Source organism: Thermobia domestica, chromosome 12, assembly GCF_964235325.1.
Source record: "Thermobia domestica chromosome 12, izTheDome1.hap1.1, whole genome shotgun sequence".
NCBI classification, from domain to species: domain Eukaryota; kingdom Metazoa; phylum Arthropoda; class Insecta; order Zygentoma; family Lepismatidae; genus Thermobia; species Thermobia domestica.
The window spans coordinates 144,235,230-144,379,408 of NC_137465.1; the positions used below are offsets into that span (position 1 = coordinate 144,235,230).

General features: G+C 33.7%; 1 protein-coding gene across 1 annotated transcript; it reads left to right on the top strand.

The window, feature by feature from the left end:
* Positions 1 to 23,937: 23,937 nt before the first annotated feature.
* Hmx (H6 family homeobox) lies at positions 23,938 to 84,108 on the top strand. Its single transcript, XM_081734210.1, has 3 exons — positions 23,938 to 24,799; positions 66,653 to 66,834; positions 79,497 to 84,108. Exons 1-3 carry the CDS (start codon positions 24,561 to 24,563, stop codon positions 80,162 to 80,164), a joined length of 1,089 nt encoding a protein of 362 aa, XP_081590336.1. The 5' UTR covers positions 23,938 to 24,560; the 3' UTR covers positions 80,165 to 84,108.
* The last annotated feature ends 60,071 nt before the right edge of the window (positions 84,109 to 144,179 follow it).

Genomic DNA, 144,179 nt, shown 5'->3' on the forward strand with positions numbered 1-144,179 from the left:
CTAAAATTAGAAGGTTTTTTCCTTTTAAAAAAAATAGTGTTCTCAATTGCAAGATATACTTCATCATAAATTAACAGAATGTATGGAATTCCCTATAGGCCTACCTAAAAGAAAGTTTCTCTAATTGCCAGTTATTTCGCTTTAAATTAATAGAATATATGAAATTCATTATATACCGGTACCTCAAAAATTTGTGTCCTTAGTTGTAAGATGTTTCACTATAAATACGTAAATAGGGTATATGAAATTCTCTATACGAACATCCCTAAAAATTGGCACTCCCAATCCACAGATATTTCACCATAAATTAACAGGATATATAGAGTCCTTATATCTAAAAAGAATTGGTATCCTCAATCGCTAGATATTTCACCATAAATTAACAAAGTATATATTAGTCACTATATTCAATCAGGTATTTCAACATAAATTGACAGGGTATAGAGAAGCCACTATACACTCCAAAATCGTAGTTTTAAGAAGTCAGAATTTTTGTGATAAAATACTTGACAATTAGCGTAATTATTAATGTAAAACTATCATGGTTTTCTCTAAAAGGATATGATAGATAATGTTTTATTAGCATCATGGATAGGTCTTCCCTTAACACAGGTTACATTAAATTTGAATATTAAGCCTATTATATATTCCTTAATAGTATTGACTCCATGATACAGTCAGATAACTATCCCATAGTTAGAAATAATTTTGATTAATCATTAGTTTCATACTTTACATTTACTATTTAACATTTTTACTAAGAGAATTTAATAAAAAAAATGCTACACAAAAGTATAACACAAGACACTTTTACCTTGATTGTTTACAAAAGGATATGAAAAATTAATTACATAGTTGTAGCAAGTATGTCCAAGGCTGATATGGTGTTAGGTGTATCAAGAGGAACTGTGCCCAAGGTGATGACGCTGAACGAAACTCGTAACAAGACATCGTCTGCCAAAGATGTCCATTCCTTTCCCCAACGGCTTGGATGCAATCTCACCACATTTAACATTGTTTCTCCCAAACTTACATTCATCTATCCCCCAAATTTAAAAATATCCCCCCCAAAAAATTACTTTTCTCCTTCAAATTAATCATTGTGCTCTCCCAATTTAGTTTTCTGCCACAAAATTTCCCATTCTTCCCCTCAAAATGATCTTTCTCCCTTAAATTCACAGTTTTCCAGTTTGACTGTATTCCCAAAATTTACCATTCGTCCGCTTCACCATTCTGGTCCCAATTCACTTTTACCTCAAATTTACCATTCTTCCCCTTTACCATTCTGCGCCAAATTCACCTTTCCACCATATTTACCATTCTTCCCCTTTATCATTCTGCCCCAAATTCACCTTTCTCCCATATTTACTAATCTTCCCTTTACTATTCTGCCCCAAATTCAGCTTTCCCTCATATTTACCATTCTTCCCCTTTATCATTCTGCCCCAAATTCACCTTTCCCCCATATTTACTATTCTTCCCTTTACTATTCTGCCCCAAATTCACCATTTTACCCCTTTATTATTCTGCCCCAATTTCACCTTTCCCCCATATTTACTATTCTTCCCTTTACTATTCTGCCCCAAATTCACCTTTCCATCATATTGACCATTCTGCCACAAATTTACCTTTCCCCTGTATTTATCACTCTTCCCCTTTACCATTCTGCCCCAAATTCACTAATCCCCAAATTTACCATTCTTCATCTGAAAATTTATCTTTCTCCCCTAAATTCACCACTTTCCAATTTGAATGTAACATTTTCAATGAAAAACTATGTTCTCCTAAATATTCCCATGGACGCAACGTGTGCCCTAAAATCTGTCTCTAGGCATCCTGCCATCTAAGAGCAGGAAGACTGACGGAAAACGAGCCTGGGTGAAAGGATTGCAAATGCTTCCACAAAGAACCGTAAAGTTACAGATGTAGAATAGACTGCAGAACTCCGACATAAATGACCTACTTACCTAAATAGACAATCACAGCTCCGACTAGAGTTGCAGTAGAAAATATCTGCGCTATCCAATTTCAATACTTCTGAATATTGCCATCAACGTACTAGGAGGGGAAAAATGATGCCAAAAACGTACATTGACCGCTGACGTATTACTTTTCTACTTGTTTCCATACAGGGCCGTCGTGCGGGGCGACCGGGGCAATTGCGCCGGAACGACAATTCAATAAAATTCAAGGAATTCAGATTATGTCGGTAAATATTTTTTTTAAAACAAGTTAATGTTAATTGAGATGTTTTAATAATGATCAGGCCATGGCTAAGTTAAATTACCGGTAATGTAAACGATCGTCTAGGATTATTCAACTGAAACTCTCTCCAGCCCTCTGTGAAGAGTTTTTATCTTGGAAAACTAACCGAGAACTGCTACTACTTACTTGTTATCCGTATGACAGTTTGATAAACTGAAGAAACTTCAGTAGAACTCAATAACATTTCTTTATTCCTATTCCGTCCAAGAAATGCTCGAGTAATACCACAATAACTGCAATACTACAATTATCTGTTTATTTTGACACCACTTGATAATAACCGGTTAGTGTGACAAATACAACTTCGCACGTACTTTGAAATCAATAATAGAATAAACATCTTTTTCAGACCTTCAATTCTGTACTAACCTCATACAACTATCAAGGAAGTAACCGTAACCATGGAGGGGATTCAAGGGTTCGTCCCCACTAAAAAAAAAAAAAAAATCCTAATAAAATTCAAATTTAGGCTATCCTATATTGTTTTAAACTGAAAACATTTTTTTTAATGCATTACATTGGAATTTTCATTCTTAACTTTTACAAAAAAGCTTCGAGGGGTATTCCCGGACCTTGTGTATTCGTGGGTGGGGGAATTGAATATTTGTATAATTATTTTTATAATCTAAGCTACGAGTATTACTGTGTTGATATGTATCAAGTTCAAAATAAACAAGAATAGCACTCGATTTCAATAATTCAAAAACCATGTTTTCATTAACTTTTATGTTTTAAATACAAAAGCCATTCACTTTAAAAAAAATTGCATAATACCTTATCTTACATTCTATATTTAAATCTAGAACTACAAAATAAAGTCTGGTTGTTTATCATAACACACTGAAGGGGGGCCGCCTGGGAATTATCGCCCCGAGCGTTTACAACCCACGCGACGGCCCTGTTTCCATATGATGAATCCAAGAAGGCAAAATGCTAAGAACTTCGCTGCTGTTAAACATGGCGGTGATTCGATGCTGATGCAGAATGTAAAATCGTAACATTACGCTGGCTCTTTTATTATTCTCGAAGAACGAATTACTGTTTGTAACCACAGATATTTATGTGACTAGGTGTATCCTATAATACAGATGTTGTCAGGGCCATCTTAACACATTGTGCTGGGGAAGAAATACACACATTACGAGTAGAATTTAGCCATAGCGGGCCTAACACTAATGTTTCCAAATGTTTCCTCAGAGGCCCATAGTGCTGTTAGGACGGCACTGAATGTTGTTTCCTGGCAACGACACTGTCTTAAATCTGAAGAGAAACGTTTTGCTTTAATGTTATAAATTAGGTGAGTTACAAACATGATGTATCATATGGTTCTTTCAAAAGGCAAAAGGTCATTTTCTAAGGTACCTTATTTTGTAGAACTTAGATATAAAGAAAGAGTATAGTTCGTTTCTTCAACCGAAGTGCAATCCATGTATAAAGAATGCCCCCTTCTACGTGTGGTGGATCGTCCCATAAATAAGTCATTGTCCAAGAAATATTGCGGAAAACACCCCCGATAACTAAATAGCCAACCAGAACCCTCATTTCAAACTGTTGGTAGTAGCTTGTCAACTCCACGTGGAGTCTTAGTTGCTACAGTGCTAAATGCTGTCTACGTTAGTGCTCGGTTCCCTATTCCTAAGACCAGCTTTCTTGTTCTATCTAACATTGCCTGACATCTGTTTCATATAAGTATTGGGAGAAAAGAATAGACACAGTGGGTGTTAAGACGTTGCAACCCGACAAATGTAGTCAAAAGAGAGACAGAGAGAGGAAGGAATGCTGTTGTAAAAATCAGGATGGGAACTTGAAAGAAATTTTCCGAACTACTCTCCTATTGACTTAACACACTATACTTGCACGGATCCTTGCTCCCTTGGAATGAAATATAATATAACAGAAATAGCTATATTATAGACTCAATCCATAAGTAAACACTTGCCCACGTCAAGTGGACTTTGTAATTAATGAATATTGTATGCATTACTCTTCTCGAAATTCTCCTGTTTCCTCCTACTTTCATCATTCTACCATTATTATCAATTTCATCATCACCGTCTCCAGTAACTTTGGTGCATAGATATAATCATGCGACAAACAAAATAATAAGTAAATAAATAAGCTTTTGAATATAGGACTACCGCATCCAAGAAATTGATAATTATTATGAAATAAATTCAATAAACCCCCTTCTTACATGTTACAAATATAAATTAAAAATAAAAGAATCAATCTAAAGATGTACATAAATATATTATAATTGATTTCAGACTTTACCCAGTTATTTTTATATCTTAGGGGATAGAGTCTAGAGGCAGTTCAAGTTAATGCAGACTGGAGTAATAAAGTAAATGCACGTTTTGCCTTCCATATAGACGCTCATGCTTATAAATCTCCAAACTAAGTTAGTAACCTGTACTTTATTAGCGACGTTCCAATTACATCAATCGTGTGACGATAATTATTGTGTGTTTATTTGTCGAATATACTTTTCTATAGCGTCCCTTTTCAGCATCGAAGCTAAATGAGACTGAACCTACAATTTGAGGTGGTTTTCGAACCACCGTAAGTGCATTCAAATTTCAAAGTTTTTCAACTGAAAGTCAATGCTCTGGGACCTCATGAATCAGAGGCGCTCGAGTTATCCAATGGACCAATTGGGGGCGGAGAAGGCGTGAGAATATGTGTATTTGAAATATATAAACAATGAGCTTGATAAAAAAAATAATTTTCGCATTGCATCAGTCAAGAACGATCTCAAGATATATATATCTAGAAGCATTATTCTAATATTCGATTAGTGAATGCTGTCTTTAAAAAAGAAAAGAAAAGAAAGGACAATCAGGAAGGTTGAAAAGCAGACTCATACCCAAATCTTACATATTAAGGACGTTAACCATTTAGTTATGGACTAGTATTCACACACCAATTCTCTAAAGAATACAATTCTTTATGAAATTATTTATTTAAAAATACATAATAGAATAAAGAGGCAATTTGTATAATATTCATTTGAATATTACATAATTATGTCTATAACTGTATGTATTTGTTCGTATTTGAGAAAATTATCTTACTTCAATGAACGTCAACTACTTATGAAAGAAGAAAATCTATGAACCATGTTTTAACTGTAGCTATTAGAGAGTTTTGAAATATTTATCCACAATATTGTTAACCAAAAATCGTTCAAGAAAAATCACAATTCCGTTTTACCTGAACTAACTGACAATAGAGAATTCGCCGTCGGGTCAAATCAATTGGTATGTTGTTTATGGTAAGTGTAGTTTCCAAGAAGAACTTGGAAGGTTGCTTAGACATCAGTTAAATAAAGCTGAAACTATGTATCCAGAAAAGAATAATCTTTTGTCTAGCGGCAGTGTTTCATTTCTGCATCACCAACAACAGACGACTAAGCGAAGTTGGCAGTTTTTTTCGTCTTGCAGGCAGAAACGCACCGCAAGGCTAGTCTTACCAGATTTCTGGCGTCTCTCGTCTTTTGTTTCGTGCAGTCGCTTGGATAAAAGAGACAATGGCTAACAATGAACCGTGGACAGAAAAGATCCACGGAAAAGAAGATTGCTCTGATAAAAACCCCTGAGGTAATAGTAAACGCCTGAATGGTTACTAATCGATTCCACATCAAGATTACACAGATCAACTTTAGCACGCGGATACTTTTTATCGTTAGAAATTTTTGCCTTTCAACGTAGCAGCATAATATATTAAATTTTAGCACATAATAGAATAAAATATAGGCAACAATATGGGGATACTTCTCAAAAGCTCTCTCATAGGTAAATGGTTAGCGCGTGAAACTCGGGTTCGATTCCCAATGTGGTTCGGATCACACATTAAGCTGAAGCTACATTCGCAGCTTATTAATATCAGAGCTGAAAAGAAAGATTAATCTCAAAAGAAAGATACAATAAATATTTTTTTAAAAGTACTTTCATTTGTCAAAGAAAAAAAGAACTTTTAACAAAGAAAACAAATCAAATCGTACTACAAAGTAAAAAAAAAAATGTTTTCAAGAAAATTACTTTTAAAAATGTTATCCATAATTTAAAAGAAAAGCATGGAAAACACATCTCTGATATACATGAGAATTCAAGAATTTATAAATTGACTGTAATTCGATCCCAGCTCGCATAAAGTGGGATTTGTGGTGGACAAACACCGTGTGTGTGGATTTTCTCTGTTGTTCCCACTTTCTTCATTCCACACACAGAACTACAAGTGCATCATAGGAAATTTGAAACATTTACGTGCATCAAATGGCGCGTTAATATGTATAAATTTCGTTTTTGTCACTGATGCGCAGCATTTTCAACCCTAGAGAATGATCGAAAATAAAAAATGGGTCATTTGAGACATATAAATGCATTGTGGTTTAAGATTACTCAATTGATGCAGATATTTGCATCGGTACTTATGCATTTCTTCTTGATGTGAGCGTCACCTGTCGTGTTTTGTTTGAAGCTAGTCTCCAGCACTTACTGCGCATGCTCGACTGGTTTTCGTGTTGTTGTGGAGCGAATTCTGACTTGTTATTATATGTGTTCTTTTGTCTAGTGCTGGAGTCTGCTTAGAAAAACGGAGGTAAGTGTATATTAAAATACGATATTATTGTGTTAGGTAGTGCAAGTATGTAGTTATTAAGAAAAGTACCGTTAGCAAAACAACAAAGCCATAAGGGATTCTCAGAAGGAACTCGTTTCCTACAAAAATCCACAAAGGAGTGAAGAAATATTTAGGTTAACTACAGTACATACTGTATGTTGAAGTGACTCATGCTAGTGGGTGCTTGATTCTCATTAAATATATCCGATGCATGCGTGAACTCCGAACCGCTGTTATTATTATTATTATTATTATTATTATTATTATTATTATTATTATTATTATTATTATTATTATTATTATTATTATTATTATTATTATTAATACTTAATATTCTTATTAGGTGAAGGTTGATTATTTAGAAAAACTTCATTTAACTCGTATAAGTTGTTACTCCTGCACCAAGGCCGCCGATCCTGGGGGGGGGTTAGTGGTCTGGGACCCCCAAAGTTGAAATGGTCCTCTAACGAGGGGGGCCAAATTGCTAAGTCGAAGCAGGTTCTCCTATTTCTACAGTACATGGTCGTTCATTTTTCCTTTCTACTAATGCATATCTTTCATAGGGCCCTCCAAAGTTACACAGAAAACGGCGCCCTTGTCCTGCACATACCAATAGTTGAGTATCTACTAAAAGTCACACATGGTCACGTAATTGTGATGTTTTGGTTAGAGTATCGGGCCAAAAGCCCCGATTTCGTGATATTGAAGTAAATATTGACAAAACACGGGTATGCCTACTATTGAGCAGGAAATACATTGAAGGTTAAAAACAGTAGCACGGCATTAACCCTTACATATATCGTATATGTTTATACGTTAGGGTTGTATTTTCATTATTCGATTTAAAAAGTACTAATAAAGCTTTCTTTCTAGAGTGGAAGCGTTCTAGAACACGTTACGTATGGTTTTACGCCTTTCCGGGTCGAAACATAGGGTGTGATACGTCATAACTTAAAACTAAAGAATTTTTTGTTAGGCCTATTTTTACTATTTTTTGAGTTACTTACTTTTGCACCTATAACAAAAATTCCCTTTTTCTCGATTTTCCCGCTCAGATACTCGACGGAGACATGCGAATGGAAAACGTTTCAAAGGCTGTTCTATTCTGAAGAGAATGAGGTACGAACCATAATGCTAATGTAAATAAGGATGTCTCAGGAAATTTTTACCTGAGATCTTGTTTTAAACGGGAATTTATGGTACTGTGGGCATATTATTTTTTGGCGGGCTTACTTTTGCACCTAGAAGATCGATATTTTGCACATACATTCAGTGTACTCCTTAGTATTCTACAGATATATTTCAGATCTCTGCGGTGCCCCAAGTTGTGTTCAAACGGGTAAAAAGGTTTTAAAAAGAGATATTTTAATAAATCTCTTTATCGAGATTTTCCCGCCTCAGATACATGATGAAGACATGTGATTGGTAACGTTAGAAAGTACTTTCCATTCTGAAGAAAATGAGGTACGAACCATGATCCTAGGGTAAATAGGGATGTCTTAGAAAATTTCCCGTTTTTGCGGGAATTTGGGGTATTGTGGGGATATTCTTAGCACATGTGTTAATATATACATATTTACCTTACTGTTCTAAATAGAAGCTTGAAATTTTGTAGACATATTCACTATGCCCTTAACATTTTTCAGTTGATTTTGAGATCTGTGTGTTAACACAGGGGGGGAGGGGTCCAGAAATGCTAAAAAAAAGGGATATTTTAACAAAAATCACACTTTTTGCAATTTTTCCCGCCTCAGATACATGACGGAAACATATGAATGGTACCGTTTGAAAGACTGTTCTATTCTGATGAGAATGAAGTGTAAAACATGACCCTAGGATGTCTCAGAAAATGTTTATATTACATCCGAATCTTTTTGAGTCATCTGGGCCACTGTGGGGATGTTCTTAGCTGATTGGTAATTTGTTTCTCCCATCCTTACTATTCAAGATAGAAGCTTGAAATTTTGTACACACGTTTCGTACACCATTTAGTATTTTTCAGTTTATTTTGAGATCTGTGTGTTAACACAGGGTGTTCCGGAGGGACCCAAAATAGAAAAAAAGAATTTTTTCTACCAAAAGCCTTATTTTTCCCCTCAAACTTTCCGTTTCAGGGACATGATAGGGAAATGTAAATGGTGCCGTTTTAACACAGCGTATAATAAGGAAAGGAAATTTCAAATGTAATTTCTGGTATCATTATCAGGTTAACTTTTCAGAGGTTAACAGGATTTTCCACTAGTGTTATGTTCTTCCAATGAATTCAATTTGATTATGAGATTTAAACTGACTGTTACTTCATTTTTAATTAAAATTCGTAGTTTCATGAATGAAAGAAACATAACTCAGCATGTCAGAAGGCTACTGATGATGTGTCAGTAGAGACAAGAGACACACGTACTAGAAAACATGCTACAGGCTAAACCAGTAACGTCTTAGTTACTGTTCCATTTTCAGTTTTTTTTTTTTTTTTTTTAAGAACATGCGTCGTGTACTTACGTAACATCCTATATTACTGAGAAAGTAAACCTGATAGCGAAATTCTGATTTCAGATTTGAATTTAACATGGTAAATTACTATAGACCTACAGACTTTTATCCCAGAAATATAACTTTTTTAGAATATTATAATTATACATCACAAGAACAGTTTTCATATTTTTGTACCTAATTCGAAACGTCCACGTATTTGTCCGTTTGCGAAATATATCTTTAATAATTAAAAACAGGGAAATGTAAGTGAAAAATTCTTTCAGATGATTTTAAAATGAAACTTTGGATGTCTTCCCGTTTGGCCTTTTCCCGTTTCGCCTTGTGCCTGTTTTCATTACTTCAGGCTATGATGCTAAGATAGTATATGCTAATTTGATTGTAAGGCGAAACAGGAATTCCCCTTTCCCCTTTCCATTTCGCCTTACACCAGCGAAGGGGATTTTCAAGTTATGATAGGGAAATTTAGTAGTATTTACGTTTGAACGAACAGAATAGCGTATAATCAAAGCAAGTATTCAGAATTTTGTGTTATCTGCGTCACTGTTTAAAAAATTGCTCATGTAGCCTTGTATTTGTACCTAACATATGAAGAGAGTGACGGAAGAACGAACATCAACAATTACTAAGACATATAGGTAAGTATAGTTAAGTATATATAATAGTTGTAATAAGGTATAAGTAATTTTGACACTGAAGCTTTTCTGCATGTTTCTAATATTTACTCGTGCAACTTTTCCAAAAGTTATTTTAGAACTTTAGATGTGGAACTTTTCTTAAATGGCATCCTAGCTAGCACACAAATACATAGTCCATTTTTTTTTTTAATTTATAGTGTAACACAATTAACCGGTCGTAGTTAAGCAATATTCCGTCTGTCTTTACTTTCTAGAGGGAAAGTACGACTTTTTTTTTTTTTTTTTTTTTTTTTGCTGTTGATGTTTAAAATGAATTTTTTTCTTCTCTCCAGGAAGAAGATTGCTAAGGGAAATTACTGTGGTGAAACTGCATCTGTTGTCCCTATTTTTGGTGCCGTTAAACACTCTCTATATAACGTACGAGCATGAACCGGGCACCACTATCGCAAAGATTGAATAAATTGAATGTGGAAGGATCGTGGAGCGAAACGCAGGACGGCAAAAACTTTTATTGGGGGACGAAGGCGATGACACCAGTAGAATTCTTGTAAGTTATATTTTAGTAATCAAGAAAATAGTTTATCATTTCTTACGTTCTTCTTGTTTCTTTTTTTTCTTTTTTTCTTTCTTTCTTTCTTTTTTTTTTTTTTTTTTGAAATCGTGAAAATCTGTTATGACAATAGTAATAGGAGTAAGAATATTAATATTAAAGCATTTTCTTTAGAATGTCTGTGTTGTTTATTCTAGTCTTTCTATCTTCAACAGGTTTTCGGCACTATTGGAACTTTGAAAATTATGTGTCAGTGCGACAGGATTGTAATGGAGGGACACTTAAGACTGTACCTCTCCTTTTCTCCCAAATGTACATCCTGCACGGAAAATATTTCGGCCAGGTATTTGTTCTCCTCTTCTGTATATTGCCCAGTAAAAAGCAAGAGACACATGTAAGATTACTGGAGATAATCATGGAAGAAGCTGAGAAATTTGGACTGCGTTTCAAATTGAAAGAAGTTTCTATTGATCTTAAGAAAGTAGCAATCAATGCTATAAATAAAGTATTTCCTGGTTAAAATCACATGATGTTCCTTCCACTTCTCTCAGTCTGTTTGGAGGAAGGTTCAGCAGTTAGAACTTTCTCAATTGTACAAAGAGAACACTGAAGTAAAAAGATGGATTCGACATGCAGCAGCACAGCCTCTGGTACCAACTTCCCATTTAGATGTAGTGTTTGTACGTTTGCAAGAAGATGCGCCTGACGTTCTATGAAGGAGGAGTTCCATGATTATCTTATAGACACTTGGCTGGATGATGGTGACACGTTATTTTCTCTGTAAGTATGTTTTCTTTCCTACATAAATAGATGGCGTTTAGTGCAAAAAATTAATGATTGTTTTTTTATTATTAAATCATTAATTAAGCTATCCCGAGCACTCTACAGTATAGCATTTTTTCCATTAACACCTAATGTAAAGTGTAATATAGATTTTCTTGCGACGTGCATGTATTGAAGATTCTACATTCACTGATTTGTAAATTATCAAAAGAACACATTCTTTTGCTTTGCAAAAGAAATAAATTAGGTTCACCCAAAATTTTGCCATCGACTTTCCAACGTAGATTCTCCTGCAATCCTTTGAATTTTTAATGTGCTAATGATGTATTTTTATCTATTTGCAGTGACTTGTGGAATCACTTTGAAAACGATCAAGAACAAATGACTAACAATGCAAGACAGTAGCACGTCAAATTACGAAGAAAGGCATCAAGGGATCACTTAGACATACATTCTTTCATTGAATTAATGAAAGACAGGCAACGTGAAAATGAAAGATTGCGAGTACTTCTTCAAGTGGTTATCAGAAAACACACTTAGAAAGCTAAGGCAGAGACGGTTTGACGACAGGATTCACCGCCTAAAAGATAGACTTAAGAACAGTGAAATTGATGTAATTTCATATACTGATGCTGTTTCATATTATATCCACATAGAAACTTGATATGCTATTTCGGGTGTGATAATAAAATTTATGTTCTAAGATATTTGAGTTTAATTTGTCTGAAATAGAAGAGACGTTGCAGTTGAGAATAAGATAAATCCCTCTTTGTTACAGAAACAGAGTGAAAATTCCCTTGTATGTTATAAGGTCAAGCAGAAAAAGGCCAAACGGGAATTCCCCTTCCGCCTTAAGATAACATCCTTATCGGTTGTATGGCAAAATGTTTTGAGGGCATAAGGCGAAACGGAAAAAGGCCAAACGGGCATAAATTAGTATACTAAAATATATTATAAAAAAGCGATAGAAAGATTCAGAGAACATAGACATACAAAGTTTGATTTATAATCTGAGTTGGTAGTTTCCACTTTTTTTTTTTTCTCTCTGTAAAGTTTTGTGTTTCCCATCGCTAGATTTGCTATCGGTACAATTTTTCTAACATTGACCCATGTTCTTTTATTTCACCAAAGATAATTTGGGATTTTAGCTTTAGTGAAAATGGCAAAACTGCTCTTGTAGAGCAACCTGTAAAAAAACGCTATGTACCTAGGTACAATAAATTGAGTTCTTTTCCTTTTTTGACTTGTAAGATATACTATTTGAAGGCCTTATTTTTGTAACTATTTTCTCATAATGGTTGTGACATAGTTTAGATGGATCTCATAAATTGAGTGGCCTAAATTGTATATTGCACATCTGATATACAGGGTTGTCAAGGGTGTGAAAACGATGGAATAAATTTACAACACTACCAAAACTATGAAATCGAGGTTTATTAGTGTGATGCATGACAGAGTGAAAATATTCCACTTTACATGAGAGCCTCTGCGACCATTTTGGAAGGTATCATACTGGATTTTAATTAATTCAGTGAAATGGGAACTTTACGATCCGATACTATTGTTGAAATAAGGTGTGATTTCGTAACGATATTATGGTAGTTTCCTCTCTGCTTGTTTGCATCCTGAACAAAATTATGATCATAAATTTACAATGACAAGTTTTTATATCTAGACCTATGTGATCAAAATTTCGTTAACAAAGAATATAGAAAACAATCTTGTTAATGTCTTTAAAAATCACACTTTATTTCAAAAATAGTAGTGTATCGTAAAGTCTATATTTCACTTAATTAACTCAAATCCAGTATGACTACTTCCAAAATGGCCGTAGAGGCTCTCATGTAATATGGAATATATGTACTCTGTCCTGCATTACCCAAAAAGCCTCGATTACATATTTTTAGTAGTGTTCTAAATTTATTTAATCGTTTTCACACCCTTGGAAATCCTGTATATTTAGGGAATATGCAACCAGCGATACCAACCATTGTTTCAATTAATGCATGTAAATGCTTCAGTAGGAGACAAAAAAATGCATAACATTTTGTGATTTCAGCAAAACGTTTATCTGCATAACAAATTTTATGCACACAAGTGCATCAATTAACACAGTTTTCATTATGCATTTAGTTGCATCCTTAAAAATTATGCACCTAAACGTTTTACTGGAGTCACAAAAAGTTATGCATTTTTTTGTGTCAACTAACGCGTCTGTGGTTCTGTGTGCACCATTTCGTTTATTAGCACCAACATGACTTCACTTAGCCTCGGTACATGCATAGTGAAAGACGGATCATTACTTTATTATGATGCTTTCGTGAAGATCCTGTTTCCATGTATTCAATACATGAAAATACACCCACAATACGTTGTTTTATACGTACAGTATAAAATAAAATCAACTATTCTAAAATCAACTGTATCATGTTTACATATCTACAGTACAAAATATGTTAATATTACGTACATGGTTTCCCACCATTAACAAATCCTTACCCTTGAATCATCTACACTCCTCTAATTTGGACACTATTCCTGGAAACTTAGAGGAAATAGATACTATGAGACTTACTTTTTAAAAAAAAATAAATGAAGGGATTTTAACATTTTGATTTGAGAGACTTCTTCAAATCTAGTTAAACGAAAACATATAGTTAAATTTAATATTAGATTTACTTAAGTTAATTCAAACCTTTGGAGTGAACGGTCCCGGATTCGAGTCACAGTGGAGAAACTCGGTCGAAAAAGTGTAACAGCTTTTTCAGGCCAACCAACCTGACTCTTGGTTTTCTTCATTCACACCTGACAAATACCAGGAAAGTAAGTAAGATAATGGTCTCATCCCGTTTCTTTCCTTCCGCATTCCCTTATTCCTCCCAATTCCTCGGGCAATGTGATCTCTAAGGGATGTCATCCGTCAAACGTGACAGGTTAAACATGGTTATTTGCTGCCGAAAGCCTAAAAATCTAATTCTTGATCCTAATGAAATTCGATTTACAAATGTTAAAATTATACTACAAATAAATTAATTTTCACAAAGTAAGAAACATTTAAATTGATTTTTAGAGGAAATAATAATAATAATAATAAAATAATAATAATAATAATAATAATAATAATAATAATAATAATAATAATAATAATAATAATAATAATAATAATAATAATAATAATAATAATAATAATAAAATTGCAGTTCGTTTCTAGTGCAACCTATCTCTATAGTCTCGGCTCGAAAATAAGACAAGAGTTGAGACACGATGAGTATTTTTCTTAAAATTTTACTAGACGGAAAATTTTACTAGTTTTGTTAGTAAAATTAGTTCACCCAAGACTTAGAACTCAAACAGTGCTTTAGTGTTACCTGATTCATATTATAAGAACTATAAGTCGATAAAAGGGTTGTACGAACACAATGAAGAGCATTTAAAGATCCGCAAGTCATTACACAATATACTTCAATAATACATTTGGTTTAAGTGTTGTTATGGTCTCTTCCTTCGTGGACGGAGTTTGATTATTTCTAGATAAAATGAAAGAAAAAAAGTCCAATAATAAATTTGTATACATAACATTAATAAAACAAAACGATAAAAGCTTTTCGAGAATCGAGACAAGACGAGACTTCTACAAAATTTACGAGACGAGACGAGAAAACATTATTTCTTGTCTCGTCTCGTCTTGTCTCGTGTGCAACACTAGTCATTTAAAAGATGAAAGAAGAGTAGATTTTCATAATGAAATCTTTAAGTTTTAGATCCTACGGTTCTGTCGGTTAGGCTAAAGGAGACGGTGATGATAAGGGATGAGTGAAATGGTGGAATGAAGAAAATGGGAGGAAACGGGAGAACCCCGAGAAAACCCACGAGCACGGTGTTTATCCACCACAAAGTCCATAGATTTTCATAATGTTTCTCATTGTTGTTGCCATGTCAACAAGAATGTCAATCATGTCAATCATGAGTTGAATGTCATCAATCATCAATTATGTCAGTTTTTCATGTCAATCAATCAGCTGAAAACAAAGATGACGAAGGTACAGCTAAGCTGATGATAAATAACAATTTTGCTATTTTACTTCTTCCTCTTTTGTTGTAAATGTGGTTCCTTGTATTCGAATGGTTATGAGAACTTCCTCGTGGTTACCCACACGCGCCTTTGGCGTAGCAGGCCCCGGTTCAACACCCGGCGGGAACGCATGTCCTTCGGATCCCAAGTTAAGCTGTAGGTCAGGTCTCATATAGTCTCGCTGCTGAAAGGGACGTTAAACTGAAATGAACTCAACTAAAACTCGAATAGTTATGTCTCGAACTCCCAAGTTCGATTCCCGCTGATAACACAGAATTGTCGTTGTTGACTCACTATCATGTGATTGGAGAAACTGCTTGCATTAGGAGATAGGGAATTCAGGGGTAGAAAGCCAGAAATAATGGACAAGAGAACTGATCACATATTTCCTAACTCTAAACAGTCATGTTGGGCGTAGCTCTTCTTTGGCTAGCATAGAATTGTTCTTGAGACGAGTCGAAATAGAATACTCTTTTAAAAAAATTACGAGACGAGTAGTGTTGCCCACGAGATGAAGCAAGGCAAAACATAAAGTTTTTAGTCTCATCTCGTAAAATTTCTAGAAATCTCGTCTCTTCGATTTTTTGATTTTCGAAGAATTCTTTCTCGCTTTGTGTAAATTTTCAAAATGTTTTCCTCGTCTTGTGTTGTAAATTTATGCACATAGTTCCTTCCCTGATTTCTTCTTAATTTCTTCTAGAACTTACCAGAATCCTTCAGCATCACCAGAGGATCACGAGGGATGCATTTTCTAATATAGCTTAACATTTAAACTATATTTATTATTCTAATATATTGCATCTATTGCATCTCATGGAAAAGAGAATCGCATTTATTACTGTATAGTACCATCATAACGGACATCTTTAATTTCGGAATTTTGGATTCAGGTCCAAATTTACGAAAGGAGAGGAGGTACATGACATAGTTTTGGGGTAGATTTTCACCACAAATACTGTACATATTTGATGTTTCTCCAACTTATCTCCAATTATTTAATAGCAATCACCTTGATAATATTCGCTCATTATCTTATAATTTTCTTTTCAAACACACAAGGTACTTTTGCCTCATATTGTATATTGTAAATTCATTCAAAACTTGAAGTCCCTTGCGGCACTATTTAATATTGTGTAATTGAGCTAATTTTTCTCATGGATTATTTTGATCTGATATTAAATCATTTTAGGGTTAAACTCAACCAAACTCAATGTCGAAAAATAACGAACATTCTAATCTAAAAAGTCGCTTTTGGAGGCAAATATTTAAAATATATTTATTATAATTTGAATATAACTTTTATGAAATTACATATGCACTATTTTGTTGGATGATCTACTATTCCTCTGGCAACACCAATATCCTATCGCTAAAGAATGTCTGTGATTTCTCTATGCAACCAATGCGGGCTTAAACAACAGCAGATAATTTTTATCTGGGCAATTTAATGACTATGGCAACATTCCTCTAAGTACATTCTTCCTTCTTTCTCTCTTTTTTCCCAGGATTTGAATTAGCAACGACGATTGCCTACCGCAAGCAACAGCACAAACTAAGGAATAATAGTATTATGAAGCGGATGCCTTTGCCCTGGGATAGAGAAAGAGAAAGTACCAAATGCATAATACGTTTCTAAAGAGTAATTCTACGATAATTTTCTCTTGAAGACTGGTAACCCTGCGTGAAGCTGTAGCTGTTGTAAGTAAAGAGAAGAATACAGTTTCGTGTTCAACACTTGGTGCCGGTTCGTTCGTACTGTACGAAGAAAGCCATTATAATTGATTTTTCACCTGATGAGTTTTCTAGAAGTTTGTTTATAACGCTTCAGTACTATTGTCTAATCAAGTATCTAACATTAGCTAGACCTATATTGTAGTTGTTTAGAGGCGTTACAGTACCATCAAATCCTGTATAATGAAACGAATGGAGACTTATGTTTAAGTTGTAATTGTATGCCTAAAAAAATATGGAGTTGTCGCTAAGGTGGGGTATTAGTTCCAGTTCAAGTACGTAATCAAAATACATGTTTAACTTTTGGTCTTTTTAACGGCTGAAAAGAAGGAAGCTAACAAGTTCCTAGCATAAGAAACAATTATGCAACACGAAATCTATTAGAACGTCAAAGGCGACGAAAAATATGCAATCGGCTGAAAACAGATGTGACGTTCCTTCTTGTAGTGACCTTTCAACATCAAAATGTAGTGTAATAACTTAAAAGACCAAGAGAAACAACTTTTGTGATGAATCTTCACTTTTGTGATGATATATATACTAATGATGTAATTATTTTAATATCCCATACCAGTGATTTGATTACATTACCACTGGACACGAGAGAACTAACTGAAGATGAAGATTTGTGTTGTCTGTTCAGTGATGGCTTTTTAGTGAATATAAGCCTACTCCAGAAAATAGTGGATATAATGTGTTTCGTGCAACGGCTGGAGACACGTTGACTGTTCAGGAGCTGAAAAGGTGGTACATTTCTGATTTTCGTGCTTAATTATTCTTCCACATTAGATACACAATTTTGAAATTCACAATTTTGAATGGCTTTACACAAATCAATTCTCTTAACAAACTGTCGCTTCTACGACAACTTTCGAAGTTCCTCATAATACACAAACGTGTTTATTAACATTTTGTGTTGTTTTTGTGTGCAATATAATTTTAATATACAAAATGTTCATCTGTATTTGGTGCTCTTCCTATATATAGGTTCCTCCATAGGTTAATATGCAGCGCCGTAACTTAGATTTTTTTCAGGGACCCTATAGAAAAGTTTTTTTCTAAATCTTGGACCCCCTCTTTCTATCTTCCTCTTCCTCTTTATGGGCCTCCGGAGCCTGTGGGACCTCTTGCACGGCAAGATCTAAGGGACCGTTAGTTACGCCCCTGGGCCCGTTCCATACCGTACATGACAAATTAATTATGGGGGCAACATTGATAAATCTGAAAGCCATACGAATAAATATTATTTCTTGGGCCCCTAATAGTAGACATTTTTTTTTTTATTGAAATGGACCCACGAGTCATTTTTGTTTTATTTAGCTTTTGTATGCTGCTTTGTTTATGTAATATAGTGAACCTGTTTCATGCTGCATTTATAATTTCATGTTCGTATCGTATATGGAGTAAGAAAATTTTGCCTTAAAATGGCGAACGGCAGGAAGCTTCCCTGGGGGGCAGTTGCCCCCCCCCCCCCATACACACACACAAGTTACGGTCCTGTTAATATGTATTCAAGCTATAAACTAGTACAAAGAAACAGAACAGGGGCCTATTCTCAACCCTTTAAGTGTGGATGGGGTTTATATATAAACGATTTGAAATTGGTTCTACTGGGTGTGAGTGTGGATGCCGTAAATAAATCCCGTTATTTTCTTTCACGGTTTTGCTGAGAGATTTAGTACTGTGATCTATTCTATATAAGCTCATAGGCAATCAAAACTAACTCCCTACCATTTTGGTACTGCAGAAAGCAGAAACAAAGGGCTGATCATGTCAGGAAGGGAAAGTGTTTTGTAAGATACGTTATCGTGAAATGAAAATGAAATGAAATCTTTAAGTTTTACGTCCTACAGTTATGCCCGTGAGGCTAAGGGAGGCGGATGATTAAGGCAAGTGAATGGTGATGGAAGAAATGGTGGGATGAGAATATGGGAGGAAACTGAAGTATTCTGAGATAACCTAAGAACATGATGTTGTCAACCACAAACTTACTTGGCCGTAGATCGAACTAGGGACCCCACGTCCCAAAAGTGAGTGCTTTACCACTGAGCTACCGTGTCCTCCATTTATGTATTAAAGATTGGCTTTTGGTCGAATTTTCAATTTGAATTATTGGAAATAAGAAGTGAATCGTCACAAATTTAATTTCAATGGTTCTTTCATTTAAGAGTCGGAGAAGTTTAAAGGCAAGCCAATCATGTAATGGTTTTACCTTTGTTTCAAATTTCAAACAAAGTAGTTCGAATATACCATAATGAAATGTATAGAATATTGGTATGTGCAAAATATAGAGTGAATTTTGTATAGCCTATACATATATATATATATTACATATAATATCGTTGTTATTCATACGAATATATTTATAACAAATTGTATTGTACATTGCACTTGAAACATTCAATATTTTTGTTCTTAGGGAAGCGAAAATTCATATCTTCTAGTAAAAAAAGAAAAGAAAAAATTAAGGTGAAAATGTCTGTTTGTTAGAAGGTTGCACAAAACTTTTTTTTTTTTTAAATAAATCATTTGAATTATAACTGTTATCATATGGTGCTTTCTTACTACCCATACAGATTGCATTTGGTTTGGATGCGTAGAGTCTAATATTGTCATGTGAATACAAAAAGAATTATTTCAGTTTCAACTTGGTCATTGTTTGTCATTCCGCCACTCCTACGTGTCAAGTGAGAAATGTTCAATTAAATTTACAATCATACTATTTTTTTTTTTTACACGAATACAGAATAATGTAATAATGTGTTTTAAAATGTATAGCTCAGGAGCTGAGGATATTATTATGAAAGTTTCAGTTAATTCTTTAGACATATTTAGATACATTCTATACCTTCGTGTGCGGAGATTGATGGTGAAAAGAGAAACACCAAAATTCAGGATTATTAGACTGTGTACGTGAGCGTGGTGGAGCGAAAACTTTCTATCAGCTTATTTTAAATGAACCATAATGTTGTTGCAATGGATGCAATAAAAAAAATAATTTTTCTATTTTTATTTATATTTTTAAACAAATTTTACGAGAAAAAAAGACACTTTTCAAGAGCCATTTCTTGCCAAAAATTCCTCACTTGAAGGGTTAAAAAGAGATCCGAGCTACGCGATAAATCGGAGTTGAAATCTCTTTCTATGATTCAACCCCGAACTCTGCATTGCAAATATGAGTAACTTAGCTATTAGACTATAGAGAAATAAGCTGACCATAATTTTACAGGTCGATTAAACTGTGAGAAATAACATGGTAATAAAACATTTTCTTCAAATATAGACTAGATGGAAGTATTTTACAATGATCGTTATTTCAGGTGCTGAATAGTACCCATTCAATACTATTATACGTAGTGATTTGTAGTACTGGACTCCCCTTCAAAACTTGGACCCCCTCAAAAGATTTTCGGATGCGCGTCTGGTTACAATCAACAAAGAAGTTAAAAATGAAATACGGAAAAGGTTGTAATATTATAAAATTTGTGCACTTTTAATTTTACACAATTTATTTCGAGACTATCAAGACAAGATCGAGACTTGACTCTCGACACCAAGATCAAGATCGAGACAAGCATCTGTTGATCGAGGCAAGACTGACAATAAGACGATGATTTTCGACTCGGGATGAGACCGGGACCTAAGACTGCTTTTTTTCCCCCCCGACTGAGGTGGGACTGTGCATGCCATCTCGAATCAATATCATCCGTAGGAAAGACTTTGGAAAAGAACATCAACTTTGAACTATTTTTGCATTCAATTTCTCAAATGAGAAATAGTGTTATAATTAAATATTTTTAATGACTAACAACATAACTTTATTTATTTATTTAATGTATTTTCACAGGTTGTCCAGTCATTTTGCATTCTTATTATTAGTTGAGTTGATTTTAGTTTAGCATCCCTTTCAGCAGCGAGGCTATATGAGACATGGACCTACTGATCAACGTGGAATCCGAACCACATGAGCTCCCGCCGGGAACCGAACCCGGGTCTCCCACGCCAAAGGCGCGCATGCTAACCACTTAGCCACGAGGGAGCTCTTCCTTATTATTAGTATCTTCTACTTAGCAATATTAACAAGACAGTAAAAGGTAATGATAGGAAGTAAGAGCCTACATTTAAATGGGTCATTTTAATTAGGAAAATAGTGTTATGCACGAGACGAGAAATGTCTCGTCTCCTCCTGATAATTGTGAGAAGTATGTACATTTTTAAATTCGAGGCGAGACGATAATTTTTACAATTCTCGTCTCGTTTCTGGTGGGCAACAGTACTTCATTCAAGTCTTAGATCTAAAACTCGGTTTTAATGTTATATAACTCATAGTGTAAAACCCATAAAATGATAAAGTTATTATACAAATATAATGAAGAGCGTTCATTAACTTTTAAAGATAAGCAAATCATTAAACAATACAGTCCAATAATAGGACTTACTGGCGTACTTAGGATTTTGTTTCGTGGGGGTTATGCACAACACTTGAATAAGTAGGCCTACTTATATCTTTCCTTTTGGGTGTCGACAAATTTTAATGAAGTTCATTTTCTTTCCTTTAATATTTGTATAATGACACTTCCAGGTATGATGAATGTAAACATTGAGTGGGAGTGGGGAGAGGGCAGAAATAACTGAAAGGTAAGATAATACTTAATTATCAAGAAGGAAATGCGCGGGAGAAGGTATATAAAATTCAGTAGCGGCACATTTTAGAAAAAGAAGTACCCTATCGTTTAAAATTTAATGTTAGAGTATACGTGGAATGAAATTTGACAAATACAGTGCTATTTCTGAACAAAGAGCATAATAAAATATAAAGTGAATGAAATTGTTAGAAATGGTAAGAAGGATTATTGTTGTACGTGGAATGCGAAAAACTAACAAATTTATTTCGCTAGAGAGAGGGGGCTTGAGTCCGTAGCCCCCTAAATACGCCATTGATAGTAGGGATGCGCACGAGATGAGTCGAGACAGGATTTTCCTGACAAAATTCGAGTCGAGACACGGCTCTTCCAGAGAAATATACATTTTTCGAGTCGAGATATCACTTTTACAGCACATTTTCGAGACGAGACAGCCACAAATCTTGTCTCGTGCGCATCCCTAACTGATAGGCCTAAATATGGTTTAAATGTTGTTATATCACACTATTCGTGGAACTGGAGTGACGTAGAAAGGCTCTGATTTATTCTAAATGAAATTAAGAAAAAATCTGGGCATAAGTTCTATAGGTCCTACATAAATTTAATAAACGAGGTGAGACATTTTCGAGACAAGATCAGAGTTCTAGAAAGATTTGCGAAACGAGAAAACCTTACTTCTCTTCTTGTGCGCAACACTATCAGTTAAATTTTCGCCTAAAAATCATTAACTGCTAGTTAGAAAAGGATTTAAAGGAAAATAATCCAACAAACTTCTTGAATGTTAAGTAGGCCTAAATACCGTCTGTACTAAGATTTGGTAAAATTCAATAAAGGTGAAGAATGATGTTTTTCTGCAAGCCTAAACAAGTACAGAAAAAAAAAAAATAAGAAATTTTCAAGATTGGGAAGCCTAAACAAGTACAGAAAAAAAAATAAGAAATTTTCAAGTGGAGTGAACTTGCAAGCTTGGCATTTCTGATGCAAAAATCGAAAACAAATATACTTTTTCAATTCAAGAATTCTGTTAGAATTAAAACGTTCTCAGAAAAAAAAAATGTTTCACTAATCATTAAACTGCCATATGGATCATTCATTTAAATTGTACGTCTGTAAATACACGTTTCTGCTGTTTTAAATTGTCACATTACACTAATTGTTAGTAATTACAATTTCAGGTCTATCTATCTATCATTTTGAAACGTGACTAGATCCTAGTACTAATGATTCTACAAGTGCTGATGATGACGCAGCATGAAAAAATAATAATAATAATAACTCAGTGTTATATACTAGTTTGTTCTGTGAACAGGGCGGAAATAAACAGATACACAATTTAATGATAATAGTAATTGGGAAACACTTTTCTTAGTACAATTCTACAGACTAAATTTCTAATTCTTTTATGTGATCAACGAAATAAATTGAAAATGTGTTGAGAACCTTCTGGATTGAGCCCGCGTGCCACGGTTTAAGAACTGTTGTTGCAAATTGGAAACCCACAAATCGTCAGAATTTCTCTCCTTTATTTTGTCTTTTGTTTTTAAAACATCTAATTTTCAATAGGGTTCTGTAGCTTAACGAGTATTATTTCTATATTATATGATGATTCAGACAAATAAAAAAACTGTCTTTGATAGTTACATAAAGTCCGATAATGCGCTGAAATCTGAAAACCTTCTATCTTGAAGATTGTCTTCTTGGCACGGAAGCAAAGCCTAATCTGGAAGGAATTTGTTTTGAGATGTTTAACCTCTGTGTGTCTACGAGAAAACAAACTACTCCGCTCGCCCATCTCTGTTCTCTTTCTCCCTCTTTTCCCCGTGCTCATCCCCTCTCCCTCTGTAGTTATGTTAGCCGCTAATTATGAGGTGTCTCTGTATCAGCTTGAAGTTGGTGTCGCTACGCGTGCTACAAGCGGAGACACAGAACTCGACAGCAATCCATTCCACTCAGTAACAAAAAGTCTTTGCTTCGCGGTCAATGAGTCCACTTCCTCCCCTGATTTTGATGAAATGATCCTGTCTCATCCAATCGGAACTCACTTTATGCTCCAGAGAAGTTCAGATCAAACTTATGAAAGCAAACAAGACTAGACCTTATCTCGCAGCTCGAGCGCTGCACACTTTTGCTTGGTGCCGCTAGGCGAGCAAGATGGTCGACTTTCGCGTGGCAGAGAACATCAAAGTGTTTGTTCGCGATTCGTTTCCAGCAACCAATCCATGTATGGCGCCCTATCTTGTCAGCACACTTTAAGCATGGATGACAGTTCTATTTGCCGTATAATTATCTTATTTACGTTGTGTTGTGGGAAGGACTAGGGAAAGCGCTAATAATCTATAGTGGAGGATGTTTGGAATCGTTTGTCGCAGGCTCTCATTCAAACAAAGAGACCTTGTAACAAGTAACGACCTCTTGTAACGACAGAAGAGAGAGCGGATCGGAGAGGAAGGAGTAACAAATAAACAGCGGTTCTCTGCAAGGACAGACAAAACAGCTGTACGTCTTTAGCAATTTTTGTTTACTTCACAGTGGAAGCACGTAAAAAGACTTATGAAGACCTAAGAAGTGTGACAACCAAGTATTACCAGAAAACTAAAAAGAAAATCATGAGTTCGCTAAGACAGAGAAGACACAATTTCTGTGATTGGTGACAGAGAAACTACGGACAAGGTGGTGTTATTATTATTAAGTGCTATTTACAGTTTTTATTATTATTTTTTTTTTCCTGGCGGAAAAAAGAAAAGTGTTAGCTTGTGTTGGTGCCCAAAATGACGGAACCTCGCGAACTGGAAGTGTCTGTAGTGAGTAGCCCCGAATCCAGCAGGTCGCCGTCGCCCTGCCGTTCACCATCGCCGTCGCCACTTCCGCCAAAAACTACTTCATTCACCTCTTTCTCAATTTCGAGTATTCTTAGTCGATCAGAACCCAAAAGAACTAGTACACAACCTGTAGAATCTGGAATTGGGGCTTCTTTGCATCCATGTACCGACGCCAGCATGTTGTCCAGGTAGGAGGAAAAAAAATTACGTTAAGTAGAATCATTTTATAGTGGTGTGGTTGAGCAGTTCTATTTTGATACATAGATATGTACTTATTTATTTAACCCTTCTTTTACCAGTCGGAGGTAACTCATTCACCCCGCGGCTGCTATTCTGAATTTTCTAATCAAAATGCTGTAGGGCAAAGTGGGTCTCCTTTTAAGTGTTGTTTATTGTAACAAGAATCGAACAAATTAGTACGCTTATTATTATATTAATTTTGTTTTAAAAATACTTTTAAAAATACGTATACTATTCAAGCTGTTCGTTAAATATGAATGTGTATTATGAACTCTTTTTGTTTCAAAACACCATAAGGAAAAGGAAAACGTAAGGTTAAAATTTTAACAACGTGAAATTTTAGTATTAACAAATATACTGTAATCTTAATTCAGTATTCTCAAAAAGTTACTTATTGTTGACGAAGACGACATCAAATCAATTGACCAATTAACTTGTTGAAATTTCTGCTAAATAAATTAGGAACATCTTCAAAACACGTGCTAGTTTAAATTATATAACGTTTTATAAATAGACAACCATAATTGCATAGTTAATATTTTTAATAAGATTTTATATTTTGAAATATTTTGTAAAATTGAAACGAAACAAAAAACAAAATCACTTTTATATGAAAAATTCAACCTAAGATCCTTTCAACACGTGGTTTCTCCATGGAAAGTTTACATAGGCATGATCAACACAGATCATATTTTTTAATTAATCACTATACCTTATAATTTTAAGTAAAAGAAAGATAAATATAGAAAGGGGTTAAAGTACATATTTATTACTTATTACTTACACTGACACTTTATTACTTACATTGATAAATTCTCAGTGTGTTGGCCCCCTTTTATCAATCAGAATTTACTGTCATCGTAAAGTGTGTTGTTTTTTTTTCTTTCTTGCTGTTATATTTAATTAATTAATTCGTTCTTAATTGTGAAGTATATTGAATAAGTATTTTGCCGTTGTTGATGTTACTTCAATTATGTTAAATAATTACTGAAAGATAATTCGTTGACAATGCAACATCTTTCAATTTACGCTTAAGACATGACTTCGCTCTTTTCTCGTCAATTTTGATATTTTGTTTAGCTCTCTCAAACTATAGATTTCTGTTGGCTGAGAAAACGATTTTTCATTGACTGTACACAGTAGGATGTTAATGTGAATTCAACCAGCAAAACATATTCCTTATATATTACAGATAATGTAGCCTAATTCGTCCAAGCATTTCCTATTAGCCTATACTGCACTAGTACAGAAGTAATTTTGCGAGTATTATACTGTAGTAATTACTGCGAAATATATTTTTATGATTCCCATTGAGTGTTCAACATGTGAACATCGACAAAAATAATTTTCTTAACCGTTTCTTTCCAGTTCTGCAGTCCACAAATTCTTTCATTACTCATTCACTCACGAACAAAAATCTTTGTCATCTGTAGAACGCAGAGCATAATATTGAGAAGTTAATCCAAAGGTTTCTTTCTTCCTCCTTTTTTTTCAAATTTTCATATACTAATTGGAACATTCCATTGCTCCATTGTATTAACTTAAGAATAAATTCTAACCTATATATCAAAGAAATAATTCTTACTATTATGACATACTGCCTATAAAATAGGATAAATCTTAAATATTAGATAACTAAAGGAATAATGTTTCGATAAAAGTGGCTAACAAAAAGTTTGTGTATGTATACAAACTGATTTTATAGATATAAAATAGGAACTGCTATTAAGGCTGTACATCCTTCAATCATCTAGTGATCAAAAGTGTGTAGTAAACACATTTCATTGTAATCAAAAGGTTCTGGCTTGACGTCCTACTATTCTGACGGTTTCCCCATTCTCACCAGGTGATTTCTGGGTAGATACTTGACAGACTTCTGACTTTTCTTTCGGTTAGTATTAATTGTTCATGTGTCACTTTGTTAAAAATATAAATTCAATAATAATGAGTATAGAGTGCATCATTTCATACAAGAACCTCAAGCCATTTCATTTTAATTTTAAAATTAATACAAACCTAACAAAACATTATTTTTTTTTTTAGTAGATGTCATGTTACTTAGTAAGTTATTTATTAATCTATCTCTAACACAGACTATAACATTTGTAATCAAAATCAAACACCCAAGACATAAAGTGTGCAGCTACTTTGCTGTGTAGTGCACAATTCGTTTTTCCTTTTAGTTTTGTCTCCATTAAGAATATTGATTAGTATACTAGAAGTAACGTATTGAGCTGTTAGAAATTAGCCACTTAAAGGTGTATAATCAAGAAACTAGAAATAACGCATTGAAACACGTGTAATTGTAGCTCTTATACAACATGAAAAAGTTCAATGAAACTCATATACAACATGAAATACTATTCACTAACAAAAGCACCACAGTCACAACACTTTTACAAAAGTATCACTGGTGAATTTAATGAATTTTAAATGGCTTTTTATAAGAAGTTCACACTGCTTTTTTCTTTTTTGTTTACACAAATAAACTATTGTACCTGATGGCAAAAAGATAATATGTGAGTGTAGAATATTAAAATAGACAGAATTCTAAATAATCTTTATGAAGAATCTGTAAATATATGTTGTCATCTGAAATAATAATTCATAATACATATAAACAATATCTCAAACTAACGTGCACATCGATCAGTATCAATATAACTTCACAATAATTATGATGTTCCACTATTTAATTGATATTTTTTAAACCGCAAATAACACTTTTAAAATGTTACATGTGTTGATAATGATTGAGTTAGTTTTAAACAAACAGAAGTTATATTGAACAAACAGAGCTGTGAGAGGTTATGGTTATCAAAAAGACTGGTAATACTTACGTGTTTGTGATTTTATGATAACTGTAGATGTCTAACCACTCAGGTGTTATATATAATGGAAGGAAGTAAAATATAAATACTACTTCTAGCAATACCGTTCAGAAATATGTTTCTTAAAAAAAGAAAATTGTTAATAAATAGCCTAAATAGCCTAACATGACATCTACTATATTATATATATATATAAAATCTTTAAAGGTAGTATTACCATGAAAACGAGAAATACTTCTTTAAGTTCAATTCGAGACGAAACATTACAATCTTATCTCGTTTCAGAGACGAGACGAGATATTTCTCCCTGGTATGTATCAACTTATTGTTTTCATTTTTGTTAAAATTGTATTCTAAATAATAATTCTTCCTATCAATCTTATGTTTACTAAATATAATCTCAAATTCAGCCACCGTTATTGCATTATGTAGTTGACTGAGGAATTTAAATTATCTTTACTTACAAAACCAAAGCTGAAAATATTCAATAGTTTTTAATACTTTACAGAATAATAACGTTATCTATTAAAGATAATCGAGCCCATCATAATTGTTTCTCAGTTATTGAAACATGTTTTATCTAGTGTTGAAGAAGAAAAATAAAATATCGAGTAGATGGTATCTAAAAATAATAGCAACATAATGTTAAGCTAACAATATTACTTTAAGTGACCAAGGAAATATGACGAGTACATATTATGATTTTTCAGTAAAACTTTAGCGAATCACTGGTAACATCAATGAAACCAATCAATGGATTTCAATAATTTTACAAGAAATCACTGACAAAATCATAAAGTTTTTATTGTATTATTTACCGAAGGAAAAAATTAAATAAAATCTTTCAATTTAACGTTCCACGTTATGCCCTTTATGCTAGAGAGACAATGATTAAGGGAAGTGAATGATGATGGAATAATTGGTAGAATGAGAAATTGGAAGGAAACGGGAGTACCCCGAGAAAATCCACGGTCAAGATATTGTCCATCACATTTTTACTTAGGCGGGGAACGAACCAGGGACCCCATACACATCAAAGGAATGAAAGGGTTTACTTTGATATTATGTTTGACGATGTCCGAAGATCATCATTATTATAATAATTATTTTAATATTAACCATACTTCCCATCTGACGGTAGGGTTTAATTTAACAGTGAATATCTTGTTAGTATTTCGTAATTTTATTTTCATATCTTATAGCATAAAATTCATTTCTTTAGTTAAGTTATGTTAAAGTATTACTAAGTAATAGTAGAAGAAGGTACTATTTGTAATACCTATAAGGAACAAACAAATATCTGTAAGATGCAAAGAGGTGGATTTCGTTTACACATTAAAAATCTTATAACTGTTTTCAAAACGAAAGATAATTATTATAACCTAATTGAGGTTATAGATAAAAAAAACTCAGGTTTAGTTCTCATATAAATAATAAGATATATATTTCCTTAATGCAAGAACCAATATTTTCCAACAGTTTGTTTTTCATTTACTTTTTTAATTATCTCTTTTTAACTTTTTAATATATATACAGCCGCGGATCCAAGATATGATCAAGGGAGCGGCTAAACTATAGTTTCCCGCATAAACCAGTGTAAAGAAAGTATTCTTGAAGCCCATTTTATCCAGTGTATACCTGAGCGAAAGGGGGGGGGGCTATAGCCCCTATAGCCCTTCCCTTGGATCCGCGCCCGTATATATATATATATATATATATATGGTTCAACTATTTTTTATGTTAAAATTATAAAAATCATATAATTAACGAGCTCAACTTTTAATTTTTCGAATATTAATTAAGAGTACTATAGTTAATAGCAACGTATTTGTGTTCTCGCATAATCAAATAGTTGGAGTGAGCGAATCGGAGTTCGGTTCTTGGGAGAGCTATCGATATTTTTTCTCTGTTACACTATAGTATCGTAATGAACTACAAGCTGACTGACCAACAGTATCATCTTTGTGTTAAACGTTTAAGCACTTACATTTTAAATGACAACTTATTTCGTAATTTTATATTTATTTTATCTAAAATCTATTTGCTTAAATTCTAATTTTTATTTGTAGTAGTTAATTTAATTTGTCCACGGAAATGAGTTTACTTTGTAATTGGCATATTATTTAATCGTACGAACGTGCAGTAAACATGTATCTACTCGTATAGATAATAGAAGTGGGTTATCTTTACAAGAAAATGTAATTCAGACAATAATTAATGTTGATCACGAGACGAGACGAAAAACGTGAAATTTTTCATCTCACGAGACGAAACGAAAATTGTGAAATTTTTCAGCTCACGAGACGAGACGAAAAACGTGAAATTTTTCATCTCACGAGACGAGACGAAAAACGTGAAATTTTTCATCTCACGAGACGAGACGAAAATTGTGAAATTTTTCACCTCACGAGACGAGACAAAAACTATTTTTTTCATGTCTCGAAAAAGAAGACGAAAATTGAGGAAAGACGGGAAATTTCACGAATCTCGTATACAACACTAGTATATATGTCTTAGATGTCAGACACTGTTTTAGTGCTAAATGTTTCATAGTATAAAAACTAAATTGATATAGTGATTGTACAAACATAATGAAGAGCATTCATCAATGTTTAAAAAATATGCAAATCATTACTTTATACACTTAAATAACAAATATAATTTGTATGCTGTTATATCACACCCAACGTGGACCTCTCGTGATGCGGAAAGCTTTTGATAACTTCTAGGGGAAATTAACAAGAAAATCAGGGACTAGATTTTTAACACAAATTTACAAAACGAGACGAGACGATGAAAGCTTTCCGAGAATCGAGAGGAGATAGAAGTTTTCGAGAATCGAGACGATACGAAATGAGACGAGAATATCATTTCTCTTCTCGCAGACATTATCAATAATTCATGGTTTGGTTTATCTGGATAAGTCTGATATCTCTAGAAGAATTTTTATACTGATAGATATGGGAATTCCAAGGTCTATTTATTTCATTATATATATATATAAGAAATAAACCCTAGCGTTTCATTGCTTTGGTTTTATGGAAGCTTAAGTGACCAACACTTATTTCATGTTCTACTCTCACAAAGGAAACATGAACTGGAATCAATCGAACTATGCATAGGACCATTTGCTATGAAAATAAATAATTTTTACTTAAGGTTCTTCGCTATTTATTTTAAAATTTTAGTTAATAACTTATAGACAATGAGGAGTGTTAAAAATGTAGAAAGCGATCTAGCATTATCTACAAAATTCCAGAATTATATTCCAGAATTTTGGTGCGCAGTTTATCTAAACATAACTGTTAATTACTCAACTCTTACACTAGGGTCTATACGAAAGATTCTGAAAGGAATTATTAATTTATGTAATAACATTTTGTTGATACTATCTGGCTTCCTTCCCACATTTTTTGATATTTTTCATTTGTTTTTCAAGTATTTACTACAATTTAAAAAGTTGAGGTGCGCTTAGCGAACACCTTTATGAAAAATCTACTGATTGAAATCAATAATCTTGCCTATAAAATTCTGCTTTAATTAGTAATATAAGCAAACTGCATCTCTCAACGCTTTGTCAGTTAAACTTAAGTTACGTTTGTAATTAAAGATGTGTTTGATCTTAAATTGATGTTGTTCAAATTTTTATTAATTCTATTAAAGAAATTTGTCGTGATCTAATACCACAAATTATGGATGCATTAAAATATCAAATAATAGTTTCGACAAAGTGGATACTTTCAAATATCTGGGATCAATATTAACAGATCAAAATCATAGTCAATAAAAAATTAAATGTCGACTCAAAGAAAGGAATTCGTGTTATTATTCAGTTCAAAATATTTTATCGTCGCGAATTCTGTCGAGGAATTCGAAGCTTAAAATGTATAAAACAATAATCATGCCTGTTGTCTTGTATGGTTGCGAAACATGGTCGCAACGTAGACTGAAAGTATTTGAGAACAGCATCCTGAGACGAATATTCGGACCCAAGAGGAACGGGAACGGAGAATGGCGGAAACTTCATAACAAGGAACTATATAATTTATACTGTTTACCAAACATTGTTAAGTCCATCAATTTTAGGAGGCTCAAGTGGGCAGATCATGTGTCCAGAATGGAAGAAAATAGAAACGCTTTCAAAGTTTCAACTGAAAGTCCAATCGGAAAACTACCATAGGCACACATGGGAGAACAATATTAAGATGAATCTCTGAGAAATAGGAATACAAAGTAGAAACTGGATACAGTTGGCTAAGAACAGAAATCAATGGAGAGCTTTTGTGAACGCGGCATTGAACCTCCGGGTTTCTTAGGACATCAAATTACTTAGTTGGTTAGTTCTTGCAAATTGGTATTTTCCTGGAATATTAAAAATAAAATTGTTCTGTTTGTATGAAGGTAGCATATGATATCCATAAAATACGAAGTTCATTAAAAGATTCTTGAATCAACACTGTGTATCAGATGGGTACGTTTTTCTTTTCTCCACATCGACAGTTTTTCTTTTTCAGTTTTGGCTTAAAATTTTGGCAGGTTTAGTACGATACAATTCTGAAAAGAAATACAACAGAAACGTTACATTAAGAGATACGTTGTCAAGTGAACCCGATGTGCTGTGCACTATAAAGACACATCAGAGGAAATAATTGTTTGATATTTAGTTGTTACTAAAAATATCCAGAGCCCAATAAAGAAGGACATAACTTACGTATCTCGTAAATGTAGAAAACCATACCAAATTTGAGGTTAATATATATATATATATATATATATATATATATATATATATATATATATATATATATATATATATTTAGAAAATCACTTTTATATCAAGATACTTTTTTTATTTACAAAGTAAAGATGATTATATTATTCATTATTCAGTTTACTGTTAGGGATTTTCTAGTAAGGGGAATTGGATTCCACTTAGATCTTTGTAAGTATAGCCAGAATTTAGTGTTATAATGAAATCCAACTTTCCTTCATATAAAATACTTTTAATTAAGTTCTGTTATTTTTTTAGAAGTATTCATTAATGACTTTACATTTTTCTTCGTTGTTTAATCTTTTCTTATTCTTATTATGTCCTCGACTAAGAGGTTTAGGTGCAATAGCTTATTAAAAAAAATAAGTTTTGTATACTTTGTGCAACTTTTTATGGGGTAGTTCTATATCAACAACATCCACGGCCGGATTTACATACTATTGCACCCTATTATGCTTTCGGAACCGCCCAACCGCCTAAAATAAAGTAATGTAATTTCAAACATTTTCTGTCAAATTTGAAGTTGCTGTTGTTGCCACTCTGTTTTAATATATGAAAAACGATTTATATTTTGATCAAATTTTTACATTTTGTTGTAAGTTATAAACCATCAAATTGTCACCAAGAATAGCTGCAGCACTCAGTCATGGTTATACAAAGTTACAGTGTTCAAATTTCACATTTATACGGCAGGATCACTTCAAAAAGGGAAGAACATACAGTATTGTAATCTGAAATGTAGAAACGTCCACACGGAAAATTTCTAATAAAATAAATTAATTTATTCTGTAATTGATATAAGGAGGGTTAGGGGGGCCCAAATATTCCGCCCCTAGGCTAAATGATCCCTACACTACAGCCTATTCAGCCTAGGCGTAAATTCGGGCCTGATGTCATCTTGTTCATATGGTCTTTCATCTTCCAGTTTTCTTTCATTTTTTCTTTCCCGAGCTGTATGTTAGTTCAATTATAGTGCTTTCCTGTTTTCTTTTAGTACGGGAAAATATATAAGCTTTCTGTTGATTCTCTAAATAATGAGCACAGAACCATACATCAAAAACCTTGAATTTGAGTACTGCTCCTCATTTCAGCTTTGAAACTAGGGATAGCTTAAGTGATAACTACATAAATTAAATAAAATCTGATCAAATCAAACACTTAATATCAATATCTGTGTTATAGTTTCGGCACTATATAATTGTCTTCATCAAACACAATATATTTCAGAAAGTGTGATAAAGTCACTTCTAACAAGCAGGATTTTTAAAATTTTATTTTAACAATTCTAAAATTTTAATTAGATTAATTATAATTAGGTTGTTGAAAGTGATCTCTCATTTTCCTAACTCCCTATAAGCTGTAGCTTTAGATTGTACTTTCATAATCTGTCTGATGAAGGTAATGATAGGTTATGGAAACTATAACACAGATTACTACTAGTAATAAGTGTTTCCTTTGGACAGATTTTATTTTCATCGAATTTATACCTCCAATTTACATCCTTCTGATTTTCAGTCTTATTCTGACTGCTGAGAACATAAAATTCAAGGAGTTCTGGAATATACAATTAAAGAGGTTTAGTTGGTTACAAAGTATTATTATATCAATAATCATTTCAACATCAGAAGACTGATTATGGTGCTTAGATCTACATGTGAACTAGATGGATCTAGTGACATACACAAGAAGGAGTTCGCGTTTAAACCTCCCTTGAGAGCAAGATACGAAAAATTACATACGTACAAAAGTCACGTGTGTCCTAAAAAAATTTGAAATTGATTGCTTCCCTTCCTTGATGAAATTTGACTATGCCAATACATGAATCTACAGTTTAACTTGATTCAAACCATTTGTATTTCCATCAAGAATTTAACTCCTGAATTGAATCCAAAAATGCTAATTATTTAGCTAGGACGAATAGGTTAGATCAATTTTTCAATCTTTATCAGCTTTGACTTTTTTAAAAAACACATTTACCTTGTACATTTTCCAATGTGTAATAATTTTACAAACTCAAACAAACAAATATTTTTCTTCAAAATTTTTCAAATCCTGTCTGAATTCGGAAATTATTTGACATTTAAATTCTTGGCTTCAACAAGACGCAGAAGTGGTATTTCTAATTCTTGTCTTGGAAGCAATAAATCGTAGCTTGTTAAGACTTATTAAAAAAGAAAGAAAGAAAGAAAGAAAGAAATATGATGTAACTATAGAATCTTCTACTCAACAAGATAGTCTATATTTTATAATATACCAAAAGATACAACAAAAACTGTTAAGTGGTTTTCGTTAGTAACTAAATTATTTCTGTTAGAAGACACACAAGGTAAATAATTTCTAGAGTGTTTGTGTTTGTGTAGGTTAGGTGCGCATCCAGAAACCTTTGTTGGGAAGGGTTCGTTTTCAAAGTAGTAAAAAACTACACAACTCTACTTCTATATAGTATTCAAGCGTTGTTATTCCATACCTGAAAAGTACGATAAGTAATTGTTAAGTTAATTGTAAGTTATTCAGAAAAAGAATTATAGAACTAGACTGTTTCTTAAGAAACAAAAAAAGAATACTGATGAAGTGTCATATCAAATCTTCACGCAACATCAATTATTGCTCTAAAAAGTGTGAAAGTATATGTCGAGTTACGAACTTTAGGGGAACCCGGTAGACTCCCCCGCGAGGATACGCCCCTGATATAGACATTCGAAAAAAGGGGGAAAAAAAGAAAATTTTAGTTTAGCGTCTCGTTTATACTAACGACAATGAGTTATATAAATATAAATAATTACATAAGCTGATCGAATGAGAGTAGAGGAAAGTAAATAGGAGAACCTCTGAAAAATAATCAGATTCAATGTTGTCCAACAGAAATTTATATGTCTTCTAGTCAATCCAGTAACCATTAACATCAAAAGAGTTCTCTACCATTGAGTCACTTTATTCCTATTTAGACCATGTATACCATCCCAACATTTGCATTAAATGCGGTGCATAACCTTCACTTGCACTAATGCACACAATACAATGTAATTATCAATAAAATAGTGGTTTTATTCTTTAAGTTAGTCAAATAAACTTTAATTTTATCGAAGAATTACATCCAAGTTACCACATTTCGTGATTAAATTCTCCCAAATTTAAGAATACACTTTTTTGTACCTTCACCACTAAATAATAATATGAGATAAACTGTGAAGAATATGATAATTGATAACACTTGAACCAAATTTTCTTTTCCACATTACATTAAAAGGGAAATATTAAAATTAGGTCTAATATAAGTAATCCGAAGTCAATCTACAGAGTTCTATAGTGCACAGCTTGTTAGGTTACTTCATTTCTCAACATTGTGAACATCTATTTTAATTCAGTAACTGAAAGAAACCCGTGACGTCAGTCTAAGAAAGGTTATAGTAGCTTCTTTGTGTGATCTGTGGTCAGCTCATTGACTTCCATCACCATCATTTCTGGCTTTCTATAAATTGGAGTTCGTTACGTCTCAATTTGGGTAGCTCCGCAATTAGACCTATAATCACATTGCAGAATCAACAACCACAAATAACTAAATAAAATAAAATAAAGAACTCGGAACTACGTGTTCTATCGCAGGAAATAGCACTAAACGTTACCATAAGTAATGTGTTAATTATTTCAAGACTACTGCATATCCAAAGTATCTTGCAAGATAAATGCCATCCCTGATATTTCAGTATAACAGGGATTTATTCAGCAGTAAGGGTTATCACTATTAAGGGACTGGGTGGCACACAAGAATTATTTGCAAATTTTTTATATTAATTTTTGAATAAATATTAAACAACAGCGACAAAAAAGAAATGGAAATAAATAACCTCATCTTGATCCTTAAGTAATGTACACTCATGTCCAAAATTATTGTCCCATGTCTACAAATATGTTGTTGTAGGAATATAATTTGATAACGAATTCGCTCGATATTTCTTATAATGTTAGTATGTGTATAATCTGCAAAGACATGTATGGGACAATTTCCATGTCAAAAGAGCAGTAAATAAGAACAATAAAACGAAAATAAAACTTTCTAGTCCATTTAGCAACATTTTGTTTTACTCATTCTAATTTTTCTGTTTATAATTCTTTCCCTTTGAAATTTGCCACAAATATATATTTCCCGATTATATACATAATATCAGTATTAAAAGTACCCTGCAAAATCATTATCAAATTATATTTTTACAAGAGGACAGTTTCAGATATGCGACAATCATTTTAAACATGAGTGTACATACGTTTATAAGTACAGAATTGTTGAAAATCCTTTAAAAGAAATAAAAAATAAAAAATAGGTATTAATTAGTAATTGGACTTAGTAAAATGTCAATCAAATTTATAAAATATACATTATCCAATCATAATAAAACAGCGTTTCCGAGAGCTCTGTCCCTCTTGCGAGAGTTGCTTTGGTTTTTCCGTCACATTTACCTCCAAATTATGTCTTATTCCTCCTTGCTCCTCCAATATTTTCCCTTTACGTGTTATTATTCATTGCTCCTCGTAGAAAAGCTTTCTAAACAACCATGATCATCAATATTCTTCCATCATTAACAGGTCATTTGCCATAGATGTCTAAATGGAAAACATTCCATACTTAATAGGGTTCAGCTCAGTGACGTACGCAAGGATCCGCCTTGAACACGATATTGTGGAAAAATTAACAACTACATACTATATATATGTACACAAAATCACTCTTGTCCTGAAACGATACGAGATTAAATGCATAAACCCAAACCAAAGGAGATTGTAAGTTACGAAACTATTTCAGCTTATTTCATGGTAGACCTCTTTAATGTCGACCACAATTACAGCTGTCTTGACCCCTGCATCGCTTTCCTGCTACCATATCTTCTAAGACATCTCTCATAATATTCGGAATGTTCTCCCTCAACCAGTGTCTGAAACCAGTTTATTTTTCGTTTCTCCTACACTAGCTGAAATACTAGTTTCTTTTACATGGGGAGCAGAGATTTCGGCTACAGAAAAGATTTAAATTCACTTATTCCCTTGGTATTCGCATTTCAGTGAAAGTATAATAATAAAAAACTCATAAGGTCTTTTTTTTTGTAAAATTGAAAATCCCACTTCCTAACTATACGTCCTTTAATGAAAGTGAAGCTTTAGGTAGATCCTAAATTCCAAAATTAATTTTAAACGGAACAGTCATTTTTCAGATACGGTCACAAGAAACAGATGATGTCGTTGGAATATGATAATAATATAAAAATTGCCACCTTCCTTCCCGCCCCCTTACAACTGAAATTTTCGAAAACGCTGAGACACGTTGACTCTTATTTTTAATGATAAATTTTATTGTACTGTGTTTCATTGAACTAACTTCATTTGTTTGTCTGGAGGACTATAAAATCTATGGGCGTCTCTACACCAAGGTTGTATGAGAGGTGCACCTACAGCTTAATGTGAGATACGAACAACATGAGCTTTCGCCGTGAATGAAGCTCCGATTCCTCGCGTCAAGAACACGCACGCTAACCACACAGCCATAAGAGAGATTTTTAATTAGTGTTTGACGCTCAATTCCGCAGAGTCGTATTTCTCAGGAAAATTTTGGATGTTATTTGATAATTAAACAATGTAGATAATTTATTTCTTATTGCTTTATCAATAATCAAAATTTAATAATAACCATACTTGCTTTATCAATACTCAATATAATCATACTTAATCACACTTAATCAAAATAATCACATTTGCTTTATCAAATAAATATTTTAATGCAAGTATTGTAATATGAAGACAATGAATAATGTGATACTCCTTGTATATGTACTGTACTGCATTATCTACTGTATTAGTTCCTGGACATTATGAATCACCTTTAGTGCTGAAAATCCAGCTTTAATAGCTAGTGGGGAACACATGTGGTTAGAGTCTCATGCTTAACTTTAAGAGTAAAAACTTATAGGCTATAGCATCGTGCTTAAAAGATACTTCGTACAAACACACAATAAAGTGGGGCCTATAAGAAAAAATCTGGTATTATCAGCGTTTAACGAAAAAAAAAAGACCAAACATTAGACATACATCAATTGATAAATCAAATTGGGATGAACAAAATTATATAGTTCAGTGCAAAACCTTACCCATAGTAGTCGAGAAAAAAATCTTTAGAAGTAATACTATAAGAGAACTGATAGTGAAACATACTCTCTTTAAACTCTTCATCATGACACTAAGAAGGTGATCGTGCATAGTATGGTTAATTAGATATACCATAAAATTCCTGTTAGCTCTTACATTTTAATTTCCTTTTAGGTACAATGTTGTTCAAAGACAAGACATATTGTACAGGTATATCAATCGACAGATCACATCATTTTGAACAAAATAACATACTTTGAGGGTGAATTCTCATGCGTAGTTTTCGAGAAAATTAAAAAAATGAACTTTTCTGGTATTTAAAAAAGTATGGCGTTCTTTGCCAAAAATGATTGACAGTTTTTATTTTGCTGAAAGAAATTGCAATTTATTTTTATGCTGCACATGTATCAACACATACTATTACTGTTATTTCTTTTTTTCACTTAATACATATACTTCTTTATGTACATACTACTTGTAAAATGAGCAACACAGTTTCATCTATCTATCTATATAAAAATGAAACTGACTATGTTTGTGTCTTTATAACACTTGAACTGCCAAACCGATGTCGATCAAATTTTCAATATAGATGAGGTTTGGACCTGGGATGATTTTTATTATTTCACTTTGACTGTGCAACTTACAGAAGAGAGGAGATATTTTAAAATGTTCGAAAATGACGGATATTAGTGTCGAATTCATAGTTTTTGGGGTCGCTGAGATGAACAATGACACTCTTCCGATGCTGTTTAAATACAAATTCAGTCCGTAATTTGGAAAGAGGTATATATATACGATCAAAAATGACGGATATTATTGTCGAATTCCTAGTTTTCGATGTTGCTGAGACGAACAGTGACACTCCCGATACCATTTAAATCCAAATTCAGTCCTTTATGTGCAGAATGAAACATATTCACCCGTGGGAAGAAAGGATATTCCTCTAATTCAAAATAAAGAAGTACGCTAAGATTTTTATGTCTCGTCGCAAATGGTAGGACACTCTTTTCACATTTTTAAAAAAAGTTCTATATATTTAATTTAGTTCATTCTTTTCTGGAAACTTCAGAATTTTATGACTAATGATATTATACATAGAATATAATAACATATGAAGTTATCCTTTACTTTATGATGCACTTGAGAAAAATCGTGTCATTTACGAAGCTTGTTTTTAGAGCTGCAGTTTGTAATTATTTTACAAGTAAGCCATTCTAAAAAGTAAGTGATACATCTTCGTCTGCAAGCCTCACGAAGATGATAAAAAATTAAAATAGCAGTCATATGTTGTGTTTGAGGTCTGTAACAATTATATTCATTTGATTTCGGCATAATTAGCGTAAAGTGTTTGAATAGAAATTTATGAAACATTGTTTTATATCATCTAAAATAATATGAATTAAACATTTTGTTAGGAAAATGGAGTCGAGAAAAAATAGGAGAAATACTAACCCCAAAATTATATCTTAACCACTGGAGGCAAATTGAATAAAATGATTGAATAAAATAAAATGAATGATTGATAAAATGGATTATCTACTGTGTGTTTCCCTTAGTTAAAGATAATGCAATTATTAATTAGAGTAATATTTTGATTTACCTTTTATTTAATTTTGAAATTCATTTTTTTTACTTATTCAACTATTCAAAAGTGATAAAACATTCCATAGTTAGTTTATTTTTCTTTCAACTTACCACAATGAATGAATTTGGAAATTTAGTTGCTTCCAAGTTTCATGTGTTTGGTTGACTCAATTATCATTTAACTATTTTGAAATTTTTAATAATTACATTGAAGCCAGTCAAGCAAAACGAAAGAAATTGATAATGTGTGCGTTACGTATTTAAAATATAATTGAATTCAATTAATAGTCAATCAGAAAAAAACAATAGTAATGTTTACGTTTCATCACGCAAATAATAGTTGTCAGTCTAAACTAGTCTAATCGTAGAACAACGTGGTGATACCTAGTTGTAAAGCTATCTGTAGAATTCTTTCAGGTTTTAAAACAAGAGAGAACATCAAAATGGATGTAGATTGAAACAACAAAAAATTATAGTTTCATGAAATATTAAGATGATAATAATAGATCAGGATTATGCTAGAGGAAAATTTTATATTTAATTTTGTATGTATGTAAGGCCTAAGTACAACGTTACTTAAATATTTTAGTACTTTCTATAAGAAGAGAAGTAAAAACCTCTTCACCTTTTCAAGCCACGGGTCCACCTCTAGAGATATTAAAAATCACAAGTTCCAGAAGCATAATGAAAATTTCTATTATTCCAGAAATTATTTTTTTTTTTTTAATATTCTCGAAGTAAGCGTGACTTGAGCTATCTTTCTTTCACACTGTCTGCATGTTTTTCTTCCTGTCTTTTATGAATTTTCCATTATGCAGGGACATTGTGGGAAATGGGCTTAAATTTAAATTAAAAATCTGGAAATGTATCAAAGCTTATTTGTGACTTGGCATTGAGTTGAGTGGAGTGGATTAGAAAATAAAAATGAAATGAAATCTTGCTGTTTAACGTCCCACGATTATGCCTTTACGCCAAAGAAACGATTATTAAGGCATAGGAATGATTATGTAAGAATTGGTGGAACGAGAATGTGGAAGGAAACGCACGAACATAATTTTGTCCACCACAAACTTACTTGGCTGGGGATGGAACCAGTGGCCCTACACACCAGAGCTAAGCGCTCTAGCACTGACCCACCGTGCCCCCTAGGAGTGGATTAGAGTTTAACGTTCCCTTCAGTAGCGAGGCCATATGAAACGTGCAGCTACAACTTAATATAGGACCCGAACGACATAATTTCACGCCAGAAATCGAACTCAGATCTTCCGCATCGAAGACAATTAGCTTTTATTCGAGTACAGGAACCTGATCAAAAATCACATAAAAATTTATATAAAAATAATCTCTTAATCCAATAAGAATCTCTCAATTAAACTTATATAAAAAGAAAATCATTCAACTGAATGTAAGAGTTTAGTCTGATGACAGAACTTCACAATCCACTAACCATTTTTTTTTCGGAATGCAGCAGAGTGTAGCGATCCATAGGTTGAGAATCGATAATGTAAATATTGTAGCTACTTTCTTGAAAAAAAATAATAAACTAGAAAAATGACGGGTGCACAGTGTGAGATTCTGTGGTTAGATCTCAGTCAATGTGAATTTGTAGTGAACACCATTGTGTTCGTGAGCTTTCTTGCGTCTCTCCCCTTTCCTCCCGCGTTATCATTCTACCAATTCCTTTCTTTTACGAAAACGGAAAACATATAATGAGTATTAATTAGATGCATGAAGACAATATCACAAACTCATTGGCAGGATAGAGTTAGTAACCTTTTGCGTTAGAAGCGAACGTTATATCTCTAATCTGCCATGCCCTCTTCAATAGTATAACTGAAACTCAATTAGTTTGTAAGTAACAAAATTTATCGCTGAAAATAATGTAGCGACGGGAAACAGAAGTTTGATCGACGGTATTTCGATTACACAAATTGTAACAGTAAAATCAGCCAAGTGACATAAAAACAGAGGTAATTCAAATGTTTATTATTAGCTTGGGGATTGAATGTAATTAGTAGTAAATAATAAGAGAAATTATTAAGTATGTTTTTAATACAATACCACCTGGCAAATTGTATTCGATTATTACTACGAAAAAAGTAATGTATGATTTATTATTACCTAGTAAAGTAAACGGATCAATAGTAAATAATACAAAAAAGAAATTATAATAATATTAATTATACCTAGTAAATTGAACAGGATCCAAATTGTATCAAACAGGGAAATTAGATATAAGCCTTATGTGTGTTTTTACTAGCCAAACCACATGGATTTTACTTGGATGATAGGTAGACCTGACACTTCCTTCAAGGGCCGTTATTCCTCGATCTCTTCACCGATATCTTGACTCCAATTGCTCCCAAATTACCTCACGACTATAAATCAACACTAAAAGATTGACGTCTTTGTTATGAGTCAAACCTAATAATAAATCAAGGAGATATTATAAATGTTTGTATTATTTATTAACTAAAGTTCTGAGTTCAATGAAAGGTGTATGTAAAAGAAATTACTAGTGTAGCTTATGTGTTTATTATTATCTAGTGAATTGAATTAAATTAACCTTGAAAGGAAATATTAACTGATGCTTATTGTTACCTAGTAAGTTGGAAGCAATCTCTAAGGAATGAAGAAAAGAAATTGATTATGTATCTTCATTATGGTAGGTTGATGACAATACATTTACCAAACTAAAAATTGAATTTTCTGGTAATAATCCATAAAGACTACGGGCAATATGATTTTTAGTTGAATGATATGTGTGTACTCATCAGCTTCCATCATACATTATGTTTTGCTTTCAACAAGACCGATGTTCATAACCTTTTAAAGGAAGTAGCTACTTAATTATATCATAATATTAGGTCAACGATAAGTTTGACGGGGAACCGAACCCAGGATTGTCCTATATATCTATTATTAAATCGCCTGAAAGTATTGAAGTAAATCAATACCGACTGAAGTATAGAAATTAATAATGTGTGTAAGAAATGTGTTATTACCTGTTGAGTTAACATCGATCAATATTAAACCAAAATTAAATTAATAATATATATATTTTATTATTATTTAGTAAGTTGAAGTTAAACCAATCAATAGTTGTTAAAAAAATATGTTCATCTATTTATTATTACCTAATGAATCGGAGTCAGTCAGTAACATGTCGAAATCATGCTCATGTGTTTATTTTTATCTAGTGAATGGACGTAAATCAATCATGAATCAAAAAGAAGATAGATTGGTATTAATATAATACATATCTATTAAACGTGAATCAGAAAATAAAGAAGTGATAATATATATATATTTATTGTAAGTGATGATTTTAGATTTCCTTCGGGTGAGATTCAAATAATCGAGAACTGAAAGTAAAGTTACTAAAATACTTGTAACCCAGGTTGATCACAATTGGAGAAATGTCTCTGATATATTTCCTAGCTCGCGGAGAGGGATATTCCCCAGGGCAACCTCTGAAATCATCACTGTTTATTATTGACTATTGTTCTATCTTATTATTTAAAATATAAAAAATAGAGTAATTGTTTAACAGAAAATCACATTTGACCAGCATATGGATAACACACTAATTCCTAGCATCTCATACCAACTGAGCCGTATTTATTATATCGATTAACTGCTGTAAAATATAAAATAAACACCATATGAATTATTAATTAAATTACTCCAGGTGCGATGCAAGCTTAGCTTGTATGACTATATGAAGCTAAACACAGATATAAAACATGTAATCTTCTTGTGTGTTCTGTAAGCTTGATGAATTAAAACCTGCACAATATGCAAGCATATATGCACAATTAATTATTTCAAATTATATAGATTATGAACTCTTTTTGTCATTGATAATTCTTTTGTAACGTAGCAGTAATTACATTCTGTGTTTACTGTTACTAAATACTCATTATAACTAAAAGTGAAGACACAAGTTGGAAGGAGAGGAACTAACATGCCAATTGTTAAGTACGGAGACAACCTATAATTATGGTGTTATAGTAATTCTGACATATTAATAGCAGAAAATTATGTTCGCTAATGGAACATATGGCTTTGTGAAGAACTTTTTCATCTGATTATTCTACTGATATTGTTAATTATGAGCTTTCACAAAAAATTCACTTCCCATTTTTGTATGAAATAATGGTCAGCTGGTTAAGATTTTATCACATTCGTAATTATCATACTTAAAAAAAAGTCTTGTTTCTTGTTACAAAAAAAGGTTAAAACCAATTTTCATTTTGTTGTAAAAAAAATTTTAAACTTTTTTCTAAATATCTGAAGGTCATATATTTATCTCTGATCTTTCCTTTTTTGTGGGAGAGGCGGAAGAACCAAGAAAGGAAGAGGGGTTAAATATGAGCAAACATTTAAGTGAAAAAGGGATAATTTTATCACTTGAATGTTTAATCGGTTAGATGGTTAGGTTAATTTATTCTAGACTCCCTTTACAACTGCATTGTCCCGGATGGTTGAATTTAAATAGACATGTGTACTCGTGCTGGGGCAATTTCGTGTATTCTATTAATATATCAAATTTGTGATGACGTGAAGAAAGATAAAATAAGCTGTAATTCTATATTCATTACTGACGTTTATAAATTAATGTTGTCAGTCATAGGTTGATTTTTGTTTTAAGAGATAATAGTTTTTAGTCAACACATATTGGCATATATATTATAATCATACTATATATATATATATAAATTTTGATGATTATAATATTATTTCTTGGGAATTAATTTTATGGTTAATTTATTATTACAAAGAATTTACGTGTAGGCCGAATTAATTCCTTATTGTTACCAAAAGTATTGCGTCACAGCTAATTTTCATTCTTTGGTATAAATAAATCAACAATAGAATATAATTTATTATCGTTAGGTTGTCAAAAACAAATTGATCAGTTAACTTTGAATTTGCATAGATAAAGTTGGTATGGTAAAAGTGGATATGCAATATCACACATATATATAGCCTTGCTAGTATATCAATTACATTCGTATAATGACACATATATGCCACTATTACAACTACTATATATTATGCTCTTGGAACTATATACTTCATAGTTTGAAGTATGTGTAATTTTATCACCGTTAAGGAAAGACAAATAATAATATACATAGTGTTCTACTTAACAATGTATTATTCATATATATAACGAAATTTTGTTTCAGCTTAATAAAAACTATTAATCATAATTAAAAATAATTATTATTATTGGTACTAAACGGCATAGCGCCATGAATATTAGTTTTCCATGATTTCCTTTTAAATTAAAATACTAACGAGAACTTATTCTCATACATATTAATTTGTTGGGGGGCACGGTGACTCAGTGGTAGAGTGCTTACTTCTGGTGCGTAGAGGTCCTGGTTCGATCCCCACCTAAGTAAGTTTGTGGTGGAAAATATCGCGTCCGTGGGTTTTCTCGGGGTACTCCCGTTTTCTCGCACTTTATAATTCCACCAGTTTTTTCACCGTCACTCACTTCCCTTAATCATGGCTTAGCCCAAAAGGCATAATCGTGGGACGTTAAACTTAAATTTTCATTTCAAATATATTATTTTGTTCATCTAGTTGTAATCGTCTCGATGTAGCGTGGGTGTTTTACAGTTTAAATTCTAAGTTAACAAAAAAAAATCTCGATTGTGTCGTAAACTACTACCGAGGAATTACTTTCAATCATATTATTTTAACCGACCCAATAAATAAATAATTAAATAAATAGAAATAACAGGAAATGATTCTAAATTCGATCCGCTTATTTGTAGCTCTATAACTTCAACATATCGGCACCGATTTTATGTTCAGCTCCACAAGATTTATTGATTGCTGTTTGTCTCATACTTCTACATCTTTTCTTCGTTAAACGCCAATAATATTGTGAAATTTGTACGACCTCAATACGTTCTCTGAATTATTGAACAGTTAGGTAAAGTTGTATATAAACAAGGATGAGCGTAATCCAGAAGACAAAACAGTTATTGGCACTTTAGTGTTGAAAATTATTAAACGATTTTATGAATGTCTACTTTTTTTATGTTAAAATAAATTTGAAATTAGATGAATATGTATGCTGATTCATTGAGTGATGTGTATTAGATGAATTGGTATTAGAATGATAGCTTAATTTTTGTTTCATAAGGTTATAGTTTTTACTTACCAATGACTGAAATCTTCCGTTCACTAACGGCTATGACAGGACAAAGTGATTTTAGTTCAGATTGGCTCTTATCGCAACAATTTCTGAATTTCTTTACTGAAGTTTACTTTCCTTCAATCCAAATTATTCCCCAGTTGCCTCAGAAAACTGAGAATTCTGTGCCTGATCAAAAATCCAATTTGGAAAGAAGTACAGGATTAAGATAACTAACCTGTACGAAATCAAATATTGATAATAAAACCCTTCATTACGAACTCCTATATAATGTGGGTACTTTCTCTGTGTATTATAGGAAAAATCTCATAAATTTGAACTTTGCTGATTTTAGTGGAACCTATAAAAGATGGGTAAAGCTTCATGATCACATATTCTAGCCCCGCTCTTTAGCTTAATATATATCCGTTTTAAAAGCTAATCTTGTATTATTATTCAAAACTTGTGATGCAAAAATTGTAAAGATCAGAATGATAAAATTTACGATCTGGTAAAACAAATAAAATCAGTAACGTTCTAAATTGGATAAAAAAAAAATATGAAAAAACAACGTAATTTTAATTATATTATATATATTATCATCTTAAACTTTCTAAATGCATATAAGACTAAAGCTACCACATTATGTTACTGTGAACATCTGAACTCGTCACAATAAACTATTTTCTTTCTTCTGTGTACTCCCTTTCCAAGTTTTATACAAAACCAACCATTCAGGTTCAAACATTAAACATTCTTCTTGATAGTCACGCAAATTATACGATCAAAATTATCCTTCATCTTACAGATCTAAATAGTTCAGTTGTTACGTTGGAAAATTAAGCAAATTCCTCTTCTAGGTTTCTTATTCTTCATCAAAAATTTACTCCCATGGTTAAGTGGTCATTAATTAATGTAATTATGAATATAAATATAATATCCATCTCTTATTTAGCTGTACTTGTCTAAGTAGACCAGAAGTCCTTACATGAATAGCCATATTCTCTTTCGATGAAAATTTGAGTATTTTGCTTCAGACTTCACTTAAAACTGTGGATTCTGTCTGATATAGCTTTAGTGTTGAAAAGGAATGTTAACCTCCAACAAATAAATCAAATATCCATAAGTGAATGGTACAATTTATAAATAATAAAAAATTAACAATCTGAAGTATAATATTTACCTTTAATTTTCTATGTCAAAATAGAAAAGAGAAAAAGAGGATAGTAAAACGGGAGGACTTTGAGAAAACTCATGGACGTGATACGTCCACAACATATCTCAAACACAAACTAAATACAACTTTCTTACAAGGCTGTCTATAATCTTTATTATAAATTAACTAGAAATGTTACAGTTTCGGAAGTATATCACTTCCTTCTTCAGACTACTACTCCAACTGAAATCATAAATAATCTTCAGTTGGATTTCGTTTATTTATGATTTCAGTTGGAGTAGTAGTCTGAAGAAGGAAGTGATATACTTCCGAAACTGTAACATTTCTAGTTAATTTATAATAAAGATTAAAACAGCCATGTAAGAAAGTTGTATTTAGTTTGTGTTTAAGATGGACACAATGCCTTTTATCATAACATTTCTCAACATCGAACGAGAGACCCTAGTCACCTGGTCGTACCAGAAGTAAGCACTATGATTCCATATAGAATAGAAGAGGTTTAAGAAAAATAATTAATCTATCTTTATCGATCAAGTTCGGAAAGCTCAGTAAGTCGCTAATACCGAATATATAATAAAATACGTATCATAAACTTAAAGACATGTTCTTTTATTTAGGCAGATAGATTCCTTTTTTAAAAATGTCCTTTTGCCTTTTTAATTATCTGTAATACGTGCCAAAACCAAGTCCATTAGATATACAGATAAAGGGGAACATACACTGATTTCGCTGTTGTCAGATTTAGCAACATGAACAATTCTCAAATTGTATTTATTAAGGTATAAATTACACACACGTAGGTATTGATGATTGATCGAAGATATCAAGATTTAAATTAATAACATGGTGCTCAAAAAGAGTAGCAATATTTAGTAAAGTTTATTGATTTCGACGAGTAAGAAGGTGCTTAAGCGTATTAGAAAAATTAGTTTATAAGCAACATGTTTGTGAGTTCGATAAATGTCGAACGTATCTGTTGCTGAATGTTAAATGATTATTATGGTTTAAATGAGATAAGATGTTTATAAGAAATGCTGTTGGTGAAATAAAATATATGGTATGGTAACAGTTTGTGAGTAGTTTTGTATATCAGGATTTATATATAGTTAAGATAATATAACTCGAGAAACTTGGTCTGTCACGATTGAAGAGTAATTAACAAGATATCGTAAGTCTAAAGAAAATTGTCTTTCATTTAGGAAGGAAACATTTTATTTTAATAGTTTACATAGCGCAGATAGAGTTAGATACATCGGTTGCGATGTTGCCAGATTTAGTTTCGCGAACAATCCTCCATCTATATTTACTGAAATTATTAAATTATATTCTTTATAGTTGGCAACGTTGATGAAAACTTCAATATTGCCCGTTTTATGTTAGAAACAAGAACGATGAGCTGAAAGAAACAATTTCGACCTTCGTAGTATGTTACTTTCATTTCGTCTGTTACTGTAGAATATATTCCACTAACAGAAAATATTTATATTGCACAAAAATACACAAACATGTGTGTAAGTTCTCTCTAATACATTACACTGTTCTTTGGATATCTTCATCTGTACTGATTTAACTGTAGATAACTGATCTTGATAAGTAGTCATGTTACACTCGTGTTCACCATCAAGTTGATTGACGTTACTATCACGTTACTGTTATGCACAAAGTAGAGAGAGAGATCGGACATTTTTTATTGCACAACTCACTTTAAATCGGTAAACTGGATTCAAAACATTGTCGGGGCCGCGGTGGCTTAGTGGTAGAGCGTTTGTCTCTGGTGTATGGGGTCCCTAGTTCGATCCTAGCTCGCGCCAAATGAATTTTCTGGTGGACAAACACCGTGTTCGAGGGTTTTCTCGGGGGTTCACCGCTTTTCTCCCATTTTCTTCATTCCACTATTTCATTCGTTTCTCACCATCCCCGACTCCTTTAGCCTAGTCAGCCTAAACATGGGATAGAAAACTCAAAAATTTCATTTCATTTTTTCCAAAATATTGTCATTGATATTCAGCATTCCGAATATTTTCGTTTGAATGAGAACTTTAAAAAATTGATGTGTGATTAATTTTGTAGACATTTGAAGAGAAAACAAAACAAATCTTTTCTGTTAACATGATCATTCTGTCCGTTTTTCACACGGTATATGCATAAATTTCTTGAAAGAACATAAAACATACATTTTACAATGTAATCAAGAATAAGATATTTTATTTTAGCTAATAAAAAAAAGATAATTCATGTGCCATCTTAAATTACTTTCCTCTGGTGCAAGTGCATTCAGAAGAGAAGTTGCTTAAGGTCATTACTAAGATTTCTTTTCCATTTAGAAAAAAGAAAAACTGTAAAACAAAAGATGAAGATTTCTGGAAAAAACCATCAGACCTGTCTTATATCCGAACAAAAAAAAATATATTAATAATATCCTAACATTATACAAGTTTATTAATATGAATTTATATTCAAAATTATGCAATAAAGCTATATAAATGCAATAATATGCAATAAAGCTATACACACAATATATATATATATATATATATATATATATATATATATATATAAATGTGTGTGTATGTATGTGTACATGTGTGTGTGTGTGTGTGTGTGTGTGTACAAGAAGTAGGGAAAATTTGAGACGAGGTTGGTTTTAAAATTGAAATAGGAAATTGAAAATAATAATCATAATAATAAAGGAAGATGAAGTTGTTTGAGAAAGTAACTTTCTGTTTTCTCCTTTTATACTTTCATTTAATATTCAAAAGTATTGTATATTTCATCTAACTCTTTGTTTTAAATTACTTTCAAGTTCTTTCTTTTTTGTTTCTTCATGTTCCCTTCCGTTTCAGAACTTTCTCAAACAGTTTTTATAAGACGTTTGTTTGTAAGGAAAGATATTTTCCATATCAGAAGTAAATGAATTAGATATTTTTTCTTGTTAGAAAAATAAACTGATCCTTTCTTATCAATGAACTTAGATTAAAATTCTTCTAATATAACAACTAATTGACATTAGTAGAAGTTTACTTGATAATTTCTTCATATTGATAAGTTAGTATAAATTTAAACATAAAATTTAATTTTCAGTCTTCTGATTTTGATAATTTGAAGTAAGGTTGATATCAAGAATTTGATTTCTTATTACTACAGGAAGCCAAATTGTCTTTTATAGGAGAAATTTTATACAGCATATTTAAGTGAGTATTTAAATATGGATTTTTAATGCACTGTATCAATGGTGATGTTTCTCAACTTATATATACTAGCTCTCAAAGGTCAACGAGAATGCTCAAAATTTCACCAGATTCGTGCACAAAACCGTCAGAATCACACTAGAAAAATGGCGATACGAAAATATCATCTGTGCCCACTATTGCTACGAAAAATGCATAATTTTTAAAATCATTTTAGTCCACGTACTTCTAAAGGTATTTTAAGAAATTCAAAAGTATGTATAAGTAATGAGTAATTGGTGTTAAATTATCATCGAAGACCATATCTTCATTTTAGGAATGGAATAAGTTATACTTGTCATTGTATCTATTACATAAATTGGTCAATCAAAAATCAGAACACCATTTCCATATTTGTATTACCCTGCACTTAGTAATTCAAGATTGGGTCAGTTAACCAACCTTTTCTTTTCTTTTCCTTTCTTTTCTTTGTCTTTCTTTCTTTCTTTTTTGTGTGAAAAATCTTGCAGTTGTTCTTCCTGTTTCCATCATCAATGTATTCGGATAACATTAATATCCTGTATATATATAACCAAATATACCTTAAAAGGAGATATTACGTAACAAATAACAAGAGCTACATACTGAACGTAACGAAGGCACACACACATAAGCAAAACCTAATGAAGGAACAAAGACCATGTGACATTAACAGTTAGCATGTGCTTTAACAGTAATCTCTTCCTACTTCTCTTATATGCAAATCGCAAGGATCTTTAACGCATGGTCCTAGCAACCTAGACGGAGAAAAAGTGCACAGAAAGTTGTGTGGTCAAGATATCACTTGCTCTCAAAATGCATTGGAATAGTTCGCAATTTTTTCTAGATTTATCTCCCACATATTTACGATAAACTTTTACTGCTATACGCAATTCTATAATCATTAGATCTAGCGAGAAACCACTGACATTACTGCCTCACACTAAATACTGCAATTTTCCGCCAACCGAGTGCAGCAGGTGATTCACGATATTGCAAAGGTGTAGACACACCTAAAATTATGTTATAGATAACAATTTCAATATTCATACATTGCTAGTAATACTTCGAGGTGAGTTTGGTAAAACTATATCTGTAATAAGGAATGGGAAGACAGCCAGGATAGGTAATAATCAATCAAATTCGTTAAGAATATGCGAGACAAGGACAAGAAGGAATTGTTCTGACTCTGTAATGAATTAGACTGCGTTCAAAAAGTCATACCGCAGTGGATTATGTAGAGACTTGATGAGTAATTGGTGTTAAATTATCATCGAAGACCATATCTTCATTTTAGGAATGGAATAAGTTATACTTGTCATTGTATCTATTACATAAATTGGTCAATCAAAAATCAGAACACCATTTCCATATTTGTATTACCCTGCACTTAGTAATTCAAGATTGGGTCAGTTAACCAACCTTTTCTTTTCTTTTCCTTTCTTTTCTTTGTCTTTCTTTCTTTCTTTTTTGTGTGAAAAATCTTGCAGTTGTTCTTCCTGTTTCCATCATCAATGTATTCGGATAACATTAATATCCTGTATATATATAACCAAATATACCTTAAAAGGAGATATTACGTAACAAATAACAAGAGCTACATACTGAACGTAACGAAGGCACACACACATAAGCAAAACCTAATGAAGGAACAAAGACCATGTGACATTAACAGTTAGCATGTGCTTTAACAGTAATCTCTTCCTACTTCTCTTATATGCAAATCGCAAGGATCTTTAACGCATGGTCCTAGCAACCTAGACGGAGAAAAAGTGCACAGAAAGTTGTGTGGTCAAGATATCACTTGCTCTCAAAATGCATTGGAATAGTTCGCAATTTTTTCTAGATTTATCTCCCACATATTTACGATAAACTTTTACTGCTATACGCAATTCTATAATCATTAGATCTAGCGAGAAACCACTGACATTACTGCCTCACACTAAATACTGCAATTTCCCGCCAACCGAGTGCAGCAGGTGATTCACGATATTGCAAAGGTGTAGACACACCTAAAATTATGTTATAGATAACAATTTCAATATTCATACATTGCTAGTAATACTTCGAGGTGAGTTTGGTAAAACTATATCTGTAATAAGGAATGGGAAGACAGCCAGGATAGGTAATAATCAATCAAATTCGTTAAGAATATGCGAGACAAGGACAAGAAGGAATTGTTCTGACTCTGTAATGAATTAGACTGCGTTCAAAAAGTCATACCGCAGTGGATTATGTAGAGACTTACACAGAAACACTCCACTACAGTAAATGTTGAAATGTTGAAATGATGATTTATCTTAGCTTGAAGGCACAGCTCAATTCTCCTACACGTTTTTGCAAACATTGTAAGTAAAGAATGGTGATCGATAAATTGAATGTATTAGGCATCTATCCAGCAGCCAGCGGTTATTATGAGCTCATTAGGATAAAAAATACCACTCCATTATGTGCCTTCAAGGTTTTTTGGATACATTATAGAGGTTCAATGGACACGGAAGAATCATAAGCTACTAAAGTGTTCTAAAATATCGTTTTGGTGATAAATTCAATAAGTTAGCACCATTGTTTCCTTCATCCGTTTATGTTGATTCCCTCCTTTTATACAATAAACTATGGAAATAGGTGAATAGGGTGGAAGAAGAAAAGACAGAGCTGTTGGGAGTGTGGGAAGGGAGAATCAACATCCTATAGGAGTCTCTTAGTCACTGTTCCCTCTCTTGATCTGCTCCTTAGGCAAGTAATTAATCCCCCTTAGAAAACGTGTGCAGTTAGTTTCTTTCTAATGATCTCAAGTCTATTCGCTTTTGTTTGCTTCAGGAAAATGGATTTTTTTTGTTTTATTTTCAAGGATAATAATAAAAATCTTGTTGGAACCCGCAATATGTCAAACAGCGAAGAAAATGAAACATTTTCTTTATTTTTCTTTCATTTTTTTAACGAAAAATATTTAAGTGGAGAAAAAGAACAGAAATAAAGAGGCGCCAATTTCTAAGAAAATTGTAGCGAAAGAGAGCTAAGAGATATCTTTCTATACAAGGGAAAAAAATCAACGACTTCTTCATGCATTTCAATTAAAGTATAAATGTGGTATGTGGATGACGAACAGGGATATATTACTTATATTCTCATGTTGCTTGAATAGTAACTTGTATAAAATTATGCACAGTTCATTGTACTTGGTTCAAGCTACTTATAAGCTAAGTTTAAAATCTACATGTAGATATTACATATCTCGAAAACGCAGCTTGCAATGGATCAATCAATGATTATTTCATGGGATGGTCCAAAAGGATTTCCCCCGAAGCCACAAGTTTTCACTCACCTACCGCGATCACATATACTATCGTGCTCAATGGAGATTCCTAGTAATTTCTTAGTACTCCTTTTCACCCCTAATGTATTGAAATTCCCCGGTTTCCGGAGAAAATGTTCTGAAATCGTCACTGAACATAATTGATCAGGCATTTTATATTTTGACGATGTGTGGTCAGTAGTCGGTACACACTTTTATTTCCGTTATATTAATTATGGTTTCCTAACTAGGATTCAATGTCCTTTAATTCGTAGCTTCCTAATTCTTCACGATGTTGAGTCAACATCAACTACAGCACTATCATGATTATTATAAAATGTGATAATGTCCGAATAAAGCATTCTTTTTTATTCAGTGCGTACATAACCGGAGCAGTGTAACGACACACTTTTTTTTTTAAATTATTTTAAATGTTAATCACTTTTAAACCCTTTTAAACGCAGTTATTATCTTCGAATTCGTTAGTTTAATAGAATTTAACATCCTTTTTTAGTTCACTTCCAGAGCTGCAGATTCCTAGTTCGATCCCAAGTAATGTGAGTGTGTGCTCCAGAGTATCGTGTCAGTGGGTTTTGTCACCAATTCTTTCATAATTATTTACCTACAAAGTTATTTCCAGTAGTTTTTCTAGATTTGGTATTTTCAGTTACTTTCAAGCATTTTCTGATTCATATGTGATCAGTGTTTTTATTTCTTTGATTATACAGTATATAATGAAAAAAATACATTACATAGACAGCAGTATTGAGATTAACATATGATGTTCATTGGACAACACGCTCTGAACCAGAGAGATTGATCTCAGAATGGAGAAATGTTTCGTGCGTCATCTACTCACTATTTTACTTCCATAAAGACTTGACTCAGTGCTACCAATTATTGTCAGTGCCGAGAAAAGTTACGTGTAAGTTGGGTTGCATCTGTCTAGGCGTTCTTACAACCGCAAATGACCTGGACCCCAAGTAATGGAATTAGAGCGCTTAGGGGGGGGGGATACTTTTGTGGCTGGCTGTACATCGAAAAAGGCTGGCTGTACACGACTATTCTGCAGAGTCGTCCAAACACATTGGGAAAAATTAAGGAAGGATGAATCTTTACCTCGATTATTTCGAGTGTGTTTGGACAACTTTGGGGAATAGTAAAGTCTGGCCTTTTATGATATACGGTAAATCGTAGATAACATCACCAATATGTCGCAAAACACAGAAGTTGGCATTACACATTAGTCAAATTATTAATATGACGGTAATCAGGCGTGAAAAAGTCTCTGAATACAAATGTTCATTTTAAGCTTATTTCCTTAAGTAAGAAGTTAATATCACTAGGCTAGTACATTCAATAGCTGTAACACTAATTAAGCATTATCAATTAACTTTAGAGCTTTAGGAGGTCTGAAGTTCTTAGTCACAGAACCAAACGCCGTTGGCTGTTATCTTGTATCTCTATTCAATCAAGGTTATTAGTGTGACGTGAGATCCATCTGTATAATATTCTCCCTCCTTATTGGCTTGCTCGATAGTTTTTCCTTCTATTGGGTGATTTATTGACTGGTTAGGCGTTTAATGGAAATGTAAGCACCAAGGATACTTGGCTCCATCACAAAGAGGCCAATGATCGACATAGAAGGACTGCCATTAAAAATGATCAAAATTATGACTTCTAAACTGTTTAGAAGAAATAAAAAATAAAAAATAATACAACATAATAATAAACTGTACTAAAGTATAGTAAAGAGGTTCATAAATCCATATCCTTTTAATATAGGCAACCAACATTTCTACGCTACTGTGCGGGTTTACTTTAAAAACATAAATCTCTTTTACTTTAAAAACATAAATGTAGGTAATTTGTATGCATACATTGCTTTGTCGAAAGGATTGAATGCTATTTTAAAATTTCAAGTTACGAAATAGTCAGCAATAATAAAGAAGCAATAATGGTCATAACAATGATAACAAATACCTTTTTCAACATTAAATATGTACAGAAAAGTAACACAGTATTAAACTTAAAATTGTAGATTCATAGTAATGTGAAATACAAATGTACATTTTCCCTGTCCTGCAATTTGATTGTTATAGAATTAATAACTTTGTTTTGATTTCCTCGCGGCCCACTGGCGGCACACCAGTGTGCAGCAGCACCCCAGTTGGGAAACGCTGGTCTATGTGGACAATTTTAAGGGTTCAGAGTCCCTTTACAATATCCACGCTACATGAGACATGAACCTATAGTTTAAATTGAAATCCTAACTACTGTAATAGTTCATATTTCAAGGCTTTCCCACTAAGAATTGAACCTAGAACCCTTGTGCCAAAGGCGCGCGCGCATACTAGCAACGAGACCTGCAAGTAGTATCCTAGGTATTCAGAATGACATTCGACTATGTAAGCCTATACTGAAATTTTGCCTGCTCTGTAATGATTTCGATTCAGCCTTTTGTTCACCTAATTTTCAAAAGTAATGTTATTTATTTAGGTTAATTACATTAATTGTTCTGTTAAATCTCAAAAAATCAATATTATAATCTCCACCTATAAACTTCAAAATGTAATACTAACAATAACAATAATAATAATAAAGCACTAATATCTTCTATAATAATAATATATTAATCTATTGTTTCAATTAGATTGCTTGAAAAGGTTATCCGGACGTTTCCATTACAATTTGCTAGATCAGGAGTTTCATGAATGTTACCATTTTTGTTATGTATTTTTCCTCACTGTATGTGCGTTTACATTGGTTTGCTGCGAAGCCTTTGTTATCAGGGCGAACCACAGCCATTGACTCGTCACCTCCAATGAATACATCAATTGAAGCACTGAATTCAGCCTTATGATAGCTTCCAATCAAACGTAAAAGAACTGGACATTCATCATCTATTGTAGTATACAGAACTGATACATGTAATGGTACTGCTTCCTCAATTTTATGCTGAATGTATGTATATGTTCACATAACATCCTTTTTTTAAAAACTGACTCGTGTATTCAAATGGTAAAGTATTTTTTTATGTATGTGTGCATGAATTTTTTTAGAAACGTGTTGTATTACATGCGATTTATTTTTGTTTTGCGTGCCTGGAAACTTTCCACGTTTATGATAGATTAAACATTGGCAGTTTTGTTCGAAATGTTTCAATATTCTAAGTATATAATGTAAAAAATGTGCTCTTGAAGAGAATCAACGATGAATAATCAATTGTAAACCTAAAACATTGTGCTACACGAGAGTCACCCACCTATTAAGACCAGTGTTGTCCAAAAGACGAAAAAAATTGTCGAGTCTCGTGGACAGCAGTAGTTCACTTAAATCTTAGATCTCAAATACTGTTTTAGTATTACATAAGTCTTAGTAGAAAAACCATCAATTGATGAACTACTTGTAAGAGCACAATGATGAGCAGTTATCAAGGTTTAAAGATATGCAAGGTATTATAAAATATGCTCCAATAATAAATATGGTTTCAAAGTTGTTTTATAAGACCTTTCGTGCATGTCTCACGATGTGGAAGAATTCTAACAATTTCTAGATGAAATGAGCAGAATGCCCGTTCTTCTCATGGGGAGAATACATTTCATTTTGGACATAAAGGATACCAAAACTATCACCAATCAACTTAGGAACCCCCAAAACTATGAATTCGACACTAATGTCGGTCATTTTCAATTATTTTTTCATGTCACCATTCTCCCGAAGGAGTAGAAATATTAATGGCGGCTGATGCTGCATTTAAACGTCATTGGAATTGTCAGAGTTCTTCTCAGTGATCCCGAAAACTATGGAGTCGACACTAATAACAGTCATTTTCAATCATTTATATATATATATATATATATATATATATATATATATATATATATATATATATATATATATATATATTCCCCCTAACCCTACCCTAAGTTGTACCGTCAAAGTGAAATGATAAAAACCATCCCAGGCTCGAATCTCATTTATGTTGAAAATTTGATCAAGATTAGTCAGGTGGTTAAAGGGTTATTAAGTCACAAACATAGTCACTTTCAATTTTATTTGTAGAAAAATTTAAAAAAAAATCAGAACAAATTTTGTAGTGTACATAAATTTACAAAAAACAGACGAGAAAAACTTTCTGAAAATCGAGACGAGACGAGAGTAGTACAAAAATTTTATGAGACAAGACGAGACAAGCTTATTTCTCGTCTCGTCTAGTCTCGTGAGCAACACTAATTAAGATAAACCTCACACCGAACATACTCTCATGAAGTTTTTTTTATTATGACATTAACAATACAACAGTACATTCTATAGCTAATTGACATACAGATCAAAATTAACCCTTAAACTTTAACTTTCTTTTAACTATAGACAATGTAATGCAAAGATCATACATAAATCGATGCACAAGATCGAGTTGAACACAATGACACTATTCAGAATAAATTCTCATGCGTAGTTTTCAAGAAAATCACGAAAAACGAATGTTTGTAACTCTAAAACGTATGTCGTTCGTTGCTACAGTATATGTGAAAAAATACTCAGTTATTTGAATTCCCCTAACAGTGACAAGTATACTCTTAACAGTGACGCATATATTCCTATCAATGACACACCTACATCTAACGGTGACACACCTACACCTAACGGTGACACACCTACACCTAACGGTGACATATCTACTCCTAACATGACATGGATATTACTTGAAGATATTTATATAGCTATATAGGGAGATACTCCGGCTCAATGATAGAGCGCTTACCTCTGGTGCGTGTGGTCCCTGGTTTTGATCCCGGCCAAGTAAATTTGTGTGGACAACATCCTGCCTGTGGGTTTTCTCGGAACACTCCCGTTTCCTCTCATTTTCGCATCCCCTTATAATTCATCTGCTTTAACCATCGTCTCCGTTAGGGAAATGGCTTAATTGTGAGACGTTAAACTGAAAGACTTCATTATTTCAATTTTTACAATATATATATTATATTTAGCCAACATTTAATTTATGAATAAATCTACCAAAATAGTATATAGCCTATATATCAATAACTTTGAGTGGCCACAGAATTTAAATCCTGAAATACATGAAAATCAATTTAAAGTCGTTTGACATCGTTTATGTTCTACGAAAGAGTCTTAATTAACTATTTAAAAAGAAAAAGTGGACGGGAGAAAGGAATGCCTTTTAATCTTGTCAATTTGCTTAAAAGGCAAAGAAAATTATATTAATTAAGGAAATGATCATGTAGAAGATAGGCTTAGATCGAGTGAAAAGAGCTTTTTTTTTTTTTACAGAGTTCAAAGGATTAACTTAACGATTAGAAGAAATCAGAAAAAAGATAAGAAATAATTAATGTTAAAAAGAAAATTGGAAAGTGTCAAAGAAGATAAGTTCTTATGTATATTCTCTTAATTTCTATCTTGTCCAATTAGTCTCATATTATGTGCTTGAAAGTAAATCAAGATTCAACAGGAAAGAAAAGAAGTTAAATTTAATGTGAAATGAAAACAAAAATTTATTTTTAACGTTTAGTCCATTATTGATTAATGCTTACACTTTATGTAATTCCTTTAAGAACCTGTAATTTCAGGATCAGGTTACGTTTATTGTCGTATGCATTTACTTGTGGTGAATTGAAAATCTTTCGTGCAAACTAGAACTGTACTATAATCTTTAAAATTTTAACACAGATCTCACCCATCTTTATGCTGTTCATAATTTTCAATCTTTTCCCCCTCACTTTTTTACCTTTTACTAGATATTTTATTTTATCTCTAATAGGACAATTTATTTTCGAATAATGTCCTGACTAGTTTCTTTCTCATCCTTTTAATTTTTTGCACTATTGTTTTTTCCCCTTCAACTTTGGCTATCATTTCCTTTTCTAGGGTTTCGGTTTTCATCCAGTTCCTCAACATTTTCTTCAAATTATCTCTATACCATAATTTTGAAAATAACTATATTAATTTCATCTACTAAATAATTGAAGCCATTACTACAAAAATAGCATATCAAAGATTAAGCATTTTTAAGAAAATATTTTCCTCCAATTCGTTAACACTTTAATGTGTGCCAAACCCCAAATTTTAAAGACGTATTATGAATGCAAATAATCACACCATATACAGCCCGTGAGAAAATTAACTTCATTATGTAGCTCATATGTTTAGAATTGCTCACTTGTTTTGCACAGTTTCCATGATTAGCAGGATAAATACTGTCTATCACAGAACAGAATGAATAGTTTATTTAAAAATTATCGCCGTAGTAGTTATTATTCTTATAATGAGCTATCTATAAGTATGTTTTAAAGCATTTTAAGGAAAATATACGTAAGCAATGTATTTTAATAAGTAATAACTCACAGACGAGTACTGAGAGTACTGTAATAATATCTTACTGCAATTGCAGATATTCACATTCACTATAGTATCACATTCAGGAATCCTGCATTAGTCTGTCGTACTATACTTTCTGTATAGTGGCGAGGATAGAATGCAATATCATTGTATCAAAATTGGTATACTATAGCTGTAAATCGTAATGACATGTTTGATTTGGTCTGAGTTGAGTTTAGCGTTCCTTTCAGCAGTGATACTATATGAGATATGAACCTAGATTAACGTGGATTCCGAACTGCATGAGCTCCCTCCGGGAATCGAGCTCAGCCTCCCACACCAAAGGTGCGTATGCTAGCCATATAGCCATGAAGGAGCTTTAAAATGAAATAAAATACTATCACATTGTATTACAAAAATCCAATAACTAATACTATTCATAACGAGCACAGTATACTGTGCACATTAGTACTACATTTTGAAATTAGGCTAGTGTAAACTAGTATAAATTACTATAACAGGATATATATATATATATATATATATATATATATATATATATATATATATATGTGTGTGTGTGTGTGTGTGTGTGTGTGTGCTGTTCATAATTTTCAATCCTCTTATAGCATTATATATCCTGTTATATATATATATATATATATATATATATATATATATATATATATATATAGGATTATTCATTCCAGGATTATCTGCGAGCTGTCAGCAGCAGTATTTTCAAATTTTAGTGCATAATGAGCGCAGAAGTGTAGCAGTAAATATTACTACCAGAGAGTAGTTGTGATGAAACATATCGTTCGCTGGTGCATCACGAGCTGTCTGTATGTGTCTTGGAATTTGATAATGTTAGTCTGTTGGTGACAGTGCAGCGTTGATTTCGTAACATATTGATGTTCACAAGTTGAGGTTATGCGACATTCGGAATATAAACACAAGAACTAACTCAGTTTCGTGTTCAAATGCTCAGGCTAATGTGTTGGAATTAAAACTGTAACAAAACTCTAGTGTATACCGAATTGTTTACAGTTCAAAGTAAATCATTAGATCAACACTAGCTAAAGTTCAAAGAGCTTTTAGTTTGGTTTTCAGAGCTTTTCTATTGAGTTTCTTTGACTAGAAACCCAATGACTTTGTGGACTATAGTCAAATTAAGAGATTGCGAACTGGTTTTTATAGACAATGAATGTGGTGACCAACATCATCCACCTAAAAGATATTTAATTGATCAGAACCCTTCGTGGTTTCCAACAGCAAATATTTTATAATATACTCTAATATACTACCAACTGCCTAAGTTTGCCTATGAAAAATTCAATATTTAAATATTACAGAATTAAAATGTTAGCAATAGTGAAGTTAGTTGTACACTAAATCTTATAGACCCTAATGATTTTCCATAAGAAAAATGTTAAATGACGTTTTATTAAATAGAAATGAATTAACAAATGAAAACTGATGCACACGTGTTGTGGCGGCCATGTTGAGTAAGGCAGATTCCCTTGCGACCATTCAGGAGCATCTTTCGTTTCATTCCATTTTCTATTCTTTCATCTTTCTCTCTTTCTTTTCTCTTTCTCTTTTTTGTTTGAAAAATAAACAACCGGAAGGGACAGGAATCTAGTTTCTTTATAACCCAATAGCAAACAAGAAGAGGAGGGGTTTTGTTAGAGAGACTCGGTATAAGGGGGAGGTAGAAGAAGTAAATGCATCAGAACCTAAACTGCTCTTTTTCCTTTTCTTTTCAACTTAGAGCTGTTCTTCATTTAGATACTTTTCTAAGAGTTTTGATAGGCTCGTTGAAATATTAATGCGCATTCAACTGTCTCGATGGGTAAAAGGCAATTATGTATGCGCCTCCTGTACTTATCCTCTTGTTCGCTTAAGTGTTCATCTAAATTTCATGCGGAGTTGTTTCCTATGAAACAGCCTATCCCCCGTCGTTCCTCAGAGCTGCTTCCAAACTAGTAGCGATCAATGGAGGAAGCTACAAGAAGATGCCTTCGACAAAAGGGAACCAAAGGGTGAGAGAAAAGTACGACTGAAAAGCAACGGGGATTTTCCAGGAGGAAAGGGAATCTAAAAAGTGAAGTAGAGGGGAGAGGAGTTGAACATTCCATCTTAAATGCAGCGCTGTGGACGATTTTGGTCCATATATGAACTAAATTACTGTAGGAGGAATGTATTATGTATGTTTTATTGTGTTTGTTTTTTTGGTTAGTTGTTAGGATCAAATTTTCTAACTTACATTTCACACTTCCATAAGCTGTGTTAGATGTGGATAAGCTGAGTGTAATACGTCGAATTACAGATTGTAAATTGTAAATACACGTCTCACATGGTCCCGATGTTTAAAGAAAAGTTTTATTTATTTATTTTAAGAAGAAGACAAACTATTTCTACTTTCACCTGCGTTTATTATATACTACTTTAACATCCAGATCATAAACTCGGTACATTCATTTCATATTGTCTATACTACAATAGTATGTTTCACTACCTACAAAAAAGCATAACATGGCTATTAGCTTTTCATATGAACTCACATCAACTGAAAATCACGTTTATTAAAACATTTCACAATAAGGTCAAATATAATGAGGATAAATTTACAATAATTCCTTTAACTTATTGCATAAGCAGTCGAAAAAAAACTATAGTATTATAGCATAATCATTGTATTTAAAAACTAATGTGTAAACATCTCCTAAGTAATTACCGTAAACTCCTAATCACGACATTTTTTCTTAATTATGAAATATAATTATGAATTATATTTTTAGCTCCATATTTAGACAGTCGCAGGCAGTCTGTTATTTAGGCTATAGAAAGTTGTTTTCTAAGGAATCAACCTGGAGTACCTTAGGGATCGAATCTAGGACCAGTGCTTTTTTAATGTTATTCATCACTGATATCGAAATATGTTAAAGTATCTAAATATTGACAAATTGCTGATAAATTTTATGAGCAAAAATGGTATTGATTTGAGAAACACACACCCACAAAAAAAGTGGTTTAGACGAAACAACTTGCATATAACTTGCTCCTTTCGCATGGTAGCGAAAAATGAATACTTCTATCGCTAGAAGGACTTCATTGATCTGAGTAAAAATGGTGACAGATCTTGGGATTATCTTTCAATAGTCATCTAATTTGTAGTATTAATTTTGTCAACGACAAATAAGCCTGACAGAACTTTACGCTATATTGTAAGGATTAAGAAAGATTTTAAAAATAAAGTTTTACTTAAAACAATTTTATTTTAGTTCAAAATTAATATAAGAGCTCACGCATGACAATATAGTCAGTATACGTACGTTAGGTACGGAAAACCTGGGTCGCTTCCGATGGGAGCTCATATGAATCGAATTTCATGTTAAATTTAGGTCCATGTCTCGTGTAGCTTTGACACTGAGAAGATACGTTAAAATTCAAATTAAACAGTCTCAAATCCACACAAGATATTACTCAACTTCTCAATAAAATGAGAATTTAAAGCTATCCTTTTTGACACAGAGAAGATTTTGAATGAACTTCTATTCTTACTCAGCATATCTAAATTAACTCTGTTGTTCGGTAAAGAAAGTTAATTTCTAAAATGCGTCATTCAAAATCGTGGGACCGAAACAATACTGTGTTTTCTTGAAAGTAACATAAATTAAATATCCTAATGAAGTCTCTATATGGTGAATATGTCGTTCCTATAAGATTCATATCATTTAATCATCAATATCTTGTTTCTACTCTATATAATAATATTATTACTTTAATCAAATTAAGGAAAAATGCCAAATACTGGAATTTTTGGAGTCACTCCAAACATTCTGTATGATGCATGATATAGCATGTTCGATTTGTAATACAAATCTCAATGTTGAGCAATTAAAGAAGTTTTGTAGTCACTATTTATCAAGGACACAGTTTTCATCATTCATCGTTGTTGAATATCCGTGCACAAAACTTCCAAACACTAATGTTTCAATTTCCGAGCAATATGAGACAAATGCAACGTCAAGTAAATATCTAAGAGCTGCGCTCGCTAAGTGTAATACTTGGGGCCCGGATTTATATGGATTAAACAACCTGAAAAATATGCAGTAAAAAGTTGGAAAACATTGCATTTAAGGAACAGCGTTTTTTTTTTTATTATTAGATTCACTTGTTTACAACGTTTTCTGTGTGTAGAATGAATTTCGACACAACACTACTAGGAGTTTCTCAAAGTTTTCTGGTGTGAAACCTCGTATATTATCTGTTAAAATAAGTTTATAGGCCGAAAATGATGAGTGAACGTCAACCGACGTGATTGGGCATTATTATTTTAATGACACGAAAGGTTTGAAATATTCATCTGGCAAAGATTTAATGATCCATGTAGTTATGTAGATACTGGTTGATTGATTGATTCAATCTTTCCTAATCCTGGATTTAAGCTAACACCTAAGCAATTTACCTAACTTTTTTTACATCACTAATCCCTCATGTACATCTAACGCTCAGTCTGTATATAGTGGTGATCAGGAGATGAGGAGCTGTGACTATGTATACTGGATTCTTTTGTTGAAAATTATGCTGGAAAAGAGTATTCCTGGTCAGAGGATAGGAAATATACTTTTTAAAATTGAAGTCTAATACACACGAAACTATCGACTTAGGTCTTTTAAAATATGTAAAAAAAAAAAAAAAAAAAAAAAAAAATACTCCTAACTTCAAATGTATGCAGAGATGTGCAAACACACTTGGAATATTCACTAACCTAAATATACATTCACATATTCACATATCCACATATACATTTGTAAGTAATCCGAGTTCTAATAAACATAATAAAATCACATTTGCTAAAGATAGAAATGCTACGAACTTTGTGAGTTAACATAACAAAATTGTTGAATTCTTCAACATATGAAAATAATGAAGATGAGGTTGGTGATTTCAGGATTCGTTGACGAAATCTGTTCATAGGAATTAACTTATAATCAAGTGAACACTGTAAGACTACTGAATACCGAATTCTGGCTACATTTATTACCAGTAGAAACATCGTACAGGTCATATACTTTAGTGACAGCAATTCTAATTTGTTACAGTAAGTCATCTTATCTTAATACCATGATACAGCTTAACATGAATTCTAACTTCCATAATTACAAATGCATACTAACTCTCGTAGTTACGAGTACATAAAATTAGGAATGTAAGAAGAGTATCGGTATACGGCGTGTATACTCATCTTTATATATATATAGCTTAGCGTATTTTTACCTTAAATTTACTGAGGAATAATCGTAAATGTAGAGGGATAAATGCTACATTTCGGAAAACGGCCCAGCGTGTACCTAGCAAAAGATCTAGGATTACATCATTGCATAAAATAATATGTGAATAACATTTCATCTTATTTTAATTATCCTACCAAGTGGTGCTGCACAAGCCGTTATTGGCCAATCAACCTCAACCGCTATTTATATAAAATCGGATCTCTTAGTAATAACTGAAGCATTCCACCAATTAATGGTGTATGTATGATCTTTTGGAAAGTGCTAAGTTATCAGCAGAATCAAGTGCTTTACGGAACACGACTGACATAGTGAAATTCACATTTTTTTCATTGCCTAACTAATGGTATTACTATGTTGGCAAACTGGTTACTGAGCGGAAAATGCTGTAGTTCAGGAGCATACTGCATGCTTTCTTCATTTTTCTGGAATTTACAGAAATGTGTCATATACCGTTATTCAATGGGATTCCTCAGTTATTAAACGTATTGACTCAGAACGAATGTATGTTTTGTATTATTGACCTATTGTTTCCTCTCCTGTATTATTTCTATTTACAATAATAATCTCTTTCTCTTGTCTTCTAATACACTGTTCTCTTCAACCACCAGATAGCTTTATTACAAAAAAAAAAAAAAAATATTACATTTGGTCCATGGAGCGTTATCTTTCGAACTACTTATGACAAAGTTAAACATTCTTCCAGCTCAGCACAACACACGTAATACCACAGAAAACTTGATTAATTGTCTACCCGTTCACTGGACCCTCGCAGCATGTTACCTCCATAGCCGCAGCTTGTCTGTCATACTACATGTTTACGAAAAAAAAAGGCATATTACATGTCTTAATATCACACTTTAGAGAAATTCCTTAATGTGACTGGCTCTGGTGTCAATTCTCTTACAATGTAATTTGTATATGGTAACTTTACAATTTTATAGGTATACTGTATGTAGCTATATTAATAATAATATAATTTTATTTATGTGTTTGTTTCTAGGCTTGGTTTAATGACTCACTTCGGAGCCCTGGCAGCTGGACGAAGCCCATTCGTAGCCGTTTATCCTGACAAACCTAGTCCTTGGTATTCCACGTGGGCTGCAAGAATTCACCCGCACACAACCCTCACTACGACCACCGACTCTGCGACCGCCACACGACTCGATAGGCCTAGTCCCACCGGTAAGTAATCATCAGCCATGCGTAATTAACGATTCTTATATTTTAAAATTAGTTCTACGTTATTATCACATATAAAAGCCACATGTCCTTCGTAAAATACGTATTACTGGTAATATAGGAGATGAAACTTAGACATACGAACGAATATAAGTAAAAAAGAAAAAAACACTTGCACTACTAGTGTACTAAGATACCTCGTACAGAGATATCGAGTAACTTGGTATTGCAAAGAACTATTTAAATAGAGTATTTATAAGGGAATGGATTAAGACGATAAAAGAGTGTCAAATTATTATTAGTGACATGTTTTTAAAAGGCTGTAATTTTGAAACGAATGGTTGTAAGCAAAGTAACTAAAGAAGAAAAATTACGTCAATACAATCAATTTATGTTTTACAGATCCTTATGGACTTAATGGAAACACCTAAAAAATTGTATCATACCAGATCATCATTGCGTTGGACAATCTTTCGCCTCAGAATAACTCTGATGTGATATGGGAAGCAGTCATAGCGATCATGAATGGTAACAAGTGGAATATTATACCAGTCTGCGAGCTTTAAATCAGTTCTTTAAGATAAGATGGAGGCGGAAATCTTTCTTAGATTCGTTTTTGTTGTTGTTGTTGTTGTTGTTTTCGAAACAGACCACAAATGTTCAATTATGTTCTAGTCCGGGAATGGGGCGGGCCAGAAAAGTTCAACTTAATCTTGATGTTCCTCAAACCATGTCGTAACAGTTCCAGCTGTGTGAATAGGCGCATTATCTCCTCGAAATAGGCATTATTACCAGGAAATAACACCTGGACCATAGAATGCACATTACTAAATTGGTGACATAATCACAGGCAGTGAGGCGACGGGTAAGCGTCAGCACAAGGCCTACTGGGAACCAGGATATTGTGAACCACCGCATCACAGCAGCCGCCATGTTTCTCTGTTGGGTGAAGTCTGTGGATTATACGATTCTTTGGATGTCCGCCAAACACAAGCACGGTCCATAATTTAAATAAGTTGAATAATGGCATTCGACTATATCACATGTCTCCAGCCATCAGCGGTCCATGTTGCACATTCGTGGCGCCATTGGCGTCTTGCTAAAGCATGATGGTCCCTTATCAGCCGTTTCGCCCATGCAACTTCATGTTCTTGTCATGTAACAACTCGCGTCGGATAATGATAATCGACACAGGTTGCGGAAGGTGCTGTTTGAATTCCTCCGTCACTTATAGCTCAGTCGTACAATAGTTCTGAATGACAACCCTCTTTAATGCTCAGGCGAACCTGTTACTGAGGGTTTTCTTCCAACCAGTGCCCCTCTTCGCCGATATGGTTTTACCGTGCGTTTTGATTTATGAATATTCATAAACCTGATACATATTTTCAATTTATAAAGAATTACTAATAATTGTCAATCAAGGATAAACTGCGTTAGTCCCTTACCTAAATTAGTGTTCAACTTTTTATTCGTTATTATGACATTTAACTATGACATTTAGTGAACTATCTTTTCTACCCAGTAAAATAAAATTAACTATCTATTTAAAAAGAACTATTACTGTTACTCATACAACAAGTTATTTCCAAAATTGAAATAACGTTAATAATAATAACAATCAATTACATATTTTGAATATTAGAAAATGTACTTAAAAACTAAAGTTTGAGTGTCCATTTTCAATATTGTGCACCTTCTCTAGTATCCTTAGCTGCTATTCGTTCTACAAATACAACTAATTTTCCACTGACTTTTAATTAATTGCTTTGCCATTATACCATAGATTTAATTTGAAATTATACTTTATTAAATTAAAATATACACATACATGCACATGGATAGCACATTAACACACTTCTAATTTCTAAAAGAAATGTATTTTAAAACGTTTCGTTTTCATGTGATAAAAATTCAGCTATTTATCACAGCGTGCAAAATGGTGTAAGAAAGTATTTATTTAAAACATTGCAGTACTTGAATACCGGTATCACTTTGGTTTCCTTTATAGTCTGAATACATACTTTCGGGACTTATTAAAAGGAATAGCTTAAAGGCCCATTTGTAAGTTATGTTTTAAAATTTAAGAATGAGCACATTTTAGTGAAATTGATTTATACTTCTTTTGTATATAAAGTTATATTACATTAGTAATTAAATATCTTGTGATACTATTACTACCACTAATAATAATAATAATATAAACAAAGATTAATATATTGTTAATGAGAGGGAGATCATCCCCTTAATTGGCTTCAACATCTAAACTGAAGACCGCATATTCAACATCTTTACTCTCAACTTATTGTTTCATTCTGAAAGAATGCTGTTTTAAAATCTTACATTAAGTTTATAACACTAATATGGTTTGTTTTGGAGTTCTAGAAGTCATTCCAGAGCCAAACTGTTTAAAATAAAATACAGTCCCTCTCAACAACTTCGACTGCCTATACAATATTCAGCTTCTTTTAATTTCCTACATATATAAAAAAATCTTAAAATATAACCTTTTCTAATTAAAAAGAGAGAAAGAAAAAATTAAAAGCAGTTTGAAGAATCCAAGCATGAAATATATAGCATACAAATTATAGGGGAGAAAAATGTTCACTTACCACAGATGAGCAGTGTATTTCCAAAGTCCATTACCCTTCAAAGCAGTTTCTTGTTCCGCGGAAATAAACCATTCAGTGTGCATGTGTATGTTAGCCTAGAGCTGAAGTGTGTGTATATGTATACATAGCATATGTCGATATTGAGAATGGAGTTGAAACGTTTTAATTTGGAGTCAGTGCTTAGTAAATACTGTATGTTGAATGTTGAACAACCGGAAAATGCCACTTCCACTAATAGGACGTTAAAAAAAATTATGAAGGAAAAAACAGAAATGATAGATCACTCTAATATTAAACTGTATTCTAAATACCGTAAAAAGAAAAAAGAAAATAAATATACACTCACCCACAACTAAAACATAAAGCAAATGATATCTGCATGAGTGACTTTAACCATTTCTCTTCTTAACAAAAATAAAAAAAAAGGTTTTTATTCTGTTGAATGAGAAACAGTAATGATCCATATATGAATTAGAGTTAATTTAGAAACTGTCTAGAAAATCACCAATTTAATTTTCAAATTGCAATATGAGCAATTTTTGTAAATAGGCTGTGACGTTTATTTGTAAGGTCTCTGAATATTTATAAGAAAAACTTCAGTTGATTTTTAATGATTAAAATAAAATATAAAATCCACATTTGTTCAGGCTCACATGTTATGCACTTTGTACATTCATTAATTCATATATATATATATATATATATATATATATATATATATATATCCCCTCCATATCACCTTCCTTATACTCGTAATATGTACATAAAATGCTTTATTTTGATGTTGATTATATCTACTGGTTCGAACGTAAGACACTAATGTGATTGCAAACTGTTGTGTGTAATTAAGTGATCTGAAAGATTAAACTAATGAACAGAAAGCATGTCGCGTTAATCGAGTGTTTGAACCTAGCCTGTTTCGTCATCATTTCAAAATTAGTTACATAGGTTTGTGATCAAAAAACAGCATGTGAGTTTTCCTCTGATTCGTATAAATTTGTTCATGCTGAGCACGGAAAAAATACTCAAAAAATTTCACCACGTCAGGATTTCTTGCAAAGCTAAGAAGTAGCTTCTGCATCTGCCATCGGACAAACAATCTTGTAAGCTATTAATAAATTCCTGTACATTTCTGTAATCAACAATAAATTCTACATAACATATTTCGACTCTTATTCCATCTTGTAAAATTTTCATAACAGTACGTGAACTTCAACTCCTTCGTACACACAATGCGATATATATAAACATTTCTTCTACGAAGTAACTCCTCCCAAATATATTTTTATAATAGATCAATATCAAATTCTATTGCAAAATCTTTCATAGCTACCTACAAGGTGTTATATTAAAGTCACGGATGTAATCCACTTCAACTACAAGTGTTTTAATGCTATCAAATCATGATTTATTATAATCTTATGGCAGTAGATATGTTCTTGTTATATACATTGTTAACCGATTATCTAATTGTCTCAATAGTAAAGTTTGATCAATTCTTGTTTACATAATGTTTCAAATTGCATTAGATTATAGTAGAATCTATCTGCTATTTGCAAACTAGATTTCTTTTATAGAAACCATTTCAATGTTTATTTGAATTAAATTATTAAAATACTTTTTGATAATAATTGTTTATATGTTATTGTATTTATATACTGTACGTTAGAAATAGATAATGCTGCAATAATTGATAAGGTCTTGATAATCCTTAGTTTCATTAAAAGATATTTCTAAGTCATCTAGAAGATTCTTTTTCTTTCTTATTTTATAGATGTTTTAAATAAGTCGTGATTATTATAGAGTAATTGTTTTTTTTATTTTTATATTAAAATGATGTTCTATATTATGATGAACTATGATGCTAACAATGAAATGGATAAGTGCTTAAAAATCTCACTGTGCTAAATTCACACAACCCTTTACCTCATCCATTCATGGCTAATTCTCTTAGGCTACTCTCAGCAACTAAATAAACAAATATCTTTCCTCTATTTTATCAGTGGCTTGTGCCTGTTATGAGTTTCTTTCAGAGATGAATATCATATTTTCAAATAGATTACCCTTTACACTCTTAACTGAATCGAGTAAGAGTCGAAGTATGATAGAGTTTCCTATCTTACGGAGAGAAAGTGAAAGAAAGAGAGCTAACTATGTGGATTATTGAAATACAAGTGTTTCAGTAGCGTTTTAATATTGGTTCAGCTTATTCAATGAAAATAGTTCCTAAAGTTTAAAACATGTAAAACCTGTAGATGGGTATATGATGATAACATAAATGTACCTTTTCTATAATAATGATAACGCTAAATGCGCAATACATTTAGACTTTGAAACTATGTTGTGCAACTGTTGCAAGTCTTATAGAATGGCTGTGTCCGTCCATAAGTCTGTCCGTTGACAGATATCGAAGCTAAAACTTTAAGAGATATTAAGAAGCTGTTTCTTGTAATTGATTCAGCGTCCCAATAATAGGTTCTATTACCCTCGTTAAGCTCAGACAAGAAGTGGTTGAGATTAGCCATTTCTGGTTTCAATTTTTTTTTTTTTTTTTTTTGCTATAGAACAAAACCGGTAATAGATAGTAATAAACGGTTTTCCCGAATCCACTCAACGTCTCAAAGATACCTATCGTCATCATTATCAACACTCTACCAAACCCGGAGGTGGTTGTAATTTGCTAATACTTCCGGTTTCGATACTCATTTCCACGTAGCAAAAACTGTAAAAAAAAATCAACAATCTGTGTTTTACAATCAATTCAGTGTCCCAAGAATAGATATTATATTATAGACTAACCCTCTATTCAAATCGTAAGTAGTAGAAATCAACCATTTCCGGTTTCAACGTTTATCGCTATACAACAAAGACAGTAATAGATAGTGACGAGAGATCGGTTCACAATCGGTTCAGCGTCTCAAGAAAACGTATATTATCGCTACCTCCAGCACTCTACCAAAACTGGAAATGATTGAAATTTACTAGTACTTCCGGTTTCAAACTGATTTGTAAGGTGGTCCAGTCGCAGAGCACCTACCTCTGCTGCATGACGTCCCTAGTTCGATCGGCGGCCAAGTAAATTTGTGGTGGACAACATCGTATTTTCTCGGTTATTCCCGTTTCCTTCCACATTCTCATTCCACCAATTCTTCCATCATCATTCACTTGCCTTAATCATCCGTCTCCCTTAGCCTAAAGTGCATAATCGTAAGACGTTAAACTGAAAGACTTCATTTCATTTTTTTTTTTCGTAGAGAAAGAAACAGTAAATGATATCGAGAAGTGGTTTCTTGCGAGCGATTCAGTGTCCCAAGAATAGCTTTCATCTTCTCCGTTGACCTTCTACAGAGTATTCAAACAGGAACTGGTAAAAATAAGACATTTCCCGTTTCAACATTCACCGCTATTGAACAGAAACAAATATAAATAGCAATAACTTTTTTTTTTTTTAATCGGTTTACCATCTCAAGAGAACATACCATCACCACCTGCGGAATTAAACCAGAAGTGGTTAAAATTTACTACTAGTTCCGGTTCTAATATTGATTTCCATAGATGAAAAACGGTAAGAGATGCCTAGAATCGGTTTTCTAGGGCCGATTCAGCGTCCTAAGAATAGATTCCAAATCTTCTGTTCACCCTCTATCCAAATCCGAAGTGGTAGAGGTCAACTGTTTGTAGTTTTCAGAGTCTCAAGAAAACATACCATCACTATTTATATATATATTAAACAAATAAACACAAGCAATTCAACCTATGATCTCTTTCATTCCTCCGCATAATGTTAGCAATTACAATGCTTGTATATAACAATAGTAATTTTTTTCTATATACATCATAAATTCATAAGTAATTGGTAAAAATTATACAAAACCACAGGCAGCTTAGACACTATTACGGAGCAATTTATATTTGTATTAATTTATTTTCAAGCTCATATAGGTAGTTAATGCTTGTTTAATATTCCCCATACAAAAACTGAGACGTTTTAAATGATTCAGTACAATTTAAAGAAATGGGACAACTATGTCCCTTGGTCGTGAAGGAATTAAAGCAGGAACTGGTAAAATTTAGAAGCCATGTTCATTTTGTGATGGACAACATCGTTGTCCGTGGATTTTCTTGGGGTATTCCCGTTTCCTCTCCCATTTTCATTCTACCAATTCTTCCATTATCATTTACTTGCCTTAGTCACCTGTGTCCTTAGTCTAACAGGCAAAAACGTGGCAGTGAACCTAAAATATTTTACTTTAGTTTAGGAGTGTTTTATTTGCATCGTTGAAAAAAAAAACATCGTTGATAAAAATGATTATGGACCAAACAGAGAAGGAAAAAGAAACGCTTTCTGATATAGATTTTGAGAAAGGAGTAGTTTGTTTCTATGAGAGAGAGACATACAAAAAAAAAAAACTTTCATCAATTATAAAATTCTTATAATGGTAGAAGACTGATTCATGACCGTTAACAGTTATTTACATGCACATTATTACATTGTGATTTTACCTTCTCACCCGTTTTACTCATAAGGTCGCGTGCTACCGTTTGTATATGGAAAGCGCATACACACTCTCTTCCTCTCTTTGCAAGTCCCATTAGGTGCACAAATTGTTGTGCATGGTTCGAAAAACATTTTGCCTTTATACCTATTGACCGTATTTCAATGAAACTTGGCAAATACACTGTACAACTTAGGAGATGTAGTATATTTAGAAACAACTATCGTGCAGATACCGGAATGTGGATCTCTTACAGGGATGTACAAATGAAAAAAAGGAACAATTTCGGGAAAAATTTGCCCAATTTCTTCCAAATTTATCGATCCATGATACATGTATCTGGTATCATTAAAAGGCATGATTCATTGTAAAGCCAATGACATACAAAAGATTAATACAGGTTGATTAGGATACGAGCAAGGTCTTCCGAAGTTTTTCAAAATGTTGTGCTTTACATATATTTTTTAAAAATCTTTATACTTGCTTGCTAAATGTATTTCAATGATAATTTACTTGGCAAGTGTATAGCCAAGCATTCATAGTATTTTTTGAGGTACTATTTGTGCAGATACCTGAAACTAGGTACCTAAAAGGGGATTCTAAATTTTAAAAAAGTAACTTTTTTCCGGGAAAACTCCTAGATTTTTTCCAAATTTAAAAGAGTTTAAGGAAACAAAGTTTATTTAAAAAAAAAGGAACTCTCGAACATAAATAGTTCACAGAACATGTCAACTAGACACATTTGTATCAGCAATCCTACAATGGGATGAAACAGCCCTATTATTTTCTATTTTTATTTTTATTTTTTGAATGCTGTAGCTATGCTATATATACATAAAAGTTATCTTTTCGGACCTAGGAATAAAAGCAGGCTTAAGCCTTTTATGGTTCTAAATAGCCTAGAAACGTATGTAGTTTAAATAAAATGAAATAAATATATATGTATAAAGAAAATGTTTAAACATTCACAAAGTAATTTACAACGTATTTCTGTTTCAACTTTTAGTTTATTCAGGGAAAGCAGCAAGAGGATTGGATTCTGTAAAACTATGACCCACTCTCTTATCACCTCCGCATAATAGGGGGAGCAGGCAGGGGTAGAAAAGCTTTCAACTGTAACATTGCTATGTCAGCAATAAAAACGCTTTCCAGCCCTCTATTTTTTAAGTTTTTGTTTTGACTTTTTATAGCAAAAAAAAAAAACAGTCTCTCATTATTCTGCGCAAAACGTTTTAATACCCTACGATATCTGCACTTTGTCTAAATCATGCTTTTTGTTGTTTTTTTTAATAAAAAGAAAGAAAATGTAAAAATTCCAGTTTCAATATATACATTTGCCAGCCCGCTTACGTTAAACAAACATAAAAGATAAGCGAGGTGAAGGGAAGGTTTATTTAGTTTTTTTTTTTTTTTTTTTTTTTTTTTTTTTTTTTTTTTTTTTTTTTAAGAACCACTTTGCTTAAACATCACAAACGCTGCACACACGATGTATAGAAAAGAAGACATGTTAAGAGTCACTAATGTATAAAATAGTCGTGAAATTGCTCGATCTCTAATGGAATAAGTGAAATGCGCACAGACTACCAATGCCAGGTTCAAATTTCAATTTGTCCTGTCTACTGTAGTTTTTCTTTTTATATAAAACTCTTTTTAAAAACCCTCGTTTACAGCAGCCTGTTCACGTTTCAATTTACACGTAGCTAGGCTTCAATTCTTTATCCTATGTTATAACAACCCCTTTGCCTGGTATATGCTGTTCTTGCATAATGTGAGTGCAATCAACCGTTGTGTGCTCGTCGCAAAGGGGAGTACTAATCCTTTATCTTTTTTTTATTATTCTCCTCCACTCATGGCAGGTCTTTATTTATGGGTACTACCCCTCCATTTATATGGACGAGCTTGCCCATTTCAACTCACCGTCTTGCATAAGTTCTCATTGGCTATCCATTACATAACATTGCCATTAGTAGCACGCGATTTAGTCCTAACAAAATTCGAAGACATTCATACGCGACGCATGTACAATAACTCGTACTTAAAAGTAATATATACTGAACAAATTAGATGATTTTAAAATAAAAAAATAACATGAACAAACACTTGTAAAGGCATTATGAATTGTTAAGTCAGTTTATCTTCTTCACAACATCTGATATTTGGAAGTTCTGAGAAATTGATTATTTCTGAGAATTGAGAATATGGTATAGGAATAGATACTGAGTTATCGAAATCAGATGAAAATAAATATTTATAATTTAAAGCCTTCAGTATGACATTAGAGTTAAAGAAGACAGATAATAACCAATGGATGATGATAAACTTACTTACCTAGACTAGACACCGCGTTAAACACTTTAGTTCATACTTTTCATTCCTTTTTGGCTGTCTAAATAGTCGATCCTCATTCACGAATTTTACACAACTTGCTTGATATCAGTGGGATATTAGTTAAATTGAATATGCATGTATGAATAAATGTAAGAAATGTTAGCAAGCCACCAAAATTCTTTTCAATATACTGCCTCTTAAGGTTGATGTAAAATGACAAGCTTTGCCGGTAGATGTCACTACAGTCTTCGTATCTCTCTTTTATATATATATATATATATATATATATATATATATATATATATATATATATATATATACCTTTCACGAAAATTCACGATTTCTCTTACAAATTTCAGCCTAGAGACTTCAATTTTTTTACAGAAGAAACTCCATAACCTATTGAAGACAACAATCCGTGTCGATTTTTTATTTAGAATTTTCTTCATTGTTGAAACAGTTATATTGTTAAAGGTTTGATTATTCATTTCATCAATCAAGCCATTTCAACAATGAAGAAAATTCTAACAAAAAATCGGCACGGGTTGTTGCCTTCGCTAGGTTATGAAGTTCCTTCTCTTAAAGTTTGAAGTCTCTAGGTTGAAATATGTAAGAGAAATCGTGAATTTTTGTGAAAGGTAAAAAAATACATAAGAGATATACGAAGAATGTAGTGACATCTGTCGGCAAAACTTGTCCCTTTAAATCAACCTTAAGAGTAAATATTACTAGTTTATTTTCAAAAAGGAAAGGAAACAAAACAATAAAGCAGTAATCTGTTGTAAGAAATTATTTAGAGAATACACCTTTTCCACACGCATTTGCAGTACATGATCAAAATTTCCATCCATGTTGAAATTATTTTCGCATATTTATATTTCACAAGTGAAACTAATTGTGAAACTCTTCGCTTCATCGAGTTTCTTTACAAGCATTTTATATGAAAAAAATAGCCACAAGCCATTGCTAAAATTTGAAGGTAATTTTAACAATTATAACAAGTACTCTTCCTGAAAAGAATTATATACAAGTAACTTTAACACACACTCCAGTAAAAAGAAAGAAAGAAAATTCTCAATGCTAAGACCTCTATTTACTATAAAACTTCCAAATATCTTGAAGCATCAATATACAGTTTTGTATGTTCACGTAACACTCAATGTAGATATAAGCATTATATACGTCATAACGAACTATTGTTAAGAATTATAAAGACTTAAAAAGAATTTGTAAGAAAATACCTATTGAAACACTAGGCTCTTTAAAATAATAGGAGAGCATACAAATTCATAACTTTAGCATCACCAGCAGCATTATAATTCAGAAATTTAAGTTTAATATACTTCACTAATTAAAATATTTAAACAATATTCGCTTTATTAATATCATACATATGTGCTATTTCCTTTTCAAATTATCTTCATCTGGTGGAACTGTTTATTTAAAACATCAGCAATGTATGTAAGGAATGTAATATAATTAAAAGTGTTATTACTTTAATAGAACCATAAATACTAATTGTGAAATTAGATTTTAAAAGAAGATACTCACATGAAACAAAGTTATTTCACATAAATAGTTTGCATTCCTACTTTGGAAAACTACCTCGTAGTTCTCCATAATTAACATTATTTATTAATAATACTCATAATAAATCATAAGATATTTTAATGATATCATATTTTAAATCATTTCGACAATTTCTAATCCACCTACCTATTTTACATTCACTTATGTATAAATTCTTTGAAAGTAAATGTACATTATCTTTAGTTTATATCATCTGTTTAAGTTCGTATTTTTATCATTGATAATAAAATAATAAAAATAATGGAATTTAAGTCATTCTTTTAACTTAAATAAACAATTTACTTGCATAATTATAGTAATGTTATAAAGTAAGTTTTTACCAATCACACATTATTTTTAAGTGATTTATTTATTCTAAATATTGGTCAAAAAGTTAGGAAAGAAACACTAAAAAAATATTCGTATTAAATTCCAGTCGTTACAAACCGAAAATAAAATATATATAAGAAGTATAGCTGAACGCATATTTCTTGTTTACGAAATAAATAGTGAAAATATAATGTCAAACTATTATTTTACGCGTGTTATTCAATGTATCTGGTTTTTCTTAATATTAATTCAGATTAACTTCAAAGCCAGAAATTCTTGAGTTACAAATGAGTACTAACACTTTCAAACCAAACTACAATATAAAGAATAATACCATTCTTTCACAAATCTTAGTTTGTATTACAAGTTGATTTTTTTTAGATACTTAATATATATTTTCTAAGTTGGTATAGACAATAATTTGAAATAATATCATATGTTAAATATATTTTATTTCATACCTTTAATATTATTTTAAAATTATGTGTTATTGGAAACAGATACTAGATTTAGAGAACTAATAGCATATTAGAATGATCTGCTGATAATAAAAATCCCTGTTGAATCCCTAATATTTTTATGATTTTATTTTGAATCTTTTAATATTGCATTTCTATTAGTCCTAATGTATTAAAAGCGATCCTTAAAATCGTTCGAAAACCAACATCAGTCATATATATATATATATATATATATATATATATATATATATATATATATATATATATATACGATTTACTATGAGGCATAATTTACATAAAAAGAAAAGAAATAAGCGTTGCACATCTCACTACCCTTGGCTGATTACGGATACATTAGCATGGAATAAACATTACATTGCATTGGAATAAACCATCTAAATTAATGCTTTTGTTTAACTATTCATCAAGAAATGACAGTCGAGATCTTTTGAGAGAAAAAGTGTTCCTTTTTATTCAAGTATGGATGCTTTTGCATTTTTATGTGAAATGTTAACAATGGTGTTGATAGGATTCAGTTTGTTTAGGAATTTCTGGTCCTTCTCTCTCGTCTAGTGGGTTACGAGCGTGGCTTTAATGTAGGGGCTCTGGATTCGATTCCCAATGAATTAGCATCAAATGCACTACAGAGGTTTAGATCCTACTTTAAACCTTAGGACTCATGCTATAACCTCATTGCTGCCAAAGGTCGTAATTACCAAATAATCAATTCTTTGCTTAGGAAAGCAAATTCTTCGTTTAGCCATTTACATTTCGCTATATGACTGTGTTACATTAGAGTTCATTAATATATTAATTATTTTCTAAGTGAATGATTTTAGAAACTAATGAGTAATATTTTGTCTTTTTAATAGGTGGATCTACAACGAACGAGAGTGCGCCAAGTTCTCCAAGAGGCGTCACAACAGTTGCAGACAGAAGCGATTCTTCAACGGAAAGTCGAGTAGCATCCCCAGTGAGTCCTCCTCCACGACCAACGCCAACTTTGACGTCTTCACCAGGACTGAGTAAACACACGGAAACGTCGCCACCTCCTCCAGTAGACAGAGCACCGACAGGCGGCGACTCAGTCAGTGGCAGCAGCAGCGGAACAGGTACTGTCGCCGACGACGACAAAGACAAGAAGAACAAAAGGAAAAAGAAGACACGAACGGTCTTCTCGAGGAGCCAGGTGTTTCAGTTAGAGTCAACGTTCGACATGAAGAGGTATCTGTCGAGTTCCGAACGTGCTGGTTTAGCAGCTTCGTTACATCTGACGGAAACCCAAGTGAAAATTTGGTTTCAGAACAGACGAAATAAGTGGAAAAGGCAACTTGCAGCGGAATTAGAAGCAGCAAATATGGCACATGCAGCTCAACGTTTAGTTCGAGTACCTATCTTGTACCACGAAAGCGGAAATCATAGTCACTTAGATTCTACGTCACATCCGGCGTATCCTCCATTATACTATCACCCTTCAACATATTCCTCAAGTGTTCCATCCAGTCCTGTATCCAGAGCGCCGTTGTCTAGCCTCGTGTAGAGTTTCTACAGTATCTTTCCTCCATGTGCGACTATTACAATTGTGTAAATGTGAACTATGATTTTGCTGTGCTCTCCTCAATGTCTTGAAATCATCCCTCTTGTACACTGCTCTTTCTAACAAAACAATCTAATTTACACTCTAAACATTCCAGTGAGAATTGTGAACAAACTAATTATCTACATGTTCTGAGTCCGTAGTTCAAAAGAGGTTGCCGTAATACAATACACCACTATCTTTAGCTTTTGAAAGCAACTGCTCAATTTTGCAGTGTCTGGTAGATAGTCTTTATCTGAAATAATTCTATATGCCTAGATTACGAACTATTTTTTTTTAGTTTAAACTAAATTTGGATATTTTGCTACTAATAAAATTTCCAATGTTATTTTCAAATATAACGATGACTAAAAATTTGAATCATTAATGCGCGTATTATATAAATTAAATGAATACATTAATTGATAGAAATTATATAAATGTATCAATTCATGGTTGTTCAAATCAGAATTCTCTATACTGATAGATGCTACTAGTTACATTGGTCCAAAAGGTTTAAGAACTTTATTGATTCCAGTGTACGAGTTTTGTTTGTTCGCATTATTTTCAAAGAAAGTTTTTAAAGATTTATTAAACATCAGAAATCGATATCTCCAGTACTGTTAGGTGATTTAGATTCTAATATCTAATACTACATACATTTAATGTAGCTGCACTTGTAGCACTACTTTCTTGTAATAGAAATAGGCATATTCATATATTAAAGTACATATATGACCGAAAACTCTATTTGAAATGGAAACATTTAGCTTCAGTAATCAAAACAAATATACCTTCATCCTTATTATAAAGATGTCTGCCTCAAGAATCGCATTACTACATACAGTTAATTACAAATGAGATAATTCAACTTACAAATAAATCTGTACAATATTTAATATAAATATTACTTTTTAAATTATTATTATTATTATTAAGATGAATATTACGAATAATTCCATTGGTGATAAATAGTAATCATTTGGATACATAATACCAATAACAATCTTAAATGTCTCCAGAAAGCATTGGTAATAATAAAAGACACTGTTAAATATGTAATTTAAGTTAGTTGAAAAGAGAATGAACCAAACTTAAGCCAAAAAAGGAAACATTGTAAAAATTTTAAAATAGTTACTGCAATTGTTGCAAAGTTTTATTAAATGTAACACATTCCTAATTTTACTTGAATATTGAGCAACAATTAGATAAATGTGAAATAAATGATCGAGAAATGTAATAATACATACTTACTTAGGTAAAATTTGTTCTTAACAAGTCATTCTATGGTAGAGAATTTTCAATTTACTGAAGACTTATTATTACAATGTGTAAACAAAATTCAAACATTACTTAAAAAACAGACAAATTAAATATATAAGTATATTTTTCCTTTAATTTATGATTTTCAGGGTATATATATATATATATATATATATATATATATATATATATATATATATATATATAAAGTTAGTTAAATTGAGTCATGATACGGTAGAGAGTACCCTACATAGATGTATTTTGAAGCAATTGGATTTGAAAACAATTGGACCTATCTCAAGCGGTTACTGAAAGTGTAGAGGACCTATTAAGATTCCGAACCAGAGATCAATGTTTACGAACTGTACCTATACCTACACAACACATCTTATAAGATAAGGGTGGATATCGGAAATATTTCGAGGTGTATAACTTACTCTTCCGACATCCGTTGTGTACGAAACAATTCACACGATGGATATTTAGGCAGAAATTGTAGTATCTTTTATATAATTCAGAGAATGTTCTACATCTCTGACGCATGGAGACTCTGGTTTATCCTAGCTCCTGTCGCGCGGGGTTTGTGGTAGACAGACAACTTTGCGTGGGGTTTGGCTGGGTTCTCGTTTTTTTCTACCATTATCATCCATTTCATCATCACTGCCTTTCTTAGCCTCGATATATAACCGAAAAATATACTAAACGAAAGGAAAAGAATTATTCTAGCTAGATCCTATAGTTTTGACATAAGGACGCTCCCAAAAATGCTTTTCTGCAATCTCATTGTAGCTCTGAAAATGGTAATTCTGAAAGAAGATTTTTTTAAATAATTTCTCTGGGTTTTTCTTTCGTTTTACATGAAGAATCACATCTTGAAGTTTGATCTTCTCGCCATCTGTACGCATGAATTTTGTGCACTGCGTGGAATTTAGCAAAGTCATTTTAATCCTATTCATTCCAAAACGACATCTATAACCAGTCGCTCCTTGTGAGTAATGTAAAAATGCCACAATGAAGTTGTCTATGCTTCAGTAGCAATAATGTAATCCTTGCTTCTTGATTTACGCAATGGAAATTCAGTTTCTAGTCATAGCGGTTGGTTCAATTTGAGCGATTTCAATTTACACCTGCATATGTCAGTATATTTCTGAGTGTCATCTTGAACAGCGACTGATCTTTAAATAAAAGGCGCGATTTGTCACAATCGCGAAAACACAAGAGAAATCTACTTACTGTAAATGGGTGCACTGTGCATAATATAGCATTCAAAGTTCAATTTTGAAGGAATTCCAGTAGTAAATTAACGCAAATGTTGATGTGTACGTGGATTTTACGCTCTCATAATTTTTAGAAATTACACACATACCATTAAAACAATCTGCAAAAGTTGAACATTTTTTGTTCCGGAATTTCAAACTGGTTCTGAACTAGATTTTTCTCTTATTAAACAACTCTTAAATACACTTGGTGGATTTTTTTTTTTTTTTTTGTACAAGTTGTAACCAACAACATACTTGTACTAGTTTTGTATTAGACAGGGTTTAAATGAAGAAAAAGTAATCAAATACCATATTTAATCTTGTTCTCATAGCCTACTCTGTAACATAATATTCTAGTTCCGATTTTTTTAAAAATATCAAGTAAATAGAGTGTAACTGTTATTCAGTTTATGCGGTATGATGTTGAAATGGTTTAGAATAACGAATAAATAAGCGAACTGAGTGGATTCTATTTTCTATTTGGTTAACTGTAAGTTCAAAGACATAAAAAACATTTTTTGTACCAAATAGTACCGATGTTTTTTTTTAATGAAATATGAAACATTTAGATCCTTATCTGTAAGTAATGAGGACTCCTGCTCTGTCAGAACAAAATATTGTTTAGAATCAGATTTGTAGGGTAATTTATAGACTTCCCAGAATTGATACTTGTAGGACATAAATGTATTCGAAAATGATGTTTTCTCTTCTGAAAAACTGTGAAAATGTTTCATCTTCTAAATACTTTTATCAACTTTTATATTTACAAGATCAGCAAATAATGCTCTGAGTTATAATTTTACATTTTTATTTTAATTTTATAATAGGATTGATTAGCGAAAACCTCTCTTGAAATACAGACGGCATGTTATGAACTATATTTTCCATTTTCACTTACATTTTCAAATTTTCCTCTTTGGTAAACGAAACAGATAGCATTTCTCCTCTGTATACTTCACTGACGGCTATGAGTAGACGAACACACCAAAGTGGATGTATGTGACTTGTGTTTTTGATGTTCTGTGATATTGTTTTCAAGCTTTATATTAAGTTCTTTAAGAAAAGACAAAGGCACGACGTGTGAACGAATACAAAATAAATCAATAAAGCTATATAAATATAAATATATATATATATAAACTCACAAAATTTCTTCTGCTGCACTTTTACTGTACATGCATTTAAAAAAAATAAGCGAATGTGAGAAGACTATGTTGATAATAATGTATTATATGAGCAATAGGATAACTCCTTTTCTTGTACATAGAGCCTTTTACTGTCGTGTGTTGTGTTTGCATCCTCGTGTCGTATGAGTTTCGAACAATAGTTCGCCTGATGCACTTCCTACTTGTAATTATTGTATCTCTGTAATAAATGGAATGTATAGAATTTGACTGAAGACTATTATTTATGGAAAATTATTCATTACTCTTTTTTTCTATTATTTTTAGATAAGGACTCCAAATGATATTTCAAGTAAATCTCTACCTTATATACATACCATGAACACGGTACAAAGGTATTAGTATTTCTTGTACTGTGGAACTCTATAGAATGTAGCTTAAACTGATAAGAGGGACTGTAACATGAACACAATCTTTAGACAGTTTTAACCTCGGTACTTGTTTATTCATTATAGATTTATCTAAAGGTTAATTTGAAAAACAACTTCAATTTCTGATGTACTTAATTAAATTAAATATAAGTTCCTTATATCTCGTATGTGTGTCCTTGAGATATCGCAGACATACAGTAGATGGACAACAGAATGACATACGTGTATTACAGGTAAGATAAACACTAATTTGTGCACATTTATTACAGATAAAAGATCGAATCCTTGATTGTTCACATTATTTTTCTGACCTCAATTTATGCAGTATATTGACGGAGGTCCGTCAGTTTCTTTCCTTAGTCTTGAAGTATCATTTTGACCACTCTGTAGGGATTTTGCTCAAACTTTACTAATACTGTAGAGTAATGGTTCTCAACTTAAGAGGGAGAAGGAGTGCGCCACAGCGGCCGGAAGATTGGTGTTCAATTTAACATGGAATCTCAACCATTTTTTAGGCAAATCATGGTTTCATTTCGTTCTTTCGCAAAAATGTCTCAATAGCTCACTCAATATGATGCATCTCATTTTAAAGGTGCAATTTGAACTCTGTGAGTGATATTTTCTTCTTATAAATACAGATAATTATAATCCAAATTCCCATAAGAAAATGATCAAAATTAGAGAGAAAAGTCTTCTGTTTTTTTACAGTAAGGAAAAGAGCTAAAAACTTCGGACTTTTTTGAGAATGGAGTACTATATTTGTATTTGTGCGCTACTGTACTATTTTTTCGCTGTTTCCAATAACATTCATTACACAATCGATGAGAAATTATATCCTTCATTATTGAATCTACAGAAATCAGAAATCAGATTTTTTCGTGTTCACGTACTTTGCCGTCTAACTGCTAGATGGCACTATAGTCATTCCTCATCCCACTTTCCTTCTCAGCGGGAGCCAGTCCTTTTGAAAACCTACTTTGAACTTCTTAACAGGGGCGGGAGGAAGGAAGTCGTTGTGATGAACGGGAACTTCAAACACGAGGAATGGCAAAATGTATGACCTCTTTGGTTGATGGTTTCTGTTTCAGCAGTACAGTGTGTTTGTAGATGGTTTCTGTGAGAAGAAGTAATTTGTGTTGGTAGCGATAAAGTCAACCTTTCGACAGAGATTTGTGAAGGAGAAGCCGAACCAAAGTCTTCGTTTATCTATTCCAAGAAAGAAATGAAAACTTCCTGCAGGACTGAGAATATACATACAAGAGAAAAAATAAAATACGGTACATTATTATAATCTTATTATAATAATCGAGTAGATTAATCCCCGAAATATTCTTTGTTTACCTGTCAAAAAATCAAGAATAATATAAAGCTCTTTCATCAGCTTCCATGGTACAACATACTAACCACAAACATTATATATATATATATATATATATATATATATATATATATATATATATATAGTGGCTGATCCAGGATATGATCAAGGGAGGAGCTAAACCATAGTTTGTCTCTTTATCCAGAGTAAACAGGATTGAAGCCCATTTTATCCAGTGTATACCTGAACTTCAAGGAAGGGGGGGGGGCTATAGCCTCTATAGCCACCTTTGGATCCGCGCCTGTATGTGTATACTGTTTACAGTGCCGGATTTACGTATAAGCTAAACAAGCTATAGGTTAGGGCCCTGCTCTCTTGGGGCCCAAAAATCTAAAGAAAAACTGGATATACATTTCTAAAATATAAGAAAATTAAAAAATAAAATAAAATGTATATATACGTAGCAACAATGCTTCCTGCTGTGTAGCCTACGTTCATGTAATTAATGGGGCTCCTTCTGCTAGTCTGCTTCCTAAATTATCTCTAGTTTGTTCATTTCTGTATGTAGGGTGCCTTTGTTCATCTGGACACATAAAGGACCCCATTACCTTAAACAGCTTGGGGCCCCACGAAACCTAAATCCGACTCTGACTATCTATTTATGCATGTTTGCTCCCTCTCTTTTCGAAGCAGTGTTTCTTTGATATTGCTTCAGATTCCGGCAGGTTTTACCAAGGAGGGAAGAGTCCTTACTCATTCCAGGCATTCAAACTAGGGACTGGACTACTTACTTCCAACATTCTGTCCCCCATGTATCCCGGTCTGAATCAATTGCCTAAAGCCCATAAAACATTCAAATTCAAATGTAAATGTTGTTCATCAGTGTCGACACCGAAATATTTCTCAATCAATGGTAGGGGTGTTTGGTATCCTCAATCTGTCTCCCTCTTATTAGCGGAGAAATCCTCTATATTCGGTAGTATTTTTTTTAAAGTGCTGTTTAATGTATCGCATAGGAAACTAAATTTTTATATACCCTAGTAGTATAGAAACGCACCATACGGTACCTTACCAAATAAACATCCTATGCCAAGGATGCAAACATTAACAATAATAATAGAAAAACATACTAATAAACATTTTAAAGACATTCTTTCATTAATCAAGTCGCACTTAAAAGTAGAAAACAATTTTGGTTATGCATGACTTAAAAAAAAAAAAAAAAAAATGGGATGCGCTCTAATATAGGCTTACATACAGTTACTTTATAAATTCTTAAAATGACGCGCCCCATTCTTTTTATTTAGGCTTGCATAAATAAGATTATTTTTAACATTTTAGTGCGAATTGATTAACAAAAGAATGTCTTTAAAAGGTGTTTTATCATTTTTTTTTATTCGTTGGACACATTTTCCAAATCCTAAAGTGATATGCAACCAGGGAAATAAGAGCTGGTTAAAGGCTAGTATTTATTTTAGGATAAAATAGTTGAAAATAAAAACATATTAAAATTTGCTTTTAAAATAAATAGATATATTGCAAAGTATGAAAGTAAAAATGAAATATTGTATTGTCGCCGGACTTACGTCGCTCTGTGACAGTTCTTAATTCTATGACGTCAGGAAATAAGTTCAATGTATACGAACACTTATTCAATGTTTGAAACAAACACCTGTTACGTCCTTGTACACTCACCTCCAAAATGATTGTCGCATATCTATAACTGTCTTCTTGTAAAAATATCATGTAATAATGATTTTGCAGGAGACTTTTAATACTGATACTATGTGTACAATCGGGAAATATATGTGGTAAATTTCATAGGAAAATACAGTAATTATAAATACGAAGATTAGAATGAGTAAAATAAAATGTTGCTAAATGGACACGAAAGTTTTGTTTTCGTTTTATTGTTCTTATTTACTCCTCCTTTGACATGAAACTTGCATACATGTCTCTGCCGATTGTACACATACTAACATTATAAGAAATACCGGGTGAATTCGTTATCAAATTATATTCCTACAACAACATATTTATAGACATGCGACAATAATTTTGGACATGAGTGTACCTTCCTGAAGAAGGTGACACATCTTTTAATTCTATTGTTAATGAAGTGGTCTATTTCCCCAAATAAAAACCAATACCAAGCAGAGCATATGCTCCCTCCTGTCCTTCTAAGCCGGTACCCAAGGCTAAATGTAACATTGCGCCCCTTTCCTGTTGTAATAGTTTAGTTCTCTATGGTATGTTTGTGACCGTTGTAGATATTTGAGTGGCTGACGGCTGATATCATGTTGGTCCCTCTTACAATATCTCTGTATTTATTTTCACTCCTCTGTCCCATTTACATCAGTAACCACCCCCCTCCTACGCTGTCCAACTTTGACCACATGCAGGGGAAAACGAAGGAAAAGGAGGGGTGCCATTTGCTTTGACGGTATTTCAGCAACAACCCCATCTGTTGCCAAAATAAGGAAACACTTTGCACTGCGATATCTTCGATTTGTCAAGGTCACTTGACTCCTTCCGACTCTTAATTCTTATCACGACCCCCATTATATCACATCCTCTTGTCAGCGGCCCTCTTATAATTTCTGGTTCCTAATATGCTTGTGTGGGATTTTTAATATACCTATTGCGGAAATCTCACGACATACAACTATTTCGATAATAGTAGAATTCATTTCTTGTGTATAGTGGATAATATTTCCTAAAAGCGAATGGATTAAAACCAAACTGCATCAGTTCATTCATATTACAAATATCGAATCCGATCCGTCATCAAAATGAATACTATTGGTCGGAGTGGTTTTCTTTGCATGGAAAGCATCAAAACAAAGACAAGAAATCGCATATCAGTTGAAAATGACTTGATAATGTGCGTCACGAATGTTGAACCAAACATTGGCGCACTAGTAAAATCATATCATGCTCAGGTATCTCATTAGCTTTCAATTTTAATTGTATTTTAATATGCAGGTTTAGTTGCATTTGTATTTTTCTGGTATTTAATTATGCAATTCTCATTAGTTTATATCGTATCTCTGTCATTTAAATTTATTTTTATATAACTCTGCACCTGTTAAAAGTGTTCAGTTGACCTATTTTTTGTTCTTAACAGTAAGTATAAAAATAAAAATATTTATCAGAACAAAATTCAAAATAATATTTTTTAAAATAATATTTAATTTTCTGGCTTTAGATTCTAATTATAGCTATTTATCTCTTCCGCTTATCTTCGCGACCCCATGAAACCTTCTCACGGACCCGCTAAAGGTCGCGACCCCTAGGTTGAGAAACCCTGCTGTAGTGGTTAGTATAAACTAACTACTGGAAATGGAAAGTAGTTCAAGATGGACTTTTTTCAGATCAAGGTCTGGAGTGGACTTAAGATACTTTTAGCTCTAATTCTTCGTCACTATGTCTACCTGATTTCATACCTTTCTCATTATTTTTAATTCGGACAAGAAGTTATTATATAGAATTGAATGTGAGTGTTAACTTTTGTGTCATAATCACTTATATATATAATTCTCACATGGAACATAATGTGTTCAGATTTTCAGGTTACAAAATCTTGATTTATTAAAATATCCACACGCACATTTACGTTAAGAAAAAACAACTTTGTTACATAAAAATACGACAGCAGAGTACGATCTCATCTACACACATGTCACATAAATGTTAAAATTTTACAAAACTGAGACAGACAATAACACATATTTTTCTATTATATAAAAATTAATACTTTGATATTTGATCATAATAAAATATAAGGATTATAGTTTTTAAAGTTTCGCTTTATATTTTTCTATATCTATTTTGGCAACAACGTACAAAGGAAACCAAGTTGGGGAAATATTTCATCACTTTAAAACTTTGAGTTTAAAATACAGACTGAGATAAATTAAGATTTTCTTTTCTCTTCTTAGGAGTCTTCATCCCGGTGAAATTAAAATACCGCTAATTTTACAGTAATTATGTGATATCTTCAAATAGATAAAAGATAATCGAAATGTGGAACAAGAGCGTCCTAGACAATATTATTTTACATGAGAAACCGTTATTACGACTCACTTATCTGCTTTCGATTTCGAGCCATTTTGAAAATCGGCATTTATTTTCGCGTTTCTAAACAGCTAAAAACGGAAAGCCACTAGGTGACTTGTGATAACGGTACCTCACGCAAAATAATATTGTCTAGGGCGCTCTTGTTCCATATTTCAATTATCTTTTATGTATTTGAAGATATCACATAATTACTGTAAAATTAGCGGTAATTTAATTTCGCCGGGATGAAGAGGGATAAAATGTAAATATATTGAAAAATACTGTTTTGAACAAAAAGTGTTTTGAATACATAGACTAGATATTTGTGCATCAATCTTCATCCATAAGAATGTCTTAATAATCAACCATGTTCATTTTTTTTTCTGAATCAGGGCTGCACAAAGTTTAAATCCGCTTATGTTTCATACATTGCTCAGTTATTAGTGAGCAAAGGTTTTTTTTTTCCTTTCAAGTGTTTGTTATGTATCTACAATATTAATAAAGTATTTCGTATATTCATGTTAGTAAGGAGCACCGTAGTCTAGTGGTTAAAGTGTTGGACACTTATGTCCACGTTGTCGGTGCTTCCTAATTTGCGGTGACCACCCAGCGTCGTGAGGCAAACTGGGAGTCACGTGAATGAAAGACGTGACAGCCACTAGTCTAGAAAGCTCGCGTCATACGCCTATTAGTCTTAGGCTATTTGAGTAAGCGTTACCCCCTGTAGCGAACGCGGCCAAAGTGGCTATTCAGTAATTTTACTTCCACCAGATGTGTAAATCATACTGTGAGCCAGTCAGGGTTTCCAGGTCTTTTTGCCAGGTCCAGGTGTGTAGTAGCAGAGTTCCAATACTCTGCACAAACCATCTTCCAAGCAGCTGTTTCTTGATACAGTCCCTTTGCCTGGCAACACCTCTGTCCTTTTTTACCTTCCTTTTGAGATCTTTTAAACAACAGGCGGTCTATTGTTCCGACCCGCAGCAAATACGCTCGAGCTGACGTTTTCTCAGTGATTTTATTGCTTTCGCGTTTATGATTAGTCATCTACATTTAAATACATGGTAGCGTATTCCAAGAGTACGTATAAGCAATAAATACGCTTTGCGATCGCCTCAAATAGCCGGGTACTTAGAGACAGGGTGACAACGTGTTCGTCGCTAGACTGGACGAAATTCAGCTGGTCGCTATCAGATGGCGTTGGAGCGGCTTAAGCCCATAACAGCTGTCATGCCAGTACTTAGTTCAGTTTAGTTTTTATATTCATGTTAGTGAAAATTCTCTACAATGTCACACACTAAGGAAAAAAATGAAATATTTAATTTAACATGCCCTGTAGGCTAAAGGAGAAGAATCTTTAACAAAAGTGAGTGATTAAGAACTGGTGGAAGGATGAGAATTGAAAGAAAACAAATAAACAAAATAATAATAAATAAATAAAACGAGAACTCTCTACTACTGAGCCACCACACCACACGCCAGAACTACGGAAAGAAGAATGAAAATCTACCGTACATATACAATGTTCGCGGTTCATACAGGGGAGTATCAGAAACGAAGGTTATGAGGCCGATATTTCAGGAGTTACGTCTGTTATAGAGGAATGAATGAATTAGAGGAATGAATGTAGTACAAAGTTTTACCACACGCCACCTACGGCACTAGTTGTAAGTAAACACAAATGGCGACTCCTTTGGAAAATTGGTCTCGGGAAGAAGTCCGCTTAGCTATTCGATTTCTGCGAGCGAAACATGTAACCGCGGCAGAAATTCACCGGCAGCTGGTAGAGGTTTACGGAGAGACTGTACTGTTTCATCAGCATGTCGCAGAATGTGTCGAAAGTCTCCCCATACAGCCCAGAAGACCACCACGCTGTTGAAACAGTTTCGCTGCAACATCATCGACCACTCTTTCTACTGCCCGGACCTCTCTCCAAGCGACTTTCATCTGTTCTCGCACTTGAAGGAGCGCCTAGGAGGCCATTGCTTCGTTTCAGACGAGGATGCAAAACACTTAGTGACAACGTGACTGAATACGCAAGGACAGAATTTTTTACCAGGAAGGAATCTTCAAACTCATCCCACGATGCGACAACCGATACGGAGACTATGTCTAAAAATAACCCAATGTAGGGCCTATGTACTATCTGTTGAGTGTATTGGTTGCATGAAATCATATATAGGAATACACGTTTCACTGCTGGCTTTGTAACCTTATTTTCTGATCACTCCTCGTACATTCGAATCAGGACTAAATAAAATTAATTCTGTTTATGTTTCATACATTGCTCAGTTATTTGCAAGCATTTTTTAAAAGTATTTCTTATGAATCTACAAATTATTTCGTGTATTCTTATTAGTGAAAAGTCTACAATGTTACACACTAAGAAAATGAAATATTTAACATGCCCTATAGGCTAAAGAAGACAAATCTTTAACAAAAGTGAGTGATTAAGAACTGGTGGAATGAGAATTGAAAGGAAAAATTAATTTTAAAAAAATAAATAAATGAAACGAGAACTCTCTACTACTGAGCCACCACACCACACACCGGTCACTATGCAAAGAAGAATGAAAATTTACCGTAGATCAATAGTGCTGACGGTTCAAAAAGTTAAGATAACTAGAACTTACGTTCAGGACGTTTCAAAACAACAAAGAAACACATTTGGGATGTGATTCCTGATACCAAGGTAAAAAAAAAAAAGTATGGACCAGTCTAGAAGTAGAAATGAACAACCGAATGTTTGTCGGAAAAATGCAAAAGCAGCCGTAACTCTAAAACAAAATGTTGGATCGAAATCTGTGCAAATATGAAAAAAGCAGCGGAGAAAAATATAAGATTAGAAGATAAACCATGATTCAATTAGGTATATAAACGCATGAACGAACAACTAAAATGCATTAGTTATAATGACTTAAGGAACCTAGCATTATAAATGAAAAATAAAAAAAAAAATACGAGAATAGTAAACTTGAAGCTACTGGCATTTTTAGAAGCAAGAAGAGATGATGATTCATGAAAAATGCAGATACGGAAAAATATCAAGGAGTAAAACATGAAGACATTTACAAAGCTAAAATTGGATTTCTAGGATATTCTGGAAGTTTTCCAGATTGATAGATCCAGTAAATTGATAACTGTCAATTACACATGTTGAAGGGAAAAGAAAAATTGAAGATTACATACTTCAGACGCACAGTCTCAGAATTAATTCTTTTCTATTTCTCCTTGACATATTCTGAGGACAGTTTGTGTTCGGAGAGTTCCTTTTCAGAAAGGGTTTCCATTCCCTTAATTCTCTTAAGGTCAGTTAATAAAAAATGGTAGACTTTCACTTGGGAAGTTGCTGCTTAAACCGTAATTACCTTAGATTCGTATTTTGTACGACATCGTCTTTAGAATGAATCAGGCTTCCGACATGTGTTACGATCCACAAATTCGAAAAATTTTCCAGGAATTTTCCGAAAAAAGAAAGATTTTCTAATTGGACGGACACGAAATAATGATACTAATGCCAATTTCAAGTAAACATGGAAAAACTTTTCTGAAATTGTGAAAAGAGCAGCGGATGAAAGTCTGGAATTTAAAGAATAAATCTTGTTTCAATGAGAAATGAACGAACACATGAACGAACTACTGAAACTCACTAGATCGCAATGACTTCAGATTTTCAGCACTGCAAACGTAGAAAGATATGAGGATAATAAGCGCGAAACTACTGGTAGTTTTAGAAACAAGAAGAAAGAACATGAAAAATTATGGCTACAGAAGAATATTGCAAGGAATAGAACACAAGCACATTTACAAAGACACAAGCGGAATTCCAGGTGGTTCTAGAAATTTTCTAGATAGAAGGATGTTCAATAACCTATTAAATATACATGTAGAATCTTAGGTGATCCTGGAAATTTTCTAGATAGAAGGGGTAACGTTTAGATGCCCTTCTAAATATACATTTGGAATTCTATTCTATCCTTGAGGTTTTCCAGATAGGTGGAGACAGCATTTCAATTGATAGCTGGAAGAAAGAGATTGTGGAGCACAGCTTGAGGAGCAGTTTCTCCAAAAGACTGAATTATCTACTTAATAATTTAAGAATCAGAAATCTACGGAAACTGATTCTGTTTCAGTGGAACTACTAACTACTCAAGGAGGGAGGTACATACTACCCTAATTAAAGGGAAGTATCGAATTGTTAATTTATTTATTTATCTTTGACAGGGATTTTCATGCTCTTTTGTAGCGTTATAAAAGTAAACTTCTTTCAAACGCTTCTCCAAAAGTGATCAATTTAATAGGTCTCCAAAGGATTATTTTTACAAATATCATTCTAAGAACAAATGAAACATTGCGGAAAGCAGAGTTTCTTATTTCTAGCATACATTCCAAATCCAAAATAAAAATCACAAATTTCTTTTTTTCTTTTCTTTTCTTTTCTTTTCTTTTCTTTTTTTTTTTTAGAAAATTCGACTTTAGGCTTGAATAACATCAAAATTTTACCATTTAAAAACTGTTTAAGATTAATTTACCATGGTATTTCTAGTATTAATACAGCCACGGAAACTTTTCCAACGGTTTATTGTTTTCTTGTAGAAAAACACAGGTTTATTTTGTTTAATACTGGAATTTTTAAGTTTTCATATTTTTTTCATTCTCCCAGTGATATATTATACTGATCCTAAGTGATCATTATAGTATTAACTGTTTTGTAAAAGCTCAGGTTCCTCAACTTCAGAAGAGGATAGAATAGAGCTGGTTTGCTATGTAGTAAACATATTTTTCATTTAATTTTAATGTCATTTTTAGGGCAAAGAATGTATTTGATATATATATATATATATATATATATATATATATATATATATATATATATATATATATATATATATGCCACAAAAGTTTCTTACATTATATTTGCTTGAGTACATACCGAATCTGGACCAAAAATTGCTGCTTCGTTCTCAGCTACGTCCTTTTTCAATCTTGTGAATGACGTCGTACTGAGTGGTTGCATATATATATATATATATATATATATATATATATATATATATATATATATATATATATATATATATATATATATATATATATATATATATATATGGATAGATAGATAGATAGATAGATATAAATATAGATATAGATACATATTTAAATTTTATGGGTGGCAACTCGAAGGGGCAACTTCGATAAGATAGTCTACAAAAAGATAATATGAGGTAATACTAAATACTTAATTAATTAGGTATTTATTTACATTTTAATCTACAGAGTTATGGATAAATTGTTTAAAGTGCAGAAAATGGGCTCATTGCAGATACGCAGAGTTGAAAATGAGAATGACCCTATAATAAACAAATAAATACACAATGGTAAACTTTTAATAGCTTTTATATGTACCTCTCTCAATTTGTTCTGTATTTGTTGAATGCGTGGGAGAAATTTTGTTGCTTTCGAAAAGTGTATGTTGATTTAGTACTTTATATTTGAATTAAAATTTACGTTATTACAATTCTAAACCCGCTGCATACCCTGCCTAGAAGGTAATCCTGAGAGAGATGTTTTTATACTTTTCTAAGATTATGTAAGACTATTTTTCTATTATGTCAATGATGAACGCCTCTAATACCCAAAGGTTCGAACTCAATTTCGTCACATCGTCTCCTACATGGTTAATAATACTAATACGCTTAAAATTCGAATTCTTCGAGTATTTGAAAGAATTCTTTATTCGAATTATTGTTCGAATTTTGAAAACAAATATTAGGATATTCAAACATTCGATTAACAGAAATATACTCGAATATTTTTAACTGCACTAAAGAAAATACTTCAATGTAGAGATGCAAGGGCTCGGAAAAAAACCCGGCTTTTTTGGAAAAAAAAACTCGTTTTTTTCTGCTTTGCTTTTTTGCTTCGGAAATTTTGGGCTTTTTTCAAAATACTGCTTTAAATTGATAAAACAGACTTTGTATCGCTTCTCTATAACACAAAAAATCATTTAATTACTGGTTGATGCTGATAATAATATAAAACATCGAAAATAAACTATGAATTTCAAAAAAATATTTCAAACAATTTTTCTTCAACATATTTATAAATTCCACAGGAACATTATGAATTCCACAGGATTAACCAATGTATATAATAAGAATTTTTTAACTTCCTATATACAAAAGTAAGCAGAGTTGGCAAGAACCGTGGTTGTTTTTGAAAATGCCAAAAACCCGTTTTTTGGGGGATGTTTAAACCAGGCTTTTTTGGTTTAAACCAGGCTTTTTTGACTTAGATTTTTTGCTTTATGTATTTATATTACATATTCACAGAAATAAGTTTGTTTCGCCTTGATGTTATTATGCAACAGCGGGGTTATGCCGGAAGAACTCCCATAAGCTTAAAGAAGTGCGGTCAGTAAATTTCTTAAGTTGAGAATCTCCCGTCCTAGCCATTGGGAAAATCCCGTCATTACTTGAAATGTAAGACAATAACGGGAAAATCCTGTTATTGCTTTGCATGTAAAATTTAAAGGTCAACGTACCATAATCAGTACGCTAAAACTGAGGTATTAAATTACAAATTTAGTACCGGTACGTAGATATCATTGAAAGTCCAATCCAAGCTAATGTTGGAAGCTACGTAGGCAATCGATAAATTTTGCCAATTTCTATCAATATATTTAAGCAATATTGGCTTCTTTATAAAACAACACGCATTTAGGCATGCAGAAATATACAATTTGGTTTGTTTCGTATATTTAGGCTTAACATCTTTACGAAATACCGAGGTTATCAAGGAGAAGACTTTCGCTTAAACTGACATCCGAACCGCTACTTGGGTTACGCATGAAAGAAGGTTTGTGGTTCGACCGAGAATTGAACATGGGACACCTTGATTAAAAGGTGAAAGGGAAATAAAACTAATGCAGGTGGTTTCATATCTGGAAACGTCACCATGAAGTTCACACGATTCGCATTTTTCATTCTTTTTATTTTTGTGGTTTAAACCAGTTATTAAAAAAAAAAAGTTGATGTAAACCAGCCAACCCTAAAAGTAAACACTTCTTTTTAAAGAATACACAAATAACTCACAAAATAGTATTTAGTATTTTTACTTCAAAATATTCCATACCCTCTTTTTGAAACAAAATAAAATTAAAATAAAACATAAGAGAAATACTTAGATTTATATGATACATTTAAAGGCTGCACATCTAGAGCTTTTGGTTCTGTATATTCTTGAAATTCTACAGTTAAGTTTTATAGAACCACCATCACAGTTTACCCAATCCTCAAGTTTTCTGAATTTTTAACAAGAGGGATTCAACATATCATTACGGAACTCCTCCCCCCCCCAAAAAAAAAAAAGACTACGGAATATATTTAAGTTAAGCTAAATACAACTGCACAACAAACATGACTGAGTGATTAGCTTTTGAGCTTCTATCGGGAAGTCCGGGATTCAACCAGCATTCGACCATTCTGACAAAGCTTTTCTTCATTCCATCTGTGAATGTAGAAATAGTGCGTGTACTGTGAGTTGGGCGACTTCCTTTTTTATTGTTTTTAAATCGATATTATTACTAATTACCAGCAGTGACGGTTTTGCGAAGGTTAGGAGGGCGGTCTTTCGGACTGAAGCCCGTTCCCCAAAGTCACGGAATGTCTGCAACAAACGAAATATCTATTATTTATGCCTTTACTCATAAACTTTAAGCTCCCGTCAAATAAAAATTACGAATGTTTAAAAAAACTAAACATTAGTAAGAAACCCTTCCCAAAATACTTTTCTAAATCCGCCACTGATTCTCAGTATAAAATGATTTTTAAAGTTGTATCCGGAAGATTATTGCTAAACATATAAACGAAACGAAATATTAGTTATGCCTGTACTCATAAATTTCAAGCACTTCCCAAATAAAATTAGGACTTTTTAGGAAACGAAACAATCAGAAAAACCCGTCCTAAAGTATTTTTCTAAATCAGCTACTGATTATTTGTATAAATTGGTATTCAAGGTTGTGTCCGGAAAATTATTGCTAAATCACTTCACAGCTACAGTATAACAGAAATGTGGAAGTACGGTTTGACGGATATATTGAAAAACGTACGCTTTGACGGATAAATAGAAAACCGGGCAAGTTTAACTTTTGCGCTAGAAGCTAGAGTACTAAAAGCTCTTAGAAATGAAACACGGATGATAAACTAGAGAAGATAAAAGATGTCGATAACTCAAAAGTTAAAATAAAGTTAAATAGCCTCTAAAATTATCCTCAAATACTACATTCTTCATGTTAGCTTTAATTCGTAAAACATGTGCTCCATCCATCTTGATGGTGAATTTCAGAGCGAAATATCACATTCAGGTCATGGAATTCTTATCTAACTATAGAATATACTATAAGAAAGCTATTTAGATAGAAAAATCATGAAGTTGAAAAAAGCCAAAATTTCCAAAATTCTCGTTTTTTTCCAAAAAAGTCGGCTTTTTATGTGAAAAAAACCATCAATTCAAAAAAGCCGGCTTTTTTGCATCTCTACTTCAATGCAAAATAGACTACGTACGAATATTCTCAAATTCATACAGACACAAGTGAAAAACCTCTTGATAAAAATCGGCAAGGGGTACCATAAAGGGGAGATTTTTTTCAATATCTCGCACTGTTTTCAAGATTTTTGAGGATACTTCCAGTTGGAGTTTCTAATTCATGTATGATCAGTATTTTCTTTCTTCTTGTGTAGTATGTAATAAGTAAATACCTTACACACACAATTAATTATAATGACAGTGATATATGGTATTCATTGAGCAAAGCACTTCAAACAATAAAGATACATCTTAGACTGGAGAAATGGTTATTCATCATTTTTCATTATCATTTGGCCATGAAATAAACGCCGGAGAGACACACTAACCCGTACACAAATATGTAGTGTTGGAATGTATAACTCGTTATGATGTTTCACTTTTTAAAAATTTCAACATTTCCAGTGTACCCCTGAAATGTAATAAAGAAATAACGACTTTTTTTAAATATTCAATTAGAACTGCAATCTACACAAAATTTGCAATGGTTCCCGAGAACTCACTGTCGAAAGGATTGGCCACAAAGATATAAACTTTTCTTGACCACAATCGGCCACTTATGGCTCAGAACAAACTTAAAAACTTCAGCCACACATGACTCATTTTCACTTACAATAATTTATTCATCATGAACATGAACATAGTTACACTTTTCAACTGTTATTTTCACAAATTAACCCTTTGTCCAATAAACACGTAAACAACAACTTGTTAGAATATATTCTAAATAAAACTAATATGCACTAGTTAGCATACATAACCAACAATTTCTTTTTCGAATACTATGTAAAGAGGAATCAATGATTTTACAATCTTATGAAAGTTACTCCTACACAATTCCTCCATCCCCCTCCAACCCACACAAAAAAAGTCTAATGAACAAACAGAGTTCTATCTTTTGTATGCTTTATACTTTTGATTCAACAGACTTCTTTGCCATCACCCCATCAAAAAGTCTTATCCTCAATTTCTTTCAAAACCTCTCATCTTATCTACTCTATTCATCCATTTCTCTTCCACTCTTAAATTTCTTAATTTATTTTTCTTCTTTTAGGAAAAAAAAAATGAAATAATGGTAATAAAAAAAAGAGAGAGATTTGGTCCTTGACGGCAACTTTGTCGCGTCTTTCTGTTCGTTGAGCGTAATCTTACGTTTTCAATTTTCTGAACAATATGGCCATGCTTTCGCGTCTTTTCACGTTGCCACACAAGATTTAAAAGAAGAATGAACATTCAATTTGTATATTCTAAAAAGATTAACTTCTAAGAAATGACGGATGAGGAAGTTGTGATTGAAAAAGCTTCAAAAATCCTTGATAGTGAATTTAAAGTACTTTAAAAAAAAAGATTGAATGTTTACATTTTACGTGATGGGTCAAAATACTTTTCATGTTTCACTTAACAAAATTTATTGAGGTGTTTTCATAGATGTTGTAGGTATGAAACTTTTATAGACATCTGGAAGTTCCAATCTTTTGCTGACAAAGATTTAAATTCAAATATCCTGACTTCCAAATTGCATTTAACTTTAATCAACGTAAAATATGACTAAATCAAACATTTATTATTACCAACTTGCTTTATAGTTTCGGCAATATATTATTGCCTTCATCATCATAATATTATATTAATGCTGAAGATAATGATAATTAACCAAAACTGTAAAAACGGATTAGTAATAATAAGTCTGCTCTGGTCAGATTTTATTTAGTTATACATATGTACTGTAGTTCTAAAGCTTAGATGAGCAGCATTCTGACAAACATTATATTTTAACATTTGACTTGCATGAAAACTTATTTGATTATGTTTGAATATTTGGATGAAAAACTTATTATAGTATGTTTGAATATTTGTCTTGAATGAAAATCTTATTATATTATATCTACTAGCGTCAATTCTCCGCTTCGCTGGCTTAAAATAAGAAAAATTAGTAATATATTCCGTTAGTCAGTCAAGTTTTACTATTACTCAAGTGCTCTCTGATATGGGTCATTTTCGATCATTTTTATATATCTTCCCCTGCTCCCTCCCCCAAGTTGCGGGGCTGAATTTGGATTTAAACGGGGTTCACAAATGTCACTTTTCGTCCCAGCGACCTCGAAAACAATGGATTCGACACTTATATCAGTCATTTTCGAACATTTTTATTTATCTCGCCCCACTTCCCAATCCCTCAAAATGAAATGATAAAAAACTATTCCAGACCCGAACCTCACCTATGTTGAAAATTTGATTGAGATCAATGGTGTGGTTCAAGAGTTAACACAAATATAGTCACTTTTATTTTTATTTATATGGATAGATTATGTTTTAATATTTGAATTAATATTTGATGTTATCTATCACAAACGGGTATCAAACTAGGGACCCCATGCACTAGAGGTAAGCGCTCTAACTCCACGTAGTAATGAGGAACTACAGCGAGAAGAAGCGGAAACTTGACAGAGATAGAACTTTTCGAAAACAACTTAGACATTAAAATAATAACTTAATTGTCGACCTCTACGGTTGAGTTGATTTTGAGTTTAACGTCCCGTTCAGCAGCGAGGTTATATGAGACCTGGACCTACTGATTAACGTGGAATCCGAACCACATGAGCTCCCGCCGGGAATTGAACCAGGTGTCCCGCGCCAAAGGCGCGTACGCTAACCGCTTAGCCACGAAGGAGCTCATCGACCTCTAGGGATTGGGGTTGAAACCTTACTTTACGAACATGTCTCGTACAAGATCTATCAGAGTATATACGTGTGTGAGAATCATACAAAAGAGAAGCTATTGTTATTCTTATGAGAGATGTATAAATTTAATCAGAGAGCCTGTGAAACTTGTCATGTAGAACAGATGCTGCTGAGCCCGAACAATGTTCTCTTAAATTGTTGTGCAAAGTGTGTGATTAAAACTACTCAACTATTTTTTAGTTCCTGAAGACGAATAAACATGAAATTATATTCGAAATAGTGAGAACATGATACCTTGGTTAAGTAATGTTACACCGGGAATGTTAAAAGTAAAAAGTAACTGACTAATGGAACATATTACTATAATTCTTATTTTAAAGCTGCGAAGCGGGTAATTGACGCTTGTATTAAATAATTCGCATAAAGTAATCGAATAATTAGGGACCTTTCAGTTCTACCACCCACGGTTATACCGGCTAGGCTAAAGGAGATGGTGATGATGAGAAATGAATGCAATGGTGAAATGAATGAAGTGGAAGAAAATGGGAGAACCCTAAGATAACCCACGAATGCGGTGTTTGTCCAGCACAAAGCCTACTTGACGCGAACTGGGATCGAACCAGGGACCCTACGCACCAGAGGTAGAAGTTAGGGGCCTCGGTGGTCAGTGATAAAGCATTCATCCCTGGTGCGTGAGATCCCTGATTCCACGCCAGCTTGCATCATGTGGGCTTTGTGGTGGACAAACAACACGTGCGTGGGTTTTCTCGTAGTTCTTCTATTTCTTCTCATTTCCTTCATTCATTATCCTCACCTCCTCTCACTCAGCCTCAAAGTATAATCACGGGACGTCAATAATAATAATGATAATAATAACGAATAAATATTTAAGCAATTATTCGGATAGCTGAACAATTATTTCAGTAATTTATATGGATAGCATTATGAATTTTTGATGACAATTATACTTTAAAAAAATTTGGAAAAGGTCAAACTTAATTTTTTTAAAAGTAGATATCTAACATTATTAGGCGGAAACTAAGGTGAAGAACAAAACATAAAATGGTGCTTTTATTACCCTGAGATCGATAACAACAAACTGTGCTACTGACAGGAGCGTTAACCAAAGCTACTAAAGAAACGGAAGTATTTGTTCTTCCTGGATGGACTTCGCTGGTGGTAAGCCAGCTCTGTTTCCTGGCAAAGCGCAAGTCTCGCGGGGTAGTTTCACACCCGAACAACCAGCCATTACCACATTCTCCCGTGTTTCCTCCCCTGCTGTCCATACACATTAACCCCCACCACCAGCAAACGGCACCACCGCCGCTGTGAAACATCGACGAACACGCGTTGCATCCACGTTCGAGAGTAGCCTCAAAACGTGTCTGATAAACGGTCATGCGTGCGCTTCCTATATGTCTACTCCCCCACACGTCCCGCTAGATTTCACAGTTAACAGCAGGAAGCTCACACACACACCAAATGTAATTATGTTTTAATCATTGAATTTCCCAACCCAATTATTCTCTCTCCCCTGCACCTAATAGCAGAAATCATAGCGAATTCCCTTGCAAGTATTTTTATACTGGGACTGGAAGATTTTCTACGTCCACAAACTCAACTTACATAATAATGGTAATTTGTATTATTTGGAATCACAAGCTAGGGCGCCGATCGTCGAGGGAAGGAGCGAGAGTACCCTGTCCCCATCCAAATTAGCTTGGGCCGCCAGGATCTGGATATATTTACTTGCATCTAGTGTTCATAATATAAATACTATAAATTGGAAAAATGATTGTACAAACACGATAAAGAAGATCTATCAACGTTTAGAGACACGCAAGACATAACACAATCTTCTTCTTCTTCTCCTAAGATTTGTTTTTCAGTTAGGCGGGGTTGATTTTTCAGATCGCTGTGCTCCACCTGTTTCCATGCGCGCCGACTACTTGGCTGCTCCGGGACTCCGACACCCACACAAATAATCTTGTGGGTGCGAGGTATCCACATGCTTTCATTTGGACCCTGGTTTGAACCCGTTTCTCTCTCGTTTAAGTCAGCCGTGTTACCGACTGAACTAGGGCAGCCCCAACTCATTCTTATAGTACCGGCATATTTTACTTTATCACAGCACAGCACTTTATGACAGTGTTTCATAAAAGATTTTAACTAAATACAAATCAATCAAGTATCGAGACTTCCCTGAAAACATATAGGCTAACACGCCCCATCACTGATATGCACCAACATAAAATTTGGAAAGTAGTAGTAGGTGGTGAAAAGATGTGAGAATGTCTAAACAGCATCATTTGAAGTAGGGTCTATTATACAAAATGATGTATTACACTCTAAATAAACAGAAGGAGAGGGAGGATGGAAACAATTAAATTGTTGGGAAATGTTCTCATTACGCCTACTGACCTTACAACACGATCCACTGAACCAGTCTGTTTTCAAGTAGTTAGCAGTGAAAAGCATAACCCCATTGTTACTTAATGATAAAGTTATCGAAGCAAAAAGAGAAAGACAAAATGTATGAGAAATAATGACTCGATTGAAGTGCGGGAAAACTCAAACTTATATGCTGGAACGGGAAAATAAAATAATGGATAAATGGCTGAAAGAAATGGTCAAATGAAAAGAAAAAATAAAATAAATATTTTAGTTTAACGATATGCCCATTATGCACACGATTATGCCCTTTAGGCTAAGAGACGATGATTAAGGCAAGTGATGAAATGATGGAATGAGTATGGTAGAATTGGTCAAGTGAGAATGTGGAACAAAACAGAAGTACTCCGAGAAAACCCACGGACACGATGTTGTAAACCACAGACAAATGAAATGGAAACCAAAGAAAACCGGCAACGAAGAAACTAACGATGCCGTTTGGAAATAGTTGACTAACGCAAGGTCAACCATTCGCACATATCTGCGCCAATGCTACAAAGAACCGAATTCTCGGAAAATGATAAATTCGTTGTTTATGAAACCAGAGACCACACTCACTCGAGAGGAGCGTTCTACTCAGCTATCACAGATCTTCATGCTGATGGATCAACACCAGCAACTGCTAGTGGTCCAATTGGGAATAGAACCAGCTACCACGTACTACAAAGTCACATGTGCTAATATAGCTACTAACTTAGCTAAGCAAATCAGTTTTAAAAAAATAGAGCGACTTTTTTTATGTTCTTAATCTCACCCACAGACGGTTGGTTCATTTTGATGCTTATGCTGACGAGAAAGAACCCCTCCTCACAAAAGAAAAGAATTCAGTACATAACCAATTTTGTTAAAATCTTCGTTGAGTTAAAGGGAGCTTCCGGGAAGTATTTTTTAAAAAATATACTATACCAATTTCAGTGTTACTATATGGCAGCTGTGTCTGTTGTTTTATTAAATGCAATAGAGTAGAACTTCCTTCCTGATTTTCCACAGAGTTTTAACATTTTATATATAGTCCTTGGAATGCATTTCGTATGGTGATTTTCTTTTAACATTTTCATTTTTCACTTCAAACCACAACAAACACTTTAACAATATTATAGCATAATAAACCAAGAAATGGACTGCGTGTATTGACTTTAAGTGCTCTTATGTTCTGGTCACCCTCTAAAGCAGTGCTATTCAACTGGGGGCACGCATATCCCTGGGTATGCCGAGATGTTTCTGAGAGTAGGTAATCCTAAAATAAGCATATTACCAATATTTATTGAATGATCATTGCTTGGGATTTTTTTTTTTCTTTCCGATGGACGATTTTCGAGATAACGTCATGTGCGCCCAACATTTCCAAGTAATCAGTTAACATTTATTGCATACAGTCGCATATTTTTTTTCCTCACGCATGAATCCATTTTTTACATTTCTGTGAATCATCCGACGATTTTGGAAACTTGACAAAGAATATTCCAGTCACGTGGTTTGTAGTCTTTATAATTATATCTGAAGTCCGCATACAGAGACCGTAAGCACATCTTTTTGATTTTAGAAAAAGAAAAATGGGTTTAATTTGTTTTAAACAGCTTCAGGAACACACGATTGGATGGCGAATTGTGATTAGCGGTACGCGAGAAAAACAGAAGTTGAATAGCACTGCTCTAAAGTAATGCAGAAAAGCACCTATGCCTCTCCCCCGACAACTCTTTCAACCGATAACAGCAGCGATTCCACAAAACAAACGCACGAATTTGTCAGATTAATACCTTCAAATATAGCCCTAGACTTTAGTTCACTTCTTCACGAATTTTACGTACCATATCCCATTGTTAAAGTTTCTAAGGTAAAATGATTTCATCTTTAGGCTGTATCTTAGAGCTTGCTCATATCAATTTTTCTTCCCGTGAAGTAATTAATTAGCAAGGGCAAGGGAGAAAAGAATTTTAAGATTTTTATTCATAGGGGGCAAGATATGGGATGGTAAATTTTCTTTTCTACATGAAATTAAAAAATAAAAATAAAAATAGAAATAAAAATAGAGTTGCAATAACAAAGGTTTCAATCTAGGAAAAAGAAAACTTTTTTTGGTTTATTATTCCATTTTTTAATCCTCTGTTTTCCTTTTCAGTATTACTTTCATTTTTTTCTTTTTAAAACTACTTTTTTTTTTTTTTTTTTGTTCATATACTTATGTCAGAACCAAGGGTAACAGTGGCAAACTAAAGGCTTAGTTAAAATTGGGAGGCATGTCTGTGCAGCAATATTGTTTCAATTGACAAGTTTGTTCAGCACAGTATGTAACAAGCAAATATTCAATAATGGGTGTTTGCTCTCTATATATGAAAAAAAAAAAATGCACTAAAGGCAGAAAAAGAAAGAAAAATTTTTCATTGTGGACTTTTGTTAGGTAAAGGTCGACATTGTCGATTGGAGCCAGTTATTCTTTTCTTCTCTCATCCAACCCCCTTCCCCCCCTTCAACTCTAGTTTTATTTCTATCATTATACTATTCTCGGCAGCAGTGCACCCCCTTCATGTTCATTTCAGAAGCCAGTCTCCCCCTTGTTAAAAAACTTCAATGTGTTTTGAGGAGATGGTAAAGAGCAAGCGAGTGGGAATTCCCTGCTGCATCATTTTCTCAACATCCTCAGCTACTGCTCCCATCATGGGGGAGGGGAGATGGGCCACCATTGTTCGCGAAGGCCAGACGAAAAAGGAAGAGAATAACGATGGAAAAAAAGGAAAAGAAAAGAATACAAACAATCACAAAAGGTAATATTTTTTGGAGGAAAATAATATGTGAAATGTTTTTGTACCGATGAACGGATGTATTTTTGTTTGCTTACCAATTGTCAATCATCTCTTTAGCCATAAAAACAACAACAGATATGCTATGCTACAATACCTTGCTATCTTTTCTCCAGTACAGACAGGATTTAAATTTCTTTCATCACAATTCTTACCTGTTTCAGTGTTTTGCTTTCTGCTTTAGGTTCTTTCTCTGATACGAAATTAAACTAAAAACCTTAAAAAAAAAAAAAAAAACTCTTCATAATGATTACTTACTGTCTAAAGATTGAGTAACACAATTTCATTTGTCATGTTGCCAGATTTATACCTGAAGAGCTATCAATTTGCCTGTACTAGATGAAAACTTGAATCGGGTCCGAAATTTAGACTACGTGTTGTTAGCCACGACTCGATTTTGGTGTTGTTTGCCACGGTATTGTTCTCTCTGGCTTATCTTATATCACAATCGTGAAGATTTATACAAAATCTAGTCATAAGCTGAAGGTTGCCAGATAACCATATTATAGCAATCAAAACTATCATATTTATAAACAGACAACGTACAATACAAGCTGTTCTAAACACATTAATTGGATACTGCGCTATCGGCTGTTAACGTCACAGTTAAATTTATTCAAGGTAAGTTCAAGCACTCGAGATAATAATCTGTTTGCTTAGAAACTCTCCAAATTCATTTTCAAAATTGATATGATGTACGATTTGTTTCTGTTCGACTGTGTAGCCAAAATTAAATCTAGGCATATCATCAGGACCACTCATAAGGCGGGTAGCAATCCTTACAAATGGTGACCCAAACTTTCCAGAGGGAGCGCGATATTTTCTTTTTAATATTTCATAATCTTTCTAGAGATCAAATTAAACAAAATTAGATTTAAAAATATGGATTTAGTGATCTTTTACATACGTTTGGTGAGAGGAAGGAAATTTAGTCTATTGGTAATACAAAAATTTAGTGACTTTTGTATTGTTACTTGGCTATTTTCAAGTCCACATAGAGAGCTCCCTAGTGGCTAAGCGGTTAGCATACGCGCACTTGGCGTGAGAGACCCGGGTTCGATTCCCGGCTGGATCTCATGTGGTTTGGATTCCATGCTAAAACTGTAGGTCCACGTTTCACATAATCTCGATGTTGAACGGGACGCTAAAACTGAAAATCAAATCAAATCAAATTAATCCCACAGAAATTATTAAAATGCACGGGTTGGCAATCTCTCCATAGCCTTTCTGAAACGAAGTGGAATGTGCCCTAATTGGAGTGGATTTGAGTTCAGCATCCCATTCAGCAGCGAATCCGATCCGCATGTTTCCGCCGGTAGTCGAACCCGTGTCTCTCACACCAAAAGCGAGTACGCTATCCACATAGGCACAGGGGAGCTCTGTGTACGATTTGAGACAATAAAACCTATGGCAGAAGTAAACGGGCAGATTACGTTTGTCTAAGTTAGAACCATTAATTCTCTCGGACGTTTGAAGGTAAAATTTACACCATATAAATGTAAGAAGTTGAATCTTGCAATCGAAAGATAACTCATTTGATACTGAACCATTACCAGAAGAAACCAAAGAAGAACAATTTAAAATGTTGTTTGATGTAATTGTGCAGAAGATCGCATCTCAGGTGGATGCTTGGTGTGCAGAAATGAGAAGTATTTGTTTAACTTTAAGAGCAATTTTCAGAGTAAACACTTTGGATGACAGTGACACAATAAAGAAATTAATTACAATCTATTCTGATGACATTAGTTATAATTTTGTCAAAGAGAAACAAGTATATAAGTCAGTGTGTGTGCAGATACTTTCTCGAATCTTCAAAATGAAATTTATAAATTCAAGTTATATTTGTGTTTCCTTAACTTCACAAGGTAAGCAGTAAACTATCGTTAAATCACAAGCCATTGAGATCAAAGAGCTCAACTTTAAATATAATTTTTCTCGTGACCTCATGCATTGATATATTTAGAAATATTTTTGTTCGATTCAGCGTCCTCCAATTAATTTAAATTACAAAGCTCAATTAGACATTTATCCAAGTATGGGCATTTGCTACTAGTGGCATTAGCGTTAGTTTGGTGGGACAAGAGAGAGAAAATCACCTAAAATTACTTTCAACTTGCCCCTAAAATGAATTTCCTTAAGGTAATTAATAACTTCATCAGCTGCAAGAATAAGAGAGTCAGTGTTTGATCTACATTTACTCAAAAATGTTCAAAATTGGGCAGCCTTCCATATCATAACGGTGCCCTTGTAACAGAATGGAACTTTTCCGCAAATGACTTTTCTCCGTGATAATTGTTCCATCAATTAGAAGCCAAGATTTGTTTGCTTCTGCAATCAAGCTGTTTGTAATTCAACTTGTGTAAAGCCTGTTCCTCCTCCGCAGTGACCAGATATACTGTAAAAGATCCAAAATTTAGAAAATGAAATATTACGTTGTGTGCGATATATTTGTGTTGGACGTTTGCAAACATTAGTGAGTGTGTGTGGCACGGGGTTCACAACTAGTAATAGAGAAAAGCCTATTTTACTACACGAAGGATACCAATATCATTTACAAAGAGAGAATATTAAGTCAACTGTATGGGTACGTATTTCAACGTACTTTTATTTTACATTGAGATAAATATGCCAGCAACAGACGTTTAAAGGTAAATTTTATTTTGTAGTTTATTGGTTATATGTATTTCTAATTAGAATGTCTTGAAAGTGCGTAATTAGAAGGAATGAAGATTCGAGAACATATGTAACACGTTTAGCTGAGAAATTGAATTACAAACTCAATCATGAAGGCTTCTTAATACCGGCAAAAAAAAAAAAAAAAAAGAATAGTTGGTCACCTAATTGTTAGAAGTCAGTACATGAGACTTTTTAATTAAATGCCAGATGCAAGTTAATTTTGAAATTCCCGTGTAAAATGCATTCAATAAGTAATAAATATTTTAAAACAATATTTTAAGTGTTTTCGCATTTTAAGGAAACAAATGAATTGCAAATTGGACTGTCAAATTAAATATGATCCAAAATAAGTATATATCATCAGATTTAGTTTTCGAAACGTCAACTGTTACATAGAGCTATTCTGTTGGATTATCATATGGTAATCTCAAATTTAGAAGAAAAAAAAGAAAAACTAGCTTTAATTCATAGGTGCAAAGGTGGGTCAGTGGTGAAGCATTTCCAGCTCGCGCGAAGTGGGTTTTATGATGGACAAACACCGTGTGCGTGAGTTTTCCCGGTTTTTTCCTGTTTCCTCCCACTTTCTTTATTACACTATTTTTCATTCATTCTCATCATTACCATATCCTTCAGCTTACACGGTATAACCGTAGGACGTGAAATTGAAATATTTCATTTCAATTTTCTTAAGAATATAAGACCCAGTTCTTTAGTCGCATAGCATAACGGAAAACAAAACATTATACAACAGGACATGGTATTAAGAACTCACTTAAAAGGGAAAATGCAGTTATATCAATTTACTAAGCTATTGTGACATTAATGATATTTTATTCATTTGTTTGGAGTTTAATCTTTCAGCAGCGAGTCTAATGAGACATCTCTCGTCTCAAAGTCAAGAATATTTACCATTTGTTCCAGAGGATCAAAGCAGAGGTGCCTAACAATCCTTCCTTTTACTCCAGGTGTGTGTGAATTTTCACGATAATGAGATATGAAAAGATCGAAATGTAAATGCAGTGGCAAAATCATGGCAAACAACACGAAAATCGAGTCATGGCAAATAACACCGTGACAGAAAAAACAACACGCCACCGAAATTTAAGAAAAAGACTCATAAAATGCTTCGTGTGAAGTGTTGTAGTGAAGAAAAATGGGGTGTGAAGAAAAATGGGGAAAATTAGGCCAAAAGGAAAACGATGACATCTGTTGGCGCTCACATTATCCGGAGAAATGAATAAGGAAGGAAAGAATGGGGAGGGAAAGAAGCGGTCTGAGGCTTTAATGTTAAGTACCATCCCAGAATTTGCCTAGTATGAATGAGGAAAACAAGAAAAACGTCACTCAGCTTGGCTGGCCTGAAAAGGCTTTTAAACCTTTCCGACTGAGTGTCCCGACCGGAACAGAGAAGGAGAGACTGGTTAAAATATTGACTGAGAACGAACTGTATCATCAGATATGTATTGGAAGGTACAGTGCTGTGGAAAGAAAAATAGGGAGGAGACCGAAAGAGAGTATAGTTGATGAAAGATCTATGAATCAGTGTGAATCAGTATGAATGAGCCTACTATGGTTAGGAACGTTTCTGACATCACTTGGCGTCTTTACGGCAATTTTGATCTTCTACGAAGTCCATTCGAATTTTTTCAAAATAAAGATATACATTTTGTACATGTTTAATCTGTGGTTACTGCAAAGATATTCTATCAACAATATTACTATGCTCTTTCCAGTGCGAGGGCATTCCTATCTCCCTGCCGACCGATTGTTTGGAGTGTTAGAAAAGCCTTTTCGAAAACATTCCAAAATTTTGAATCCTGATAGTTACACCGCAATGTGCCGCGAAATTGGGACTGAAAGTTCTAGACGTCGTCTGGCATTTGAGAGATGTGAAAGCGTTCGCCAATTTCCTTAAAAAAAAAAAAAAAAAAAAAAAAAAAAAAAAAAAAAAAGTACAGTGACATGAAACGTATGTTCCTGAAGAAAGCTTTGCACCAAGGACGTCCCGGAGTTGTTTTCAAAATGAAACCAATGGACCCTTCCAAAATAGTATGTGTCCGTGGCCGCATTTAGGAGGATGCACCGGTACACGTGCACTCCCCCTTTCGTTGTAAATATACACTATCTAAAATGAGAAGCTGACAGTGAAATAGCAACATTTTCCGAAGCTTTGTGCCGTCATGTTTCCGTTTGGAGCTTAAAAGAAAGAGGAGTTTTGCAAAAGCAATAGTTTAAAGTTGAAGAAAAAGGATTTACCAAGCAAAGCAATACAACATTTGTCAAGTAAAGAAGAAAACAGAAGCCAGGAAGAGAGACGAACAATTTTTCCTGTATATCACTTGCGACCTTCTTTAAAATACTCCTCGCTTCCGTTCTATGTATCAGTGTTGTCAGGTGTAAAGAATAGTGTCACATGTAACTTTGAAAAGATTTAATAAGACTGGTTATTTTGGCAGTTATGGTGCACCCTCCTCAAAAAATCCTGGATCCGACCTGGTATGTGTCACCACTAAAACAAAGGATGAAGGTTGCCAGCGTACCAGATGTCCCTGCACTTTCCCTGGAAAGTCGAATCACAGATGCAAATGAAACTGACGTTGCAAATCTTCTTAAAAAAAAAAAAAAAAAAAAAAAGAGAGAGATTCGAAGATCACTGGAGACGTGAACCTCTGCTGCAGTTCTATATTGACGCACTGGATGCATAGCCTGCACGTTGTACTGAGGACGAAAGTACTGTACTGTATGTCCAAATGCGACTGCTTGGAAGTTTAAGTGGATTTCGTATGAAACATAGCACGAAATTGAGAGCATATAAATATGTATGTGTATTTTTATAGCAAAAGTTCATTGTTTTCAATTTACAGTATGCATGTTCATTTCATGCCAAGTAACCCTTTAATATTCGCATACAGAGGGAGAGAATTATACTTCTATATTCCTCATACACTGTTGTGTGTAACATTGTAAATAAAATATGTTCAAATGTATTTTTGTATTTCATTTATGGAGTATCAGATATATCATTTTCAGTATGTTCGCATCAAAATGCACTTTGTCCAAAATGTTTTTAACTATAACTAGGTTATTACGGAAAAAAATATTTTTGTAATCATGCCATCTCAAGTTGTAGTACTTTAATTAACATATAACATTAACAGTTTACTTCAGTCCGTGACAGCTTCGGAGCTATTAGTTTTCTGCTCTCCTGATTTTTTTTTTTTTTTTTTTTTTTTTTATGGCTTTTTGCTTTGGAGCTCCTCAGTTATTCTTCTTACAGAATCTGTTAGAAATACTTAACAGTTTATTACAGCCATTAAAAAGAACATGGGTTCCGATGTGCATATAATCACGCTAGGAGGAGTGCAGTTCCTAGCTACATTTCCCTAAAAAAAAAAATCATTTTGAGCTCCCCGCATTAAACTGCCTGTCTCGAAAGATTAAGCAGAACAGGCATGAATTGGCTAAGCTATTCTCCTTGTAAACTGGAGTAAATTGTTCTTTTTATTGTATCAATACTTTAGAATACTAAATAGGTAAATCAAAATCGCAGCATTTTTCTAATCGTCCGAACCCTGCACTCACAACTTCATTTTTTCTTCCTTTGTTCTTGCAATATTAATATAAAATGGATTCAGAGAGCAGGAAGATATGAAACAAACTCATACACACCGAAAGGAAACCAAGCTGTTATCCCTGATATAAGCGCAAAGAAAGGATGTGTCATATTCACTGTTACTACGTGTTTAATGATAACGTTGCCACCTCTCTTATACGCAATTCCCAAACATCAGTAACAGACTCTTCTTAGCAACTCCAAATGGAGAAAAAGATAGACAGATGCATGTGCTACCGAAATGTCAATTGCTAAAGATTGTGTTACGAATATACCTGAGTTGTATAGGTTTCCCGAGAACCTGTTGACGACCAATTTGCGCTGCTTGATTTATCCTAAAACTAGCATATTTAGTGCGGAACCGCTGTCGTTGGCAACACTGGGAGTAATCATTTAGCCACAAAGGAGAGCAAACAATTCTCAAAAGTTGCAATCTCTATCCGTATTCATTCGTGCCTAGTCAGAGGAAAGATAGGTGACCATTCGCATTCGCCAGGTGATGTTGGCATTACAGAGTCCAACCAGCGTCGTGAGAACATTTGGGGAGCTACTTGTAAGAAAGAAGTAGCGAACTCCAGTCTAGAAGCTAGCATTAACGGTGATGATAGCCAACCACACATTACCTCAAAGTCATGAATGCCGCAAGCCAGCTGTTAGGCACTGATTCATTATGATCTATTGCACCAAGACTTTAGTTTGCTTAGAAAGATATTTAATCGCAAGTGTTGTATTTTACTTGACACATTTTAATACCAAAATAGATCTGTAAATACGTTCGTTTTATTAGCTAATGTGATCAGAATTATTTTTTCCTGCTCGATATACATATTTTCATTCTTTATCATTGGTAGTCCGTTTAGTCTTATTTAATTTTGCCAGTAAGTTGGCAGATCGTTGGAAAGAGAAAAATAAAGCTGATTCTCCTGGGTGATGGGCACTGTAACCACTGTGAGGTTACAACTAAACCAGGACTGCCAAAAGAGCGAGGGAAAATATAGCAATTTGACACTTACTTACTGAGTGTCTAGCATCGCTAAGTTGAATTTCCATTAGTCGTCGATATTTCTATAACTCAAATTTTTAATATTTCGAAACAATTTTACATTCCAAACAGAGAAAGTGTTATGTTATTCGGTGCTACCGATCACCTATATGTTCCTCTTATTAACCCAAAACAATTACATTATTTAGGATTATATTTGTTTTACGGACGGAAGTGTGTTATGAATCTTATTTCCTACCATAACTCGAAAAAAAAAAAACGGTAACTCGAAAATGTCTGGATTTCTCAAAGTCTTCGAGATACCAAAGTTTACGAGCTGTATCTATCTACCAGAGTGCTTACGCGTCATCTGTTAAAACCTGCTGAAAATTATACGGAATGATACAGAAAGGATCATAACACGATAGGCAAATGTAGGATCGAGGTAGTAAGAGGAGTAACTACAGGGTACAGCAGTGAATCGGGCCATTTTAAAAACATTTATATGAGGAAATGATTAAATTTATTTGGGTGTAACAAATTGAAGTACAAACTAGACACGAAATCATTCATTTATTTGTGATTTTAAGTAGCCAAACAGAAAACATTACACGAAATAAAGAAAACAGTGTTGTACCAAAAAAGAAAATTATCACTTTTTTATATTAATTTTTAAGATAGAGTTTCCTTGTATCTAAATGTCAATTCTAAAACTGAAAGATCACATTCAGGAAGCATTTACAAGAATCCCTCCAAATATGCTGCGAAGAGTAATAAGTGACTAGCAAGAGACTTACTGAGTATTTATAGCGGAATGGTGGTCATCTACAAGATGTCATTTTTGGACACCAACATTTCTGATATAACACTGTTTTCTTCATTTTGTGCAATGCTGTTTTGTGTTTGGTGACTAAAATGAAATGAAACGAAATGAAATCTAAGTTTTACATCCTGCGGTTATGTCGGCTAGGCTAAAGGAGAAGATGATGATGAGAAATGAATGAAGTGATGGGAATAAAAAAGTGGGAGGAAACGGAGAACCCCGAGAAAATCCACACACACTGTGTTTGTCCCACCACAAAGCTCACTTGGCCCGAGCTGGGATCGAACCAAGAATCTCAGATACCAGAGGTGAACGCTCTACCACGGAGCCACCGCGGCCCTCTTGGTGACTAACGTTCACACATAAGTAAATGCTTTCATGTTTTCTAGAGAGGGATAATTTCACAAAGTGTGTCAATGTTGTTTCCGAACACCCTCTATAATAATAATAATAATAATAATAATAATAATAATAATAATAATAATAATAATAATAATAATAATAATAATAATAATAATAATAATTTTAGGCAATTTGGTATGCAGAATTTAATTAAGGATGGAATTCAAACATTCAATATCATATCCTTTTAGGAGAAGAGTGGACTTTTTGCACACATGTGTATCTTACTATAGTTGATGTTTATTTTTCCATATTTTGCTCAGTGGCGGGTATAAACCACGAAATTCCCCTTTGTTTATACACTCATTTACGAATTGAATTAATTATGTTATACTATAGTTTTAAACCAGAATATCCAGTCTATAATAACAATTCTTGAATCGATTTTCTTTTCCTATTTCCAATTGTATTTTTCAATATTTGTAATCAGGCTTTCATCTTGATCTTGTTTGTAGAAAGCCGCATAAAATGGCTTCTCCACAGAATCTAATTGGGCGAAGAAAAAAGAATTATGATTCATTTTTAAAAAAAGAAAAAAGAAAGAAAGAAATCCCTTTTGTGTAAATGGAGCGAGTGGTTCTCCAAACGGCACAGAGAAGCACGTGTCGTTGTTCTTTATGCTCCTTGAGAATACCGGAGAGAAGTGTCCTCTCCAGTTGCTCAGATTTCTTCGGAAATAAAAACAGAATTTGTAAAGCTTAACTCCCTGAATGGTCTCCATTCTTCAAGCTATTAAGTCCGTCTTTTTGGCGGGTGTTAGTTTGGTTTCAGGACGAAAGGAAAGCATCCTATCTTTCCTTTTGTAATGTCAGTTTATCTACAAACGGTATGTTGTATACCAAAAACTTTACTGACTGAAAGGTACCTTTTGTATGTCTGATAGAGTTCTCTTTTAATAATATTGCTTCAAAATGAAGGACATTTCTTTTTATCTCTCTCTCATTGCCGCTGGTGAAATTATGTTTTCTTCAGGGATTAAATTTCAAACACAATGTCCCGCAAAAATTCAAGGCGAAAAAAGAATAGCAAGAAATATGAGCATAACGTTTTCCCCAAACAGCCCATGGTTATTTTAATACACGCGGGTACATAAGTTCATTTGTTCAGGTGAATGTTTTTTTTTTTCTATTCTGTATTCTATAATTCGGCATTTCTTTTTATAAGAAATTTTACCTCAGTTTATTCATTTTTTCTTTCTTTTCCATTCTTGCTTTTTTCTTATATTTCCTTGCCCGAGGGTGCAAGATTTTACCCCGCTCTTACTACTAATATTAAGGGGTGTATTTTTTTGTTCCATTTTTAAACTCTTCTTTTTTCACCCTTGTATGGGAAGAAATTTAGATCCAGCAAAGTAAGAATACAAGCAAGGATTCTCTTATTAAGGGTGCCTACTTGAAAATTGATACCAAACGTAAATAAATAACCATTGTGTTTTAGAGTTCCCAAACTCGAAGAATAAGAATTCTATATATGATTCAACTTACGTAAATATTACTCAAGTTGCTTCCAGGGTGGTACACTTATTATAGTATACACGAAACCGCACACTCAGGCAGGTGTGAAACTGGTGAAAAAAAAAAATCTTGGAATTTTACTATTGGTTGTATAACGTAATACACCAACTTCCAATCCCTGGCTGGAAGTTGCCGAGTTTACACTGTAATGCATGTACTGCACTTTAATGACTGTCAGTGGAAGTTATTTGATGAAATACAATTTTCCATATATACATACACGGTGTTGTGTTTTAAGGGAAGATGTTAGATATTAACTTTAGCTGGATACGAACCTCTTCTTAACTGTTAGACGTTGTCGTATTCTTCTGCAAATAGACGTCTATAGATGCTATTTTGCGTCCCAACTTCCTTGCAATATCACGACAACGAAATAGTTGTTAGGTTCACTTCAGATGAAATATTTTCCTTTTGATTAGCGCAGTCCTGCGATGAAACTCCCGGGAACTGAACCAAACTTTGGCCCGGTACAACAGAGTCGCCACTCTCGCTCAAAATGGCTTCAGAAATAAAATTTAGGAGATGAACAGATTCTAGAGGACGTGAGAGTTAACATTTGTAAAATTATTAATAGCGTAATACCAAAGTAGAATAGAAATGAAACCATGGCATATTACTTTGCATTAACATTTTATGGAAACAGATGTTCGCAGAATCAGTTAAAAGGAGAGATTAAAAGTATAACTACTCAGCTCTACTTTCCTCATTTGGCAGAATAATCTTCAGAAGCAAAGTACGCGGTTATTATTATCATTTACTATTCTTCATTTGACTGATCCTTATACAGTATATCTATATTTCTCTTTAATTGTAACTTTATATGCTTCTTTACTTAATAACCTAATCATTCTTTTATAAATTCGTTCAGAACCCATTCAGCAAAAGACTTTGTTGTTATTGTTGTTGTTGTTCCTTTGTACAATAATAAATATCAAATTATATATTATTTTAGATAAAATATACCGACGTATATCCTATGAAGCTTCCAAATCTACCATTTCAAGCAAACATTATCTGCATTAAGTAAATTGGATTGTACGTACACTAGTCATTAAGTTTTCTGAAACGTCACAATTTCGTTTCTGCATGTTTCAATAGATAGTTAAATACTATTGGTCTATGCTAAGATTTCAAATAGTCGGAGAATTTAACAGTATACATGAAATTTAGAACTAAATTTTGTCATATCTTATATCTCAGAATAGGTCATTTGAATGGTAACACTATAGTAAATGAGGATAGGGGAGAGAGAAAGTCTCTCCCGAATACTTTAAATTTTAGCACTTCATATTATTACTTTATTTGCTTCTCAACGAAACTTATAATTAATTACTTTTACTTTGCCTGGTATCGTTATTTTTGACTTTCAGATTCTGTTTGCAGAAGATTAATTTATACTTTATAAACAATATCCAGAAACTCGTTAAATCTCTAAGTTAAGCCACTTATTTATATAGGCTCTATTTCAATTCAAAAACTTTTTTTTTTTTTTTTTTTTTTTTTTTTTTTTTTTTTTTTTTTTTTTTAGATTTCAGTTTTAACATCTTGAAATGCAGATCAAAATCCAATATTAAAGTTCTGGGATAAGATTAAAATCCGAATTGCCGTTTTCGAATATCCAGTAATGCACACGGTTCAGGTATACTGTAGTGGAGCATTATAGTTACTCAAATATACGTATAGAAGATGGATTATGCTTTGAAAAATAATCTTCATACCACGTTTTTTTTATTTTTTATTTTTTTATTTTTTTTTAGAACTAGTTAGTTTGAACACTTACAGGCCAGATATTGAACACGTAATAACCCAATAAATGAATTTGAGCAAGATTATATTGAGTCGTGATACAGAGAAAGCGAAAAGAAACGATATTTCCAATAATTTGACACTGAGATAAAATAAATGAATCGCAGAAAGAAATTACATGCAAGAAATGGATACAAGACGAAAGATGAAAATGCAAGCGTACAGGAAACATACAATAAAAATCCAGAAACTGAAAGTTTGCACGGGAAGAAATAAAACTTTGAATCAAATCTATGTGAACTCATCTTCCTACAAGATTAATTGCCTGTTCCTCAACGCAGTAATTCCCAAAAGGTGTGTCGCACAACTCTCATAGTGTGTCATATAATATTAGAATCTGAAAAATCATGAAGCATTTAACAATTAGTTACAATGCTTCATGGGAACATTAAGCCTGTAATTTAGTATATTAATAATTAATCGAATTCCTTTTATTAATAATTAATCGAATTCCTTTTATTAATAATTAATCGAATTCCTTATGGATTTTTAGATTATCAATATAGTAAATTAAACCTTGAATATACGTTTTCCATGAAGCTTTTATCGGTAGAGCTGCATTTGCATATCTAACGTTTGCATTAAAGTATTGTGCCATTATTATTTTTTTTTTTTTTAAAAAAAAGGTTCCTTGAAGATATGTGCCATTATGTTCAAAAGAAGGTTCCTTGAATTATTGTGCTATTATTTTCAAAAAAAGATTCCTTGAATTATCGTGCCGTTATTTACAAAAAGCTTCGTAGACCCGAGAGGAATATAATGGAAAGTGTTTATAGAGTAAAAAGCCATAAATTGAAGCTCTTAATCCTTACTAGCTCTAATCCATTCCTGCTTTCTCTTAAACTTGACAATTCGTACTTGATAAGACGAATTCGGCTAACAGAGATTCGCAGTGTACTGCAGTTCTTCAGTTGGTTCCTAGATTATCTCTACGACACAATATTTGGGGTTGTCTTGTCTTCAAAAGGTAATAGCAAGGATGATGTCTTGTCTCTTATAGTGTATATACATATTTCTTTTCGTAGAGATCTCATTTGTCATGAAAATTCTGTCTTGTATCACCTTGTGAACAACTCTATTCGCACCAAATGATCAGTTAATATAGACATTCCATAAATCTTCCTTCCTTTATGCCCTGTAGCCTAATGCAAGCTTGTAACGATTAAAATTTGGTTTAACGCAGACACTGAGTAGAAGCTGAAAAGACATGTTATTTTCCATTACTACTTTGTATGGTCTAAGATCGAACGAGGAACACTTCATACCGTAGCTCCACCTTCGAAGTAAAGTAAAATGATTCTATTGCGAAGACACTAAGGTAGTATGTATCGAGGTCATAAAACTTAGACCTACAATTTTCCCTGGTATTGTGAACTACGTTTGCTTCACCGAGAATTGAACAGGAAACCACATGTGCTTGGAAAAACATTTGGTGACAGTCATTAGTGGGGAATTTAAAGTTTCATTATTTCTTTATTAAATGTGACTATCATAATGTGAACTCTCAGAGTAATAATGATAATTAATACTGAACTGAAAATCTATAGATCGCGAGAAGCATTTTTCAAAATTGATTTAGCGCCCCAAGAATAAATTTTACATCTATCCTTATTTCCCTGCTAACTTCGGAAATTGTAGAAATTACTACCACTTCCAGCTTTAATATTAGCCTCCATAAAGCACACGTTGTAAGAGATGTTCCTGATATGAATGTAGCGTCCCAAGAGTAAGTTTCATCTCTACCCTATGCCTCTTTCAAACCGGAAGTACACTCCTTCTGAAAGATGTTTTCAGGCCAGTCATCTTGGTGAGATTTTTTCTGAGTTTCCCTCATTCGCATCAGCAAATTCCGGAATGGTATCTAACATAAGGTCCAAGACCACTTTCTTCCTCACTCCTCCGGGTAGTGTGATCGCCAAAAGACGTTATCCCAAATACGTGACTGGGCTTAAAAGGCATTCCAGAATTTACCCAGAAATGTAATTTCTAGTTCCTAAATACAAGTCTCAAGTTAGGGCTATAGAAATCTACAATTTCCAATTTCAACACTGATCACCATACTGGGAAAAAAGAAACGTTCATAGGTAACGAAAAGCAGTTTCTTGATATGAATTCAGTGTGTCAAGCAGTGTTGCCACGAGACGAGATTTCAGGTTGTCTCGTGTCGTGCAAAGTATGTCTCGTCTCGAGAAGATATGCTCGTCCTGTCTCGTGTCTCGTCTCGAATTCCCTTGTCTCGTCTTGTGGCAACACTAGAGCGGCTGAGGCCCACAAAAAATCTGTTACGCCAATTGGTTAAAATTACAACTTTTAACTAAGTTTGGTTTAGTTAACAGAGCACAACACACAACACGACTACAATCTTCCAACAACGACTGCTTAGTTTCGACTGAACCAGTAATGAATTACTATGACAGGAATATTTATCAACACCGTCGGTACAATCGAAAGGCAAAGCTTCCCCATTTATTCTGAAATCTTCTTTTTTTTTTTCAGAACCTCTGGCACCACTTCAACAAACAAGGAGCACTATGTGACTTTCCTATTTCAAAAACGGCTTAAATTCGAACAAAATCATAAAACAATAAAAAAAGTACTAAACTAAATTTTATTGTCAAACCAGCATCCTTTCAAAAGTCAGTACCGAAAAAGGCTGACACGTTTCTGTCTTTGTTTGGAACGAGAAAAATCATGAAACAATAGTTAGTTACTGATGAAACTGCTATTAAGAGAATTTGTACTTCTATAACTGGATTTCTATTCACAGATACCCCTACCAGCCCCCGAAATGAAATCTTCCGAAATACTGATCTCGATGAATACTTTAATATTGTACTGGAATCTGGAGCACTATCACAAAATAATTAAACTTGAATCGATTGAAAAATGGAAATGAAAGCTGTTTGTAAGAATCATTTTTAAAGAAACTAGCTAAACCTGCACTCTCTACACAGCGCATCATTCGCATATGAGCATAAATCTCCTCTCATTCCTCACAACATATGTACATGTCCCTTTACAGACACAAGTGAAAGACGTTTTGATAAAAAAAAAATCATAAAGGGGAAAGGGGTATCATAAAGGGTTATCATAAGGGGGAGATTTTTTCGATTATTTTTTCTCAATATCTCGCACCGTTTGCAAGATTTGAGCCTACTTCCGGTTAGAGTTTCTAATTCATGTATGACCAGTGTTTTCTTTCTTCTTGCATGCAGCATGTAATAAGTAAATAAATTACATATACAATTAATTATAATGTCAGTTATATGTGATGTTCATTGGGCAAAACACTCAAAAAATAAACATTTATCTTAAACTCGAGAACTGGTTATCCTTCCTTTTTCACTATTATTTGGCCATGGAACAAACGCCTGAGACATATACAACCTCAATATACAACATTGTGGAGTTGGAATACATAACGCATAGGATATGATGCTTTAGTTTTTTTTTAATTTCAACGCTTCCAGTGTACCCTAAAAATGTAATAAAGAAATAATGGCAATGTTTTTTTTAATATTCAATTAAAACTGGACAATCTACGCAAAATTTCCAATCGATCAGTCAAAACGTCATCTTTCTAGAGCCTGTAGTTTTCGAGATCTCATTGTCGAAAGGATTGACCACAAACATATAAACATAGTTTAAAAGAACTTGGAAGATGGAAGCACAATTCACACGCATTGATTTTAAAGAAGGCTTATTAAAATACAAAGGCTTTGAAGAATAATTTTATATCATAAACTTTATGAAAAAGACATAATTAACTAATTTAGACTATTTAAAGTACAAATACTCAAAATGTTTGTCTCTGTTAAACGTGAAATCACACATAACCGTAAATGAAAGGTTTGAAAGCCAAAGTTATAGGTTGAAGCTCAGGCGCTTTTAATCATAATTTAGCTGTTTCCAGCTTTCTCATTGGAGGCATTGTTTACAGTGTCAAGTCCAGACTGAGGATATTACGAGCTTGTGGACGCAAGTTCGGCAGTTCTCAGTGGCGGGCGAGAGGGTGAGAGAGACAGAGGGTTTCACTCGAGTGGAGACTGCCTTATCGTACACGCTAGTGTGCATTTTTTGGAAGCTTAGCTTCATCATCCATTTCATCTTTCATTTCAACATTCTGCGGTCCGATCATTGGTTTTCTATCCACCATCTTCATTGGCCACTATGGCCAGCGGACAACATCCGAATCTTCCTGCTACTGCTCCTACACCATCCGTCTTAGCTCATAAAGTAGAGAAACGGAAGAGCTATAAGGAAGCATTTGAGTCACCAGTAACTGCTCCAAGATCAGACGAGAATACCAGGACTAACGATGACGGCAACGTAGCATCTATTTCTACATCTCCACCTCACAAAAAACACCACGACGATAACATCAGTATTGCTAGTTCCGAAGACAGCTCCCGACTCATGATAGTAGACGGTATCCAGCAACTATCCCACAAACCTCAACCGGACGTACATAATTTTCTATTACAAAATTTTGATCCAAAACTCCGCAACGCCAAACTGTTACTTCAGCAAATTCTTAAATACCGACCACGCTCAGAAATCTTACAAATTGTCCAAACACAAAACGGTTATATCATAAAGTCACCTCTACCGCATTTTGCCACAACAATCAGAGACAAGCATAGTTTCGAAATCTTCGGCAAGACCGCAAAACTTACGAAACTGCAGGACCAACGTACCAAACTACTACCACCACCAAGACGATCTCCTACGCTATCTGTTTTCATTCGCGGAGTGGATCCATCATACAGCGACGAAGAAATTGAGGAGGAATTACGTCTAGAAGGGTACGCGTTCAAGAAATGTCTTCGCATCCGTAACAACCAAGGAGCTACTTACATGGTCCGGGTCTTGACCGAATCGCAAGATACTATTGATGATCTCTTGGAACACGGGGCATACATCTACAAGAAACGACACCGAGTGGAACCTTCGAAAACTCCAGCCCCTTTACCAATTCGTTGCGACCGCTGCCAGGAGTATACAATCCAACTTCAAAATGTACAAATCCTTTCAAATGCGGTTATTGTGGTGGTCCCCACCACACCCGGACCTGTCCAAACATGCAACAACCACCTGACTGTCCTACCTGTCACGAACGTCATCCTGCTTATAGTTACAAATGCAAATCGAAACCTGTTCCTCAAGAAGCCCAGCCTGAATTAGTTGTTCCTCTCCGTATGCACGATGCACAAAATCAAACCACTGAAAACTGTACTACATCCGATCAACCTATAACTATTAAGCAGCTCTTAGCTTTCATCACTCTGACGCTTCAAAACATACATCCTTTTGCACGTCCTCTAGTTTTGCAACACGTTCAATTCGCTGCACAATCTGTCTTTCACCTCCAATTCCACGCAACTTACAATGGACCAACAGCGTACTTTCATACCTTTCCATTACAACCAAGTCTCTAAATTCCATCACGTCATGAGCATCATGGGTTTAATTTTTCTCTTTCTTAATATTCGTTCAATCTTCGCTCACAAACTACTCTTTGAACAACTCCTTCTGGAAGAAAAAGCAAATGCTTTTCTATTGAACGAAACTCATCTTACTCCGAAACTGCAATGCAAAATTCCAGGCTACACTTTAATCCGTCAAGATAGTATTCTACCAGCACGGCGTGCCAACGGTGGCGTAGCAATAGGTTTCTCACCTCATATTCCATACCGCATACACACAAGCCCAGTTCAGAATCTACCGGAACATCTAATAATCACACTCTATTACAAATCAGATTACATCACCATAGCAACAATCTACGTTCGACCAGGCCACCCAATTCCTCAAGCCTTCTTTCAGTACATTTCAAATTCCTTTAAGTGCTATATCATCTTAGCTGACATTAATATCCATAGTCGTTCCAACAGAGACAGAACAGATTTCTTGAACTTCATCACCACTGCTACAACGGGCACATACCATCAACTGCCAAAACCGACACGCCCAGATTCTAACACTACTCCTGACATAGCTATCACTTCAGATACCTTAACACAGCGCACAATAATTGAAGTCTTAGACCCCTTAGGAAGTGATCATGTACCGATCAAGCTATGCATTCAAAGTCGTATTCCACGACCTGTTGAGGCAACTCCACCTCGCATGATCCCAAGGTATGATAAAGCAGAGTGGGAAAAATATCGCTCATATCTTTCAAAACACCTAGAAGGTCTTGATCCACCTACTACAGAAGAAGAACTATATTCTATTTTAGATACTATTACACGCCATATGAATCACGCCTCTGCACAATATATCCCACAGTCGCAATATACACCACATAAACCTAAACTTCCGCCGCAATATCTTGCCATGGTGCAGCGATCCCGACAATTTTTTCGTGACTACATTCATACAGGAAGTCGCGAGGCACTTCGTCATCACAGAGCCCTTCAACGTACAGTACAAAATTATGTCAAAGCGTACAAATTACGCCAATGGGTAAAAGCCTGTAACTCTCTCTCGGAGACATCCCATCCTTCACGTTACTGGAAGCGCCTCAATGCACTTTCTGGCAAATTTAACAAAACTTCCTATCCACTCATTTTTAACGACACACCACTACACTCTGATCTCGATAAAGCAAATGCCTTCGCCACATATCTTCAAGATATCTTCACACCACTTACTCCTGATCGACCTGTTCATAATCATCCGGTAGATCGCTTTGATTTTTCATCCGCTCATCTTCAGCCAGACGCTAACCACCCGCTGAATATTCACAGACCATTAACAGTGCCTATCACACCTGACGATATCACTTCAGCCATAAGAAGGAAACGTAACACAGCTCCAGGAATAGACTCCATCTCTTATCGCCACATCAAAGAGAATCCATACATAGTTCTGTACCTTCTCTCACTCATCTATACTTTCATCCTCCGTTCTGGATTTATACCATCCCACTGGAAGACGTCTAAGATCTTGATGTTCCTTAAGCCTAATAAGCCAGCCGACAGTGTCTCTTCATATCGCCCTATCCAACTGACACCTGTATTCAGTAAAATTCTCGAAAAAATCTTAGTTCAACGTCTACACGTTCATCTTACTCATTATAATCTTTTACCACGTTCACAAGCCGGATTTCATCCAAACTACAGCATTAATGATCAGTTATTACGCCTCCTCAATCACATCACCAACCATTATAATACATCACGACCATCTTGTCTTACCTTATTTGATTTGGAGAAAGCATTTGATAAAGTATGGCACGCCGGACTTATGTACAAACTTTTGAACTTTCGTCTTCCTATCACCTATATCCGATTTATCTATAACTTTTTGCACTGTCGCCTTGCATACGTTTCTATAATAACACATTCTCTCATCCTATACCCCAAGGCGTACCCCAAGGATCTTCACTCTCTCCTCTGCTTTATCTTCTATATGTAGCCGACTTACCAGCATTGACTCCTAACGTTCATGTTTACCAATATGCAGATGACACCGCATTTCTAGCACTCGGCAAAACTGTTCATCAACTTAACATTTCAATGCAGTCCGCAATAGATTCCTTCGTTAACTGGTGTGAAAAGTGGCGCCTCAAAATAAACGCTCTGAAGACCCAAACTATAGTTTTCTTGCCGCCCAAAAAGCGCACGAAGGTTCACCGAAACCCTAACCTACTTCATCTCACAGTCGATGATACCCGTCCTCAACTCAGCAAATCTGTCAAATACCTCGGCCTCACCTTAGACACACATCTCACTTGGAAACCACATTTACAGGACGTCATTGCCAAAGCTTCAAACCGTCTCAATTTGTTAAAACACCTCACAGGTACTACTTGGGGTCTCAGTTCCACAACTGTGCTAAATACTTATAAGGTTTTTTTGCGTCCAGTTCTGACATATGCTAATCTGGCCTGGATCGCTGCACCTCATTCCTTCTATAACAAATTGAAGATCTTGGAACGCCATGCACTTCGCATTGCATACCGGATAAAACTGCCCAGTCCGACATACGAATTGTACTGAAAGAACGCCTTTTCCACATATTCTTTTTCATCTCGAATCTCTCCGTCTCAAATATATCGATAAACATCTGCATGAACGACATCCGCTCCTTATAGACACCATGAACGCCCACATAGACTTTCCGATTTCAGCTCCTATCATACATACATCGCTATCTCTTCTCTTCACGATCTACCATTACACCCTACCCCCAAACCACAAGTATCTCCCCTTAGCAGAAGAACTGAAGACCGACGACCCACAGCCTCTCATCTGTCCATCATACGCACTGTAATAACTCTGTCACTAATCTGAGCTTCCTCTTGTCTTTCATCAATGCTTGGAGCAGCCCCCAAGCGAGAAGATTAACCAGCATCTGTTAACTAACATAACCCAGTGATGTATTGTCTTTTGCACTTCACAGCATTACATTTCGCCTTTTTCATCCTCATCTCATGATTGTGATCTAAAGATCACAATGTTCAACCTGACAATGTTAGAAATAAATAAATAAATAAGTAAATCCTTTCTATAATTATCCTACCGTCATTCCTTATAATTTTTTCTTTACCTATCCTAACTAAGTATGATACTATCCCATAGACCAGCTACAACTACTTCTATATCTCCCTATTATGCCACCACAATCCTTCCCATAGAGGGCGTAACCCTCGAGCGGGTAGCTAGCTCCGGCTAGCAAAAAAAAAAAACGCTTTTAATTGCTATTGTAGCATTTTAATAGATAGATAACTTTAGGGATTCCTTGTTCTTTGTAGGATAGCTCTCATTTGAAATAATAAACGCTGGTATACATTTCGAAGGCAAATAATTTATTCTGAGTTGATGAATTTTTAAACAAATTCCAAAACTGTGTTTGCATTTTCGAGACACGAGACAATACGAGACATTGCACGAGACATCTCGTCTCGTCTCAAATGGTTTTATCTCGTCTCGTGGCAACACTAGTCTCAAGGATAGGCTCAATTTTCACCTTTATCTTTTTACAAAATTGGAAACTGTAGGAGCTGTTTACCACCATCCTGTTTCAAGTCTGAAACCCGTTTTCGGCGTGGGAGACCTAGGTTCAATTCCCGGGGTTGATTAGTGTGAATTGAATCCCACGTTAAACTGCAGGTCCAAGTCATACGTAGCCCGCTGTTGAACAGGACTCCAAATCTCATCTCAACCAAAGAACCAATTAAGTCTGATATCCTTCGAGCAAAAATTATATTAGGTAGCATGTTTTTTTTTTTTTTTCATATAGATTCAGCGTTTTCCAAATTCGACGTATCCCTCTAATTCAACCAAAAGTTACAGATTTACTCTTCCGTTTTCACAATGTGGAATGTTACTCACTTGTATTCTTTTCTTTTCTTTCTTTTTCATTTCCATCAGCTACGTCTTGAAGTAATGCGATCTTTATGGTTTAACAACTGATCACATATAAGTTTTATTATTCATACTCATAATTGAAACTAGTCTTTGGCTAGCTGGGGGCTCAGCCCCTAGACCCCGCGTTTGCTCGGCCTCCGGCCTTGCATCTCTTAGGTATCAGCCTTTGCATCAAGAGTAAATTTTACATTTTAACATCACATTTCCTAAATTTGGCACAGCTGGGTTCTTCGCCCCCTGACCCTCACGTTTACTTGGCCTACAGCCTCGCACCTCTTAAATCCACAATTCTGACAAATTTCAAGTTTTCTTTCCTTTTTCAACTACCTAAAAGATGAGATTTAGTATCCCAAGAACTCCACCCCCTTTAGACTCCTTAAAAATTAAAAATATTCACTTTTGGCAATTTTCCTGTAGGTTAATCCCGGAAGGCTGTAATCATGCTAAATTTCATCATTCTAATCCTGCCGTAAGTATCTAAACATTTTGGGGTGTAGAAGAGGTCCCATATAAATAACATGGGAAAGATTTTTCAGTTCCCCATAAAACCACTCTACAGTTAGAAATTTTTATTTTTAGCGACTTACTTAGTTAAGGCTAACGAAAACGTATATACAGTACGTACAGAATTTCAAGTTTTTATTCCAATTCCAAGTACCTAAAACATGAGATTATGTTAAAAAAAAAAACACCCATTTAAATAACATGGGGAAATTCTTCATCCCTCCTTTAGACCTCCTAAAAATTAAAAATATTTACTTTTGGAAATTTTCTTGTCGGTTAGTCTTGGAAAGATACAATCATTCCAAATTCCAACTTTCCACTTCAACCGGAAGTACCCCTTTAATTTATGTCAGCTCATGTAGTTTTATATAGTTAAGATTTTTTACATCTAGAAAGAAAAAAAAAATGAACTAGTATGTGCAACCTAATGTGAAACCATCAATATCGTTTTGAAGGAAAGATTGACTGTGTTCTATCTTATCCTAAGGTGAACATCGCATAAAAATCTTCCAAGACAAGTTGTCAATAATTGAGTTGGCTCGTGGGGCTTCCACTAACTGACCAAGAAGTGCTTACCAGTATTGGTTTCTCTCTCTTGTATAATATGTTCAGTTGCCAGCCGAAGTTCTGTTCTAACTTGTTGACGATAAATTTTCCAGATAAATAGCTTAAAAAAGCAGAATGACATAATTAAATGATATTTTGCATTTTTGTTGATATAAATATATAGTAGTTGACAAAAAAAGGACACCTTCTATAAAACATGTTAGAAACGACCCTCATTCGCTTCATTCACTTCACACAAATTCTATTGGTGAGGCCACCCTTGTAAAGAAATAAACATTTGAAGTCCTCAACTTCTTTCCAATTATTTCTGAGTTGTCTTTGTCTGCATCTACACGATTAAAAGAAACAAATTATCAAAGGAAATCACTATGAATATAGTAAATATATTTTTGTTTAATTTAAAGTCTCATGTTGACCCTTTTAGCCTAAATGTGATGAATTATAACTAAAAGCAAACGATGATAGAAAATTTGATATAATCAAGAGAACAAAAACGAGATAATTAAGAGAAAACCCACTGGAAAGATGTTGTCCGTAATAAATAAAGTAAAATAGGTTGGGACCGAAGCAGAGAAACTTTCGCACCAAAGATAAGGTCCTTTGCTACTGAGATACAGTACTAGGAAATTATAGTACTATTTTCGTAACTAAGAGAAATGAAAAAGAGTTTAGCTTCCCTTCCAGTATCGACTCTATTTGAGACGTGGGTCTAAAACTTGACGTGGGATACAATCACATGATCGAACTCAGGTATCCACATAATCAGGAGGGAACTCTAAGAGAAACGGAATATTTGTGTAAGTGTTATTAATAAAATTGGATAAAAGAGAACAATGCTTGGTAGAATTTTAAAAAAGAAAAGAAGAGAAACTGTAATATTATTTCAGAAGAAACAGTCTTATGAGTAACACTAGATCTTTTTTGTCAGATTTTCATCTTGACATCTTTTTATATGCCTAATTAGGGATGCACGCGAGACGAGACGAGACGAGAAATGGAAAAGTCTCGTTTCGTCTCGCAGCCTCAAATGTTGGTCTCGTCTCGCGTCTCGTCTCGTCTCGCAAATGTGAAGTCTCGTCTCGCGTCTCGCATAAAATTTTGAGTCTCATCTCGCGTCTCGCGCGAGACTTTCTCGCATGGTCTCGCAATCTCGCATATATTCTGGTCAAAATTTTGCAATGTGTTATTCTATGGCTGTTAATGAATGATGATGTGATATTCTGTCCGAAGGCAGTATTTGACCTAAAAGTCCCTTGGCAAGCTGAATCCTTGGTTGTTTGCCATTGCTTTCCATGGGATGAATGTTCATAACATTCTAAGGAGACGGAACCTAAAGTTCAACATGGTATCCGAACTTGTGTCCCCTCCGCTCCAAATTAAAAGAAAAGTTGTGCTGGAATTTGATTCCTGGACCATTAATTTTCGTCAAATTAACCCTTTCCGGTACCCGGCTTTTTGGGCTATTTTTTAGACTTTCAGTCAAGCAGCTACTGCATCGTCACTATTTATCCTAGGATCATGGTTTATACCTCTTTCTCTTCAGAATGAAGCTGGCTTTCAAATGGTACCACTTGCATGTTCATACCATATACCAGGAGCGGGAAAAATGATGTCAAAGGAACAATTACGGAGGGAATTTTTTTCTCGCACTTTGGGCCCCTCTGGAGCGGCCCTGTGCGAACGTACTCATCTAAAAAATCTGATAAATAGTACTTGGTATACTAAATGTGTGTGCCAAATTTCAAGTTTCTATGTTGAATAGTAAGGGCGGAAGAAATTTTATCAGGAATTCCCACCATGCCCCAAATTACCGTAACACACCATGATCGCAGGTAAAAAATTTCCTGAGACATCCCTAATTACCCTAGGGTCATGTTTCGCCCATCATTCTCTTCAGCTTAGAACTGCCTTTTAGGCGGTATGACTCACATGTCTCCATCATGTATCTAAGGCGGGAAAATCCCAAAAAAAAGGGATTTTTTTTGGGTCTAAATATCCTTTTTTTTTTCAACTTTTAGCCCCTCTGGACCCCTCTGTTTTAACGCAGAGATATGAAAAATCTGATAAATACTACTAGGTGGGCTGAATGTTTATGCACAATTCCAATTTTCCAGGTGCAAATGTAAGCCCGCCAATATATATATATATATATATATATATATATATATATATATATATATATATATATATATATATATATATATATATACACCGACAATGTCCCATATTCTCGTATACAGAGGGAAATTTTTAAACATTCCCTGAGACATCCCTAATTACCCTAGGATCATTGTTTGCACATCATTCTCTTCAGAATAGAACTGCCTTTTAGGCGGTACCATTCACTTGTCTCCATCATGTATGTAAGGCGAGAAAATCCTGTGAAAGGGATTTTTTGGTAAAAATTTCCCTTTTTCAACGTTTAGCTTCTTTGTACCCCCATGTTTTAAAACAGAAGTACGAAAAGAAATCTCGTAAATACTCCTCGGTTGACTGAATGTTTGTGCACAATTTCAATCTTCTAGGTGCAAAAATAAGCCCTCAAAAAATAATACCGAAAATGTCCAAAATTCCCTTATACAGAAGTATATTTTCATAAAAATTCCCTGACACTTCCCTAATTACCCTAGGGTCATGTGTCGCACGTCATTCTCTTCAGAATAGAACTGCCTTTCAGGCGGTACCATTCACTTGTCTCCATCATGTATCTAAGGTGGGAAAATCGCGAAGAAATGGATTTTTTGGTAAAATATCCCTTTTTTCAACTTTTCGCCCCTTTGGATCCCCCCCTGTTTTAACGCAGAAATCTGAAAAAAAATCTGGTAAATACTACTCGGTGGACTGAATGTTTGTGCAAAATTTCAATCTTCTACGTGTAAAAATAAGCCCGCCAAAAAATAATGAACATAGACCGGCCCCGCAATATTAAAAGAAAATATATATTTTAGAATTATGACGTCATCACCTCCTATGTCTGGACGCAGGAAGGTGTGAAACCATACGTAAGGTCTTCTAGAATGCCTCTGGACATGAAAAAAAAAAAACGGACGAAAAAGCTCAAATAGGAGAGTTATAACGCAATGTACCATGAAAAATCCCGTATGGTACAGATTGTACCATGGGATCCCCAAAGGGTTAATAGCATAATTTACAGCAAAACCAGCATAAATTGTTGCTGGATCCAACATTGTTTTCCAGCTTAGTGGTCTCCAGCAATATTTGGCTCTTCTAAAATATCGTCGCCACTATCAACATTTACACGTTTTGGTCGTTTCCTTGAAGGGTGATTTTCCATTATAAAGATGTTTTTATACCGCCAAAAGCGCTTGTAGACAACAAAAGAACTCCTCACAACACAATACGACCTAATTCTTTTGGTTCGTTCGCCCTTGTAGCAATGTTGCATTATCGCATTTTATCAACTTTCGCTTTCAACTTATATGGTGTAGCCAGATTTAGAAAATAAAATTACTGACAGATATAGGGCCATTCCTACCATCTCGCATCAAACCTATAGGGCCATCCTACCAAACCAGTGTTTGAATTAAACTTCCAAACTAGAGGGGGATGTTTTTGATAAATATATAGAAAGAAAATACTTATTCCATGTAAAAAATATCATGTTATTTCTGCGAGACGGACCCGGGATAAACTTTGACGAGAGGGGATTTCCCCACCATCCCCCAACATAAATCGCTAGTAGTAATGTGAAAAAGACAGAAACAACAGAAATATCACATTTTGCAGCAATAGGGAGTCTTATTCGCTTTTCAGACCAAAGCGAAAGAAGTTCATGTATTCGTGCGCGCCCGCGTGTATGTGTTTGTGTCGCAAAATAAAGTCCTAAATCGATGTTGTTATAAATTTCCAATTCACAAAGCTTTTCTTTTTTAATGATGTTTAGAAACTAAAGAAGGCTTTAATTCTGAAAATCAACCTTGAATAATAATAAATCTCATAAAATGTCTATTGCCCCAATCACTTTTTTGTTCCTGGAGGCATTAACGCTCAACTTAGAAAATTCAATAAATGTAAAATCACTAAATATATAATTACATGTAATTCATAAATCTTGCGAGACTGCGAGAAGTCTCGCGAGACTTCTCGTGCGAGACTTAACTGAGTCTCGTCTCGCGTCTCGTCTCGCGTCTCGCATAAAATTTTCAGTCTCGTCTCGCGTGCATCCCTATGCGTAATTAAATTTAAACACATATCTAAGTCATGCGAACACGAAAATGTGCTTTTATTAGTCATATAAATTCATATGTTAACCATAGGTTAACTTGATCTGGAAATGATACGTATAAAAACATATTTTTGATAATATTTTAGCCAAGTATCAATTATTGCTGCGAAATATGTATTCAAAAGTTATGCTTTTCAATATTATCTGTGAGATGTTACCAGTGGCGTATTTAGGGGTGGCTATCAAGCTCAAGCCCCCCCCGAAATAAATTTGTTATATGCAAAACTCCATTAAAATTTGTAGACACTCAAAAGGAAAAATATAAATGCTTATTCACGTGTTGTGCATAGCCCTTCCCGAAACAAAATCCTAAATACGCCACTGGATGTTACCAACACAGCAAGGAGTAATGTCTTTCAATTCCAGAATACTGTGCTGTGCGGTTGAATAATGTACACGGAGACCTTAAGATAATTCCACTAGAATAAGTTTGTAGATGATAAATTGGGAGAACACGATACCCATAACCTTTTTTTTTTTTTTTTTTAAATCAGTCGTCCTGGATAACACACTTCCAAGTAAACCTTCACGGCTATATGGGTTGTGACATTGTTCTGTTGAAATCATATGCGTTCCAACTTCTCAGCTGACAACATCGTAACAAATTCTCTAATAATCGTCACATACATAGCTTGCATATCGATCAAATGTTCTTCTGTTAACGACTTTGGTCAATTGCTTCTCGGTGCTTCTACTGTACTATCTGTCTTCTAGAATTCGCCGTGGACCCGCCCGATGGAGCATCTGTTCCGTTCTCGTCTGTGTAGGCCCTCTGAGTCAAAGCATAGCTGAAGGCAAAGCATAGCTGCTGGTGCAGACATACTCTGCCACAATGAATATTTAATATTTAATATTTATCGTTGTAATTTATAGCGCATGGCTCATCAGCTATTTAGCACTTATAATGAAACAAAAACAATTCGTAAGAGTTCCCGTAAGGTTGTGTAACTTTCTGAATACGCTGTATTTGTTAGCATTGGCAACGTGGTTATTTGGAACTCCCTTTCGTAGTAATATTTGGCCCTGTGTAAAGCAGTTTGAGGGAATACTGTAATAGAGAAGGGTAATAATCTTTACCTGACTTTGCATAAATCCTGTGAAAAAGATAAAACACCACTTCAGCCTCTGTATCTCTCCTACTTCTCTCTTGCAATGATACCTAAGGTTCAGTGTCTCCGTTGCATGTTGGCATAAAATACTTCCATTCACATTCGGAGAAGACTAGATACAGAGGGATGAAGGTTGTACTGCAAAAGTACTGGTAATAAACATTGAACACTATCAGAGATATGACTCACCGATAATTGCATTAGAGACAATATATGAAGAGGATTGTGGTCTCTATTTTAAAAGATTTTAGGGCTGTGTTTGCTCAGTGGTAGAGTGTTTATGTCTGATGTATCGGGTCTCCGGTTCGATCACGGGTCAAGTGAGTTTTCTGGTGGACAACTTCGTAGCGTGGGTTTTCCTGGGGTTCTATGTTTCCTCCCATTTTCTTTGTTCCGCCATTTTTGTTCACTCTTATCATCACTGCCTTGGTACATAATCGTGAGATGTAAAACCAGAAATTTCATTTAAGTTCACTTCATTAAACATTTTTAGATCATAGACACCCGAGCCCTACTCGTGAGATATGCGCTATGAAATCGATAACGTAGTCAAAGCTATGTTTCGAGCTCCTTCGTGGCTAAGCGGTTAGCCCTTGGCGTGGGTGACCCGGTTTCGATTCCCGGCGGGAGTTCATGTGGTCCGGATTCCACGTTAATCAGTAGGTCCACGTCTCATATAGCCTCACTGCTGAAAGTGACTTTAAACTCGACTCAAATCCAAATCCAATCAAAGCTATGTTTGGGGAAAGGGGAGCTAACAAGGAATCTTCTTTTATATCTATCAAAAAATATATTTTAATAAGCAGGAACTGGTAATGTTATATCCATAATTTGGGGAGTGGAAGGAAGGGAAAGACAACACACTTCATCAAATAGTCACATCGTCAAATACTCTAAATAGTCACATCCTCAAAAGAAATTGTTTTTCTCGAAAAACAGGAAACGGCCACTTCCTCAAGAAAGCAAAATGGTCACTCTACCGATTGGTCACTTCCTCGAACAATCACGTCATCAAAAGAAACGGATACTCTATCAGAAGTGAGTGTCCACTAGGATCATTTATGATTGTTTCGTGTTTGAACTATGACGATTGATGAAGAGGCCGTCTTAAAATTTTGACGAAGTGTCCGTTTGACATAATATTCTATCATAAGAGTTTTTTTTTTTTTTTTAACGATGTAATTACTGTATTTGGTAGAGTGATCACTTGATGAAGTGAACTATTCTTTTTACAATTTGGCAATTCTTGCGTTTTTGTGGAAGAACTGATCGTTTGACGAAATGAGCGTTCTTTGTTTTTGTTTTTCTTTTCTTTTGAAAAACTAACTGTTTCATTTGGCAATGAAACCATTTTGAATTTTTGACCATGTTATCATTTGACGAAATGTCCTAGACCCACGTGAGATTACTGAGCCCTTTCGTCGTTAGTCCTTCGGTGCAAGGGCTCCCGGCTTCGATTCTCTGTGGGAGAGTCTTGAAATGTGAACCCTTTATGATAGTTTGGAACGTCTTATATAGCTTTAGTGCTGAAAAGGGACGTTAAACTCAAAACAATTAATACAATCAAATAGTCAGCGGATATAGTAAAAAAAGAAGAAGAAGAAAGAAATTTATAGAGGACATTAAGGAAGAGAAAAGGATACGTCTAATCCACGTGAAGGAGTTTGGTTTAGATTATTATTTCGGTTTTAGTAAAGAGATTAGGGTGGAGAACAAATATATTTTTGGGATACTTAGTCAACTGCTGGAAACCGCTTTTCGCTATTAGCATTTTTACTCGATAGCGATCAACGTTACAACCGGAAGTGGTTCATTTCTGTCATTTCTGATTTGAATACAGGGGTAAGAAAAAAGTTACATTCTCTTCTTAGAATGCTAAATCGTTTCCCGCTATCTATTACCGCTCTTTCTCTATAACGTTAAAACCGAAAGTAGTTGATTTCTGTGGTTTCCAGTTTGAACAGAGAGTTAAGAGAGAATATAATACCTATTCTTAGAACGCTAAATTGATTCCAAAAAAACACTTCTCACTATCCTTTACTGTGTTTGCTCTATGTAGACAAATATTGAAACCGGAAGTTGTAGTGGATTCTATCACTTCCGGGTTTAGTAAAGTTAATAATGAAGATTAAATCTATTCTTCGGACGCTTAATCGACTGCAGAAAGCAGCTTGTCCTCATCTCCTACCGTTTTCCCTCTATATAGATTAGTAGCGCTAGGATTTTACTACACTAAATTTGCAGAAAATGTAGAAAAAATGCATTTATGCACTAAAAACCTTTTTAAAATGACCTAAAATTCAGGCACGTTCCCAGAAATTTTTGTTGGAAGGGGTCCAAGCTTTTGGGGAGAGGAATTCAACATTACAAGCCACTATGTCTATGTACTATTCAACTGCACCCGAAAAAACGATAAATAATTGTAAAATGCTACTACTTTATATTTACAGAAAAAATAATAGTACTAGATTGTTTCTCTAAGAAAACGAGTACTGATGAAGTACAAGATCAAATTTTCATTTTACAATCAACCATTTCCGTGTTACACAGATATAGTTTTATTGAGAAAGTGTACAAATGTATGTTGAGTTAGGAAATTTTTAAGGGGATGGGGTTCAAACCAGGTGCCCCTTCCCCTGTGGATGTGCTAAAATAGATATGTTCTAAAATGCTCTAGAAAATGTAATTGCAATTGTAAAAAAGAAAAAAAGAGATACATCTTTATAATACAATGTTAATTTTCGCACACAAACATCCTCATACACACACACATCAGGATTATTTTTGGATCAAAAGATCCAATATATTTCAGGCAAAATTTTTCTTGTAGCTTTATATCTGGAGAACTACATACAGTGTAACCAAACCCAAATTATCACTTAACTCATTATGATGTGCTTATTGCGTAAAAAAGAAAATAATAATAATAATAATAGTAATAATAACCAAAATAGATTTAGAGGCCGCTCAATAATTAGTTTGTGGCTCTTGATCCAAAAACTAAACTAATTATTGGCCAAGATCGCAGCAATTTGATCCCCTCCTTTTTTTGATCATTCCTAAAATTCTTGGCCACGATCCCAGTCTTTTGATCCATTTTTTAAATATAAATTTTCTAAAATTCTTGTTTATTATATTACAACAACTTTTCTGTGTTATATTCGAATGTGGTATAAATGAATCTATTGTCTTTCCTTGTGATACCCAAATATATTAACCAACAAAACCTTTGTACGAGTAAAGGAAATAATTCAAAGTCAAGTAAAAAAAAGTTCTTTTTTAAAAATGATAATCACCTATTTTTACGATAATTGCCTTCTTTCTTTTCGTTGCATATTATGACATCAAACATGCAGTATGACTCAAAGTATGACAAGAAAATAATTCAGTTCACCTAAAGGCGAAGAGCAGAAATACTCGTAACAGCTGTTGGACTTTGAAGAGAGGGTTGACTCGTCCATCGCAGAGGGCAAGCACGAGAGAAATGAGGCGAGGTTCGGGTTTGTCTGCGTGTGACGTGTGATAAGTCGCATTTAGCGGGTGTCTTGTTGAGTAATTGATTCAATAAAAAGCCACTGCTATGTTTACTTATTGATTTACGAGCAATTACATGGAAGCCTGCCCCTCACGCTGTTTGGTTGATAAACCTTAAAACAAGCAGGTGCGACACGCAGACAGATCATTAATTCCGTGCTCTGCCGTCAGATGGCAAACTAAGGAGAAAAAGACGCCATTTGCTTATCACGAGTATCACACTCATTTGTTTTAAGCCAACGTCTGTTAACAAGTCTATTTACAACATTGGAAACTAAAAAAAATACTTCACAGCAACAAAAATTGCCATCCCACAATAAAAATTCTTAAATTTAGTGTTATGTTACTCAAAACCGAGTTATCTACAAATAAATCTAAAAGACCCTTATTTAAAACGTCCTAATAGTTTCATATAGTATCCTTTTCCTAAAAGGTGCTATAACCTCTTACAATTAGCTATTTTGAATCAACATATGTTATAACGGAGAAAAATAAATAAAAATGAATTGAAAATATTGATAAAGATAACATAGATCTTAGCGACTGTTCACGTAGGGTCTATTATGTAACGCTATTTTTGACCAATTTTTACACCCTCCCTTCCCCTTGTCACACTTCGTAACGCAAGGCTGACCCCCTCCCATCTTTGTTACGTAACATTTTTTGATTTTAGTTTTTCCGCCAATTTTGCTTATTTTGGGAAATATTTTTGGTAGTACAATTTTTTATTACTAAACGTTTGTATTCTGAATATACAAGTAGTGTTTTTTCGCCAACGAATCAAAGTATTGAAAAATGGTAGTACTGTAATAATATTTTAACCCCATAAGGTTGTTTAATTAACTAGTACTAATTCTTCAAAACTGTACACTGTCGTTTTTCCCGAAGAGATCGCCCACATCCTTTTAGGACACTGAAGTGACAAGGAGGAAGTACTCCCGGAAGATGTAGATGAAACAGGATCTAAAGAACTGATATCGACTTTTTTTTCAGGATCCAGGATGCGTGGTGTATTTGAAGTTCGCCAGTGTCGACGATGCAAAGAAGTTCTCTTCCTCGTCGACCACAGATTTAAAGTTGCTGCACACGTCAAGAAGCAGGGACATATCGTTTGTGAACAAACTTCCAAACATCTTCTTTGGACCTTGGACTTCAGTTTATCCCCTTTCAAATTCTTATTTCCTAAGTCAGTACCAGAATGCGAATAAACTACTTTCTCCAGAAAATTCAAACCCAAAAAATAAAAAAAGTAAAGAAAGAATCAGTTGGAGATAAAAATCTGACAAATTGAGTTTTTAATATCTTACAGTATTTTACTCTGTAAACCGTAGATCGTTCCGTCTCAGAATATATTAATTCACGAAAAAGAGTTTCTTCTGTTTTACATGCGAAACACCTTAGGAGATAGAGTGGGTAATGATTCAAATCAAAAGTTTTAAATAACACTCTCACCAACAGTGCTCTCAAATATATTTTCAAGCGGTAGTTATGATCACTTAACAACTAACTCCAGAAAAGCGTGTGCCATAAATACAGTGCTGCGATAGCCACATATTGGAGTTTTTGTGTGTGTGTGTGTGTTGAAATACACGCAAAGTTCGTCACCAGTAATGCTGGTGTCTATTATCGAGTTACTGAAAGGTGGCCTCTGACAGATTGCTGCACATGTTGTAAACAAAATGAGAGAGAGAGGATTGTTCGCCAATCACAGCAGTATTCTTTCACGCTGTTGCTAGGCAACGAAAGTCATTGACCGTTCTCTTGCCGGTAGTTGAGACGACTTGTTAAACGTCTTGAGTTTGTCGCCATAGCTGCTGTTTCTGTTGCGGGGCCTCTGGCAAGAGCACCTCCAATACTCCATGTGCTCTACCCAACTGTCAGAAGCCACCTTTCCTTGCGCCCACAGTAGCAGCTTCTTCGAATCCCTTTTGCATGATTCAATTTATATAGGATATACAATATGTTCGCAATTTCCGAAAACAATAGAAATAGTTATTTATAAGACAGAAAAGAACTGAATAAAATTATTTGTTTAAAGATAGCATATAAACTTGAGAATAAAAATAAAAATTATAGCAAAGAAATGCGTTATGTAACGAAGACGTAAACCCCCTCCTCTAGGCTTGTCACACTTCGTTACACAAGACCGAACCTTCTTTGCTGCGTTACGTTATATGTGGACAACCCCTTAATCCAAACTTATTTGATTTATATTTATATAAGTTGTGAACAAAGCGCCCATTTTTGAAAGAAGGTTAGGATCACAATTCAGTAGTGAGAAGAATATTATTTAAAAGAGGCGAGTGAATAATAGGTCGCTTCTTATATAATAATGACAATAACAAACTGTGATTGATTACTGTTCGTACAGTTGAGCACGGAACAAGACAAGATAGAATGTTATTGAAGATGTTCGAGACGAGACAGCCTCAACTATTGTCACATGCACATAACTACTCATAGTGAATCAACAAAAATAAAAACAATAACAATATTCTTAAAATGTGCACATTAGCGAATGATGCACGCTGATGCCATGTGACATCAACGCAGAACCTTTTCTACCACTCTGTTTCCATCTAGTTGCAGAAGTCTGATCGAGATTCGTCAGTGAGCACATGGAGAAGCGTGCATGTGTCTTTTCTGTACAACAGCTCAAAAGTCCCTTTTATCTGCTTAGTATAAATAAATAGTTGCTTTGCAACCACCATACCACACAATTTCTACCGAGGCTGGAACCAAACTTTGTTTCCACTATTGTAGCACTATGATATCAAATGACAACAATCCTGTAACTTGATGCCGGACATGAAACATACATACACAAATATTAGCCTATTGTGTATTATTTTCATTTATCTACGCAATGCATAAAGAAAAGGTTTTCTTCAACATAGCCAAATTCATTCATGTGTTAAAAGGTTAATTCTTATATTTCTTCTAGAAGCAAGTGCGTAACTCTGAACATAGCCTACTGTAAATTTTCTTCACGTATCCTGCTTCTTCAGTCTAGTAATCTGGAAGAAATCTAGATAGTGGAGTGAGAATGCAGTACAACAAATGGCACCATGGCTCTTGGATATCGCTGTGAGAAGTTGATGGAATTGACCCGAGGTAGAATAAGTGGGTATTGGGAATGGGTATAAGTCAGGGCATATCAGGGCAGTGTTACGTGTATCGTTAACATCTATTAACATGATTATATTTTAGTTCAAACGGACGGAATAACATGCGTAGACACAACATCGGGTCGGCACAAACCAAACCATAATTGAAACGTGTGGTCGTCCAAAGTGCAAGGACACAACCGTTCAAAAATGTCAATGATATCATAGCTCAGACTAACAGACCAGCACAAACTATCAAACAATCTCTGTTTACAGTACCGCAAATGATACGGAGACAAAATTAGGCCAATGGCATGTGCAACAATGCAAAACGCATTTGAAATCATTTTACCATCTCCGATGAAAGTCAATTTCTCCAATTCTTGGACGGCAGGTGTAGAAGCAATTGAAATACCAAGATTACCCGTAATTCCATCAACTTACGTAAATGTGGTGGCATAGATATCATTGTGTAGAATACACTATTGGAAGGTAGTTGTAGTAACATCATTTGTTGATGATCACATTAATGCAACGAAATACATCAACGTATTGCAAGATGAATTACAATCCTTCTTTGAAACATGTGAACTATTGCAGGGTACCAATCAAGAAATTCACCACCAACCACGCAATACATGATGGGACACCACATTATAGGAAAAAGAGCCAACCCTTTGGAAGAGACGAAATGTTGTTCAGATTCTCCCGTGACCTGGATAATCTTCGAAAATGAATTCTATAGACAATGTTTGGCATCTCCTAGAACTAAAATTGCACATAAAGAGCGCAAAAACCTGCAAATAAACAATATTTATTTGAGCCACACTGTGACGAATGGTGACACATGTTATAGGGTGTCATCGACTACTTATTTGATACCATGCCACGTCGTATTGAAACTTCTACGTTAGGTACAGCTACTTACATATGTACCTGGACACCTGACTGTTATAATTCCATTAACAGGGGTCCAGGTCATTTGCAGTTGTGAGAACGCCTAGACAGATGCAACCCAACTTACACGTAACTTTTCTCGGAACTGACAATAGTTGGTAGCACTGAGTCAAGTCTTTATGCAAGTAAAATTGTGAGTAGATGACGCACGAAACATTTCTCCATTGTGAGATGAATCCCTCTGGTTCAGAGCGTGTTGTCCAATGAACATCATATGTTAATCTCAATATTGCTGTGTATGTAATGTATTATTTCATTATATACTGTATATTCAAAGAAATAAAAGTACTGATCACACACGAATCAGAAAATGCTTGACAGTAGACGAAAATATAAAATCCAGAACAATTGCTGGAAGTAAGCTGGTAAATCACTGTCTCTGTTGACAGACCTTCTCCAATTCTCCTTATTCCAATATCTTTTTTCTTTCTAGAGAAGAGAAGATCTTACTTGTTACACTGAGTATGCATTGAAATTGAAATAGAAACACTTGAAAAAGTTTCAGCCTGACCGGAATTCGAACTCGGGTATACCGAATGGAAGTTCAATGCGCTAATCACTCACCTACCGCGACACTTAACCTTTCACCCTGTAACGTTATTACATTTCTTTCTTACCTATCTTGGCGTTACATAAGTCCACAGTTCGAATCACTAAAGTCAACACGCTTAAACACCCTTATTGTTACCTGAAATTGTAAATTAAATTCCCGGAAAATCAAGCACATTAAATATAAGACACCATTAACCTTTTATTCTTCTTATTATTATGAATATATATTATTCTGTTGCTATAGCAATGACATACAAAACCTATCTTCTTTTCAATAACTCACACTACATAATTATCTATATAAAATCAATACATATATTCTATATTTTTCTTCTTTTTATTCTTATCAACAAATTGTGCACTTTTAAGCGTCGTTACCCAAAATAACTACAAGAAAATGAAAGTAATTCACAGATTAGATATACAATCTCGATGTATATATGGTTCCTTACGAGGACTTCTTAAATTGATTACAATTTAAGAAAGAATGGTGGATCGTTACATATTCTTACATACATGGTTACCTTACTTTCCGAATAGCCCTCCTATATATTCATTACAATACATATATTAATTTCATTTTACGTCAACAATAATATTACATTTATTTAATAAACAATGATATTTTAATTCTATAAATTATCGTCGAAGAGGACTTATTCAAAAATACGATCAAGTTGTTAATTATTTTGGTCCAAAAATAGATTCTTTAACTCAAGATCTTCGGAGCTCATTAACCGATTAAATGAAAGTACATGAAAAATTACATAACTTATTTCTTTCACTTGGGCATAACTAAGATGATTTTTAAAAAAATTGAAAGCACAATATTGATAAGCGAAGCTAATTACAAAGAAATCATAACAATACTCAAAGAGAAACAAAACAAGACTTGATCAATATAACGGAATAATACAAATAAAGAAATTATTATATTAAGAACTAGCGAAGTCTATGCGGGTTAGAATACAGCCTAACAAGTTTTATTTATTAAGGCATAGTTAGCATAGCTTTGATAGGTTATATTCGTATTCATTTACATTAAGAACCTTATTTATATTATCTGTATAGAATTCAAACAAAGTACGAACGACAAATGAAATCATAATTGTATTCAAAGTGAAAATAAACAAGAATTAATTAAATATGCCTTGACGGACACCACAACTTTAGCTTAAGTTACATTGCCAAAGGGTTCGGTTAAGTTGCATTGAATATCACAATCTTGATTATCGTTCTGTATATTATGAATTCCTCCAGATCTTTGATTTCTATTTTGATAACTTCTGCCACCTATAAATTTGTTACAAAACCTATTTCGAGAAAAATTAGGTGTACTGTTTGCCTGATTTCTAAACGCTGTATAGTTACTATTCCTGTTTCCTCTGTAATTAGGTTCAGTTCTATTACCGGTAAAATTAGGTTCAGTCCTATTTTCGTTGTAATGGATTATTCTATTATTACTTCTCGCATTAAGGTTACATTCTTCACGCACATTAATATTCTGGACGGGAATACAATTACCTTGACTTCGGTTATTATTAGTTTGATTTCGATTATTATTACTTTGCACCATGGATTGATTTTCAAAATTTTGCACTATCATAATCAAATGATTGAAGTTAATGCATTATGCAGAAATCAGTATTTGTTGCAACATAAAAGGTAATAGTATCCGAATCGATGCTATAATTCGTGATTCTTGTTGGTACGGATTAATTAGTTTCAACTCATTGTATACAGAAATCACAAAATCAGTTAAATTCTTGTCAATTTTGGGATCAAACCGAGCGAATCAAGGCGTCTCGGTTTGCCAACATAAAATCGTTCTCAAAATTAGAAAGTAAAGCCCTCTTAAAATCTAAGTAATTTCGTAAACTACACCTGATTGCTTTGAACTAAATACAGCAGGGTGATAGTAAAACATGCGGCAAAATTTTGAGAAACTTATTTTTGTCTATACCGATTAAGTCACATTCCTCTTTGAATTTTTCTAAAAATACGCTAGTAGATATATCTTCTGACCGTCCACTAAATTTTGTTAAAGACTGTATTTCACTGAATCTGAAATGATAGTTATTACTATGATACGATTTCGTATAATTAGATCTTACACATCTGACTTTTCTGTGATGTATTGAATGAGGTCTCTTTTCCTTCCCAACGCTACAGGCACTTTCATCTTTCTCTGAAGAACTTTCCGGTGTACCACTTTCTTCTGTTGCTAGTCGAGGTTCAT

Excerpts from the sequence above, each read along its gene's own strand:
- Hmx (XM_081734210.1), top strand. The coding sequence starts at position 24,561 with ATGACGGAACCTCGCGAACTGGAAGTGTCTGTAGTGAGTAGCCCCGAA. Across the intron at positions 24,800-66,652 it reads GACGCCAGCATGTTGTCCAG|GCTTGGTTTAATGACTCACT; the intron begins GTAGGAGGAAAA and ends GTTTGTTTCTAG. Across the intron at positions 66,835-79,496 it reads CGATAGGCCTAGTCCCACCG|GTGGATCTACAACGAACGAG; the intron begins GTAAGTAATCAT and ends TCTTTTTAATAG.